The 144,179-nt window shown below is 44.8% G+C and overlaps 3 protein-coding genes across 4 annotated transcripts; all 3 read right to left on the minus strand.

Annotated features, from left to right (window-relative positions):
* Positions 1-6,210: 6,210 nt before the first annotated feature.
* On the minus strand, positions 6,211-9,997 carry sox7 (SRY-box transcription factor 7). The gene is made up of 2 exons (XM_041861055.2): positions 9,388-9,997; positions 6,211-7,462 (listed from the first exon to the last, which is right to left on the minus strand). The coding sequence occupies exons 1-2, from the start codon at positions 9,617-9,619 to the stop codon at positions 6,333-6,335; spliced, it is 1,362 nt and encodes a 453-aa protein (XP_041716989.1). The 5' UTR covers positions 9,620-9,997; the 3' UTR covers positions 6,211-6,332.
* An 8,725-nt stretch (positions 9,998-18,722) lies between these two features.
* Positions 18,723-82,670, minus strand: pinx1 (PIN2 (TERF1) interacting telomerase inhibitor 1). 2 transcript variants are annotated; one of them, XM_045210112.1, is made up of 7 exons: positions 82,570-82,670; positions 81,741-81,850; positions 81,337-81,429; positions 80,972-81,053; positions 79,184-79,276; positions 53,623-53,711; positions 18,723-20,102 (listed from the first exon to the last, which is right to left on the minus strand). In XM_045210112.1, the coding sequence occupies exons 1-7, from the start codon at positions 82,586-82,588 to the stop codon at positions 19,614-19,616; spliced, it is 975 nt and encodes a 324-aa protein (XP_045066047.1). In that variant the 5' UTR covers positions 82,589-82,670; the 3' UTR covers positions 18,723-19,613. The 2 variants fall into 2 exon arrangements, with proteins under 2 accessions (XP_045066047.1, XP_041715822.2); XM_041859888.2 differs by having other exon boundaries at positions 79,184-79,279; positions 82,570-82,669.
* A 25,580-nt stretch (positions 82,671-108,250) lies between these two features.
* Positions 108,251-130,690, minus strand: LOC121548469 (L-threonine 3-dehydrogenase, mitochondrial). The gene is made up of 9 exons (XM_041859889.2): positions 130,538-130,690; positions 124,549-124,744; positions 123,614-123,656; positions 120,896-120,966; positions 113,888-114,037; positions 113,515-113,687; positions 112,184-112,274; positions 108,998-109,267; positions 108,251-108,623 (listed from the first exon to the last, which is right to left on the minus strand). The coding sequence occupies exons 2-9, from the start codon at positions 124,730-124,732 to the stop codon at positions 108,484-108,486; spliced, it is 1,122 nt and encodes a 373-aa protein (XP_041715823.1). The 5' UTR covers positions 124,733-124,744; positions 130,538-130,690; the 3' UTR covers positions 108,251-108,483.
* Between the last annotated feature and the right edge of the window lie 13,489 nt (positions 130,691-144,179).

Raw genomic sequence — 144,179 nt, forward strand, 5'->3', positions numbered from 1 at the left:
AAAAATCTAAATATGAGTTAAACTCCCAGCAGAGCCCCACGTCCAATGGGTATATCCTCTGGTGTGTTGATGTTAATGTGTTGATGTTCTCCGTATCCATAGCCATAACCCCAGCCTGTGAACAATGAACAGAGGTGTAGTTATTTTCTGACAGAGTACTGTGAACACTGAACAGAGGTGTAGCTATTTTCAGACTGAACTGTGAACAGAGGTTGTGTAGTTATCTTCACACAGAGTACTGTGAACACTGGACAGAGGGAAGGGATTGAAGCTGACATGTTGAGTGTTTTGCCCTCGCTTCCTGACAACTAAATGGTCAACACATCCCATATAGTGGTCTAACACTCCTCTGCTTAGGTCACACAAAGGGAATATTTGATGTATGATATATATGGTAGCACAAGGTAATACACAAGGAGAGTGTATTTGTATAGGAACATAATACAGTCATATTGATACATAGTCAGGTACCGGCTAGAAGGTGGGTTGAAAACATCCCATCCCTTATTGGCAGCTCAGATTATCCATGAGATGTGTGTGTTGTCGTGAAAAAAAGGAACACAATCAGATCTTTAGATTTTATAATTCCAAGTAGCTATTCAAACTAGTGTCGCTGTGTGTAACCAGTGACTGACATGTACTGACTGTTCAGTGTTCAGTGTTTGGAGTTGATCTAGTGTTCAGTGTTTGGAGTTGATCTAGTGTTCAGTGTTTGGAGTTGATCTAGTGTTCAGTGTTTGGAGTTGATCTAGTGTTCAGTGTTTGGAGTTGATCTAGTGTTCAGTGTTTGGAGTTGATCTAGTGTTCAGTGTTTGGAGTTGATCTAGTGTTCAGTGTTTGGAGTTGATCTAGTGTTCAGTGTTTGGAGTTGATCTAGTGTTCAGTGTTTGGAGTTGATCTAGTGTTCAGTGTTTGGAGTTGATCTAGTGTTCAGTGTTTGGAGTTGATCTAGTGTTCAGTGTTTGGAGTTGATCTAGTGTTCAGTGTTAGGAGTTAATCTAGTGTTCAGTGTTCGGAGTTGATCTAGTGTTCAGTGTTTGGGGTTGATCTAGTGTTCAGTGTTGGAGTTGATCTAGTGTTCAGTGTTTGGAGTTGATCTAGTGTTCAGTATTTGGAGTTGATCTAGTGTTCAGTGTTTGGAGTTGATCTAGTGTTCAGTGTTTGGAGTTGATCTAGTGTTCAGTGTTTGGAGTTGATCTAGTGTTCAGTGTTTGGAGTTGATCTAGTGTTCAGTGTTTGGAGTTGATCTAGTGTTCAGTGTTTGGAGTTGATCTAGTGTTCAGTGTTAGGAGTTGATCTAGTGTTCAGTGTTTGGAGTTGATCTAGTGTTCAGTGTTTGGAGTTGATCTAGTGTTCAGTGTTTGGAGTTGATCTAGTGTTCAGTGTTTGGAGTTGATCTAGTGTTCAGTGTTTGGAGTTGATCTAGTGTTCAGTGTTCGGAGTTGATCTAGTGTTCAGTGTTAGGAGTTAATCTAGTGTTCAGTGTTCGGAGTTGATCTAGTGTTCAGTGTTTGGAGTTGATCTAGTGTTCAGTGTTGGAGTTGATCTAGTGTTCAGTGTTTGGAGTTGATCTAGTGTTCAGTATTTGGAGTTGATCTAGTGTTCAGTGTTTGGAGTTGATCTAGTGTCCAGTGTTTGGAGTTGATCTAGTGTTCAGTGTTTGGAGTTGATCTAGTGTTCAGTGTTTGGAGTTGATCTAGTGTTCAGTGTTTGGAGTTGATCTAGTGTCCAGTGTTTGGAGTTGATCTAGTGTTCAGTGTTTGGAGTTGATCTAGTGTTCAGTGTTTGGAGTTGATCTAGTGTTCAGTGTTTGGAGTTGATCTAGTGTTCAGTATTTTTCCTTTTCCCTGTTCCTATGTACTACCCCGGGGGCGGAGGAAGAGGTTGTTAGGGCACCACAGGGGGAGTCTTTAACTGGGGTAGGATAGGGGAGGCTGGGGTTAGGCTGGGATAGGCTGGGGGAGGCTGTTACGGAGCCCTACACTCTTAGAAAAAAAAGGTGCTATCTAGAACCTAAAAGGGTTCTTCGCCTGTCCCCATAGGAGAAAACATTGAAGAACCCTTTTGGTTCCAGGTAGAACCCTTTTGGTTCCAGGTAGAACCCTTTTGGTTCCAGGTAGAACCCTTTTGGTTCCAGGTAGAGACCTTTTGGTTCCATGTATAACCCTTTTGGTTCCATGTATAACCCTTTCCACAGAGGAACCATAAAGGGCTCTCCTATGGGGACAGTCAAATAACCCTTTCTCTTACGAGTGTACTCTGACCCTTGTAGGTGCTGGGGCCAACCTTCTCCCCCTAACAGAGCGGTTACAGACCCCTGCCTGGGGCCAACCTTCTCCCCCTAACAGAGTGGTTACAGACCCCTGCCTGGAGCCAACCTTTTCCCCCTAACAGAGCGGTTACAGACCCCTGCCTGGGGCCAACCTTCTCCCCCTAACAGAGCGGTTACAGACCCCTGCCTGGGGCCAACCTTCTCCCCCTAACAGAGCGGTTACAGACCCCTGCCTGGGGCCAACCTTCTCCCCCTAACAGAGCGGTTACAGACCCCTGCCTGGGGCCAACCTTCTCCCCGTAACAGAGCGGTTACAGACCCCTGCCTGGGGCCAACCTTCTCCCCCTAACAGAGCGGTTACAGACCCCTGCCTGGAGCCAACCTTCTCCCCCTAACAGAGCGGTAACAGACCCCTGCCTGGAGCCAACCTTCTCCCCCTAACAGAGCGGTTACAGACCCCTGCCTGGGGCCAAACTTCTCCCCCTAACAGAGCGGTTACAGACCCCTGCCTGGAGCCAACCTTCTCCCCCTAACAGAGCGGTAACAGACCCCTGCCTGGGGCCAACCTTCTCCCCCTAACAGAGCGGTTACAGACCCCTGCCTGGGGCCAACCTTCTCCCCCTAACAGAGCGGTTACAGACCCCTGCCTGGGGCCAACCTTCTCCCCCTAACAGAGCCAGCGAGCCTGCAGGAAGGACATGGTATGATCTTAGTCCTGTCAGAGTGAGCACAGTGGTGCTGCAACTGGAAACTCTGGCATTTGATGAATGTTGTCATTCCATTGGACTTTAAATCAGATTCACCAGGAGCAAAAAGTGCTGTAGTGTAGGGATTCTCATCCCAAATGGCACCCTATTCCCTATATAGCGCACTACTTTTGAGCAGGCCCGATATAGGGAATAGGGTATATGGTGGTGCTACTTGCGACTCAACCCCTGGGAGCTGTGTAGTGCTGTGTGGTGTAGGTTTATTAGAAACATGTACTGGGTACTGGGAAGGAGAGTCCCTAACTGGACACGTGTTTAACTGTAAGTGTGGTGGTCTTGGATACGGACATTCTTTCTTTGCAGAGGTCAGTTCATAATAATATCTGATATCAGAGGTCAGTTCATAATAATAAATGATATCAGAGGTCAGTTCATAATAATATCAGAGGTCAGTTCATAATAATAAATGATATCAGAGGTCAGTTCATAATAATAAATGATATCAGAGGTCAGTTCATAATAATATCTGATATCAGAGGTCAGTTCATAATAATAAATGATATCATAGGTCAGTTAAGACTGATCTGACAGAGTAATTAGTCGGTGTCCGGCCAGCCGTGTGTGGCCACATTTGTGTGTGCGCGCTTGCACGTGTGTCCACCTCTGTGTGTGTGTCTCTTTGCATGTGTGTGTGTGTGTGGCCGAGGCATGTTGAGCCAGCAAGCCAGGTCGACAAGGTCCCCCAGTAAACACAGCCCTGTTTCCTCCTCTCTATCCCCCATACCGACCAATGGGTTCCCCTCCCCTCCCCTCCGCTCCCCTCTTTACTGCCGCGGCCCAGCCGACCCCCAAACATCCTGATGCTCAGGTCTTATCAGTCAGGAAACACCACGCAGCAGTCACATCCTCTTCACTAGGAGCACGACTCAGCTGGTCCCAAAAAACAACAACGCAGGAAGACCCGCCGAGCTAAAGTGCCAGACTCCAGGATTTGTCAAAAGCCCCCTGAATTCCTTTTATCAGAGAGAGAGAGAAGAATTCTGGGAGGAAAAAGGAGACGGGGGGAGAGAGAGAAATGAGGAACATTTTAGAAACAGTCAATGGTGAAGAACATGCTGATTTATTTGTTTATTTATTTCACTCTACAACTACAGTTTATAAAGAACAGAGAGAGAGAGAGAGAGAGAGAGAGAGAGAGAGAGAGGGGAGGGAGCGAGAGAGAGGGAGAGAGAGAGAGAGGGAGCGAGAGAGAGAGAGAGAGAGAGAGAGAGAGAGAGAGAGTGAGAGAGAGAGAGAGAGAGAGAGAGAGAGGGAGGGAGCGAGCGAGAGGGGGAGAGAGAGAGAGGGAGCGAGAGAGAGAAAGGGGAGAGAGGGAGAGAGAGAGAGAGAGAGAGAGAGAGAGAGAGAGAGAGAGAGAGAGAGAGAGAGAGAGAGAGAGAGAGAGAGAGAGACAGAGAGAGAGAGAGAGCGAGAGAGAGGGAGCGAGAGAGACAGAGAGAGAGAGAAAGAGAGAGAGAGAGAGAGAGAGAGAGAGAGAGAGAGAGAGAGAGAGAGAGAGAGAGAGAGAGAGAGACAGAGAGAGAGAGAGAGACAGAGAGAGAGAGAGAGAGAGAGAGAGAGAGAGAGAGAGAGAGAGAGGGGGGGGGGGAGAAAGGGGGGAGCATGTTTTACACTAATCATCTGAACCAGGGAGGAATGAAAGAGGGGAGGAGGGGGAGAGAGAGAGAGAGAGGGGAGGAGGGGGGAGAGAGAGAGAGAGAGTCCGAGCAGGCATTGGTGACACACTCGTATCAACATCACTGACATAATAATATTACCAGTAACCAGTGTTCCTCTTGGTTACTTCTTGCAGCAAAAACCAATGCTGAGATAATTTCATCATTCACAATACTATTTTTGCTATAAATACTTGCTATAAGCAAACAGCTGTCTATTGAAAATAGGTCTTAACCCCCTTTCTTCAGTACAATATCATATATATTTGAGTATTATTAGCATTATGCAGTATTATACCAAATTATCCAAAATATTTTGATATACCCTGATGTTGGTCTGTGTATGTCGGCGTGTGGTTATATCCAAGTTGCAAACATTTGTATATAAAAGTGGAACTTTTATTTTAAATTAATTCAACTTCACAAACCTAAATCAGCATACAGTAAATACATAGTTATCATCATTACTATGTTCATTGTAAAGATTATGATTATACATTAAATACTTGAAAATAAAAAGTATATAAAGTATTTTTCTTCACGATACACCGTGGCTCCGTCTCAAAATGGCACCCGATTCCCTTTATAGTGCACTACTTTCGACACGAGCCCTACGGTTCCTAGTAGTGCACTATATAGGGAGTAGGGTGCCATTTGTGACGCGGTCATGTTGTCTAGGAGAATTGGCATAAGAAATGTCCATCTAATCCTCATTTACTACTGAGGTAAAACTCCAACTATTGTTGGGTAACAAATAATAAACATTCAAACAGAAAGAATTGATAATAACAGCATTACGATAAAGCATTTAGGTGAAACATCAAGGTACTTGAAGAAGCGATAAGAACCTTACTGGCAATACGTTAAGACATTTTACAACTGGACAACAATGACTCAAACTGTCCGATTGTTATTCTGTTTTGGAAATAGACAGATAGAAGAAGTGACAAACTAGTGCTGAGCATCCCTGAGGTCTCTCTCTCTCTCTCTCTCTGTCTCTCGCTCTCCTCTCCCCCTCCTCTCTCCCCTCTCCCCCTCCTCTCTCTCCTCTCCCCCTCCTCTCTCTCCTCTCCCCCTCCTCTCTCCCTCTCTCTCTCCTCTCCCTCCTCTCTCCCCCTCCTCTCTCCCTCCCCCTCTCTCCCCTCCTCTCTCCCTCCCCCCTCTCTCCCCTCCTCTCCCCCCTCTCTCTCCCCCTCCTCACTCCCCCTCTCTCTCCCTCTCCCCTCTCTCTCCCCTCTCCCCCTCCTCTCTCCTCTCCCCCTCCTCTCTCTCCCCTCTCCCCCTCCTCTCTCTCCCCTCTCCCCCTCCTCTCTCGGCCCCAAACAATCATGTATCTATGTGATTGTTCCTGCTGTCGACCCTCACCCATCTCCATGGCCTCTACCTAGGGCCACAGGTATCAAGCTTCTCAGAGTAGGAGTGCTGACTTAGGATCGGTTTAGATCACAATGAATAAGATGATATGGACGGGGGGACGGGGGGACGAGGGGGGACGGGGGACGGGGGGACGGGGGGGTCTGATCCTAGATCAGCACTACTACACTGAAAGGCTTGAGACATATGTCCCCTGGTCATTTCCAGGTGTGATGACGGGAGCGGTGGGCGTCTGCATGGCGACCTCGGCAACCCGTCCCCCGTCTAAGAGATGCCGTAGTTGTTGTAGTACGTTGCCGTGGCGTCCGCCAGCACAGAGATCAGGCTGGTTTCCCCGACGACGCTGCCCTCAGAAGACGGCGCTGAGGCCGATGTCACCTGGATGTGACCCGTCACAGTCATCCCCCCTCCTCCCTGTTCGGAGTGGAACATCCCCACCCCCGCTGCTGCCGCGCCCGCCGCCGTCGAGTTCAGGTACTGGTCGAACTCATCACGGTCGACCTCCCCTAGAAGCTCTACCTGACTCAGCTGGTCCAGATGACTGTGGTTCTGCTCTGGAGGAGGGGAGAGCTGACCCAGGTGGTGCTGGTGCTGGTGACCTGGGGACAGGTGACCTAAGTGAGGGTGATTGAAGCCCGGGTGGGCCTGGAGCTGAGAGGACCAGGAGGATGGGCTGTAGTAGGACAGAGGATTCCCAGGGATGAGGCCTCCGGACTGGGCCTGGGACACGTGGGAGAGGTGGGCCAGGTGGGAGCGGGAGCCACCACAGCGGACGGAAGTCTGGGTCTGGGTGTAGTCAGGGTGGTAGGATGAAGGACTGAGGCACATGTGACCCCCACCTCCACCTCCGGGGGTCTGTCCCTGACGTTGGTGCTGCTGGTGGCATTCCTCGGGGCAGGAGACGGACGAGGAGGAGGAGGAAGAGGAGGAGGAGGAAGGGTAGTAAGAGGGGTGGTCGTGGTCTAGAGCGTGATCCAGAGGGGACATCTCAGGCGGGGTGGGAAGTCCGTAGGGGTAGGTGTCGAAGCTGCCGGAGCTGGAGCCGGACGGTACGTCTCTGAAGGATCTAACCCCAGGTAGAGGCCCCGGGCTTGGGGAAGAGACGGTCAAGAACCCAACACCTCCATCGCCACCAATAACCCCATCCCCATCCTTATCCAAACCCAAGGGGAGGCAGAGGCCCCGGGGGTCGGGCAGGGAATTCCGGTTGGGGCCCGCCAGGCTGCCCAGTAGGAACACGGGGTCCACACGTTTACAGATACGTTTTAGCTGCTTCTTCCGACGGGGGCGGTACTTGTAGTTGGGGTAGTCCTGCATGTGCTGCACCCGCAGCCTCTCTGCCTCCTCTACGTACGGACGCTTCTGAGGGGGGGTCAGGGCCTTCCACGACCTGCCTGGAAGGAGGAAACAAACAGGACTTATATTCATTTATTGTCTGCAATGATTATTATTGATTTATAAGACCAATTCACTTATTTTGTTGTTGTTGTTGTTGTTGTATGTTCGATGGAGGATAACTTTTAAAAGACATATTAGCTGACTGAAACATTAGTGTGGAAAACACGGAGCTGGTATTAGTTTAGCATCAACGAATAAGCACTAATTGTCAATGTTCAATAGAACGGAATTTGTAATCCATTAAAAAAAATGTTTGCGGAACATCCAAGATCTGGAGTTTCTACCTTTTTAAAATGACTTTATCATCCAAAATAGCACTTATTTTCTTGTTCAATGGAGGTTATTCTTTTTGAAGGACGTACAGAGAGCAAAAGCTCCTGTAAAAACAAAATGGTTGCACGGTGTGTTTTGTTCATGAGTTATTATGACATAGTTGTTGCATTGAAATGAAATGCACCTTCAACTGTTGAGAATTATCCTGAAGATAATTTATGAACATCTAGTGATGTCAGATCTAATTTCCACAAGATGTCTTTACTAAATGTCCGTTTTCTTCTTTTGGAGGAATTGAACAGAAAAATATATTTGAGGAAAACATTGTCAATTTCCCTTCCATGCTTTATATCTAAATAAAGTATAAATCTCTCTCTCTCTCTCTCTCTAATGTTGATCAGTTAAACTCTCTCTCTCTCGTGTTGATGAGTTGTATCTGTGTTTTTCATGGAATAGGTAGCCTCATTTATTTTTGTCGATTTCATTCCACACAAAATCTCACTGAAAAACTCGTTCCCTTAAAAATAATACATCTTTATTTTAAATCTAAACATCCCATATTCTCAGTTGGTGGAAACTTCAATAAAGTGTCTCACACCTTTCAGCAACCTAAAGTTGGAAAATGCATAGTCTAACACACATACCAAATTATTAATTACATCTGGTTGAAACTAAATTATTCACCATATTCCGTGGTGGAAGAGTTGTGCACTAACCGAAAATAATAGCATCATAATAGCAAAGGGGATTTTGGGCTAGGATACCTTATCCTGAAAAATAAAATACAAATTAAGTCCATGTAAAAACTTCACTTTAATTAATATTTTAACTGAATACTGCGTTAGAGGAAAACATTTCCTCTATATCTACACTGTAATACGGGCTACACTTTTTTGGGGGGCAAATAGGAACATAATACTCATTCAATAATTTTAACGAAATAATGAACTACCTGTTATACCGAAAGTTAACCTAATTTTAACGAAAAAGCAACAAATAAGTCAAAATGTAAGTCTTTATTTTGAGCCTTAAAAGTTTCCCCGTCAGTTCAATAGGAATGGATAGGCCTATGCTTTCAAAATGTATCAAAATTAGCAAATATGTATTTACATTTAACTGCCTAATATAGTTTGTCTGTTTTTATGTATTTTATGAGGGAAATATAATTGTGAGTGACGGAAAACAGACAATAACGACGTGCAAGGGCGCACGTTGAGATTTACGCACTAATCGAAGTGACCGACAGGCCTCGTGATAAACTACCTACATTTAAGAGAACTTTGTGCAATGAGATTGATTGCCTTTTAATCGAATTAGCGACGTCCACTCATTAATTTACTGCCACTTTAAGTTTTCGTGAGGAGTTTATTTTTCATTTATTTTAGGAGATAACATATATGGATGATGCTCAAGAAACTAAGAAGTTTATATATTTTTGATCGATTATATTTTCTTGATATACTTTAGGCTAAAGTTGAATACATCATTTCTCATCTCAACTACCGTGGAAAGTTGTAGGCTAGGAATAGGTGTGATTTGACACAGGCCAACTTTTTGGCAGAGCCTGGGTATAGCATAATGATAATATCCTAAATATTGTATCTATAAATATTAAAATATGTCCGTAAAAAATAAACGTTCATCTCACCCAGCATCTTGCTGAGCTCTGCGTTGTGCAGGTCCGGATTCTGTGCAGCCAGGCGCTTCCTCTCATCTTTAGCCCAGACCATGAACGCATTCATGGGCCGTCTGATGCGCGGCTCCGACGCCTTGTCCACGGGGGTTCTGTGTGAGCCGTGTCCGTCGGCCACATCCCCATCTCCCGCCGAGCACTCAAAGCTCTCCGGCCAAGACGAGTACGCGCTGATCAATGCAGCCATCCTCACTCTCCGCGCACTCTCCTCTCTCTCTCTCTCTCTCTCTCTCAACAAAACTTCAGTTGCTCTCAATTCGCTAGATGATATTACAATGGAATGCGCCTTAAGAAATACGTTCCATAAGATATATAGAACTTTCTTAGAATAAATAATTCGTTTGTAACGATCTGATCTCTTCAACTGACTAAATTGGTTGAGCTGTAGGCTATTAGCCTACTGGTTGACCACTTTTGGTTATGAGAAGAACCGTGTGTACGGTTTCTGATCTCCTCCTATGAGGTTGTGATTCCGTGTTTGCTTGCGGTTGGAAGGCAAAACATCTCTTTATATTTGAGGAGCAGGTTTCCAACAGCCGCCACGGAAGACTCTCAGCTCCTCCTTGATTGCAACTTGAAACCTGCCTGCGAGGAGGGGGGAAAAAAAAGAAGGGACATTTCAGCACCATTTACTAATAAATCACGTCATACGCCAAAACAGATTTAATAGGCTAGGCCTAATGACAGTAATAAAAGATAGAGTCCTAATTGGTTCTTAGCTGTCATCTTAACTGTCATTTTATAGAATGTACTAACTTTTATTTCCCTCAATGGCATTACACCGCCTTAGATTTTTACATTAACTTTTCAAATTATTATTTACATTTACATTTAAGTCATTTAGCAGACGCTCTTATCCAGAGCGACTTACAGTTAGTGAATACATTATTATAATTTTTTTTATACTGGCCCCCCGTGGGAATCAAACCCACAACCCTGGCGTTGCAAACGCCATGCTCTATCAACTGAGCTACATCCCTGCCGGCCATTCCCTCCCCTACCCTGGGCCAATTGTGCGCCGCCCATGAGTCTCCCGGTCGCGGCCGGCTGCGACAGAGCCTGGATTCGAACCAGGATCTCTAGTGGCACAGTTAGCACTGCGATGCAGTGCCTTAGACCACTGCGCCACTCAGGAGTTATATTATATTATTCATATTGTTTTGAATGATTCAGATGTTTTTTCTTCTTTTTTTTTCGTAAACCGTAAAATAAGTAAGACAAATTGAAAAGCTTTCACACATGCCCTAATTGCTCCTGTAAGTCGCTCTGGATAAGAGCGTCTGCTAAATGACAAAGAAAACAAATAAATAAATAAAAACATTCCCAATAATGAGTGGGGTTGGGTTAAATGCGGAAGACACATTTCAGTTGAATGCATTCAGTTGTACAACTGACTAGGTATCCCCCGTTTCACTTACATGCTTGATGCATGCATGATGACGGGAAATATTAGGCTGTCGGAAAGACCCCTTTCCATTTGTTTGACTTTCAGGACTTCTAATGACGTGGTAAAGGTAATCTGTCAATTTCTCCTTCATGTTCCTAAAGATATTACCTCACCTGAAGAAGTGTAAGTAGACTAATCATACCTGTTCTTTTTCATAGCCTAAGAGACAGTTTATGCTTGATCAGAAAATGTGCACTGTTGCCAACTCCTCAGTAAGGAAAGTAGCTATTGGCTGTCCTAAAAGTCGCTAAATGATGTAATCGCCTAATTTGCATAATTGGCCATGTGCATGTAATTGTGATGGACGCTGTAGGAGAGGAATAACGCTGTAGGAGAAAGAGGAATAACGCTGTAGGAGAGAGGAATAACGCTGTAGGAGAGAGGAATAACGCTGTAGGAGAGAGGAATAACGCTGTAGGAGAGACAAAAAGTGAGTAAAAAACACCCTAAATATGTTTAGAACTACAGATGAACTTTCTTCTGTCGATTCTTGTTAAAAAAAAATAATTTACATTTACATCCCGTTCTGAATGTAAGCCAGGGCGGGATCAGCCAGGGCGGGATCAGCCAGGGTGGGATCAGCCAGGGCGGGATCAGCCAGGGCGGAATCAGCCAGGACGGGATCAGCCAGGGTGGGATCAGCCAGGGTGGGATCAGCCAGGGCGGGATCAGCCAGCGGCGGCTTCCCGCATGCGCGATTCATTTGCAGTCTGGACGCGGAGTGGTGAACATCTCCTGCTCTGCCTTTTGGCTGATCCATTTGTGGTTTCAAGATGGGTGAAAAAAGCTTTGGGTAAAGAGGAATCGGTGAGGGTAACCGGAAGTGGTCTAGTGATAATTGTTTGTGTTTCTGTTGGTCAGAGGGAGAAGGCGCTCAGAGTTAAACAAATGGGGGAAAGAATTGTGAATTGTTTTCGCTCTTAGGAAAAGGGTGCCATTGAGAAGAGAGAGTTCTGGTGAAGCAGTAAATGTAAAAGTGGATCAACTGAAGGAGAAGATTCCTGGTGTGTGTGATGCTCTTCGTTTGGTGCGATGTAAACAGGGTGGCGAGAGTGGGGAAACAGAAGAGTCATTGTCTATTCTTTTGAGTTTTGAAGTTGAGTCTTTGTCGGATAAAGTTAAGTTAGGATATATAAGTTATCCTGTGCGAGCTTATGTGCCGAGTACATTACGATGTTACAGGTGTCAAACTTATGGGCATGTGGCAGCAGTATGTAGGAGGGAGATTCCAAGGTGTGAGAAGTGTGCAGAAGGGCACGAGACAAAGGAGTGTGAAGCAGTGGGGGAAGTCAGGTGTGTGCTAATTGTAAGGGTGGCCATGGGGCTGGGGGATCAGACATGTCCAGTGCGAGAGAAGCAGGTTGAGGTATCCAGGGTAAGAGTAGAGAAGAAGTTGTCATATGCGGAGGCAGTGAAGAAAGTAGAGGAAGGTGGGTCAAGGGGGGAGGGGAGTGGTGAGAGTAGGAGATATACAGTGGGGGAAAAAAGTATTTAGTCAGCCACCAATTGTGCAAGTTCTCCCACTTAAAAAGATGAGAGAGGCCTGTAATTTTCATCATAGGTACACGTCAACTATGACAGACAAAATGAGAATTTTTTTTCTCCAGAAAATCACATTGTAGGATTTTTAATGAATTTATTTGCAAATTATGGTGGAAAATAAGTATTTGGTCAATAACAAAAGTTTCTCAATACTTTGTTATATACCCTTTGTTGGCAATGATACAGGTCAAACGTTTTCTGTAAGTCTTCACAAGGTTTTCACACACTGTTGCTGGTATTTTGGCCCATTCCTCCATGCAGATCTCCTCTAGAGCAGTGATGTTTTGGGGCTGTCGCTGGGCAACACGGACTTTCAACTCCCTCCAAATATTTTCTATGGGGTTGAGAACTGGAGACTGGCTAGGCCACTCCAGGACCTTGAAATGCTTCTTACGAAGCCACTCCTTCGTTGCCCGGGCGGTGTGTTTGGGATCATTGTCATGCTGAAAGACCCAGCCACGTTTCATCTTCAATGCCCTTGCTGATGGAAGGAGGTTTTCACTCAAAATCTCACGATACATGGCCCCATTCATTCTTTCCTTTACACGGATCAGTTGTCCTGGACCCTTTGCAGAAAAACAGCCCCAAAGCATGATGTTTCCACCCCCATGCTTCACAATAGGTATGGTGTTCTTTGGATGCAACTTAGCATTCTATGTCCTCCAAACACGACGAGTTGAGTTTTTACCAAAAAGTTCTATTTTGGTTTCATCTGACCATACGACATTCTCCCAATCCTCTTCTGGATCATCCAAATGCACTCTAGCAAACTTCAGACGGGCCTGGACATGTACTGGCTTAAGCAGGTGGACACGTCTGGCACTGCAGGAGTTGAGTCCCTGGCGGCGTAGTGTGTCACTGATGGTAGGCTTTGTTACATTGGTCCCAGCTCTCTGCAGGTCATTCACTAGGTCCCCCCGTGTGGTTCTGGGATTTTTGCTCACCGTTCTTGTGATCATTTTGACCCCACGGGGTGAGATCTTGCGTGGAGCCCCAGATCGAGGGAGATTATCAGTGGTCTTGTATGTCTTCCATTTCCTAATAATTGCTCCCACAGTTGATTTCTTCAAACCAAGCTGCTTACCTATTGCAGATTCAGTCTTCCCAGCCTGGTGTAGGTCTACAATTTTGTTTCTGGTGTCCTTTGACAGCTCTTTGGTCTTGGCCATAGTGGAGTTTGGAGTGTGACTGTTTGAGGTTGTGGACAGGTGTCTTTTATACTGATAAGTTCAAACAGGTGCCATTAATACAGGTAACGAGTGGAGGACAGAGGAGCCTCTTAAAGAAGAAGTTACAGGTCTGTGAGAGCCAAAAATCTTGCTTGTTTGTAGGTGACCAAATACTTATTTTCCACCATAATATGCAAATAAATTCATAAAAAATCCTACAATGTGATTATCTGGATTTTTTTTCCTCAATTTGTCTGTCATAGTTGACGTGTACCTATGATGAAAATTACAGGCCTCTCTCATCTTTTTAAGTGGGAGAACTTGCACAATTGGTGGCTGACTAAATACTTTTTTTCCCCCACTGTATCAGTGGTCTTGTATGTCTTCCATTTCCTAATAATTGCTCCCACAGTTGATTTCTTCAAACCAGAAATTGCAGATTCAGTCTTCCCAGCCTGGTGCAGGTCTACAATTTTGTTTCTGGTGTCCTTTGACAGCTCTTTGGTCTTGGCCATAGTGGAGTTTGGAGTGTGACTGTTTGAGGTTGTGGACAGGTGTCTTTTATACTGATAACAAGTTCAAACAGGTGCCATTAATACAGGTAACGAGTGGAGGACAGAGGAGCCCACTTGTGGTATATTCAATTGATTGGACATGATTTGGAAAGGCACACACCTGTCTATATAAAAGGTCCCACAGTTGACAATGCATGTCAGAGCAAAAATCAAGCCATGGGGTCAAAGCAATTGTCCGTAGAGCTCCGAGACAGGATTGTGTCGAGGCACAGATCTGGGGAAGGGTACCAAAACATTTCTGCAGCATTGAAGGCCCCCAAGAACACAGTGGCCTCCATCATTCTTAAATGGAAGAAGTTAGGAACCACCAACACTCTTCCTAGAGCTGGCCGACCGGCCAAACTGAGCAATCGGGGGAGAAGGGCCTTGGTCAGGGAGGTGACCAAGAACCCGATTGTCACTCTGACAGAGCTCTAGAGTTCCTGAATACTTATGTAAATGTGATATTTCAGTTTTTTGCTTTGTCATTATGGGGTATTGTGTGTAGATTGATAAGTAAAAAACAATTTAATCAATTTTAGAATAAGGCTGTATCGTAACAAAATGTGGAAAAAGTCAATGGGTCTGAAAACTTTCCGAAGGCACTGTAGGTAGTCTCAGTCAGGCTATTGATACAGTCAGGCTATTGATACAGTAAGGCTATAGAGAGACAAGATGGTTAGTCTCAGTCAGGCTATAGAGAGACAAGATGGTTAGTCTCAGTCAGGCTATAGAGAGACAAGATGGTTAGTCTCAGTCAGGCTATAGAGAGACAAGATGGTTAGTCTCAGTCAGGCTATAGAGAGACAAGATGGTTAGTCTCAGTCAGGCTATAGAGAGACAAGATGGTTAGTCTCAGTCAGGCTATAGAGAGACAAGATGGTTAGTCTCAGTCAGGCTATAGAGAGACAAGATGGTTAGTCTCAGTCAGGCTATAGAGAGACAAGATGGTTAGTCTCAGTCAGGCTATAGAGAGACAAGATGGTTAGTCTCAGTCAGGCTATAGAGAGACAAGATGGTTAGTCTCAGTCAGGCTGCAGAGAGACAAGATGGTTAGTCTCAGTCAGGCTGCAGAGAGACATGATGGTTAGTCTCAGTCAGGCTATAGAGAGACAAGATGGTTAGTCTCAGTCAGGGTGCAGAGAGACATGATGGTTAGTCTCAGTCAGGCTGCAGAGAGACAAGATGGTTAGTCTCAGTCAGGGTGCAGAGAGACATGATGGTTAGTCTCAGTCAGGGTGCAGAGAGACAAGATGGTTAGTCTCAGTCAGGGTGCAGAGAGACATGATGGTTAGTCTCAGTCAGGGTGCAGAGAGACATGATGGTTAGTCTCAGTCAGGCTGCAGAGAGACATGATGGTTAGTCTCAGTCAGGGTGCAGAGAGACATGATGGTTAGTCTCAGTCAGGCTGCAGAGAGACATGATGGTTAGTCTCAGTCAGGCTGCAGAGAGACATGATGGTTAGTCTCAGTCAGGCTGCAGAGAGACATGATGGTTAGTCTCAGTCAGGGTGCAGAGAGACAAGATGGTTAGTCTCAGTCAGGGGTGCAGAGAGACATGATGGTTAGTCTCAGTCAGGCTGCAGAGAGACATGATGGTTAGTCTCAGTCAGGCTGCAGAGAGACATGATGGTTAGTCTCAGTCAGGCTGCAGAGAGACATGATGGTTAGTCTCAGTCAGGCTGCAGAGAGACATGATGGTTAGTCTCAGTCAGGCTATAGAGAGACAAGATGGTTAGTCTCAGTCAGGGTGCAGAGAGACATGATGGTTAGTCTCAGTCAGGCTGCAGAGAGACATGATGGTTAGTCTCAGTCAGGGTGCAGAGAGACATGATGGTTAGTCTCAGTCATGCTATAGAGAGACAAGATGGTTAGTCTCAGTCAGGCTGCAGAGAGACATGATGGTTAGTCTCAGTCAGGGTGCAGAGAGACATGATGGTTAGTCTCAGTCAGGGTGCAGAGAGACATGATGGTTAGTCTCAGTCAGGCTATAGAGAGACAAGATGGTTAGTCTCAGTCAGGCTGCAGAGAGACATGATGGTTAGTCTCAGTCAGGGTGCAGAGAGACATGATGGTTAGTCTCAGTCATGCTGCAGAGAGACATGATGGTTAGTCTCAGTCAGGCTGCAGAGAGGAGAGGTTTCTTTTTTGTCTTCTTTCTGTAGAAGTGTCTTCTGTGTCCTGTTTGGATGTTAAAGGGGCAATTTGTAGTTCAAACAATAAAAACAGTGGTCAGACCGTTACTAGGGTGACCACATCAAAAATGCCTGAAGGCGTGACAACAGGATGATTTTGCGGGACATTCGAGGGACAGTGTGGCCTACATTAATTTAAAATGTTTGGCTCATGGTGTAGTGCTGCTTTTTTAGGTGCTGGAGCGCAATAAAAATGTAAATGAGGTAATTATTCGTCAGAGTTCGTACTGACAGATGTAGCCTATTGAATATCATTGTGGAACAGGCCTATGCATAAAATGCATCCTCCAATTGCAACGTCTTCCTGTGCCCAAACATATTGTCTCAAGAAAATGTAAATGTAAGTATAAAGTAACCCCCCCCCCAAAAAAAAAGTGGTTGTCCCACTGGCTATCATAAATTGAATGTACCAATTTGTAAGTCGCTCTGGATAAGCTTTGTAAGTAGGAAAACCTGCAGTGTATCAAATACTTGTTCTCCCCACTGTAAGTTGAATGCACCAATGTGTAAGTCGCTCTGGATAAGAGCGTCTGCTAAATGACGTAAACGTAAGAAAACGTTATATTTTTTATACCGTCAAAAACGCCAAGTTAAGGACGTTCTCCTAATTTCAAAACAGGCCGTCGTCCCTGTCAATCGTTCATGAGAATTCTTTAACGTCCAAACTGCTTCTGCAGCACGGCCAATCATTTGATCTCAATCAGTTTCATGGGAATATGGCATTTAAATCGTCTTCAATTACTGTTTAGAGCAGATGTGTTAAATAATAACCTTCCTGTAGTTTCAGATGGTGTTAAATAATAACCTTCCTGTAGTTTCAGATGGTGTTAAATAATAACCTTCCTGTAGTTTCAGATGGTGTTAAATAATAACCTTCCTGTAGTTTCAGATGGTGTTAAATAATAACCTTCCTGTAGTTTCAGATGGTGTTAAATAATAACCTTCCTGTAGTTTGTTTAAATCAAAGCACATTCTGCCTAGAGGAGGGCGTTGATGAGTTTTGGGTGCATGAGCTTTTTTGTTTGTTTTACTATTTCAGCTAACCATCCTAAAATTTCACAATAAATGTTTTTGGTGTAACAGTAATGTAATGCCAAGAGTGTGCAAAGCTGTCATCAAGGCAACGGGTGGCTATTTGAAGAATCTCAAATATAAAATATATTTTGATTTGTTTAACCCTTTTTTGGTTACTACATGATTCCATATGTGCCATTTCATAGTTTTGATGTCTTCACTATTATTATACAATGTAGAAAATAGTAAAACAATAAAGAAAAACCCTTGAATGAGTAGGTGTTCTAAAACTTTTGACCGGTAGTGTGTATATATGCCATTTAGCAGACGCTTTTATCCAATCCCACTACCCTTGGTGTCACCAGCGCCATTCTCTAACCCACTGGAGATAGTTTCCTTTTAAAGTTGATCACCCACTCAGATGACAAACAGGACCAGCTTGTTATTAGGGTTTGGTCTGTATTTCATAACTTGATAAATGACACAACAGAGTGTTGAAACTGTCAGATGCTAAGGGAGTTGCTAAGGGAGTTGCTAAGGGAGTGTATTTATTCTGTCGGTCTATTCCCTCAAAAGGCATATTGGGTACTAATGAAAACACAACCTGAATAGACAAGTACTGTACCATTCAACAAGTCACACAAAGCACAACCTACATAGACTGTACCATTCAACATGTCGCACCACGCTATGTTGGCTAAACAGAAATACAACTGATATGGAGGACAATAAAACAGTAAAGATATTTTATTGTATTTTACCCCCTTTTTCTCCCCAGCTACGATCTCGTCTCATCGCTGCAACTCCCCAACGGGCTCGGGAGGCGAAGGTCAAGTCATGCGTCCTCCGAAACACGACCCGCCTAACCGCACTAATGCGTCGGAGGAAACACCGTTCAACTGACGACCGAGGTCAGCCTGCAGGCGCCCGGCCCGCCACAAGGAGTCACTAGAGCGCGATTTGGCAAGTAAAGCCCCCCCCCGGCCAAACCCTCCCCTAACCCGGACGACGCTGGGCCAATTGTGCGACGCCCTATGGGACTCCCGATCACGGCCGGTTGTGATACAGCCCACGATCGAACACGGGTCTGTAGTGACGCCTCTAGCACTGAGATGCAGTGCCTTAGAACGCTGCGCCACTCGGGAGCCCATGGAGGACAATGTTGTAGCTGATCCATATAAACATGAGATGAGGCAGTTAATGGATCGATCGATAAGGTGATTAGCCAACACACAATTGTGGTGTATCAGGCCTGGTTCAGACAAAACATTAGACACTACAAACATTAACATATGGACTATAGTAATGACACCATGTCAGTAGGCAAAAAGCCAATATAGAAAATTCTTCAACAGATAAAAACACAGTTCTCATTTTGAGTTTGATTTATTGATCAGCAACACCGACAGCTTGATTTCATCTGATTAAAAAGAGAACACGTTATTGTGATATCAAACACACATCAGTCCATTACTATGAAAGGTCCCCTGCCCTGTATTATAATGGCTGTCGAATATCAATTCATCAAAGCTCATCATATAGTCATACAGAGACTATAGGGAGACTATAGGAATACTATAGGGAGCAGAGACTATAGGAATACTAAAGGGAGACTACAGGGAGACTAAAGGGAGACTAAAGGGGGACTACAGGGAGACTATAGGGAGACTAAAGGGAGACTACAGGGAGACTACACAGGGACTAAAGGAGACTACAGGGGGACTGAAGGAGACTATTGGGGACATCCAGAGAACATAGGGTCACAATGATCATTCTAAAAGTGTATCTCTGGGAAAGCACCAAACTCATCCTGCATGGCTCCAGAAACGTAGGCCTCCCTTTATTACTCCCAGCAGATATTCAGTCCAAACAACCTGATGGGAATATCACTCTGCATAGACCCAGGTCTTTAATAATATAATAATAATAATAATAGGTCTTTCATGTATGACCAGAGGCCTGCTGTACTGTAGCAGAGAAACCTGAGGACTATTGTGCGTCCCAAATGGGCACCCTGTTCTCTATAGTGCACTACTTTGTACCAGAGCCCTATGGGGTACTGCACTACATAGGGAATAGGGTGCACACTCCAAGAGGACACGAGAAGACAGTTCTAGATTTCTACAAATGCTCTTTCCTCTTCTTTTTGTTTTTAGATTTCTTCTCTTTTACCACAATCACCTCCTCCTCGTCCTCCACTGCAACCTCCTCCTTCTCCTGATTCCTCCTTTTCTTATTTACAACCTCAGACTCCGTTACGTCTACAGTTTGGTCGTCGTCGCAGTTCTGCTCCACACCAGTGGTGGCGCTGCAGTCTTCAGCCAACACCTCTTTCTCCGCCCGCTTTTCTTCTTCTTCTTCTTCTTCTTCTTCTCGCACTCCTCCGACACGGGAGCTACGTCACACTCCTCCTTTACCACCACTTCATCCTCTTCCCCCTCTCTCTTTCTCTTCTTCTTCTTCTTCTTCTTCTTCGATGTGAGTTCCTCCGTGTCGTCAGTGACAAAATCAGCCGGGACTTGCTGCCCATCACTGCTCTCTGGTGACGAGGTTGCAGTGGGAGACTCGCCACGACCCTTTTTTAGCTGAGCCATCCGCTGGGCAAAGTACTCCTGCATGGAGAGGGTGCTGGTGACTGTCTTGGTGATGGCCTCTACATCAGGTTCAGGGGTCGCAACCTTTGTAGCTGGTGCTGTAACTTCCCCGTTCTCCTTCTCCGTCACCTGCTGGGAGTCTGGCCCACTGCTCTCCTACAGAAACACATTAGGAATGAAAAGTAAGAATAGTTTATTGCCACATTTCAAATATAAGCCATGTTTCCCTACTGCCTACTACTTTAAATAATCACAGGTATGTCTCATAAATCACTGTGTGCATTTTATTTCATGAAATATATTTGAAATCATTTATTTCCCTGAGCCACCATTAAATGCTCAGTCTGATCGTGTGGGCGTGTTGATACAAATGTAAATATATTTACATACACAGCCCTGATTGGCGGATATGATTGTCTAGACTCTAAAGCAGACTCTTAATTTTGATAAGAAGGTTATTTGTTGAAGTAAAAAAAAAAAAAAAAGGACCCATTTTAAGGCTGTGTTATTAGATTTGAAAAAGTTTGAATGGCACTGCTGTAGAACCTACCCCCCCTTCAGAGTAGGAGGATACACATGCAAATAAAAGATGACTGGTCATTGGTCAGAATAATCAGATTGTGATGTCATGCTCTGGGCCAAAAACTCCATCCCACCTGAACAGGCTGAAATTCCAGACTTACACTAAAAGGGCATTATCATACTTTCCACAATTTCAGAGTGTTATTTCAACCTCAGTGTGGAAATATTATTCTTTTAAAACAGGAAAATCAAGTGTTTGACTGCACCGCCACCTTTAAAACTGTCAACACCCTCCAATCTCTACATTACAAACTGCCACGCCTTCACGACGTGTCACCTCCACAACCACTGACTGTCAATCAACCAGTCTTCTGTAGAAACATGTCCCAGTGACATCATCACAGCGCAGCACCGTTGGCCTTTGAAAACATCTCACAAAATAAAGACAACCCGAGTCCTTGACAGTAGAGTTCCAGTATGAAAAATGTATGCACTCACTAACTGTAAGTCGCTCTGGATAAGAGCGTCTGCTAAATGACTAAAATGTAAGAGTTAGGCTTCTATTGGTTTCAGTTAGAAGACAGGGGGGCTTTGGTGTTGCTGAGCGAGTCTTTGTACCCCGTTTGGAATATTAATAGAACACCACGCTGGGTCACATCAGACACCGCACTGGGTCACAGGAGACACCGCACTGGGTCACATCAGACACCGCACTGGGTCACAGGAGACACCGCACTGGGTCACAGGAGACACCGCACTGGGTCACAGGAGACACCGCGCTGGGTCACAGGAGACACCGCGCTGGGTCACATCAGACACCGCACTGGGTCACAGGAGACACCGCACTGGGTCACATCAGACACCGCACTGGGTCACAGGAGACACCGCACTGGGTCACATCAGACACCGCACTGGGTCACAGGAGACACCGCACTAGGTCACAGGAGACACCGCGCTGGGTCACAGGAGACACCGCACTGGGTCACATCAGACACCGCACTGGGTCACATCAGACACCGCACTGGGTCACATCAGACACCGCACTGGGTCACATCAGACACCGCGCTGGGTCACATCAGACACCGCGCTGGGTCACAGGAGACACCGCACTGGGTCACATCAGACACCGCACTGGGTCACATCAGACACCGCGCTGGGTCACATCAGACACCGCGCTGGGTCACAGGAGACACCGCACTGGGTCACATCAGACACCGCGCTGGGTCACATCAGACACCGCGCTGGGTCACAGGAGACACCGCACTGGGTCACATCAGACACCGCACTGGGTCACATCAGACACCGCACTGGGTCACATCAGACACCGCACTGGGTCACATCAGACACCGCGCTGGGTCACATCAGACACCGCACTGGGTCACATCAGACACCGCACTGGGTCACAGGAGACACCGCACTGGGTCACAGGAGACACCGCACTGGGTCACATCAGACACAGTCAGTGCTGATGGCCCCCGACCAAGTGTTCATTCATGCTGTATCCGGATTAAACTGTACAGACGCAGCACTTTGTCACGCCAAGCCAACGCCATCACAAACCACAGAGATATCGTACCTTCGGTCTGGATTAAAACCGATACAGCACTTTATCACAACGCCACAAGCATCAGACCACAAAGGGTATTGTCTAGATAAACTGTAAACTGAGGTACAGTCAGGGATAACAGGCACAACCACAGCACTTTGTCACATTGCTCCTGCCCCGCGTCGGTCTTCATTTTCCTAATGGCCTACTGATAATGATTGGTCCTGAAGGATAAGACCCAGTCACCAGGACCACACTAAACAATGCTGCCGAGTCATTACCGTGCATTATACCGTAGAGACAGCAGAGGAGAAGGCATTTTTCAAAAACGCTACAGTTCGTTGGGAGACGGAAAACACCATCGTCAGGGTGAGTCTCCTGGGTTCCTTCCAGATTAGGACTAGGGCCTACATATTAATGCAAAGACTGATTTCATTATTAGGTGAGTGACTGGTGAGTAAGTTAGACAAGTGTATTGATGACGGGTTGAAAGGCAATAAGTAGCCAATCGTTTCTAGAAATCTAGCGACAAAGGCAAGTAATATGGCGTTATGTACAAATCATTAGGAACACCTGCTCTTTCCATGACATACGACTGACCAAGTGAATCCAGGTGGAAGCTTTGATCCCTTATTGATGTCACTTGTTAAATCCCCTTTAAAATCAGTGTAGATGAAGGAGACGAGACAGGTTTAAGAAGGACTTTTAAGCCTAGAGTCAGTTGAGAAATGGATTGTGTATGTGTGCCATTCAGAGTGTGAAGTGCCTTTTGAACAGGGTATGGTAGTAGGTGCCGGGCGCACCGGTTAGTGTCAAGAACTGCAACGCTGCTGGGTTTTTCCACGCTCAACAGTTTCCCGTGTGTATCAAGAATGGTCCGCCACCGAAAGGACATCCAGCCAACTTAACACAACTGTGGGAAGCATTGGAGTCAACATGGGCCCAGCATCCCCTGTGGAACGCTTTCGACACCCTGTAGAGTCCCCATGCCCCGACGAATTGAGGCTGTTCTGAGGGCAAAAAGGGGGGGGAGCAACTCAATATTAGGAAGGTGTTCCTAATGTTTTGTACACTCAGAGTAAACTCACAGGGTGCTTGTCCTCTGATATCTTCCCATGGCTCTGGAGTCAGTTTCACTCCCGTACATTAATGTATTCATCTACATACAGCAAATATATTATCTGTGCTTGCATCCCAAATGGCACCCTGTTCCCTACATAGTGCACTTCTTTTGACCAGGGGCCTGGTGCAGTATATAGGGAATAGGGTGTAATTTGGTACAACGCCTGTATGTTTTTTTTCACTCTTTGTTCATGCAGCTGGTTATTAACTTAAGCAATTCAGGGAATATTGCAAGATTTACAGATACCTCTTGGTTAGGCCACATGGGATTAAAGCAAGCATTCTACTGGTCATTAATCTCTGTCCTCGACCAACCAGAACACAGATTACAGTCAATACTATTCCACACAAGAAAGGGAGGGTAGTGTTCCGAGGACGTATCCATTGAGCCATTGACAAAAACAAATAAATGATTCTCTTAATTTTCAGCTGAACAATGGGATGTTTGATTTTTTTTGTTGCTATTTTTGAGATTACGTAATCAGGATGAGTCCTGAGATGAGTAAATATTAAAAGCACTAAACCTCTCACTAAAAGCTTACATTTACATTTTAGTCATTTTGCAGACGCTCTTATCTTGAGAGACTTACAGTTAAGTGAGTGCATACATTTTTCATACTGGCCCCCTGTGGGAATCGAACCCACAAATAATAATAATAATATGCCATTTAGCAGACGCTTTTATCCAAAGCGACTTACAGTCATGCGCGCATACATTTTTACGTATGGATGGTCCCGGGGATCGAACCTACAACCCTGGCGTTGCAAGCGCCATGCTCTACCAACTGAGCTACACGGGACTACACCTATACAGAATACTAAGAAAAGCCCTTGTTCCAAAATGGCCTTTTTTGTCTTTGTGCAGATTGGCACTTATAATTTTGGTTTAATTTAAAATGAACCTCGTTCAAAAGTATCTCTTTCTCAAAACAGGCAATAAAGAAATGGTTACAATTATTTCAATTTCATCCCCCAGAAAAGACAGAACAAATATTACAACAAATATTATGGTTAAACTCAAAATGTACTGGTTGATAGAATACCTGTATTTATGGAAAATATGTTTGAGAAAGGTATTTTGTTTTAAAATGATATTTTAAATTTGAATAGTAGTGTGACAGTGCATTTAGAAAGTACTCCACATTGTGTTACAGCCTGAATTCAAAATTGATTAAATAGATTTTTCCCCTCAGCCATTTACACAGAACACTCAATGATGACAAAGTGGATTTTTTTTTTGTTGATATTTCTTCACATTTATTGAAAATGAAATACAGTAATATCTAATTTACATAATTATTCACACCCCTGAGTCAATACATGTTAGAATCACCTTCGGCAGCGATTACAGCTGTGAGTCTTTCTGGGTAAGTCTCTAAGAGCTTTGCACACCTGGATTGTGTAACATTTGCACACACTTAATATTTACATTTGATATTAATATGTTGTGAAATCAGTTATGAATGTATTGTAATGTTTTTAAAATGTATAACTGCCTTAATTTTGCTGGACCCCAGGAAGAGTAGCTGCTGCCTTGGCAGGAACTAATTGGGATCCATAATAAACCCCAGGAAGAGTAGCTGCTGCCTTGGCAGGAACTAATTGGGATTCATAATAAACCCCAGGAAGAGTAGCTGCTGCCTTGGCAGGAACTAATGGGGATCCATAATAAACCCCAGGAAGAGTAGCTGCTGCCTTGGCAGGAACTAATGGGGATCCTTAATAAACCCCAGGAAGAGTAGCTGCTGCCTTGGCAGGAACTAATGGGGATCCATAATAAACCCCAGGAAGAGTAGCTGCTGCCTTGGCAGGAACTAATGGGGATCCATAATAAACCCCAGGAAGAGTAGCTGCTGCCTTGGCAGGAACTAATTGGGATTCATAATAAACCCCAGGAAGAGTAGCTGCTGCCTTGGCAGGAACTAATGGGGATCCATAATAAACCCCAGGAAGAGTAGCTGCTGCCTTGGCAGGAACTAATGGGGATCCATAATAAACCCCAGGAAGAGTAGCTGCTGCCTTGGCAGGAACTAATGGGGATCCATAATAAACCCCAGGAAGAGTAGCTGCTGCCTTGGCAGGAACTAATGGGGATCCATAATAAACCCCAGGAAGAGTAGCTGCTGCCTTGGCAGGAACTAATGGGGATCCATAATAAACCCCAGGAAGAGTAGCTGCTGCCTTGGCAGGAACTAATGGGGATCCATAATAAACCCCAGGAAGAGTAGCTGCTGCCTTGGCAGGAACTAATGGGGATCCATAATAAACCCCAGGAAGAGTAGCTGCTGCCTTGGCAGGAACTAATGGGGATCCATAATAAACCCCAGGAAGAGTAGCTGCTGCCTTGGCAGGAACTAATGGGGATCCATAATAAACCCCAGGAAGAGTAGCTGCTGCCTTGGCAGGAACTAATGGGGATCCATAATAAACCCCAGGAAGAGTAGCTGCTGCCTTGGCAGGAACTAATGGGGATCCATAATAAACCCCAGGAAGAGTAGCTGCTGCCTTGGCAGGAACTAATGGGGATCCATAATAAACCCCAGGAAGAGTAGCTGCTGCCTTGGCAGGAACTAATGGGGATCCATAATAAACCCCAGGAAGAGTAGCTGCTGCCTTGGCAGGAACTAATGGGGATCCATAATAAACCCCAGGAAGAGTAGCTGCTGCCTTGGCAGGAACTAATGGGGATCCATAATAAACCCCAGGAAGAGTAGCTGCTGCCTTGGCAGGAACTAATGGGGATCCATAATAAACCCCAGGAAGAGTAGCTGCTGCCTTGGCAGGAACTAATGGGGATCCATAACAAATACAAATATGCCCAATATTATTTTCACAATTCTTCAAGCTCTGTCAAATTGGTTGTTGATCATTGCTAGACAGCCATTTTCAGGTCTAGCCATATATTTTCAAGCAGATTTAAGTCAAAACTGTAACTCGGCCACTCAGGAACATTCACTGTCTTCTTGGTAAGCAACTTCATTGTAGATTTGACCTTGTGTTTTAGATTATTGTCCTACTGAAAGGTGAATTCATCTCCCCAATGTCTGGTGGAAAGCAGACAACCAGGTTCTCCTCTAGGATTTTGCCCTGTGCTTAGCTCCATTCAATTATTTTTTTTCCTGAAAAACTCCCAGTCCTTAACGATTACAAGAATACCCATAACATGATGCAGCCACCACTATGCTTGAAAATATCGAGAGTGGTACTCAGTAATGTGTTGTGTTGGATTTGCCCCAATCATAACACTTTGTATTTATTTATATATTTTTCAGTATTACTTTAGTGCCTTGTTGCCATCAGGATGCATGTTTTGCAATATTTTTTTCTGTACAGGCTTCCTTCTTTTCACTCTGTCAATTAGGTTAGTATTGTGGAGTAACTACAATATTGTTGATCCATCCTCAGTTTTCTCCTATCACAGCCATTAAACTCTGTAACTGTTTTAAAGTCACCATTGGCCTCATGGTGAATTCCATGAGCGGTTTCCTTCCTCTCCGGCAACTGAGTTAGGAAGGACGCCTGTATCTTTGTAGTGACTGGGTGTATTGATACACCATCCAAAGTGTAATTAATAACTTAACCATGCTTTAAAAAAAAAAAAAAAAAAAAAAAAAACTATAAACCAATAGGTGCCCTTTCTTCGCGAGGCATTGGAAAAACCTTCCTGGTCTTTGTGGTTGAATCTGTGTTTGAAATTCACTGCTCATACATGGAGCTATCAGAACTGCATGGGAAGGTCTGCTCAATCCAAGACTGCATGGGAAGGTCTGCTCAATCCAAGACTGCATGGGAAGGTCTGCTCAATCCAAGACTGCATGGGAAGGTCTGCTCAATCCAAGACTGCATGGGAAGGTCTGCTCAATCCAAGACTGCATGGGAAGGTCTGCTCAATCCAAGACTGCATGGGAAGGTCTGCTCAATCCAAGACTGCATGGGAAGGTCTGCTCAATCCAAGACTGCATGGGAAGGTCTGCTCAATCCAAGACTGCATGGGAAGGTCTGCTCAATCCAAGACTGCATGGGAAGGTCTGCTCAATCCAAGACTGCATGGGAAGGTCTGCTCAATCCAAGACTGCATGGGAAGGTCTGCTCAATCCAAGACTGCATGGGAAGGTCTGCTCAATCCAAGACTGCATGGGAAGGTCTGCTCAATCCAAGACTGCATGGGAAGGTCTGCTCAATCCAAGACTGCATGGGAAGGTCTGCTCAATCCAAGACTGCATGGGAAGGTCTGCTCAATCCAAGACTGCATGGGAAGGTCTGCTCAATCCAAGATGACATTCCAATAGATTACAGCATTTCCCCAAAAATGGAGGAGGCAAGTGGCATGCTGGGAACTTATCCGTCTGCCCAATGTCAAGGATCAAAACTGGCAGAAGAATAAAAACAGTATGACCAGTTTCATTTGAGGACCAGGATGTTGACAGCTGCGCCATACAGATCACAAAGTAGCTGAGAAGAGGTTTTCGATGTACCGATTCCATGGTTACAGGATGTATGAGTTGATATAAAAAAAAACGACGCAAGATTGAAGACTTTGTGCTTTTCAGCAAAAAAATTATTGTACAGAATTCTTGCCACCAACAAAATGTTGAATATTTTGGGGAATACAACCATCGCAGCTCTGCAGATTTTTGTTTGCGAATATACAGAATCAATAGACCATTTGTTCTGGTATTGCCCTCAGGTAGCCTGTTTCTACATAAAAATAAAAAAATACATTTACATTTTAGTCATTTAGCAGACGCCCTTATCCAGAGCGACTTACAGGAGCAATTAGGGTTAAGTGCCTTGCTCAAGGGCACATCGACAGTTTCTAGTCTCAGGAATGGCTGAAAAAGCATCAAATTGCCACATAGGGTGGGTAGTCGTTGGCACATACTGTAGGTTGGGCGGGGATGACGACCCGGACAGGGTGGAGATCACTGCAGGTGATTGTATGTTTTAAAATTCAATTTTTTAAAAAAAGACTCCAAAGCGTATGGCAGATGTAAGGGGGGATATTTGAGATTCTTAGGAAAACATTTGAGGTAGTAACTGAATTAGAGAAATAATTTTACCATGGGGGAGAAAAAAAAAAGGACTCATCGAAACATTAAGCACATTGGCATATAAAGGGTAATGAATTCAGGAGGCCCACTGTATAGGCTATGGCTTCCATATCGTATGACTAACGTCTCAAATCCCTTAACACGTTTTCTGCAGCCTCAGATCTCCACTGAAACTGGTGTAACTTCTAACAAGGTGCGAGTTAGACACAACAGAACAGAGCTGCAGGTGAGCTGCCATTAAGGACAAAAGTTTCCAACTTCCAACCAGAGAAAATCTATACTGTCTGTTCCTGGACAATGGTCTCCCTCCTCTCTGGTCTACAGATAGACTGGGGCTATAGACCGGCTTGGTGTGTGTGTGTGTGTGTGTGTGTGTGTGTGTGTGTTGCAAAGCTGATGGGGTCCAACTACATGGTATCTAGCTGGGATTGGGGATGATGGCTAGCCTAAGGGCCCCTTTCAAACTGCCTGTGAAATTCCTCTCAGGAGAGAGACGGAGGGAGGGAGGGAACGAGGAAAGTGGTGACTTGGTGTGTGGCTCTCCTCTCACTACGCCTGGGGACCTCCATTAGGCTCATCTCTGATACTACAGGGGAAAACCGCTGCGCTGAGCATAGTCTGGACACACATACCCCCCCCAAATTCAGGAAACCCCCTCCTCCATCACACCCCAACAGAAACAGTGGCAGGGAAAGGCACAACACCAACAGACACTAGCCTACAACACCAACAGACACTAACCTGCAACACCAACAGACACTAACCTGCAACACCAACAGACACTAACCTGCAACACCAACATACACTAACCTGCAACACCAACAGACACTAGCCTGCAACATTTACATTTACATTTTAGTCATTTAGCAGACGCTCTTATCCAGAGCGACTTACAGGAGCAATTAGGGTTAAGTGCCTTGCTCAAGGGCACAGACAGATTTTTCACCTAGTCGGCTTGGGGATTAGAACCAGCGACCTTTCGGTTACTGGCACAACGCTCTTAACCTGCAACACTAACAGACACTAGCCTGCAACACTAACAGACACTAGCCTGCAACACTAACAGACACTAGCCTGCAACACTAACAGACACTAGCCTGCAACACTAACAGACACTAGCCTGCAACACTAACAGATACTAGCCTGCAACACTAACAGACACTAGCCTGCAACACTAACAGACACTAGCCTGCAACACTAACAGACACTAACCAGCACCACTAGCCAGCGACTCTAACCAGCGACACTAGCCAGCGACTCTAACCAGCGACTCTAACAGACACTAGCCTGCAACACTAACAGACACTAACAGACACTAACCTGCAACACTAACAGACACTAACCTGCAACACTAACAGACACTAGCCAGCGACACTAGCCAGCGACCCGAGCCAGCAACACTAACAGACGCTAACCTGCAACACTAACATACACTAACCTGCAACACTAACAGACATTAGCCTGCAACACTAACAGACACTAGCCAGCGATACTAACAGACACCAGCCAGCGACACTAGCCAGCAACATTAACCAGTGGCACTAGCCAGCGACTCTAACCAGCGACACTAGCCAGCGACACTAACAGAGACTAGCCTGCGACACTAACAGACACTAGCCGGCAACGCCAACAGACACTAGCCTGCAACACTAACCAGCAACATTAACCAGTAGCACTAGCCAGCGACACTAACAGACACTAACCTGCAACACTAACAGACACTAACCTGCAACACTAACAGACACTAACCTGCAACACTAACAGACACTAACCTGCAACACTAACAGACACTAGCCAGCGACACTAACCAGCGACACGAGCCAGCGACACTAACAGACGCTAACCTGCAACACTAACAGACACTAGCCTGCAACACTAACAGACACTAGCCAGCGACACTAACAGACACTAGCCAGCGACACTAGCCAGCGACCCTAACCAGCGACACTAGCCAGCGACACTAACAGACACTAGCAGACACTAACCAGCAGCACTAGCCAGCAACATTAACCAGTGACACTAGCCAGCGACACTAGCCTGCAACACTAACAGACACTAACCTGCAACACTAACAGACACCAACCAGCAGCACTAGCCTGCGACACTAACAGACACTAGCCAGCGACACTAACAGACACTAGCTTGCAATAGTTTACTTGCAATTGACAACTCTTTCACATGTGTGTTCATGAATAAATGTTGGATACAGAAGAGCATACAAGAGGGTCTGAGGAGGAGGGTTGGAAGACAACGCCTATAGCCAACGACCAGCTCCTCCACAGAGCCCCAGGAAGAGGATGTGATGTGTGCAGTCCAAAGATAAGGCTCCTTCTGCGGAGGAGCAGCCTGGCGGGCTATCAGCCCTCTTCCTGCACTCTCTGTCTGCTCTCCCCTGGCGAGGCCAGGGCCGGGAACACTGGGAGGGTCCCAGAGAAAGAGAGTGAGAGGGGGGTGAGAAGAGTGAGAGAGGGGTCTGGGGCTCTGAAGGCCTCTCCTTCAAGACATTCCAGCTCTCCCTCTCTCTAGCCTCTGAACAGAGCCAACAGTGAGACGTGGCTGCTGAAGCCAGGACATTACCATACATGCCAAGCCAATTCAGTAGATGAATCAATCAAGCCAGGAATGAATGGAGGAAAAGGTTCAACAGAATGCATTAGCCACCTTTTCACTTGCCTTGCGGTAGACTAGTGTTCTGTCCAGGGGGTGTATATACAGTGCCTTCACAAAGTATTCAGACCCCTTGACTTTTTCCACATTTTGTTACGTTACAGCCTTATAAAAAAAAAAAATGTAACTAAATAAATAATCCTCAGCAATCTTCACACAATACCGAAGCAAAAACGGGTTTAGACATTTTTGCAAATTTAGTAAAAATTAAAAACAGAAATACCTTTACATAAGTATTCAGACCCTTTGCTATGAGACTCGAAATTGAGCTCAGGTGCATCCTGATTCCATTGATCATCCTTGAGATGTTTCTACAACTTGATTGGAGTCCACCTGTGGTAAAATCAATTGATTGGACATGATTTGGAAAGGCACACACCTGTCTATATAAGGTCCCACAGTTGACAGTGCATATCAGAGCAAAAACCAAGCCACGAGGTCGAAGGAATTGTCCGTAGAGCTCCGAGACAGGATTGTGTCGAGGCACAGATCTGGGAAAGGGTACCAAAACATTTCTGCAGCATTGAAGGTCCCCAAGAACACATTTGCCTCAATCATTCTTAAATGGAAGAAGTTTGGAACCACCAAGACTCTTTCTAGAGCTGGCCGCCCGGCCAAACTGAGCAATCGGGGGAGAAGGGTCTTGGTCAGGGAGGTGACCAAGAACCCGATGGTCACTCTGACAGAGCTCCAGAGTTCCTCTGTGGAGATGGGAGAACCTTCCAGAAGGACAACCATATCTGCAGCACTCCACCAATCAGGCCTTTATGGTAGAGTGGCCAGACAGAAGCCACTCCTCAGTAAAAGGCACATTACAGCCCACTTGGAGTTTGCCAAAAGGCACCTAAAGGACTCACAGACTATGAGAAACAAGATTCTCATGAAACCAAGACCGAACACTTTGGCCTGAATGCCAAGCGTCACGTCTGGAGGAAACCTGGCACCATCCCTACGGTGAAGCATGCTGGTGGCAGCATCATGCTGTGGGGATGTTTTTCAGAAGCAGGGACTGGGAGACTAGTCAGGATCAAGGCAAAGATGAACAGAGCAAAGTACAGAGAGATCCTTGATGAAAACCTTTTCCAGAGTGCTCAGGACCTCAGACTGGGGTGAGGTTCACCTTCCAACAGGACAACGACCTTAAGCACACAGCCAAGACAACGCAGGAGTGGCTTCGGGACAAGTCTCTGAATGTCCTTGAGTGGCCCAGCCAGAGCCTGGATTTGAACCCGATCGAACATCTCTGGAGAGACCTGAAAATAGCTGTGCAGCAACGCTCCCCATCCAACCTGACAGAGCTTGAGAGGATCTGCAGAGAAGAATGGGAGAAACTCCCCAAATACAGGTGTGCCAAGCTTGTAGCGTCAAAGAAGACTCTGGGCTGTAATCGCTGCCAAATGTGCTTCAACAAAGTACTGAGTAAAGGGTCTGAATTCTTATGTAAATGTGATATTTCAGTTTTTTATTTTTTATAAATTAGCAAACATTTCTTAAAAACTGTTTTTGCTCAGTCATTATGGGGTATTGTGTGTAGATTGATGACGGAAACAAATGATTTAATCAATTTTAGAATAAGGCTGTAACGTAACAAAATCTGGAAAAAGTCAAGGGGTCTGAATACTTTCTGAAGGCATGGTGTATATCAAACTGTCTCTGGCTCGGACAAGACTTACAGACCTTTTCAACACTTTCCCTATACACTAAATGTTGGTGATCAAAGTTTCTCAGACAGTGAATAGTTATTTTGGGAAACCAAACTAAATCAGATCACGTTACATGCTAGACAGTCTCCCATATTTCCAGTGCTACTTTTATTTCTGCGTTGTCAGCAGGGCTCGACATTAACGCTTGTCCTCTTGTCCGGGGACAAGTAAAAAAGCATGCAAAAATCAGAATTGTATTGGCCAATATTGGAATACTATTCAAATCAATGTTTCATAAATACAAAAGCCTACAGGTCAAAGTGTAGGTGATATGCATAATGACTACAGCCTCGTGTCCAATCCGATGCTGACATGAGAGGCGCCAGAAAATGTAGCCAAACTTTAAATGGGACTTTTAATTACATAAATATAGGCTAAACGCCAGTCATGAGTCCACTGTAGCTCAGTTGGTAGAGCATGGCGCTTGCAACGCCAGGGTTGTGGGTTCGTTTCCCACGGGGGGCCAGTATGAAAATGTATGCACTCACTAATTGTAAGTCGCTAAAGAGCGTCTGCTAAATGACTAAAAATATAAAAAAATATAAAAAATGTTTGACAAATATAATGATGGATAATTAACATTAACGTCTAAAGGCTTGATTCTGTCGTCACACTCCAGGTACGGTTTGTTCAGATCAAATGGTCACAAGACCGGAGAGTGAAGGGCAGTGCCTGTTGCGAACAACACATAACCCACCTTGAATCAGAGGAAGCGGTCAGCATTTTGAAACTATTTAACCATAAAAATAATTGTTTAAAACGTTTTTGAGGTCGGTTCGGTTTCGGTTCGATTATTAAAAACTAATTTTGATTATTTATTTTATACATTAAATGCACTATGCATTATGTGGGTTGAATGCTGTAACACAGAGTAAAACAATTAATAAAAGTCCCATAATGATTACATTAGTTTTTTTATTTCATTCCAAGTCATCTCATCTCTTGAGCTGCTGCCTATGCTGTCTGACAAAATCACTATTTTAACCCCTGCCACCTGCCTCCTCCTCCTTCTCTTCCTGCCATCTTCCCCTGCCTCCCTCCTCCTCCTGCCTTCTTCCCCCTCCTCCTCCTGCCTTCTTCCCCCGCATCCTCCTGCCTTCTTCCCCCGCCTCCCTCCTCCTCCTGCCTTCTTCCCCCGCCTCCTCGGGCATTCTTCCCCCGCCTCCTCCGGGCATTCTTCCCCCGCCTCCTCCGGGCATTCTTCCCCCGCCTCCTCCGGGCATTCTTCCCCCGCCTCCCTCCTCCTCCGGCCTTCTTCCCCTGCCTCCACCTTCTCCTCCTGTCCCCCTCCTCTGGCCCACGACACCATTACTCACCACAAGACAAATCACAGTCTCTTGCTTCTGGTATCAGAGAGGACGGCCACTTCTAAATGAAGGTGCTTTGGCAGCACTGCTGTGCTGTAGCTCCTAGCGCTTACCCACCCCAACGCTCCCCGTGCTTTTCAGCAGGAGAGCAGAGCCCCTGGCCCTCCCCCCTCAGCCCCCTCCATGGCCCTTTACTACCCCCAGCCTCTCTACTCTCTGTCCCCCTCCCCAGCCTGGTTGATTTATCTCTCCTTCCCCTCCAGCCACTCCGCCTGGTCCCCACCCCACCCTAACCCACCTGGCCCCCAGCCAGTCCAACCCCGGGCCACTACGTCAGCGTGAAATAGCCGACGAGGCTGCAACGACTCCAGCGGTTCCAGCGGGGCCCCCGACTACAGAGCCACGCGGCATTAGCTGGAGTAAACCTTCCTGCCGCTGTCTCCGCCTGGCGACCGGTGAAAAATGTCCTGTGATTGGCTAATTAATCAGTCAAAAGGGGCCTGTTACTAGTGGGACTGGAGCAGGTGCCCGCAGAGGGCCTGCTGATAAATAGTCTCCCTGCCGATTCATACATCAACAAAAGTTAGTCATTTTTCTAAAGCCCAAGGCTGGCTGTGAAAGGTAGGGAAGGGAGAGGTATCGCCGCCAAAGCATATCTAGCTACAGTTTTCATTTCTCTCTTTCGCTCACCTCAAAGATATCTTTTGTTGATTGTGGGAAAAAGGGCTTCTCTACTCGACAGACAATTTCGTTGGAAAATGTCTCACTGAATCTTGTCATTTCTCTTCTCTTAGAAGAGAGCCTTCTTAGCCTCTTGGACTAGAAAGCCTGCTGAATGGAGAATCTCCAGACTTCATCTACGTGCAGGAAACCGGCCCGGGTAGTTCATGCAGATTATTCTTGGATGTGTTTAAGCTGCCATTTGACTGTTGTTGACTGTTGCCTACCTGCAGTATCTTACAGACCCGCTGGTTGTTTCAGCACGGTGGGTAAACAGTACACCCCCATAGGGTCACGATTAACACAAAGAAACCCCACTGTTCTGTCTGAATTCATTTTAATACAAATGAGGGTTAGAGAGACTTGGCTCGGCGACTGCATTCCAATATTCATTCTGGTCTTCCCGTTTTCCTCAATCAGAAAACAACTCCAGCATTATAGGAATTGTCATCAAGCTATACGTTTTGCTAAACCTAACGCAGAAAGATGATTTACAGAATAGGTTAGAATTTATTTTTTTAAGTTGACGGCAACCAATAGATAAACATTATTGCACTTTGAAATAGCGAACCGATCTGTACTTTTGGGGTAAACAACTACCCGGCATTATCAAAGTTTATTATCATCGCTTCATGTAACAGAATATAGAATGTCCATGGTTGATGGTGAAGAATAGGCCTAGCGGTTAGTTAGTTAGTTAGTACGCTGGCTGCGTGCATTGGCCTGGTTCTAGGGACACCTAGGTTCCAGCCAGGTGGCCGGTACGGAGTGCTTTTCCTGGGGTTGTGCCGACCTCCCTGACCTCTCCCACTCCCACTCCCGCTCCGCCACAAAGAGGCCAGGCCCCAGCCCAGTCGCAGGGCACCTGTTGGGCTGGTTCTTCTGCCTACGCCCGTCCACATGAAGGATCACACATCAGTGGGGGGGATGGGGTCCCTGGTGACACCGTCTTAAGAAATAAGGAGGATGGGGACGGTTGGTGCAGGGGTGTGTGGTGCAGAGCTGGTTGGGGGTTTAGGGAGTGCAGGCAGAGCGGAGCAGGGTTTGGGACATTTGGCAGATGCTGGCGGTGTGGCAAGCAGTGCGTCTGGGAGTTGACGGGGCGGAGTCCACAGAGACGCAGAGCTTGAAAACATTGCTGACGACGCAGAATCCTTTGTCTTCTTCCTCCAATACAAAATATGTGATCAGTCTACATCAAAATTACCCAGAGTCTTCCACTAATCTACAGAAGAACTACCCATGGTCTTCCACTAGTCTACAGAAGAACGACCCATGGTCTTCCACTACAGTCCACATCAAAACTACCCAGAGTCTTCCACTACAGTGTTATGACAACAGCTCTGCACTTCTCCATGAAGCGCGAGAAGTATGAATGCCTTGACTTCTGCTGAGGTCGTATCACCGTAAATGCTGCATGGCCAACGTAGACATCGGATTGACCATGCACCCAAATGCACAATCCACTTCTCTCTCCAGAATGCTCTTCTCTCTCCAGAATGCTCTTCTCTCTCCAGAATGCTCTTCTCTCTCCAGAATGCTCTTCTCTCTCCAGAATGCTCTTCTCTCTCCAGAATCCTCTTCTCTCTCCAGAATCCACTTCTCTCTCCAGAATCCACTTCTCTCTCCAGAATGCTCTTCTCTCTCCAGAATGCACTTCTCTCTCCAGAATGCACTTCTCTCTCCAGAATGCTCTTCTCTCTCCAGAATGCTCTTCTCTCTCCAGAATGCTCTTCTCTCCCGCCAATTTGTGCTCATTCATTGTTTCATAACTTCATTGTGTGAATTGTTTGTTTGATTGTCAGTCATTATATACACAATAAACTACTAATAAAAAATAAATAAACTAATAAACTACTGGTGATATATTGCCATTCCATATATCACCAGTAGTACATTTACTGTTAATTCCTATAATTTCTGATCTACAATGTTTGTTACTTTGGTCACAGTAATTCATTTTAATGCATTCAATATTTTTATTCCAGTCTTCCCATTGTCATTGTTTAAGTGGACACGTTGTTTGCAGAGCGCACAACCTACGCTACAGTTGTGAGAAACAAGTTTGCTTTTTTCATTCCATTTACGAGTTTTGTCAATTTTGTCATTGTCTTTTGTTTGGAGCGCTACTGTCAATGTTGAGTAAGGACGCGCACGCATAGAAGTAACTGTAAGTCGCTCTGGATAAGAGCGTCTGCTAAATGACTAAAATGTAAATGTAAGTAAGCCTACAGGATACCTGAAAAATCTTTCCAGCTCTCTCCCTTTCGATAACCACTCAGCGTGAAAGGGGAAAATGTCATGCTCTGATCCAGTGGAAACATCATAAAATAGGCCCACCTGATTACTTATCAGTGCTTGACTTAGACTGAAATTGGTTCCGGTATTCATTTTAGGTGCTGGTACAGTTTATATTTAGGTGCAGGAGCTCCACAATACTTTTGAGCTAATATTCTATAACAGAGGAAGAGGAGGTCAAGCAGTAGAAAATGTGAGGTGCCGGTACTCATCACATTACATTTACGTCATTTAGCAGACGCTCTTATCCAGAGCGACTTACAAATTGGTGCATTCACCCTATAGCCAGTGGGACAACCACTTTACAATTATTTTATTTTTATTTTTTATTTATTTTTTTTGGGGGGGTAGAATGATTACTTTATCCTATCCCAGGTATTGCTTAAAGAGGTGGGGTACTCAGCTCCGGTGAGCTCCTGCCCAAGTCAAGCACTGCTTCTTATCCCTTGCGCAAATAGCCTACAGTTGCGTCTGTCCCAAGCTCACTGGTGGGAAACTGTGGGCCCAGAATATTTTATACAATGTTGCACGTTCGCTAGAGAAAGCTTCTTGCTGGACCCAAGTTAATAGTTGATACAATGTTTCAAGTTCGTTGCAGACAGGCCATGCATAGCCAATGTGATTTATAGGATATTTATTTTTATCAGGATATATTCTACCTGCAGGCTGCAATGTTTTTTATTAGTTGACTTTATGTAGGCTATTTTTACATAGTTGGCAATGGCAATAGAAGTAACTTTTTAAGTTTGTATCATTTTCATTTAGATAGAATTTTGATTACCCACATGACAATGATTTTGAGATATAAAGATATTATAAATAAAATTAAACTTTTACGAGAAATGTGCATATGAAAACCATAACTGGCACGCAGATCGGTAGAAATGGTAAGGTAAATTGGCATTCCACATGAGAAAGGTTGCCGACTCCTCGTGTAGCCTATTACCGGCAACTTCAGGAGAGTAACGTCAGAATCGGTGAAAGCCAGCAGGAGCGGGAGGAGAATAGTTGGGTCAGGTTAAAGTTTTTTTCCTTCTGGTTATCTAGATCTCTGGTGCCCTCTTGAGGCATTTGTCTTATTTCATCAAACCGTAAGCTTTAAGCATCAGACAAGCTCAATGCGTATAGTTGATTTTATTAAAACACATAGGGTGTGTCTATATATGGAAAAATACATGTTTTTTTGGGGGTCAGGGACAGCCCTAAATGGGACATGGACGCATACAAGAAATCCCGCTACGACCTCTCACGAGACATCAAACATGCAAAAGGACAATACAGGAGGAAGGTGGAATCCTATTACACCGGCTACAACGCTCGTCGTATGTGGCAGGGCTTGCAGACTATAACGGATTATAAAGTGAAACATAGCCACGAGCTGCACCAGCGACGCAGAACTCCCAAAACGAGCTAAATGCCTTTTATGCTTGCTTCGAAGAATATAAAAACACTGTGTCTTGCGTGAAAGCCCCTGCTTTACCGGATGACTGTGAGATCTTGCTCTCGTTGGCAGATGTGAGCAAAAACGTTTAAACAGGTTAACCTTCACAAGGCCGCCAGGCCAGACGGAATACCAGGGTGCGTTCTCAAAGCATGCGCACACCAGCTGGCAAGTGTCTTCACAGACATTTTCAATCTCTCTTTGTCCCAGTCTGTTATCCCAACAGATTTCAAGCTGACCACCATTGTCCCTGTTCCCAAGAACTCCAAGGTAACCAGTCTAAATGACTATCTCCCTGTAGCGCTCGCATCTGTAATTATGAAGTGCTTTGAAAGGTTGGTCATGACACCATCATCAACACCATCATCCCAAACACCATAGACCCACTCTAATTCGCATACCGCCCCCAACAGATCTAAATTACACTTCACACTGCCCTCTCCCACCTGGACAAGAGGGGAAGTAACTATGTGAGAATGCTGTTCATAGACTACATCTCAGCGTTTAACACCATAGTCCCCTCCAAGCTCATCACCAAGCGTTCGATTGAAGAGCATGCATTTAGTTTTACTAGCGTTTAAGAGCAGTTGGAGGCCACGGAAGGAGTGTTGTATGGCATTGAAGCTCGTTTGGAGGTTTGTTAACAGTGTCCAATGAAGGGCCAGATGTATACAAAATGGTGTCGTCTGCGTAGAGGTGGATCTGAGAGTCACCAGCAGCAAGAGAGACATCATTGATATACACAGAGAATAGAGTCGGCCCGAGAATTGAACCCTGTGGCACACCCAGAGACTGCCAGAGGTCCAGACAACAGGCCCTCCGATTTGACACATTGAACTCTATCTGAGAAGTAGTTGGTGAACCAGGCGAGGCAGTCATTTGAGAAACCAAGGCTATTTAGTCTGCCAATAAGAATGCGTTGATTGACAGAGTCAAAAGCCTTGGCCAGGTCAATGAAGACGGCTGCACAGTACTGTCTATTATCGATCGCGGTTATAATATCGTTTAGGACCTTGAGCGTGGCTGAGGTGCACCCATGACCAACTCGGAAACCAGATTGCATAGCGGAGAAGGTACGGTGGGATTCGAAATGGTCGGTGATCTGTTTGTTAACTTGGCTTTCAAATACTTTCGAAAGGCAGGGCAGGATGGATATAGGTCTGTAACAGTTTGGATCTAGAGTGTCACCCCCTTTGAAGAGGGGGATGACCGCGGCAGCTTTCCAATCTCTGGGGATCTCAGACGATACGAAAGAGAGGTTGAACAGGCTAGTAATAGGGGTTGCGACAATTTCGGCAGCTAATTTTTGAAAGAAAGGGTCCAGATTGTCTAGCCCAGCTGATTTGTAGGGGGTCCAGATTTTGCAGCTCTTTCAGAACATCAGCTGTCTGGATTTGTGTGAAGGAGAAGCGGGGGGGGCATGGGCAAGTTGCAGCGGAGGGTGCAGAGCTGGTGGCCGGGGTAGCCAGGTGGAAAGCATGGCCAGCCGTAGCAAAATGCTTGTTGAAATTTTCGATTATCGTAGATTTATCGGTAGTGACAGTGTTTCCTAGCCTCAGTGCAGTGGGCAGCTGGGAGGAGGTGCTCTTATTCTCCATGGACTTTACAGTGTCCCAAAACTTTTTGGAGTTAGTGCTACAGGATGCAAATTTGTGTTTGAAAAAGTTAGCCTTTGCTTTCCTAACTGATTGTGTATATTGATTCCTGACTTCCCTGAAAAGTTGCATATCGCGGGGGCTGTTTGATGCTAATGCAGTACGCCACAGGATGTTTTTGTGCTGGTCAAGGGCAGTCAAGTCTGGGGTGAACCAGGGGCTATATCTGTTCTTAGTTCTGAAATTTTTGAATGGGGCATGCTTATTTAAGATGGAGAGGAAAGCACTTTTAAAGAACAACCAGGCATCCTCTACTGACAGAATGAGGTCAATATCCATCCAGGATACCCGGGCCAGGTCAATTAGAAAGGCCTGCTCGCTGAAGTTTTTTAGGGAGCGTTTGACAGTGATGAGGGGTGGTCGTTTGACCGCGGACCCATTACGGACGCAGGCAATGAGGCAGTGATCGCTGAGATCCTGGTTGAAGACAGCGGAGGTGTATTTAGAGGGTAAATTAGTCAGGATGATATCTATGAGGGTGCCCATGTTTACGGATTTAGGGTTGTACCTGGTAGGTTCCTTGATAATTTGTGTGAGATTGAGGGCATCTAGTTTAGATTGTAGGACGGCCGGGGTGTTAAGCATATCCCAGTTTAGGTCACCAAGCAGTACGAACTCTGAGGATAGATGGGGGGGCAATCAATTCACATATGGTGTCCAGGGCACAGCTGGGGGCTGAGGGGGGTCTGTAGTGAGCGGCAACAGCGATATACTTATTTCTGGAAAGGTGGATTTTTAGAAGTAGGAACTCAAACTGTTTGGGTACAGACCTGGATAGTATGATAGAGCTCTGCAGGCTTTCTCTACAGTAGATTGCAACTCCACCCCCTTTGGCAGTTCTATCTAGACGGTCAGTTACACACACACACACAAGTTTAATCACTGACTCTTTAATCTAATAAATCACAGAGGGTAAAGTAAACGCTGGGGAGTATTTCTGTCTGTAATAAAGCCCTTTTGTGGGGGGAAAACTCATTCTGATTGGCTGGGCCTGGATCCCCAGTGGGTGGGCCTATGCCCTCCCAGGCCTACCCACGGCTCCGCCCCTGCCCAGTCATGTGAAATCCATAGATTATGGCTTAAGGAACTTATTTAAATTGACTGATTTCCTTATATGAACTGTAACTCAGTGAAATTGTTGCATGTTGCGTTTTATATATATTTATATATATTACACAGTACCAGTCAAAAGTTGACACACCTACTCATTCAAGGGTTTTTCTTAATTTTTTTACAATTTTCTACATTGTAGAATAATAGCGAAGACATCAAAACTGTGAAATAACACATGGAATCATGGAGTAACCAAAAAAAGTAGCAACCCTTCGCCTTGATGACAGCTTTGCACACTCTTGCCTTACAACAGGCCTACAAGCCCTCAGTCCAGCCTCTCTCAGCCTATTGTGGACAGTCTGAGCACTGATGGAGGGATTGTGCGTTCCTGGTGTAACTCGGACAGTTGTTGTTGCCATCCTGTACCTGTCCCGCAGGTGTGATGTTCGGATGTTACACGTGGTCTGCCACTGCGAGGACGATCATCTGTCCGTCCTGTCTCCCTGTAGCGCTGTCTTAGGCGTCTCACAGTACGGACATTGCAATATATTGCCCTGGCCACATCTGCAGTCCTCATGCCTCCTTGCAGCATGCCTAAGGCACGTTCACGCAGATGAGCAGGGACCCTGGGCATCTTTCTCTTGGTGTTTTCCAGAGTCAGTAGAAAGGCCTCTTTAGTGTCCTACATTTTTATAACTGTGATCTTAATTGCCTACCGTCTGTAAGCTGTGGTCCTCTGTAGCTCAATTGGTAGAGCACGGCGCTTGTAACGCCAGGGTAGTGGGTTCGATCCCCGAGAACCACCCGTACCTAACAATGTATGCACGCATGACTGTAAGTCGCTTTGGATAAAAGCGTCTGCTAAATGGCATATTATTATTATATTATTATTATTATTATTAACGACCGTTCCACAGGTGCATGTTCATTAATTGTTTATGGTTAACTGAACAAGCATGGGAAACAGTGTTTAAACCCTTTACACTGAAGATCTGTGAAGTTATTTGGATTTTTACGAATTATCTTTGAAAGACAGGGTCCTGAAAAAGGGACGTTTCTGTTTTTACTGAGTTTAGTTTTGATGTCTTCACTATTATTCTACAATGTAGAAAATAGTAAAAATAAAGAAACACCCTTGAATTAGCAGGTTTTTTCCAAACTTTTGACTGGTACTGTATATATATATATATATATACACAGACACACAAACATACAAAAACAGTCATGGTAAACACAAATAAAACATCACAAATCACCCAGAAAAACAATTACATTCCTCCACAAATAATACAGCAATCAATACTTTAAATTGCCCCAATGGCACCAGTACTGTATTTTTAATTTTGTTCCAACAATACGGTGCATTAAAACTAAAAGCAGATTTACCTCCTCGGTGGAGACCCTGGGAACCTCAAGAGATGACCAATCCTGTGAACAGGTTAGGAAACTCAAGAGATAACCAATCCTGTGAACGGGTTAGGAAACTCAGGAGTTAACCAATCCTGTGAACAGGTTAGGAAACTCAGGAGGTAACCAATCCTGTGAACGGGTTAGGAACCTCAGGAGATGACCAATCCTGTGAACGGGTTAGGAACCTCAGGAGTTAACCAATCCTGTGAACGGGTTAGGAAACTCAGGAGGTAACCAATCCTGTGAACGGGTTAGGAAACTCAATAGGTAACCAATCCTGTGAACGGGTTAGGAAACTCAGGAGATGACCAATCCTGTGAACGGGTTAGGAAACTCAGGAGATGACCAATCCTGTGAACGGGTTAGGAACCTCAGGAGATGACCAATCCTGTGAACGGGTTGGGAACCTCAGGAGATGACCAATCCTGTGAACGGGTTGGGAACCTCAGGAGATGACCAATCCTGTGAACGGGTTAGGAACCTCAGGAGATGACCAATCCTGTGAACGGGTTGGGAACCTCAGGAGATGACCAATCCTGTGAACGGGTTAGGAACCTCAGGAGATGACCAATCCTGTGAACGGGTTAGGAAACTCAGGAGGTAACCAATCCTGTGAACGGGTTAGGAACCTCAGGAGATGACCAATCCTGTGAACGGGTTAGGAACCTCAGGAGATGACCAATCCTGTGAACGGGTTAGGAACCTCAGGAGTTAACCAATCCTGTGAACGGGTTAGGAACCTCAGGAGTTAACCAATCCTGTGAACGGGTTAGGAAACTCAGGAGATGACCAATCCTGTGAACGGGTTAGGAAACTCAGGTGTTAACCAATCCTGTGAACGGGTTGGGAAACTCAGGTGTCTATAAATTCAAAATCAGCTCTGCTGATGTAGCTCTTGAGCTGGACCTGTCGGACTTCTCTGTTTCGATATGAAATCACCGTCAACCCACTAATTAACTTGTCATTTTTGCGAGTTTGAGCTAGTAATGTATCAATATTTATCTTTGAAATGTAATCATCACATAGCCAAGGAATTTATAGCACCATTTTGGATTTCGAATGGTTTTGACCGTTTAGAAGTTTTTACGGGGTGAGGTTGTCTTTTCCTCCCACTTCGACCAAGCAGTGCTTTTACCCGACCATCTTCCAGAGGACATGCTCATATTTTTCCCCAAAACGTATTGATGGCAAAAAAAAAAGAAGCAAACACAATACGCTGTATAGTCCTCACTGAAGGAACAGTGGGGGCGGATGGAGAGAAGGGGGCCTGCACCGGTTCTCCTGTCCTCCCACGCCAGGGCTATGAGGGATGGGCTGGCGACCCCTTCTCCTCTCATCAGGGACAGACAGCTGGGTCGAGCGGCTCTGATCCATACACCACGGCTATCGCCAGATTTATTATCGGGACAGGACAATGAGGCCACAGTCACATAATTAACCAACCTCCCCAATACTGGCCAGACATGATCGGAAAATGGCCAGTAATGCTGGCCTCCAAAAAAATACACAAAAATAAGTCACTAAGTTTCTGTCAGTGTTTGAACTGACCTCGGACCAAGAGGCAAATTGGGGGAATTAGATGGATGGGTCTTATGTTTATTTTTGACAATACTGTAGTTTTAAGTACAACCATACAGTACTTTATCTTTTTATAGTATGAACCTAGTGTGCGAGACACATCACAGCTCACATCACAAACGCACACGTTGGCCTTGACATTGTGTCCCAAATGGCACCCTATTCAGTGCACGATATGGGCCCTGGGGTCAAACGGAGTGCACTATTATAGGGAATAGGATGCCATTTGGGACGAAGCTCATATCACAAACGCACACATTGTCTCTCTGGCTCTTCTCCCTGTACCTAGCAGGGCTGTTTTCAGTGAGTCTCTGGCTCTCCTCCCTGTACCTAGCAGGGCTGTTTTCAGTGAGTCTCTGGCTCTCCTCCCTGTACCTAGCAGGGCTGTTTTCAGTGTCTCTCTGGCTCTCCTCCCTGTACCTAGCAGGGCTGTTTTCAGTGTCTCTGGCTCTCCTCCCTGTCCCTAGCAGGGCTGTTTTCAGTGAGTCTCTGGCTCTCCTCCCTGTACCTAGCAGGGCTGTTTTCAGTGTCTCTTCTCCCTGTACCTAGCAGGGCTGTTTTCAGTGTCTCTTCTCCCTGTACCTAGCAGGGCTGTTTTCAGTGTCTCTCTGGCTCTCCTCCCTGTACCTAGCAGGGCTGTTTTCAGTGAGTCTCCTCCCTGTACCTAGCAGGGCTGTTTTCAGTGAGTCTCTCCTCCCTGTACCTAGCAGGGCTGTTTTCAGTGTCTCTCTGGCTCTCCTCCCTGTACCTAGCAGGGCTGTTTTCAGTGTCTCTTCTCCCTGTACCTAGCAGGGCTGTTTTCAGTGTCTCTCTGGCTCTCCTCCCTGTACCTAGCAGGGCTGTTTTCAGTGTCTCTTCTCCCTGTACCTAGCAGGGCTGTTTTCAGTGTCTCTCCTCCCTGTACCTAGCAGGGCTGTTTTCAGTGAGTCTCTGGCTCTCCTCCCTGTACCTAGCAGGGCTGTTTTCAGTGTCTCTCCTCCCTGTACCTAGCAGGGCTGTTTTCAGTGTCTCTCCTCCCTGTACCTAGCAGGGCTGTTTTCAGTGTCTCTGGCTCTTCTCCCTGTACCTAGCAGGGCTGTTTTCAGTGAGTCTCTGGCTCTCCTCCCTGTACCTAGCAGGGCTGTTTTCAGTGAGTCTCTGGCTCTCCTCCCTGTACCTAGCAGGGCTGTTTTCAGTGAGTCTCTGGCTCTCCTCCCTGTACCTAGCAGGGCTGTTTTCAGTGTCTCTCCTCCCTGTCCCTAGCAGGGCTGTTTTCAGTGTCTCTCCTCCCTGTCCCTAGCAGGGCTGTTTTCAGTGTCTCTCCTCCCTGTCCCTAGCAGGGCTGTTTTCAGTGTCTCTCTGGCTCTCCTCCCTGTACCTAGCAGGGCTGTTTTCAGTGTCTCTCCTCCCTGTACCTAGCAGGGCTGTTTTCAGTGTCTCTCTGGCTCTCCTCCCTGTACCTAGCAGGGCTGTTTTCAGTGTCTCTGGCTCTCCTCCCTGTACCTAGCAGGGCTGTTTTCAGTGTCTCTTCTCCCTGTACCTAGCAGGGCTGTTTTCAGTGTCTCTTCTCCCTGTACCTAGCAGGGCTGTTTTCAGTGTCTCTCTGGCTCTCCTCCCTGTACCTAGCAGGGCTGTTTTCAGTGAGTCTCTGGCTCTCCTCCCTGTACCTAGCAGGGCTGTTTTCAGTGTCTCTGGCTCTCCTCCCTGTACCTAGCAGGGCTGTTTTCAGTGTCTCTTCTCCCTGTACCTAGCAGGGCTGTTTTCAGTGTCTCTCTGGCTCTCCTCCCTGTACCTAGCAGGGCTGTTTTCAGTGAGTCTCCTCCCTGTACCTAGCAGGGCTGTTTTCAGTGAGTCTCTCCTCCCTGTACCTAGCAGGGCTGTTTTCAGTGTCTCTCTGGCTCTCCTCCCTGTACCTAGCAGGGCTGTTTTCAGTGTCTCTCTGGCTCTCCTCCCTGTACCTAGCAGGGCTGTTTTCAGTGAGTCTCTGGCTCTCCTCCCTGTACCTAGCAGGGCTGTTTTCAGTGTCTCTCCTCCCTGTCCCTAGCAGGGCTGTTTTCAGTGTCTCTCCTCCCTGTCCCTAGCAGGGCTGTTTTCAGTGTCTCTCTGGCTCTCCTCCCTGTACCTAGCAGGGCTGTTTTCAGTGTCTCTCCTCCCTGTACCTAGCAGGGCTGTTTTCAGTGTCTCTCCTCCCTGTACCTAGCAGGGCTGTTTTCAGTGTCTCTGGCTCTCCTCCCTGTACCTAGCAGGGCTGTTTTCAGTGAGTCTCTGGCTCTCCTCCCTGTCCCTAGCAGGGCTGTTTTCAGTGAGTCTCTGGCTCTCCTCCCTGTACCTAGCAGGGCTGTTTTCAGTGTCTCTCCTCCCTGTACCTAGCAGGGCTGTTTTCAGTGTCTCTCTGTCTCTCCTCCCTGTACCTAGCAGGGCTGTTTTCAGTGTCTCTCTGTCTCTCCTCCCTGTACCTAGCAGGGCTGTTTTCAGTGTCTCTGGCTCTCCTCCCTGTACCTAGCAGGGCTGTTTTCAGTGTCTCTCCTCCCTGTACCTAGCAGGGCTGTTTTCAGTGAGTCTCTGGCTCTCCTCCCTGTACCTAGCAGGGCTGTTTTCAGTGTCTCTGGCTCTCCTCCCTGTACCTAGCAGGGCTGTTTTCAGTGAGTCTCTGGCTCTCCTCCCTGTACCTAGCAGGGCTGTTTTCAGTGTCTCTGGCTCTCCTCCCTGTACCTAGCAGGGCTGTTTTCAGTGTCTCTCTGTCTCTCCTCCCTGTACCTAGCAGGGCTGTTTTCAGTGTCTCTCTGTCTCTCCTCCCTGTCCCTAGCAGGGCTGTTTTCAGTGTCTCTCCTCCCTGTACCTAGCAGGGCTGTTTTCAGTGGGTAGAGGTTCTGCCCTCGCAAATGAGTAATAATCCAGGGAAAGGAAGGGCGTGATGCATTTGGCTGCTCCATCTCCGTGGAAAACAAATATCACTCCATCTGTGTTGTAATTAAGTCAACAGAACTGCTCAACCATAGAAATAGAACGGGAGTCCCCAATTCAAGTCAATGATGGCATAAATGGGTGGACTGGCGGCCATGTTGAGTGTACCCATGCCAGGAAGTAAAAAGCAGGAAGTGTACCCTTCAATCTGTGCTGTGATTTGTCAACTCAACTGACATTAGAAGAAGAAAAAAATACACGAAATTGCATGCGCCGCATCAGTTAACATCAGTTGATAGAACATTCCAAATTACCATGGAAATGATTGCATCACAATACCAGGCAGCCATTGTGAGTGTCCCCATGAGTTTACCAGTCAAAGCTTCTACGCCTGTTCTGTTCATTCTATTTCCATGGGCTCAACAACAATCAAATGGATATGGAACATGGTCAGGTACAATACCGGTGTAACTTAAAAGGTTTTATTTTAATCATTTTTTTAAACATAAAAATAGGATACCATCGCACATTTAAACTAAGACGGAGTTTTATCGATGAGCAATCCAAAAAATAAAAAGGTGGTCAAGTCTTCTTGCTGCGGAGCCTCAGATCCAAAAGAAAGGCTCTCAGCAGGGTCATAGACAACTACTGGACAGAGTGAATGGATGACGGTCTCCTTGACCTTGAGCGCTTAGAATAACCAACGGGAGTTTAGTTCCCACTAACTCCGGACAGACAGCGGGACCTTTGGTGAGCGTGGGACGGCCCAGTGTGTGTGTGTGTGTGTTTCTCTCCCCCCACACCCACACACACACGTATAGCTTTGATTAGGACACTGGAACCCCTCCTCTTCGCTCTCCAGCCTCTTGATGTCATTGGCACCAGAGAAATCCATAATTCTAGCTAAAGAGCCCCTGCCAAGCCACGGCATCACAATAGCCTCTCCTCCTCCCCTGTTGATTCACATTGGAGATGCAGCAATACACACGCCTGGGGCTGTTTCTACATGTGTCTGGGCTGTTTCTACATGTGTCTGGGGTCTGGAGCTGTTTCTACATGTGTCTGGGGCCTGGGGCTGTTTCTACATGTTGTCTGGGGCTGTTTCTACATGTTGTCTGGGGCTGTTTCTACATGTGTCTGGGGCTGTTTCTACATGTGTCTGGAGCTGTTTCTACATGTGTCTGGGGCTGTTTCTACATGTTGTCTGGGGCTGTTTCTACATGTGTCTGGGGCTGTTTCTACATGTGTCTGGAGCTGTTTCTACATGTGTCTGGGGCTGTTTCTACATGTGTCTGGGGCTGTTTCTACATGTGTCTGGAGCTGTTTCTACATGTGTCTGGGGCTGTTTCTACATGTGTCTGGGGCTGTTTCTACATGTGTCTGGGGCTGTTTCTACATGTGTCTGGGGCTGTTTCTACATGTGTCTGGGGCTGTTTCTACATGTGTCTGAAACTGTTTCTACATGTGTCTGGGCTGTTTCTACATGTTGTCTGGGGCCTGGGGCTGTTTCTACATGTTGTCTGGGGCTGTTTCTACATGTGTCTGGGGCTGTTTCTACATGTGTCTGAAACTGTTTCTACATGTGTCTGGGGCTGTTTCTACATGTGTCTGAAACTGTTTCTACATGTGTCTGGGCTGTTTCTACATGTTGTCTGGGGCTGTTTCTACATGTGTCTGGGGCCTGGGGCTGTTTCTACATGTGTCTGGGGCTGTTTCTACATGTGTCTGGGGCTGTTTCTACATGTGTCTGGGGCTGTTTCTACATGTTGTCTGGGGCTGTTTCTACATGTGTCTGGGGCTGTTTCTACATGTGTCTGGGGCTGTTTCTACATGTTGTCTGGGGCTGTTTCTACATGTTGTCTGGGGCCTGGAGCTGTTTCTACATGTGTCTGGGGCTGTTTCTACATGTGTCTGGAGCTGTTTCTACATGTGTCTGGGGCTGTTTCTACATGTTGTCTGGGGCTGTTTCTACATGTGTCTGGAGCTGTTTCTACATGTGTCTGGGGCTGTTTCTACATGTTGTCTGGGGCCTGGGGCTGTTTCTACATGTGTCTGGGGCTGTTTCTACATGTGTCTGGGGCTGTTTCTACATGTGTCTGGGCTGTTTCTACATGTGTCTGGGCTGTTTCTACATGTGTCTGGGCTGTTTCTACATGTGTCTGGGCTGTTTCTACATGTTGTCTGGGGCTGTTTCTACATGTGTCTGGGCTGTTTCTACATGTTGTCTGGGGCTGTTTCTACATGTGTCTGGGGCTGTTTCTACATGTGTCTGGAGCTGTTTCTACATGTGTCTGGGCTGTTTCTACATGTTGTCTGGGGCTGTTTCTACATGTGTCTGGGCTGTTTCTACATGTGTCTGGGGCTGTTTCTACATGTGTCTGGGGCTGTTTCTACATGTTGTCTGGGGCTGTTTCTACATGTGTCTGGGGCTGTTTCTACATGTGTCTGGGGCTGTTTCTACATGTGTCTGGAGCTGTTTCTACATGTGTCTGGGGCTGTTTCTACATGTGTCTGGGGCTGTTTCTACATGTGTCTGGGGCTGTTTCTACATGTGTCTGGGGCTGTTTCTACATGTGTCTGGGGCTGTTTCTACATGTGTCTGGGGCTGTTTCTACATGTGTCTGGGGCTGTTTCTACATGTGTCTGGAGCTGTTTCTACATGTGTCTGGGCTGTTTCTACATGTGTCTGGGGCTGTTTCTACATGTTGTCTGGGGCTGTTTCTACATGTGTCTGGAGCTGTTTCTACATGTGTCTGGGGCTGTTTCTACATGTGTCTGGAGCTGTTTCTACATGTGTCTGGGGCTGTTTCTACATGTGTCTGGGGCTGTTTCTACATGTTGTCTTTCTAATAATTTTGTCACGGCAGGTTATTGTCCTATTGGCCTGTAGAGACTATTGAGCAGATTTAAAACACTGAACACAATCACAATGCTATCCCAGGGGGCCGTGTGGTGGTACGAGGCACTCGGGCACAGGAACAGCAAAGGATTCTGGGTACTTGGTACAGGTAGAGGGGGCGGCCGGGCGGGAGGATCTGTGTGTGTGTGTGTGTGTCTGTGGCGTGCGTGAGACTGTTCTCCTGTGACTGTCTCACACTGGCTCTGACCTCCACTGTCTAACATTAGCAACAAGGCATGTTCCCTTGGCCACATTATGATAGCTGAGTCTGGCTGTATCTACACAGGAAAAACTGGCTAGGGTTGGGCGATATTACCATAGTATCGGATATCTAAGATGATTGACAGCCATTGTCGACGGTGACGACATCGTGATGTGACAGACTATGTATAGCCTATTGCAACTTAGCCGGCACCAGTAAAGAGCTGACTGGGAAGCCCACAGCAGTAAAGAGCTGACTGGGAAGCCCACAGCAGTAAAGAGCTGACTGGGAAGCCCACAGCAGTAAAGAGCTGACTGGGAAGCCCACAGCAGTAAAGAGCTAACTGGGAAGCCCACAGCAGTAAAGAGCTGACTGGGAAGCCCACAGCAGTAAAGAGCTGACTGGGAAGCCCACCGCAGTAAAGAGCTGACTGGGAAGCCCACAGCAGTAAAGAGCTGACTGGGAAGCCCACAGCAGTAAAGAGCTGACTGGGAAGCCCACAGCAGTAAAGAGCTGACTGGGAAGCCCACAGCAGTAAAGAGCTGACTGGGAAGCCCACAGCAGTAAAGAGCTGACTGGGAAGCCCACCGCAGTAAAGAGCTGACTGGGAAGCCCACCGCAGTAAAGAGCTGACTGGGAAGCCCACAGCAGTAAAGAGCTGACTGGGAAGCCCACAGCAGTAAAGAGCTGACTGGGTAGCCCACAGCAGTAAAGAGCTGATTGGGAAGCCCACAGCAGTAAAGAGCTGATTGGGAAGCCCACAGCAGTAAAGAGCTGACTGGGTAGCCCACAGCAGTAAAGAGCTGATTGGGAAGCCCACAGCAGTAAAGAGCTGATTGGGAAGCCCACAGCAGTAAAGAGCTGACTGGGAAGCCCACAGCAGTAAAGAGCTGACTGGGAAGCCCGCAGCAGGGCCAAGTGGACTATTCCTTTGCTATAGCCTGCGTAACCTATTTCAATAAATACTGTATGTTATGAACATTTTACACAATGCAAGAGAACCATGTAGACAGAGCTAAGATTTTCACCAAAGCAGCGCAAAATATCCCGTAAGAAATATATATTTTTCTCTCTCAATGTCGGATGATCTGGACCATATAGCCGAAGCCTATTTTATTTGTTTTATAGCGGACACTCCAGTGTCTAATTACTTTAAGTACTTGGATAATTTGATTTGAATAGGACTTTCTCCCGCTTCCTCTCACTGCATGATCAAACGATTCATTTATGTAACGGAGTTCTAGGCTTTCAGAAAGTTTTAAGTTGTTTTTGAATAACCTAAAAACATGATAGGCCTGAGGTAATAATGAGGTAGAACAAACAATAGTAAGATAGATTTTTCTAACGAGTAGTTTGAACCGATCTTACCGTTATAAAAGATGTGATGTATGCATCCCTCCTCCTTGCCATTACAAACCAAACGGCCAAAAGCCAAAGAAAAGTACAAGAAAATATACATCTAAAAGCTTATGAAAGAAACGATGTGTAGAGTATTATTAGCAATGTATAGAACCTACCTACAACGTATACAAAGAAGCCTAGGCCTAATAACAGAGGAAGATCGGGCAAAAATGCGAATCGCTGAATATTTATAATTATACAGTTCTGTGGACAGCAGAGTTGCGTGCTCTGCTGCCGGGCCCTTGATGATTTACCACGCAGCCACGCAGCCACAAAGCCATACAGCCACAAAGCCATGCAGCCACAAAGCCACGCAGCCACAAAGCCATGCAGCCACAAAGCCATGTAGCCACGCAGCCATGTAGCCATACAGCCTCTTAGCTGCCTGAAGGAAGAACAAAACACTTCCACACACCTTGGCAGCATTCCTGAACTTAGATTGGCTGCCAAATCAAATAAAACACTAGGAGGTTGGACTGATGGAAATCAGAAATAACTCTGAGGCTGTCTGCATTGCACGTCACTTTGTTATCCTAATGAATCATCTTAATCCTCCATAAAAACCTATTGGCTGTAGGGCCCTCTACAGGTTAGAGCCAGAGTTAAAAACGCCTGCATCCATCTATCTATTACAGAGGAAAGAGAATGGTTTCAAAATTAAAGTAATTTCCTCAATATTCCCAAAATCTCAATTGGAGGATTCCCAGACGTTCTGTTTATTCCCACCTGATTCCAGGAATCTTCCAAATGGGATTTCTGAAAAACTTTTGTGAAAGTTAGCAGACTTTTTCAAGAAATGTGAAGCGCGGCATCTTTGTATGGCCTGAGGTCGACTGAGTGACCGCACTACAAAGTAGAGGGGAGGAAACATCAACTTTTGAGCTTAGATTTTTTTTTTTCTTCAGGCGTCATGCCATTTCTGCAAACCTTAGACCTCACTTAGAAATGTTAGTAACGGTGCCCACTGGCAAACTGACCAAGCTGATGGAACGAGAGAGAGAGAGAGAGAGTACTGAGAAAGAGAGGAGTGAAGAAGAGGAACGAGGGGGCAAATCCTTTAATTGGATTTGGGTGCTTTCCTGGCCTTGGGCTAGCAGTGTCCTGTTGGTACGGTGAGAGCTGCACGCTGTGACACAGCTAATTTAAGGCCACCCTCCGGCTGCTACCTAGGTTAAGTACCAAATGGCACACTATGGGCCCTAGTAAAAATTAGTTAGGGCCCTATAAAATCTGTATTTTATTTTTTTCATTGTTCTGTTATTTATTTCTGGTGAAAATTCTGGTTATCTCCGTGTTGTTTTTCCAGGTTTCGGTTTTTCCCCCATTTTGTTCAGGGTTTCGCTATCAATTGACATTTTGAATAGAAAAACAACAAAATTGGATGTTCTAAGTCCACAACAACGCTTAACCCACATCAGGTTTGGATTTTTTTGGGGTGTACTTTACCCTTTAATGCCACTGTGCACCAGCAAGAGACTTGTTTGGTTAGCGATGTTTCCGTAGCGATCATGTGATTGCAGAGTTTGATAAACAAATGGGCGCTGGATTGATGCAAATAATCATGATATCATTCTGCCAGGTAGGTGTGGTCTACTTGGTAGTTAACATTTAGTTGGAGGTTTTTGGGAAAGTCTCCCCATCTCCACTAGGAGGTGGTTATCATTAGCATCGTCGCTAACGTTTACAAAGTGTAGACATACGTACACACACACACACACAAGGGCATTCCGGTGCCGTTCCAGAAAGTTGCAGGGAAATACTACATCCCTGATGCATTTTGTTCTCGTCTTATGATCACATTGGGGCAAATTAAAGAACGTTCTATTAAGTTCAATAAAATCTTTGTTGAATTCTGTTTTTAATGTCTGGGTTCAGTGACTCCGTCCACGTTCTCCATAACGGGCCCTAATTAGTGCACTATATTGGGAGTAATCTGGGACGGACCACAACCGACCTGCCCTTGGCTCTGGGAGGGGGGGGGGCACGGGACAGAGGGGCAGGGGAGACGAGGCGGCGGAGGAGGAGATGGAGGTGGTGATGGAGGAGGAGATGGAGGTGGTGATGGAGGTGGTGATGCCAGTGAGTTGGACGGTTAGGGGTAGATAACGGCTGGTAGGGTTTCAGTCACAACGTATCTGTATCGCAGATGGCTTTTATAAACAACATTACTGGTTGGGACCACCTGACGGTGAGTGGGGTATAAAAGGAGTTCTCTTACCTCTTCCTGGGCCTCGGACATACGCTTCATCCCCCTCTTCCCAAAGATACAGGCCAGGTCTGTCTGGCTGCGGCTGGACAGGTCCTTTCCTAGAAGTATCAAGTTAGGGTTAGATACAGAGAGAGAGAGAGAGAGAGAGAAAGGGGTGAGGTGCTCTATACAGTGGTTCCCAAACTGTGGGGCGGGCGAGTGGTCGGCAGAGTGGAACTCAGTCATGACTTTCAACTTCCTCTTGAAAGTTGTAATAGTAGAATGCACAAGGTGCAATTTCTAAATTGGGCAGTGCATCATCAGTTCCTCTTGGCATGTCAGTCATTGCAGACCTTAGAAAGCTATTTATAAGTTGTCAGAAATGTCCAGATCAACTAGCCCATGTCAGCTAACTTTTTTTTTTAGCTCGTTATTTATTTATTTTTTGCCCATTGATTTTGTAATATTGTTTGAGTCACTCAAATATCACACGAATACACATTAGACATGACAAAATGTATAGAATTGCAGGAAATAAGCTTTAAACCTGCAACATTGTCTCTCCGCCAACAAGAGGTGTGTGAACAGTTCGTGTCGTGAACAGCGCTTGTGCCCATTAGACGTGGCACAGGATGTTCCCCAACGCTGGAAGGGGGGTCTGAGTGAAAAAGGTTTGGGAACCCCTTCTCTATACGGCTGTATTACATTAGAGAGAGAGAGGAGAGGTGTTCTATAAGGCTGAGGTATTACATTAGAGAGAGAGGAGAGGTGTTCTATAAGGCTGAGGTATTACATTAGAGAGAGAGGAGGTGTTCTATAAGGCTGAGGTATTACATTAGAGAGAGGAGAGGTGTTCTATAAGGCTGAGGTATTACATTAGAGAGAGAGAGGAGAGGTGTTCTATAAGGCTGAGGTATTATATTAGAGAGAGAGAGGAGAGGTGTTCTATAAGGCTGAGGTATTACATTAGAGAGAGAGAGGAGAGGTGTTCTATAAGGCTGAGGTATTACATTAGAGAGAGAGAGGAGAGGTGTTCTATAAGGCTGAGGTATTACATTAGAGAGAGAGAGAGAGGGTGTTCTATAAGGCTGAGGTATTACATTAGAGAGAGAGAGGAGAGGTGTTCTATAAGGCTGAGGTATTACATTAGAGAGAGAGAGGAGAGGTGTTCTATAAGGCTGAGGTATTACATTAGAGAGAGAGGGAGAGGTGTTCTATAAGGCTGAGGTATTACATTAGAGAGAGAGGAGGAGAGGTGTTCTATAAGGCTGAGGTATTACATTAGAGAGAGAGAGGAGAGGTGTTCTATAAGGCTGAGGTATTACATTAGAGAGAGAGAGGAGAGGTGTTCTATAAGGCTGAGGTATTACATTAGAGAGAGGAGAGGTGTTCTATAAGGCTGAGGTATTACATTAGAGAGAGAGGAGAGGTGTTCTATAAGGCTGAGGTATTACATTAGAGAGAGAGGAGAGGTGTTCTATAAGGCTGAGGTATTACATTAGAGAGAGAGAGAGGAGAGGTGTTCTATAAGGCTGAGGTATTACATTAGAGAGAGAGGAGAGGGTTCTATAAGGCTGAGGTATTACATTAGAGAGAGAGAGGAGAGGTGTTCTATAAGGCTGAGGTATTACATTAGAGAGAGAGGAGAGGTGTTCTATAAGGCTGAGGTATTACATTGAGAGAGAGAGGAGAGGTGTTCTATAAGGCTGAGGTATTGCATTAGAGAGAGAGAGGAGAGGTGTTCTATAAGGCTGAGGTATTACATTAGAGAGAGAGGAGAGGTGTTCTATAAGGCTGAGGTATTACATTAGAGAGAGAGGAGAGGTGTTCTATAAGGCTGAGGTATTACATTAGAGAGAGAGAGGAGAGGTGTTCTATAAGGCTGAGGTATTACATTAGAGAGAGGAGAGGTGTTCTATAAGGCTGAGGTATTACATTAGAGAGAGAGGAGAGGTGTTCTATAAGGCTGAGGTATTACATTAGAGAGAGAGGAGAGGTGTTCTATAAGGCTGAGGTATTACATTAGAGAGAGAGGGAGAGGTGTTCTATAAGGCTGAGGTATTACATTGAGAGAGAGAGGAGAGGTGTTCTATAAGGCTGAGGTATTACATTAGAGAGAGAGAGGAGAGGTGTTCTATAAGGCTGAGGTATTACATTAGAGAGAGAGAGGAGAGGTGTTCTATAAGGCTGAGGTATTACATTAGAGAGAGGAGAGGAGAGGTGTTCTATAAGGCTGAGGTATTACATTAGAGAGAGAGGAGAGGTGTTCTATAAGGCTGAGGTATTACATTAGAGAGAGAGAGGAGAGGTGTTCTATAAGGCTGAGGTATTACATTAGAGAGAGGAGAGGTGTTCTATAAGGCTGAGGTATTACATTAGGAGAGAGAGGAGAGGTGTTCTATAAGGCTGAGGTATTACATTAGAGAGAGAGAGGAGAGGTGTTCTATAAGGCTGAGGTATTACATTAGAGAGAGAGGAGAGGTGTTCTATAAGGCTGAGGTATTACATTAGAGAGAGAGGAGAGGTGTTCTATAAGGCTGAGGTATTACATTAGAGAGAGAGAGGAGAGGTGTTCTATAAGGCTGAGGTATTACATTAGAGAGAGAGGAGAGGTGTTCTATAAGGCTGTATTACATTAGAGAGAGAGAGGAGAGGTGTTCTATAAGGCTGAGGTATTACATTAGAGAGAGAGAGGAGAGGTGTTCTATAAGGCTGAGGTATTACATTAGAGAGAGAGGAGAGGTGTTCTATAAGGCTGAGGTATTACATTAGAGAGAGAGGAGAGGTGTTCTATAAGGCTGAGGTATTACATTAGAGAGAGAGAGGAGAGGTGTTCTATAAGGCTGAGGTATTACATTAGAGAGAGAGAGAGAGAGGTGTTCTATAAGGCTGAGGTATTACATTAGAGAGAGAGAGGAGAGGAGTTCTATAAGGCTGAGGTATTACATTAGAGAGAGGAGAGGTGTTCTATAAGGCTGAGGTATTACATTAGAGAGAGAGGAGAGGTGTTCTATAAGGCTGAGGTATTACATTAGAGAGAGAGAGGAGAGGTGTTCTATAAGGCTGAGGTATTACATTAGAGAGAGAGAGGAGAGGTGTTCTATAAGGCTGAGGTATTACATTAGAGAGAGGGAGAGGTGTTCTATAAGGCTGAGGTATTACATTAGAGAGAGAGAGGAGAGGTGTTCTATAAGGCTGAGGTATTACATTAGAGAGAGAGAGGAGAGGTGTTCTATAAGGCTGAGGTATTACATTAGAGAGAGAGAGGAGAGGTGTTCTATAAGGCTGAGGTATTACATTAGAGAGAGAGGAGAGGTGTTCTATAAGGCTGAGGTATTACATTAGAGAGAGAGGGAGAGGGTGTTCTATAAGGCTGAGGTATTACATTAGAGAGAGAGAGGAGAGGTGTTCTATAAGGCTGAGGTATTACATTAGAGAGAGAGAGGAGAGGTGTTCTATAAGGCTGAGGTATTACATTAGAGAGAGAGGAGAGGAGTTCTATAAGGCTGAGGTATTACATTAGAGAGAGGAGAGGTGTTCTATAAGGCTGAGGTATTACATTAGAGAGAGAGGAGAGGTGTTCTATAAGGCTGAGGTATTACATTAGAGAGAGGGAGAGGTGTTCTATAAGGCTGAGGTATTACATTAGAGAGAGAGGAGAGGTGTTCTATAAGGCTGAGGTATTACATTAGAGAGAGAGAGGAGAGGTGTTCTATAAGGCTGAGGTATTACATTAGAGAGAGGAGAGGTGTTCTATAAGGCTGAGGTATTACATTAGAGAGAGAGAGGAGAGGTGTTCTATAAGGCTGAGGTATTACATTAGAGAGAGGAGAGGTGTTCTATAAGGCTGAGGTATTACATTAGAGAGAGGAGAGGTGTTCTATAAGGCTGAGGTATTACATTAGAGAGAGAGGAGAGGTGTTCTATAAGGCTGAGGTATTACATTAGAGAGAGAGGAGGAGAGGTGTTCTATAAGGCTGAGGTATTACATTAGAGAGAGGAGAGGTGTTCTATAAGGCTGAGGTATTACATTAGAGAGAGGAGAGGTGTTCTATAAGGCTGAGGTATTACATTAGAGAGAGAGAGGAGAGGTGTTCTATAAGGCTGAGGTATTACATTAGAGAGAGAGGAGAGGTGTTCTATAAGGCTGAGGTATTACATTAGAGAGAGAGGAGAGGTGTTCTATAAGGCTGAGGTATTACATTAGAGAGAGAGAGGAGAGGTGTTCTATAAGGCTGAGGTATTACATTAGAGAGAGAGAGGAGAGGTGTTCTATAAGGCTGAGGTATTACATTAGAGAGAGAGAGGAGAGGTGTTCTATAAGGCTGAGGTATTACATTAGAGAGAGGAGAGGTGTTCTATAAGGCTGAGGTATTACATTAGAGAGAGAGGAGAGGTGTTCTATAAGGCTGAGGTATTACATTAGAGAGAGAGAGGAGAGGTGTTCTATAAGGCTGAGGTATTACATTAGAGAGAGAGGAGAGGTGTTCTATAAGGCTGAGGTATTACATTAGAGAGAGAGAGGAGAGGTGTTCTATAAGGCTGAGGTATTACATTAGAGAGAGAGGAGAGGTGTTCTATAAGGCTGAGGTATTACATTAGAGAGAGAGGAGAGGTGTTCTATAAGGCTGAGGTATTACATTAGAGAGAGAGGAGAGGTGTTCTATAAGGCTGAGGTATTACATTAGAGAGAGGAGAGGTGTTCTATAAGGCTGAGGTATTACATTAGAGAGAGAGGAGAGGTGTTCTATAAGGCTGAGGTATTACATTAGAGAGAGGAGAGGTGTTCTATAAGGCTGAGGTATTACATTAGAGAGAGGAGAGGTGTTCTATAAGGCTGAGGTATTACATTAGAGAGAGAGGAGAGGTGTTCTATAAGGCTGAGGTATTACATTAGAGAGAGAGAGGAGAGGTGTTCTATAAGGCTGAGGTATTACATTAGAGAGAGAGGAGAGGTGTTCTATAAGGCTGAGGTATTACATTAGAGAGAGGAGAGGTGTTCTATAAGGCTGAGGTATTACATTAGAGAGAGAGGGAGAGGTGTTCTATAAGGCTGAGGTATTACATTAGAGAGAGGGGAGAGGTGTTCTATAAGGCTGAGGTATTACATTAGAGAGAGAGGAGAGGTGTTCTATAAGGCTGAGGTATTACATTAGAGAGAGAGGAGAGGTGTTCTATAAGGCTGAGGTATTACATTAGAGAGAGAGGAGAGGTGTTCTATAAGGCTGAGGTATTACATTAGAGAGAGAGAGGAGAGGTGTTCTATAAGGCTGAGGTATTACATTGAGAGAGAGAGGAGAGGTGTTCTATAAGGCTGAGGTATTACATTAGAGAGAGAGGAGAGGTGTTCTATAAGGCTGAGGTATTACATTGAGAGAGAGGAGAGGTGTTCTATAAGGCTGAGGTATTACATTAGAGAGAGAGGAGAGGTGTTCTATAAGGCTGAGGTATTACATTAGAGAGAGAGGAGAGGTGTTCTATAAGGCTGAGGTATTACATTAGAGAGAGAGGAGAGGTGTTCTATAAGGCTGAGGTATTACATTAGAGAGAGGAGAGGTGTTCTATAAGGCTGAGGTATTACATTAGAGAGAGAGGAGAGGTGTTCTATAAGGCTGAGGTATTACATTAGAGAGAGAGGAGAGGTGTTCTATAAGGCTGAGGTATTACATTAGAGAGAGAGAGGAGAGGTGTTCTATAAGGCTGAGGTATTACATTAGAGAGAGAGAGGAGAGGTGTTCTATAAGGCTGAGGTATTACATTAGAGAGAGAGGAGAGGTGTTCTATAAGGCTGAGGTATTACATTAGAGAGAGAGGAGAGGTGTTCTATAAGGCTGAGGTATTACATTAGAGAGAGAGAGGAGAGGTGTTCTATAAGGCTGAGGTATTACATTAGAGAGAGGAGAGGTGTTCTATAAGGCTGAGGTATTACATTAGAGAGAGAGGAGAGGTGTTCTATAAGGCTGAGGTATTACATTAGAGAGAGAGGAGAGGTGTTCTATAAGGCTGAGGTATTACATTAGAGAGAGGAGAGGTGTTCTATAAGGCTGAGGTATTACATTAGAGAGAGAGGAGAGGTGTTCTATAAGGCTGAGGTATTACATTAAGAGAGAGAGGAGAGGTGTTCTATAAGGCTGAGGTATTACATTAGAGAGAGAGAGGAGAGGTGTTCTATAAGGCTGAGGTATTACATTGGAGAGAGAGGAGAGGTGTTCTATAAGGCTGAGGTATTACATTAGAGAGAGAGGAGAGGTGTTCTATAAGGCTGAGGTATTACATTAGAGAGAGAGAGGAGAGGTGTTCTATAAGGCTGAGGTATTACATTAGAGAGAGGAGAGGTGTTCTATAAGGCTGAGGTATTACATTAGAGAGAGGAGAGGTGTTCTATAAGGCTGAGGTATTACATTAGAGAGAGAGGAGAGGTGTTCTATAAGGCTGAGGTATTACATTAGAGAGAGAGAGGAGAGGTGTTCTATAAGGCTGAGGTATTACATTAGAGAGAGAGGTGTTCTATAAGGCTGAGGTATTACATTAGAGAGAGGAGAGGTGTTCTATAAGGCTGAGGTATTACATTAGAGAGAGAGAGGAGAGGTGTTCTATAAGGCTGAGGTATTACATTAGAGAGAGAGGAGAGGTGTTCTATAAGGCTGAGGTATTACATTAGAGAGAGGAGAGGTGTTCTATAAGGCTGAGGTATTACATTAGAGAGAGGAGAGGTGTTCTATAAGGCTGAGGTATTACATTAGAGAGAGAGGAGAGGTGTTCTATAAGGCTGAGGTATTACATTAGAGAGAGAGAGGAGAGGTGTTCTATAAGGCTGAGGTATTACATTAGAGAGAGAGAGGAGAGGTGTTCTATAAGGCTGAGGTATTACATTAGAGAGAGGAGAGGTGTTCTATAAGGCTGAGGTATTACATTAGAGAGAGAGGAGAGGTGTTCTATAAGGCTGAGGTATTACATTAGAGAGAGAGAGGAGAGGTGTTCTATAAGGCTGAGGTATTACATTAGAGAGAGGAGAGGTGTTCTATAAGGCTGAGGTATTACATTAGAGAGAGGAGAGGTGTTCTATAAGGCTGAGGTATTACATTAGAGAGAGAGGAGAGGTGTTCTATAAGGCTGAGGTATTAAATTAGAGAGAGAGAGGAGAGGTGTTCTATAAGGCTGAGGTATTACATTAGAGAGAGAGAGGAGAGGTGTTCTATAAGGCTGAGGTATTACATTAGAGAGAGAGAGGAGAGGTGTTCTATAAGGCTGAGGTATTACATTAGAGAGAGAGAGGAGAGGTGTTCTATAAGGCTGAGGTATTACATTAGAGAGAGGAGAGGTGTTCTATAAGGCTGAGGTATTACAGAGAGAGAGAGGAGAGGTGTTCTATAAGGCTGAGGTATTACATTAGAGAGAGGAGAGGTGTTCTATAAGGCTGAGGTATTACAGAGAGAGAGAGGAGAGGTGTTCTATAAGGCTGAGGTATTACATTAGAGAGAGAGGAGAGGTGTTCTATAAGGCTGAGGTATTACATTAGAGAGAGAGAGGAGAGGTGTTCTATAAGGCTGAGGTATTACATTAGAGAGAGAGGAGTTCTATAAGGCTGAGGTATTACATTAGAGAGAGGAGAGGTGTTCTATAAGGCTGAGGTATTACATTAGAGAGAGAGGAGAGGTGTTCTATAAGGCTGAGGTATTACATTAGAGAGAGGAGAGGAGTTCTATAAGGCTGAGGTATTACATTAGAGAGAGAGAGGAGAGGTGTTCTATAAGGCTGAGGTATTACATTAGAGAGAGAGGAGAGGTGTTCTATAAGGCTGAGGTATTACATTAGAGAGAGAGAGGAGAGGTGTTCTATAAGGCTGAGGTATTACATTAGAGAGAGAGAGGAGAGGTGTTCTATAAGGCTGAGGTATTACATTAGAGAGAGAGAGGAGAGGTGTTCTATAAGGCTGAGGTATTACATTAGAGAGAGGAGAGGTGTTCTATAAGGCTGAGGTATTACATTAGAGAGAGAGAGGAGAGGTGTTCTATAAGGCTGAGGTATTACATTAGAGAGAGGAGAGGTGTTCTATAAGGCTGAGGTATTACAGAGAGAGAGAGGAGAGGTGTTCTATAAGGCTGAGGTATTACATTAGAGAGAGAGAGGAGAGGCTTTTCATGCTAAATCATCAAGTAGCCTAATTACTGTATAAATGGAAGTTCAGCTTGGGGCATCATGACCAAGATTAAGCTACGACCCAAACGGCACCCGATTCCCTATTGGTTCTGGTTAAAGGTAGTCCCCTGTATAGGGAATAGGGTGCCATTTGAGTTGCAGCCTAAAATGGAAGTTTCACTTCGGTCATTCTAATAGGAACTAGTCCTCACAGACACGCATCTGTAGCCATGATGATGCAAATGCAAAGTTGGTACATCTTGTCCTATTAATAGGGATGTGCATCTTTCCCTTTCAAGATGATTCGATACATGGGCTCCGATACAGCGATTCGGTTTGATTAGAGGAACGCATCGATGTGATTCGGTTCGATGCACTAACATTTGTTGCATAAACACATTTTTCCATTTCTGCTGATGGAGCTCATGAGCTGTCTGTCTGTCTGTCTGTCTGTCTGTCTGTCTGTCTGTCTGTCGTGTCTGTCTGTCTGTCTGTCTGTCTGTCTGTCTGTGTCTGTCTGTCTGTCTGTGTCTGTCTGTCTGTCTGTCTGTGTCTGTCTGTCTGTCTGTGTCTGTCTGTCTGTCTGTCTGTCTGTCTGTCTGTGCATCTGAGCTGAGCCATAACAGAAACTGGGCATCTACCACCCCACTATCAGTTAACACCGTAACTCCCCATCTCCACTAATTAATGTCATTTTTTCCAGATTAAAAGTGTTAAAAGATATATATTGATACATTACTATTTCTAACAATTAGCTATGAAAATGAATATCTAGCACAACTTTGGATATCAAATGGTTTAGACCGTTTGGAAGTTAACAGACTTGGAGATCGATGTCCTCGTAATGAAACTCTACCCTGTATATCTAGTAAAGACACACATGTATATAAATAATAATGACTACATATATATAAATAATAATGACTACATATATATAAATAATAATGACTACATATATATAAATAATAATGACTACATATATATAAATAATAATGACTACATATATATAAATAATAATGACTATATATATATAAATAATAATGACATATATATATATATATATATATATATACACACACACACACAGTGGGGAGAACAAGTATTTGATCCACTGCCGATTTTGCAAGTTTTCCTACTTACAAAGCATGTAGAGGTCTGTAATTTTTATCATAAGTACACTTCAACTGTGAGAGACGGAATCTTTTTAAAAAATCCAGAAAATCACATTGTATGATTTTTAAGTAATTAATTTGCATTTTATTGCATGACATAAGTATTTGATCACCTACCAACCAGTAAGAATTCCGGCTCTCACAGACCTGTTAGTTTTTCTTTAAGAAGCCCTCCTGTTCTCCACTCATTACCTGTATTAACTGCACCTGTTTGAACTCGTTACCTGTATAAAAGACACCTGTCCACACACTCAATCAAACAGACTCCAACCTCTCCACAATGGCCAAGACCAGAGAGCTGTGTAAGGACATCAGGGATACAATTGTAGACCTGCACAAGGCTGGGATGGGCTACAGGACAATAGGCAAGCAGCTTGGTGAGAAGGCAACAACAATTATTAGAAAATAGAAAAAGTTCAAGATGACGGTCAATCACCCTCGGTCTGGGGCTCCATGCAAGATCTCACCTCGTGGGGCATCAATGATCATGAGGAAGGTGAGGGATCTGCCCAGAACTACACGGCAGGAACTGGTCAATGACCTGAAGAGAGCTGGGACCACAGTCTCAAAGAAAACCATTAGTAACACACTACGCCGTCATGGATTAAAATCCTGCAGCGCACGCACAGTCCCCCTGCTCAAGCCAGCGCATGTCCAGGCCCGTCTGAAGTTTGCCAATGACCATCTGGATGATCCAGAGGAGGAATGGGAGAAGGTCATGTGGTCTGATGAGACAAAAATAGAGCTTTTTGGTCTAAACTCCACTCGCCGTGTTTGGAGGAAGAAGAAGGATGAGTACAACCCCAAGAACACCATCCCAACCGTGAAGCATGGAGGTGGAAACATAATTCTTTGGGGATGCTTTTCTGCAAAGGGGACATGACGACTGCACCGTATTGAGGGGAGGATGGATGGGGCCATGTATCGCAAGATCTTGGCCAACAACCTCCTTCCCTCAGTAAGAGCATTGAAGATGGGTCGTGGCTGGGTCTTCCAGCATGACAACGACCCGAAACACACAGCCAGGGCAACTAAGGAGTGGCTCCGTAAGAAGCATCTCAAGGTCCTGGAGTGGCCTAGCCAGTCTCCAGACCTGAACCCAATAGAAAATCTTTGGAGGGAGCTGAAAGTCCGTATTGCCCAGCAACAGCCCCGAAACCTGAAGGATCTGGAGAAGGTCTGTATGGAGGAGTGGGCCAAAATCCCTGCTGCAGTGTGTGCAAACCTGGTCAAGACCTACAGGAAACGTATGATCTCTGTAATTGCAAACAAAGGTTTCTGTACCAAATATTAAGTTCTGCTTTTCTGATGTATCAAATACTTATGTCATGCAATAAAATGCAAATTAATTACTTAAAAATCATACAATGTGATTTTCTGGATTTTTGTTTTAGATTCCGTCTCTCACAGTTGAAGTGTACCTATGATAAAAATTACAGACCTCTACCTGCTTTGTAAGTAGGAAAACCTGCAAAATTGGCAGTGTATCAAATACTTGTTCTCCTCACTGTATATACACACACACACACACATATACATACACACACATATACACACTGATTGTTTCAAGCAAAACTCCCAAAACTATTGCTCATGGTGAACCTGAACAATCTAAATCAAATCTAATGTAAGCCCCGATCAGCATGTAGCCCACCTATGGCCAGATGGCAGTTCTGTCGATCAGCATGTAGCCCACCTATGGCCAGATGACAGTTCTGTCGATCAGCATGTAGCCCACCTATAGCCAGATGACAGTTCTGTCGATCAGCATGTAGCCCACCTATAGCCAGATGACAGTTCTGTCGATCAGCATGGCGCCCACCTATAGCCAGATGACAGTTCTGTCGATCAGCATGTAGCCCACCTATGGCCAGATGGCAGTTCTGTCGATCAGCATGTAGCCCACCTATGGCCAGATGGCAGTTCTGTCGATCAGCATGTAGCCCACCTATAGCCAGATGGCAGTTCTGTCGATCAGCATGTAGCCCACCTATAGCCAGATGACAGTTCTGTCGATCAGCATGTAGCCCACCTATAGCCAGATGACAGTTCTGTCGATCAGCATGTAGCCCACCTATAGCCAGATGACAGTTCTGTCGATCAGCATGTAGCCCACGATTCGTAACGTTTGAGTCGTATTCCTGATCAGTGCGTGCTACATTTGGATCGGTTTAGGGTAGCGCAGACCAATGCACTCATATCTTAACCATCTGAACAGGGGACCGATGCATATCGTTACGGCCCTACATATTATTCTGACATTGACATCTTGACATTTCCAAATGTGTCCAGGGCCAGTTTTCCAAAAGTTTTTTTTTATCTGGACTTCGCCTATCGCGTAGGACTAAATACATAAATTAGAAATATGACTTGAATGATTGACTTGAATGGGGGTTGTTGTTCTATTCATTCCATTTCTATGCATTTAATCCGATAGCCGAAATAACTTCTAAAACTGATCAGATGTCCAAAAGATATTGGCAGGTTCTCAAAAGAATGACAAAACTCAAATTTCTTAACCGTCCAACCTTATAAAACCTCTTAATTATTTATCAAGACAAAAACATTGATAACATCTGAAACACTGTTTTGAGCCCCTGCCAAGGAGGTTGAGAGCGAGTGCTGGGGGGGGGGGGGGGTGTGGCTGAGTGGAACATTTACTGAAGTAGTGAAATAGCAGAGGCACGTTTGCGTCAGGATTAAAAGACAGAACAGCTAAGATAAATAAACGTCTGCTGGACCTGCCACTACAATGCCGCTTGGTTCCCAGCCGTTTTCCAGGCTCAAAGCCTTCAAGAGCAACTAGCTTGAAGACCTGCCACTACAATGCCCCCCACACACACAATCCTCCTGCCCTCCCCTCCCCTCCCCAGTTGGCCGTCTCAGGCCCCAGTCCAGTCATGTTCCTACAGCTGTATCCTCTTCCTCCAGCAGGCTCCTGATAACACTGGTTATTTATTGCCTTAAACCTTTCCCCTCCTGTCCTGTCCTGGCCTGGCTTTCACAGCCTCCATCAGGCCTGCTCTCAAGACCCACACTAAACACTCCTGAAAGATTTCAGAGTGTGTGTGTGTGTGTGTGAGCCACTCATAGAAATAGAATGAATAGAACGGGTGTCAAAATTCAAGTCAATGATGTCATAATAGGTGGACTTGGGGGCCATTTTGAGTGTACCCATAGGAGCTAGGTACAAACATACAGGTTAAGACGACAGGATTCTAATAGCCCATAACTCTTTGCAGCAATGGGACCAGCTAAGCTAGTTCGCAACGGCACAGGTAGCTCGCAACGGCGCTGGTCCCAGATTTGTGACAACGTTGTCTAAACCTGTATATTTTCGACCTAGAGCAATGCCAGGAAGTAAAAGCAGGAAGTGTACCTTTCAATCTGTGCTGTGATTTGTCAACTCAACTGACATCACAAAAAATACATTCCATTGCATGAGCCACATGAGTTAGCATCATTTGAATGAACATTCCAAATGACCATGAAAATTATTGCATAGGGGCCCCGTGTAGCTCAGTTGGTAGAGCATGGCGTCTTGCAACGCCAGGGTCGTGGGTTCCGATTCCCACGGGGGGGCCAGTATGAAAAATGTACGCACTCACTAACTGTAAGTCGCTCTGGATAAGAGCGTCTGCTAAAATGACTAAAATGTAAATCACAATACCAGGCAGCCATTGCGAGTGTACCCATGAGTTTACCAGTCAGGGTTAGAGCTAGGTCGCAAATATACAGGTTAAGACAATGTCGTTGATAACTACCAGAATCGTTGCCAACTAGCTTGTTCCTCTAAGAATAATAAATGCCGAGGGTAGCAGTGCAAGATAATTTTAAGCAGAATATTTGGATTATTAGCATATGAACGACTTGCAATTCGATTGCTGGAGTATCGAAGCCATCCATCCAACCTATTTATTCAGATCCGGCAGTTCAAAAGACAATCGTTTCAAAGGTAATCAGTAATTGTTCATTAGCAGCATACTTTAGTTTGTGTTCCTATTTTACATTATGATCATTATTATTATTATGGATCCCCATTAGTTCCTGCCAAGGCAGCAGCTACTCTTCCTGGGGTTTATTATGGATCCCCATTAGTTCCTGCCAAGGCAGCAGCTACTCTTCCTGGGGTTTATTATGGATCCCCATTAGTTCTGCCAAGCGCAGCTACTCTTCCTGGGGTTTATTATGGATCCCCATTAGTTCCTGCAAGGCAGCAGCTACTCTTCCTGGGGTTTATTATGGATCCCCATTAGTTCCTGCCAAGGCAGCAGCTACTCTTCCTGGGGTTTATTATGGATCCCCATTAGTTCCTGCCGAGGCAGCAGCTACTCTTCCTGGGGTTTATTATGGATCCCCATTAGTTCCTGCCGAGGCAGCAGCTACTCTTCCTGGGGTTTATTATGGATCCCCATTAGTTCCTGCCAAGGCGGCAGGAAGGCAGACATTTTAGATAAACATTGGATTTCTGTGGTCCGAATTTCATATTCATTTTCTGTTGGTAGGCCTACCCAGGTGTCTCTCCTTCCTCGGAAAGCCTGCTCACTGATGTCAATACCAAAGCTGATAATTGTGACTTGATTGAATTGGAATGCTGTGAATGGCAGAGACCAGCATGGCCCCGTAAACCCTTTAAATCAGACGCTGTTGTTACTTTGTGTCTCTATAAATCACAACGTTTCAATTTCTAGTAATGTGACAGTCGGTTTTAACTGAAACGTCGGCCTTTTAACCGATACATTCCCCCCCACACGAAATGTTTCATTTTCATAACTCTTCAAATTCGAGTATCCTATACTATAGCCTATAGATAATATCCTGCCATTACGACATTTTATTTTACTTTAGGCCAATATAAAAGAAGAGCTATGCATGATTTAATAAAAAGCAGCTAACAGACAACATTGTTTCACATTCTTTAATAAAAGACTCAAACAGAAACAGGCTGTACGGCTGGCTTCACAGTTTCCCTGCCAAATAGGCCTACAAGGAAAGTCGACGTATCTTGACGAAGTTGATTGCGCGAGAGGGGGGGGGTCTGTGCACCTTCCACAAAAAAGTTATACGTAAGCGTTAAACCTAGACTAAGTCCCAAATCACACCCTATTCCCTACACAGTACACTACATTTGGGCCTATGAGCCCTTTCCTGGTCAAAAGTAGTTCACTGTATAGGGCATAGGGTGCTATTTGGGACGTAGCCCCTAGTTGAGATAAAAACAGGAGGTTTAGTGGTTTCTATTTCTCCCTCCCTTTCTAAAATGTTCCAACGTCATGGATGGATGGATGGAGGATGGATGGATGGAGGGATGGAGGGATGGAGGGATGGATGGATGGAGGGATGGATGGATGCCATTGGGCAGGATCAGGACGGTTCTATCGCTAGGCAGGTACTGCAGGTTGCCAAGGAAGTGTTATGGAATACCTGGTGGTTGCAAAGGTCACCGTTGAGATGGGGAAACAGCTGGGTGCCAATCAGAGTGACTCCTGCCAAAACCAGATTAGCCAATCACCATGGCTTTAACCCTGCTCGGCCAATCACCATGGCTTTAACCCCAGACAGATGGACTAATCTGACAAACTAATGGCCGGACTACATGAGAGGCATCCCAAAACGGCACCTAATTCCCACTAACACACTACATAAAGGAATAGGGTGGTATTTGGGATGCAGGCAAGGTGTTGTCACATTTAAACATTAAGACAGTGTGCTGCAGCTGCTGGAGAGGGTTTTAATAAGGAGTGACTTAACGACACCTGTGTCTTCACTGTTTTAATACTGTCGTATTGTAAAGTTCAGTCGACTTCAAAACTTCAACCACTCAGGGTCCAAGCCATCCCCTCTCTGGCTATAGGCCTACTGTTTAGACTGGCCTCCCAAGTGTACGCTAGTGTGTGTGAGTGTGTGTGTGTGTGTGAGAGTGTTTGTGAGTGTGTGAGTGTGTGAGTGTGTGAGTGTGTGAGTGTGTGGGTGTGTGTGTGTGTGTGTGTGTGTGTGTGTGTGTGTGTGTGTGTGTGTGTGTGTGTGTATGCCTAGAGAAGTGGGTATACTCCAATCTTGCCCAATCCTTCCCAAACAGCCCGCCTGGCGAAGGGATGGAGCCCTGTGTGAAAAATGCTATGAGAAACAATGACATACACCGAATGACCTAAAGTGATAAATCCCATACTGGTCTTTCAGTCAGGCCAGCCCAAGCTTTACTGTGCAGTAGGCTAATAGCAGGCCTACTATTGAAACACTGGCTGTCACCAGTCAGAAAATCACGTGTCACCTTTGAAAAAAGGTGACATTTTCTTTGTCACCTTTTTTTAATAGAAAAACAACACAATTGGATGTTCTAAGTTCATAACAATGCTTACACCACATCAGGAGACCACTGCACACAGAGACACACGAATACTATCCACGAGTTTATCACGATACAATATTATCACAATACTTAGGTGCCGATATGATATGTATCGCAATTCTCACAATTCTATACGTATTGCAATTCGATACTGTGATTTTTTTTTAGCGATTCGATTTTCCAAACGTATTGTCTACCATATGTCTGACAAGAGAGACATGAGAAAACGAGTTGACAGTCATGGAAATAAAAGTACTGAATACGACTTCGCTTTCTATTTAAAAATAATTTTCCAGATTTTCCACCACATTTGTCTCTGGCCTCCATTGACATAGTTCTATTTTTGACCATCCTTCAAGGATAAGTATTATGAAAGAGACTTGAGGTTTGGACCATTGGTTTTCCTTAGAGGATTATCTACATAATGATTGGACACTACTTCGATACGCATCAGTGGGGAATTAGGAGTATACGAAATGCCCCAAAACAAAGTGGAAATACAGCATATAGCCTCCACTACGTCTGTCTGTCTCTCTGTGTGTGTGTGTCTTTCTGTCTGTGTCTCTGTGTGTGTGTGTGTGTGTCTGTCTATGTCTCTCTGTGTGTGTGTGTGTGTGTGTCTGTCTCTCTGTGTGTGTGTGTGTGTGTGTCTCTGTCTGTGTCTGTGTGTGTCTCTCTGTCTGTGTGTCTCTCTGTCTGTGTGTCTCTCTGTCTGTGTGTCTCTCTGTCTGTGTGTCTCTCTGTCTGTGTGTCTCTCTGTCTGTGTGTCTCTCTGTCTGTGTGTCTCTCTGTCTGTGTGTCTGTGTGTCTGTCTGTCTGTCTGTCTGTGTGTGTGTGTGTAAACTGGGCAGCCAGTTCGAGGCGAAGCCACACAGCAGCAGGATGGATAGATGGAGTACTGCAGTTACACTCTGCATCAGCCTCCTTCACAGCCTGACAGCTGATAAATGGTTGGACAATTATAAAAGTGGGTTACTGGTTTACGCTGTGGGGTCGGACACACTGGGCCTGGAGCGCATCCTAAATGGCCTGGGCAGCAGAGAGCTGGGTCTGGGGAGGAGAGGCCAGTGCCTTTCTCCACAAACGAAGACCATCAATCCTGAACAAGGACAAGACATCAATAACAACAGACCAGAGAGACAGCTTTCTGAAGCCAGGGCATCTATTCATATAGAATGTGACAGTATGCTGTGAGCTCAGACACACTGGGCCTGGAAGGCTGGGTTGGGTCTCAGACACACTGGGCCTGGAAGTGGGTAGAGGCTGGGTTGGGACTCAGACACACTGGGCCTGGAAGTGGGTAGAGGCTGGGTTGGGACTCAGACACACTGGGCCTGGAAGTGGGTAGAGGCTGGGTTGGGTCTCAGACACACTGGGCCTGGAAGTGTGTAGAGGCTGGGTTGGAGCTCAGACTGGGCCTGGAAGTGTGTAGAGGCTGGGTTGGAGCTCAGACTGGGCCTGGAAGTGTGTAGAGGCTGGGTTGGAGCTCAGACTGGGCCTGGAAGTGTGTAGAGGCTGGGTTGGAGCTCAGACTGGGCCTGGAAGTGGGTAGAGGCTGGGCCTGGAAGTGGGTAGAGTCTGGGCCTGGAAGTGGGTAGAGGCTGGGCCTGGAAGTGGGTAGAGGCTGGGCCTGGAAGTGGGTAGAGGCTGGGCCTGGAAGTGGGTAGAGGCTGGGCCTGGAAGTGGGTAGAGGCTGGGCCTGGAAGTGGGTAGAGGCTGGGTTTGGGGCAGCAGAGAGGAGATACTGGGACCTTTCCCCACAACGAAACGAAGGCCATCAAACCTGAAAACTGGATTGAACAGTGAGAGAGGCCAGTCCAGCCAGGACAGCCCAGCCCAGACAGTCCAGCCAGGACATCAACAGACCAGCGAGAGAAGTAGATGGTGAAAAAAATAAACCGATGAAGTTGCATAACGCAATATTCTTTTTTTGGACAATACTATATAATAATATGCCATTTAGCAGACGCTTTTATCCAAAGCGACTTACAGTCATGTGTGCATACATTTTTACGTATGGGTAGTACCGGGGATCGAACCCACTACCCTGGCGTTACAAGCGCCATGCTCTACCAATTGAGCTACAGAGGACCATTATATCGATATTTGACTTCCCACCCACCCAAAAAACCAGTTTTGCTAGCGCTAGTCGGCTGTACAACGTAATCCTATAGTTCTCCATCTTTTTAAATAGTGAGCCAACATGTTTTCAGGTCTTTTATTACCATGACTGATTCAACCTGGTTCTCCTCTTCTCTAGTTTCTCTGCCGCAGACACATAGTGAGTAATAATATGTTGGGAACATCAAATCTAAAATTGCAATAACGAATCGCAACACATCTAGAATCATGAGAATCGCAACACATCTAGAATCATGAGAATCGCCACGTATAGAATCGCAATACATATAGAATCATGAGAATCGCAATACATATAGAATCATGAGAATCGCAATACATATAGAACCATGAGTATCGCAATACATATAGAATCGCAATACATATATCTGCTCCTAAGTATGGTGATAATATCGTATCGGGAGGTCCCTAGCCATTCCCAGCCCTAGAAGTAGAGAGAAGGGAGGAGGAGGAAGCAAAGGCTGCTACACAAAGATACCAGGGTGCCACCCTGTCCAACAACTCACTGCTGCCACCCTGTCCAACAACTCACTGCTGCCACCCTGTCCAACAACTCACTGCTGCCACCCTGTCCAACAACTCACTGCTGCCACCCTGTCCAACAACTCACTGCTGCCACCCTGTCCAACAACTCACTGCTGCCACCCTGTCCAACAACTCACTGCTGCCACCCTGTCCAACAACTCAGTTGACTAAATGAGGCACATGCTATTAATTAAGAGGACTTAGCGTATTCTGAAAGATGAGACGTTGAGGATTGTAATAAATACCGCTTTGATGTCATACAAGCAAGCCAAAAGACCCGTCCGGATGTGTGCACGTCACATTTCCATATCATAAAACACGATGACGTGGCATCATACCCTGGGTTATTCTAAGCAGAATGAGCACCTGAATGCCACACCTGAATGCCAGAAGAGGATTGGCCGTCCCTCAGAGCCTGGTTCCTCTCTAGGTTTCTTCCTAGGTTCCTGCCTTTCTAGGGAGTTTTTCCCTAGCCACCGTGCTTCTACATCTGTATTGCTTTGCTCTCTGGGGTTTTAGGCTGGGTTTCTGTATAAGCATTTTGTAACATCTGCTGATGTAAAAAGGGCTTTATAAATACATTTGATTGATTATGACCTTTCTATGCACACCAAAATTACGATATGTTTCCCTGAATTGTATTGTGAAAGCCTAACACTAATATCGTATTTTATAACTTAGCTAGTCATGTTGTTAATAGAACAAGCTTTCAAATGATGCCCACACCTGACCCAGATTGCGATTTACATTTACATTTTAGTCATTTAGCAGACGCTCTTATCCAGAGCGACTTACAGTTAGTGCATACATTATTTTTTATACCCCCCGTGGGAATCGAACCCACAACCCTGGCATTGCAAACGCCATGCTCTACCAACTGAGCTACATCCCTGCCGGCCATTCCCTCCCCTACCCTGGACAACGCTGGGCCAATTGTGCGCCACCCCATGGGTCTCCCGGTCGCGGCCGGCTACGACAGAGCCTGGATTAAAAAATTGTAAGTTGCACCGTTTTTGGGGGGGATTGCGTAAACAACCGTAAAAAGAAACTACCAGTGTCCTTGCTCTAGTTCCTTAACATCACAGCTAGGAGAGCAAAAAAAAAAATCACCTTATAGTTAAAGACTCTTCTTTGAGTCATAAAAGTGCGTTGAAATTACTTACGCACTGTGCACACTTTGGAGAGGTGCGTAGACACCGGTTAGTCTTCTCACTCTAACTATTGTCATTTTTTTTGTCTTACGTTGAACCTACAACACCTTTTCCATAAAATATTCTTACCAATGTAACTGAATATATTAAAAAGAGTATCAAAAATACGGGGAAAAGTAAAGTAAAGATGAACGCAGATCAAATCAACAGTGTCATGTTTAGATTCAGTCTTGTGTCAGGTGAACTGTTGCGTCCTCACCTTTGGTCTGATAATATTCCCATCATCTCCAAACTGTTCAATTGCTACCACGGTTCTGCATACGTTTTCATATTTACGTAAGAAACATTTCAATTTTAGCGCCATCCATATTTCACATTCCATTCAACACAGGTAGCTTAGTGGTTAAGAGCGTTGTGCCAGTAACCGAAAGGTCGCTGGTTCTAATCCCCGAGCCGACTAGGTGAAAAATCTGTCGACGTGCCCTTGAGCAAGGCACTTAACCCTAATTGCTCATGTAAGTCGCTCTGGATAAGATGGTCTGCTAGATGACTAAAATGTTAAATGTAAATGTTATATGATGAGGTGATTCCCGCCAGCGTTAAGGTTATATTTCACATTCCATTCAACACAACGCCCTGACCAGTGCCAAATGGCACCCTATTCCCTAGGCACTACTGTTGGCCAGGGCCCATAGCCATAGGGGTCCTGACATCCCATAGGGCTCATGTTAAAAGTAGTGCACTTTACAGGGAATAGGCCTAGGGTACCATTTGCCTGCCCAGTGAATACTGGAATAGAAGATCTGTGCAGATATAGACCTGTGACTGTCTAAGTATCTGACTGACTGACAGGAAGGCAGGCTGACAGACAGACAGGAAGGCAGGCTGACAGACAGACAGGAAGGCAGGCTGACAGACAGACAGGAAGGCAGGCTGACAGACAGGAAGGCAGGCTGACAGACAGACAGACTGACAGACAGGAAGGCAGGCTGACAGACAGACAGACTGACAGACAGGAAGGCAGGCTGACAGACAGACAGACAGGAAGGCAGGCTGACAGACAGACAGACAGACAGGAAGGCAGGCAGGCTGACAGACAGGAAGGCAGGCTGACAGGAAGGCAGACAGGTAGGCAGGCTGACAGACAGACAGACAGGTAGGCAGGCTGACAGACAGACAGGAAGGCAGGCTGACAGACAGACAGGCTGACAGACAGACAGGCTGACAGACAGACAGGAAGGCAGGCTGACAGGAAGGCAGGCTGACAGGAAGGCAGGCTGACAGGAAGACAGGCTGACAGGAAGACAGGCAGACAGGAAGGCAGGCTGACAGACAGACAGGCTGACAGACAGGAAGGCAGGCTGACAGGAAGACAGGCTGACAGGAAGACAGGCTGACAGGAAGACAGGCTGACAGGAAGACAGGCTGACAGGAAGACAGGCTGACAGGAAGACAGGCTGACAGGAAGACAGGCTGACAGGAAGACAGGCTGACAGGAAGACAGGCTGACAGACAGGCAGACAGGAAGGCAGGCTGACAGAGACAGGCTGACAGACAGGAAGGCAGGCTGACAGGAAGACAGGCTGACAGGAAGACAGGCTGACAGGAAGACAGGCTGACAGGAAGACAGGCTGACAGGAAGACAGGCTGACAGGAAGACAGGCTGACAGGAAGACAGGCTGACAGGAAGACAGGCTGACAGGAAGACAGGCTGACAGACAGGCAGACAGGAAGGAAGCAGCAACCTTTTCAACTTCAGATATAAACAGCTTAACTCTTCCTAATCCATTACCTTAAAATGAACCTGGCAATGCTCCAAACCCCTGACAGGTTGATGCTTCCCCAGGAAAGGGGAGGTGTGGCTCGATGGTTGATTAGTCTGGTTAGTCGTGGAGATCCAGACCACACCACAGACTGACTGAGCATCCCAAATGGTACCATATTCTTTATGGGCCCTGGTCAAAGTAGTGCACTAAATAGGTATTAGGGTGCAATTTGGGATGCAAGCTAGGTCTGTGGTTGGAAGGGTGATGAGGATGGCGTGTGTGTGTGTGTGTGTGCGTGCGTGCGTGCACGTGTGTGTGTGTGCTAACGGCACTCAAGGATTAAGCAAACCTGTAGAGGGAGGGGTAGTAGAGGGACAGGGAGAATCAATACAGTGAAGTAGATAGGTAACAAGGCCTCAATTCATAATTACTAAACAGTTCAATCAAGTCATTAACCAGCTGTTCCACGCTTGGTCAGACAGGACTACCAAGATAAGGAAGAGGAGAAGGAACTGATGGTTCGTCTGGGGTCAATGAGGTTGTCCTGAGGACTGGGGAGGAAGGGCAACAACAAATAATGTTGTCCATTTGGAAGAAGAGGAAGAATTCTGTGACAGTCCATCTAAGGGCTCCCCTGTGTGAGGGTCAATGAGTTTGTCCTAAATATCAGGGGTGGAAGGGCAACAGCAGCAACGGGCTGTCTGGGGGGGGTCTAAGTGAAGAAGTCCATCCACTGTCTCCTGTGTGGGAAAGCATCCCAAGGCTACGTCACAAATAGTACCCTATTCCCTTTATAGTGCACTGGTTAAAAGCTCTCTGGTCACACCGTAGTGCTCCGGTCAAAGGTATGTATAGGGAATAGGGTACAGTTTTGGACCCATCCCCAATCTGTCCCCATCTTCATCCTGTGTAGTGCACATCCCCAATCCCAATCTGTCCCCTATCATATCCATCTCCCTGCTTTATCTGTCAGGAGCACGGCCTTCCGCTCACGGCTATATTAAGAGCACAACAGGAGTAATGGGCTGGGTCCCAAATGGCTCTGGTCTAAAGTAGTGCACTATATAGAGAATAGGGTGCCATTCTCTGGTCTAAAGTAGTGCACTATATAGGGAATAGGGTGCCATTCTCTGGTCTAAAGTAGTGCACTATATAGGGAATAGGGTGCCATTCTCTGGTCTAAAGTAGTGCACTATATAGGGAATAGGGTGCCATTCTCTGGTCTAAAGTAGTGCACTATATAGGGAATAGGGTGCCATTCTCTGGTCTAAAGTAGTGCACTATATAGGGAATAGGGTGCCATTCTCTGGTCTAAAGTAGTGCACTATATAGGGAATAGGGTGCCATTCTCTGGTCTAAAGTAGTGCACTATATAGGGAATAGGGTGCCATTCTCTGGTCTAAAGTAGTGCACTATATAGGGAATAGGGTGCCATTCTCTGGTCTAAAGTAGTGCACTATATAGGGAATAGGGTGCCATTCTCTGGTCTAAAGTAGTGCACTATATAGGGAATAGGGTGCCATTCTCTGGTCTAAAGTAGTGCACTATATAGGGAATAGGGTGCCATTTGGGACGCATTCAGGGCCTGGGGGACAGATTAGGGCCTAGTGTTATCAGGTAGGGTCATGTAAAGGGGGGGGCTGCAAATGAACATGCCAGATGGACCAAACAGAAAATAGGAAGTAGCTTCTGAGTGACGTAAGGGTGGCTACGTTGAAAATGGAAAATGGCACACTATTCTCTACATAGTGCACTACTTTCGACAAGATCCCTATGGGTTATGTGCACTATGTAGGAAATAGGGTGCCAGATGGAGGCAGGCTCGAGCAGAAAACAGGAAGTAGGTACTGAGTGACGACAGACAGTGCTTCCAAGCCAGGTGAGGTAAAGACTGCGCAATACGGTCCGTGTTTTCCTGACAACAGGAAAGGAGCTGGAAGTATCAGTGAGAGTGCAGCCTGCAACATCTATATTTGACTTGTGTTTTTCTCAAACGCTTTAGCAAAACAAGACACTTCGGGAATGGAGTCAGAAGTCAGCCAAAAATATCTATAATAACTGCCCTGGTAGACGTGTAATGCACATGAACATAAGACATGAACATAAGATGACATAGCTGATTCCAAACACCTACTGTCAGTCAACGGCGTGGGCTCAGTCCAGCTTTCAACTTACTCTTGAAAGTTGTCGAATGCACAAGGTGCAATTTCGAATTTGTTTTCCTCTTGCGATGTCAGTCATTGCAGACCTTAGAAAGCTATTTATAACTTGTCAGAAATGTCCAGATCAACTAGCCCATGTCAGCTAACGTTTCTTCTTGTTTTTTAGCCCATAGATTTTGTAGTAATGTTCGAGCCACTCAAATATCACATGAATATACATTAGACATGGCAAAATGTATAGAATTGCAAGAACATTTACTTTTACAACTTCAAAATGTTCTCTGCACACCATGACAAAATGAGTAGAATTGTAGGACATAAGCTTCAAGCTGCAATTAGCCTACTTCACCTAGATACTTTTGTGCCCGTGTTTAGGAAAGTGTCAAAACCATTTTTTTTGGGGGGGGTTGTCATTCTTGACCGTCTTCTAGATCTGAGTCATGTCTCAACCAGGGCCAGATCTATGTTGGATGCAGGGGGTTGACATTAAACCGATTATACAAACTGATGTATCACGATCAGAAGTACAAAATGGTAAAATACACAAGAGATGCGACTGATTCACATGGGGATGTTTTCGTTTTTGTCTCCAGGACATTGAGGCTTAGCTACGACCTTCAAAAAGGCAATGAGTCATATCTATTTTTATACACTTTGCTCCGAATGGGAGTTATACTTTATTGCACAAGTCATTTTATACAATGTGTGACTGTCGCCTTGAATTGAACTACCGGTATTCACTTGAAAACTGAATCTAAATAAATTCTAATATAGGCTAAGCCCGGTAAAACAATTGAACAGCGCATTTGATAAAAAGAACATAGCAACATTGGTTGTCACTCAACTAATAAAGCCTAATAATTTCACAAGCCATTTTACAAACATTTGAATGCTGAAGGTGACATGCAGATGTGCCAGATCAGGAATAGGCCTCTCTTATTGGTCAATGCACGAAGCTGTGCACAGTGCACAGTTTGACTAGGCTCCTGATATTGCCTGGGTTTGTTCGGCATTCAAAATGACTTGTAGATTAATGACTGTCAACATAATTAGATGTTTAGTTCGACACTGAAGGAGAGGAAGCAGTCGTCACAAAATAAAATATATTTTCAGAGGGCAAGAAGAACGTCATTTGAGCAAAAAATATTAGACGGCGATTCGTAACGTTTGAATCGATTTCCTGACCGATGTCTCTCCTCTCCTGATTGAGTGCCAGTAAGCAGTGACATCCAAAACCCCAGATAACCGACCCCCCCCACCCCAGGTAACCGACCCCCCCCACCCCAGGTAACCGACCCCCCCCACCCCAGATAACCGACCCCCCCACCCCAGATAACCGACCCCCCCACCCCAGGTAACCGACCCCCCCACCCCAGGTAACCGACCCCCCCACCCCCAGATAACCGACCCCCCCACCCCAGATAACCGACCCCCCCACCCCCAGGTAACCGACCCCCCCACCCCAGATAACCGACCCCCCCCACCCCAGGTAACCGACCCCCCACCCCAGGTAACCGACCCCCCCCACCCCAGGTAACCGACCCCCCCACCCCAGGTAACCGACCCCCCCCACCCCAGGTAACCGACCCCCCACCCCAGGTAACCGACCCCCCACCCCAGGTAACCGACCCCCCCACCCCAGGTAACCGACCCCCCCCCCACCCCAGGTAACCGACCCCCCCCACCCCAGGTAACCGACCCCCCCCCCACCCCAGGTAACCGACCCCCCACCCCAGGTAACCGACCCCCCCACCCCAGGTAACCGACCCCCCACCCCAGGTAACCGACCCCCCACCCCCAGGTAACCGACCCCCCACCCCAGGTAACCGACCCCCCCACCCCAGGTAACCGACCCCCCACCCCAGATAACCGACCCCCCACACCCCAGATAACCGACCCCCCCCACCCCAGATAACCGACCCCCACGTAACCTTCAGCCTCCTGGACCACAGGGAATTTTGACTGTCACATGACAGGATCTGACATTGCACCCTATTCCCTATATAGTGCCCTACTTTTGACCAGGGCCCATAGGGAAGGGAAACAACGGTGGTCTGTTAGCATTAGCATTAGCACTAGCATTAGCACTAGGACGCCATTTCAGATGCAGCCATGTCCTATGTCTAACCTCCAGGGCTCACATCTCAAAGTGACTTCCCCCGGTTAAATAAAAACATTTAATAAAAACCTTTGGTGAACTTCATGTAGTGGACCCTCTTCTTGGACGTCTTTGACTTCTCCTCCAGGCTGAAGGACTTCTCCTGCTGTTTCTCTGACGGGGCTTCTGAAAACAAAAACAACGACAGTCAAAACCTTTCATCTCTTAGATGTTAAGTCTCCTATATGGGGGGACTTTTGAGCGGTTCTGGAGCGGTTCTGGAGCGGTTCTGACTGACATTTTGGTATACAAAGCGCTCTGTGAACGTCGTAGGGTCCCATTCCTTATAGTGCCAGAAAGACCCCATCTGTCTGCTCTGAAACTCACAGCAAAGCGCATATGAAACGGGAGAGTTTAGTAGTTTCATCTCATTGTGTTATTCTCAGCCGGATTTAGAGCTCTCAACATGAAAGAATACCATATCAATTAATGGGATTGAAACAAGGCCACTTTCTCTTGGTCACAGACATACGGACCCTATGGTCAACTACCTTCCCCTAAATGGTACAATAGCACCCCCTAGTGGGCTACTGCTTTCCTGTGAATGTTACAATAGCACCCCCTAGTGTACAGTAGCACCCCCTATGTACATACACATGGAATACTGGTCACTTTGCCAGCTGCATCCCACTGCTGGCTTTCCTCTGAAGTTAAGCAGGGTTGGTACTGGTCGGTCCCTGGATGGGAGACCAGATCCTGCTGGAAGTGGTGTTGGCGGGCCAGTAGGAGGCACTATTTCCTCTGGTCTAAAATAAAAGATCCCAATGCCCCAGGGCAGTGATTGGGGACATTGCCCTGTGTAGGGTGCCATCTTTTGGACGGGACGTTAAAACGGCTGTCCTGACTCTCTGCGGTCACTGGAGATCCCATGGCCCTTATATGAGTGTTAACCCCGGTGTCCCGGCTAAATTCCTAATCTGGCCCTCATACCATCATGGCCACCTAATCATCCCCGGCATCCGATTGGCTCATTCATCCTCCCTCCTCTCCCCCCTGTAACTATTCCACAGGTCGTTGCTGTAAATGAGAACGTGTTCAGTCAACTTACCTGGTAAAATAAAAACACTTTAATCATGTTTACATACTGTTTTACCCATTTCATATGTATATACTGTATTCTAGTCAATGCCATCCTATTAAACTACTGCTGTATATATTCTATCCTACGTATTCTACAGATATACTACATATTCTATCCACATACTGTCCATAATGTCTATACATCCCATCACATACACACGAACACACTTATACTCTGTACTCCGACATTGATAGCCCTAATATTTATATATTTCTTAATTCCATTCTTTTACTTTTAGATTTGTGTGTATTGTTGTGAAATTGTTAGATACTACTGCACTGTTGGCGCTAGGAACACAAAAATGTAGCTACAACCACAATACATCTGCTAAATATGTGTATGGACCAATACAATTTTGATTTGATTTATTGGGCAACTAATTGTAATTATTTTGCACTATGGCCTATTTATTGCCTTACCTCCATAACTTGCTACATTTGCACACACTTTATATATTTTCTGTTGTATTTTTGACTTTATGTTTTGTTTACCCCATATGTAACTCTGTGTTGTTGTTGTTTTTAATCGCACTGCTTTGCTTTATCTTGGCCAGGTCGCAGTTGTAAATGAGAACTTGTTCTCAACTGGCTTACCTGGTTAAATAAAAATTTAAAAAACGTCCTTCCCCTGAATGTTACAATAGCACCCACTAGTCATGCATATCTGACGAGTGAGTTTATGCACAGAGTAATGCACGTTGTATATTATTCTGTCCGTCTGTCTGTGTGTGTCTTTACCATTGGCAGTGTTTTGACCATGGCAGTTGTTGAGGTCCGCCAGGAGCTGGTTAAAGTCATCCTGATGGGCAATCCAGTTGTCCTGGAAACAGAACAAATTACATCAAAACAAGGACGTAACTTGGAGACATTCATTTGTAAAACACTGTACGTCACTCCAGTCTTGAGTATTCTGGGTCGTATTCTCTAGAAAACAAAATAAGAAAGGACTAACTGAAATTGTTTAATAAGCAATTATCATTTTTGTTTTCTGTGGCAAAACATTTTGCTACAATGTGCACTAATAAATACAACCCTGAACTTCTCCATTAAGAAACACTTGTTGACAGTGTGCCTTAATGAACACAACCCAGTTGTCCACTCACGTCGTGGCTGGTAGTGGTTCCCAGCCCCAGTTGGTTGTTCTTCACTTTGACTTTGATGTGTTCTGTGGAGCCCTGCTCAGTTCTTCCCAGCCCCTGGTAGAGACAGATGAACATGTCATTCCTAATGATGCCAAAACAGTTAGATACAGGCTCTTTCTTAATTTGTGTTGCCTCGATTCCTCTCTCCTCGCCTCGCCTCCTTCTCCAAACGCATGGAAAAGAAAAGTATGAGGGGAGGGACCTTGGACCTTCTCCAATACAGTCAGTTGAAAAGGAGGCAAAGGGACAGGACGCAAGGAGGAAGCCCAGGAAAACAAATTGTCTTGAGATTGAGCTACAGTGACATACCGTCACTAGTATACTGTTAGTTTATCAGTGGTTTGCTAAGACAAAGCCCACAGTACCTTTCCCTTGGACCAGCCCATTCGCTCCAGCATTTTCTGGCCGAACTTGGACTCATCTTTACTCCATGCGCTGTTCCGCGGGTCAACAGACCACTTCTGTTTTCTCCGGGCTAAACATCAAACCATAATAGAATTAAAAAAACAATACTTGAGTTATTGGTCCATTTGCACCGACATTATTTTATGCTGTCACAGTACCCAAACTGACAACAGGCTAGCTTGTAGATCTGGTCCACTACCCGGGGTACTTTGGCGGTAAACCAAGTGCTCAAACGCAGTTTGTTTCGAATTTGAGAAATTGCAACTTACACATACAAAAGAAAGGTTACTCAGCACTCAAGTCAGATATTTACTTCGGTGAGTGACGACAGTATATTAAAACCAGTCACTAAACAAAATCTAGAAAAGCTCAACATCCTCGACCAGAGCTAACTGGTTAACTGTCTGTCAAAGGTCTCAATATTATGTAATTAATCACATTGGCAATGATCAGAAATGAGATACAAGACATCTTAAATATACAAACACCAACACACTAAAGAACGTTATTTATTAAGTTAGTTAGACAGGATGCACTCAACTTGTTTAGCTAGTTGAGAGGTTTACTAGAAACTTGCTAGCTAGTTACCGGTAAATGTGATTGTGGTTAGCATTATGCTCGCTAGCTCGACAGATTTTCGAACCGCACATGTACTGAGGCACTTTTAAATACATAAATTGCACTAAATCGATGTTGACTTCTTCAGACAACACGACACAACAAATATTTTTTGTTTATCTAATGTATGAACCACAAAATATTGTTTAAAACATTCGATGTAGCACTTACGTTCGGCAAGCATGGACATGCTGGGGTCTTTAAACACGTTGACGGAAGCCGGCGAGGGTGCCCTGAAGTGCCTGTATAAAATGGTTCTTACTTTTCATCTCTGTCGAGAACTAAATGCACACACTCTTGATTCATAATACTTCGAATGTCATTTAGCTATCTACATAGCTACAGTTGATCATTTTTGTCTCTTCTAATAACACATATTCTATATTTTTTTTACCCGAGTGAAGTGTAAATGGTGTTTTACAACACGAGGGGGCGACAAGGCGCCGTCGTACAAATAAAGGTACCTCTCAAATTGCTCAAATGGTCAGTGCTATCCAGAATACTTGGGACGTCCATACCCTAAACCCTAACCTTAACCCTAACCTTAACTCTTACCTAACCCTAACCTTAACCATTTTAAATGTAAACTTCAATGGGGGTAGGGACATCCCAAGGAGTCTGGATAGCACAGACCTGGATCAAACCAGAGCGGAAGAGGCAAAGTGATAGGTTTTACTCGACCCAGGATTCCATCTAACCTTTTTATTCAAGTAAAGTACATGTTGGATAACAATATATAATGACAGGCCAGATGGAAACAGCAGTCAGAGTTATGACTGGTTAGAGTTATGAATGCACTGATATAAGTGGACGCAGTGGCATTTCAGCAACTTTGTAAAAAAAAAAAAAATTGTGGGGAGTTGTGCCTGCCATGGAGATAGATTGGATGACTCATCATGGCTATAACCCGTTTTAGCATGGACGTTGCAATTGAGGGCTTCCACCATTTTTAATGTAGTCAACTGGGTGGGGATTCCTATGGGTTGGGAGCGATCGGCCAATGAAGAAGAAGAAAATGGACTGCTTTGACGTGGAGATAGTCTCAATGGCGCTGCCCACGCTGTCACGGACGATACAGTGGCACAGATACAAAGACGAGTCCTCTATCTAGATCTATGGGCTTGGCGTTCAGACGTGTATCTGCCCTCTCATTGGCTAGAATGGTCACACCTGATCTCGCCTCCTCCCCGCCTGCCTTTCGTCTTTGAGGACATGTACTGTGTTTCCATTGTTACAGCGGTCACTTGGCAATCTTTGTCCCTATAATAGACAATCTTTGCTCAAACGTATCATCGGTGCTGAGATGAGAGGCTGCAATAATTGTTTGACTAGAATGTAAATAGCCTGCAGCGGCAAGAGCAAAAAAACTAAGCGCACAATTTACACAACAAATTATACAATAAAAATGCACGATATCTAGACACAACTACCACATATACCATGAATCATTAACATCTCTGGAGGTTGAAACTGTTGCATACATTGTGTAGGCTAGGATGACACATTCAACATGGGTTCAATGGGTTGATTCAGCCCACAGCATTTAATTGATTGATATTATTATTATTAACATAATTATTATTAACTTAATTTACATTGTGTGGCTAATAGGCTATTGGCTGCTATAATGTCTGGGCTGCTGGATTGAACGCTCAGCCACATAGGTAATTCTATGGAGCGCACCTTACGAGAAGCGACTATTGGCTACCATGTGAATGAATATTAATGTTCTGTTATGTAACGGGTCGCGTGGGGGGGTGTTGTCGTTGCACATGCCACAGGCTTGCCAGCAGAAGCCATCAATAAACGAATTATATTTACCACCAGTCCCCTTGCAGGTAGCTCAGTGCAGCGCAGCTCTTCAGTCTACAGTGACTCCCAAAATAGTCCCCTTCTTTTAGGTTTATTTGAACATCTTGGTACATGTGCAGAAACATACATAAAATGTAATAACATGTCATACAATATAAAAAACTAAAAGATATACAGTTGAAGTCGGAAGTTTACATACACCTTAGCCCAAATACATTTAAACTCAGTTTTTCACAATTCCTGACATTCAATCCTAGTCAAAATTCCCTGTCTTAGGTCAGTTAGGATCACCACTTTATTTTAAGAATGTGAAATGTCAGAATAATAGTAGAGAGAATTATTTATTTCAGCTTTTATTTCTTTCATCACATTCCCAGTGGGTCAGAAGTTTACGTACACTCAATTAGTATTTGGTAGCATTGCCTTTAAATTGTTTAACTTCGGCCCAACATTTCCGGTAGCCTTCCACAAGCTTCCCACAATAAGTGGTCCACTGTAGCTCAGCTGGTAGAGCATGGCGCTTGTAACGCCAAGGTAGTGGGATCGATCCCCGGGACCACCCATACACAAAAAATGTATGCACGCATGACTATAAGTGGCATATTATATTATTATATTAAGTTTGGTGAATTTTGGCCCTTTCCTCCTGACAGAGCTGGTATAACTGAGTCAGGTTTGTAGGCCTCCTTGCTTGCACACACTTTTTCAGTTCTGCCCACAAATGTTCTATAGGATTGAGGTCAGGGCTTTGTGATGGCCACCCCAATACCTTGACTTTGATGTCCTTAAGCCATTTTGGCACAACTTTGGAAGTATGCTTGGGGTCATTGTCCATTTGGAAGACCCATTTGCGACCAAGCTTTAACTTCCTGACTGATGTCTTGAGATGTTGCTTCAATATATCCACATAATTGTCCTTCCTCATTATGCCATCTATTTTGTGAAGTGCACCAGTCCCTCCTGCAGCAAAGAACACCCACAGTATGATGCTGCCACCCCCGTGCTTCACGGTTGGGATGGTGTTCTTCGGCTTGCAAGCGACCCCCTTTTTCCTCCAAACATAACGATGGTCATTATGGCCAAACAGTTCTATTTTTGTTTCATCAGACCAGAGGACATTTCTCCAAAAAGTACGATCTTTGTCCCCATGTGCAGTTACAAACCGTAGTCTGGCTTTTTTATGGCGGTTTTGGAGCAGTGGCTTCTTCCTTGCTGAGCGGCCTTTCAGGTTATGTCGATATAGGACTCGTTTTACTGTGGATATAGATACTTTTGTACCTGTTTCCTCCAGCATCTTCACAAGGTCCTTTGCTGTTGTTCTGGGATTGATTTGCACTTTTCGCACCAAAGTACGTTCATCTCTAGGAGACAGTACTTGTCTCCTTCCTGAGCGGTATGACGGCTGTGTGGTCCCATGGTGTTTATACTTGCGAACGTGGTACCTTCAGGCGTTTGGAAATTGCTCCCAAGGATGAACCAGACTTGTGGAGGTCTACAATTTAATTTCTGAGGACATGGCGATACCATCGCTATCAGCTCACTAATCAGGGTATTACCATCTCTATCAGCTCAATGAGGGACTTACCATCTCTATCAGCTCACTAATCAGGGACGTACCATCTCTATCAGCTCACTAATTAGGGAATTACCATCTCTATCAGCTCAATGAGGGACTTACAATATCCATCATATCATTGAGTGACTTACCATCTCTATCAGCTCACTGATGGACTTACCATCTCTATCAACTCACTAATCAGGGACTTACCATCTCTGTCAGCTCACTAATCAGGGACTTACCATCTCTATCAGCTCACCGAGGGACTTACCATCTCTATCAGCTCACTAATCAGGGACTTACCATCTCTGTCAGCTCACTAATCAGGGACTTACCATCTCTATCAGCTCATTGAGGGACTTACCATCTCTATCAGCTCATTGAGGGACTTACCATCTCTATCAGCTCACTATCACTGAGGGAATTACCATCTCTATCAGCTCACTAATCAGGGACTTACCATCTCTATCAGCTAACTAATCAGGGACTTACCATCTCAACCAGCTCACTGAGGGAATTACCATCTCTATCAGCTCACTGAGGGACCTACCACCTCTATCAGCTCACTAATCAGGGACTTACCATCTCTATCAGCTCACTAATTAGGGAATTACCATCTCTACCAGCTCAAGGAGGGACTTACCATCTCTATCAGTTCACTGAGGGACTTACCATCTCTATCAGCTCACTAATCAGGGACTTACCATCTCTATCAGCTCACTGAGGGAATTACCATCTCTATCAGCTCATTGAGGGACTTACCATCTCTATCAGCTCACTAATCAGTGACTTACCATCTCTATCAGCTCACTAATCAGGGACTTACCATCTCTATCAGCTCACTAATCAGTGACTTACCATCTCTATCAGCTCACTAATCAGGGACTTACCATCTCTATCAGCTCACTAATCAGGGACTTACCATCTCTATCAGCTCACTAATCAGGGACTTACCATCTCTATCAGCTCACTAATCAGGGACTTACCATCTCTATCAGCTCACTAATCAGTGACTTACCATCTCTATCGGCTCACTAATCAGGGACTTACCATCTCTATCAGCTCACTAATCAGGGACTTACCATCTCTATCAGCTCACTAATCAGGGACTTACCATCTCTATCAGCTCACTAATCAGGGACTTACCATCTCTATCAGCTCACTAATCAGGGACTTACCATCTCTATCAGCTCACTAATCATGGACTTACCATCTCTATCAGCTCACTAATCAGGGACTTACCATCTCTATCAGCTCACTAATCAGGGACTTACCATCTCTATCAGCTCACTAATCAGGGACTTACCATCTCTATCAGCTCACTAATCAGGGACTTACCATCTCTATCAACTCACTGAGGGACTTACCATTTCTATCAGCTCACTAATCAGGGATTGACCATCTCTACCAGCTCACTAAGGAGGACGCGTTGTTTTGATACGGATCTTAACTAGCTTGCAGTCCCTGGATACATCCCAAATCTCACCCTATGGGCTCCGGTCCAAAGTAGAGTACTATCTAGGGAATAGGGTGTCATTTGGGACTGAGGGACTTACCGTAACTATCATTACACAGGGCACATTGTTTTGATACAGTACAGATCATATCTATCTTTCAGTCAGTGTTTACAGTTCTCTAGACGCCCTCTATATGGAAGCAGCAGGTGTCTGCCTGCTTGACCTGCCTGGTACGTGTTATCTGAAGGCTAAATCTCTTGAAAGGCTGGGTGTTACAAAACAAGTCTTTCCCCTGGCCTGGCCTGGCTGGTTGGAAGAAAAAAAACATGTGCATCAGTCTCCAGGTTCATGGGGCTCTGGTCAAGACTACTGCACTCTGTAGAGAATAGGGTGGCATTTGAGACACGTGTTTTGTCGATAGGACAATAGATCATGAATGTTTAGGTTTCCTGATTCCAGTCTGAGAGCAGATTGAATAGCATTCCTCACAGTAGTAGTAGATAATGGAAAAATGTGTTATGAGAAAAGAAGTGACACAAGGACAAGAGACGGATAGTAAGAAAGGGACAGATTATGTTGTCATAACACATTTTTTTTGTCTAGAACTTCGCAGAGATCTAGGACTGCACCCTATTCCCTATATAGTGCACTACTTTTGAACATAGCCCTATGAGCCCTGGTAAAAAGTAGTGCACTACATAGGGAATAGGGTGCCATTTGAGACGCTGACCTAGAAAGACCTAGAAAGCCTTCCCTCTCTATCATCTCCTGTAAGGAAATATCATCATCACAGTGTTTCAACATGGCCGCCGTCCCGTTGTCACTGGCCAGGCTACCAGATGACTGTATTTCAGTATACTGTGCAGTCTGGAGAACTAGAAAACCTTGTCCGAGCCTGAACGACCCATAGGTCAGGAATCTCAGGACCCTGTCTCCTGTTTCTGTAACGTGAGGCAGCTTGATGTACCAGTACACCACCTGGACAGGACACTAGTCTATCTCCTGTTTCTGTAGTGAGACAGCTTAATGTACAAGTACACCCCCTGGACAGGACGCTAGTCTATCTCCTGCTTCTGTAGCATGAAGCAGCTTAATGTACAAGTACACCACCTGGACAGGACACTAGTCTATCATCTGGATAAACAGGCCAGAGAACAATGAGTTGACAGAGAAAGGGCCTAAATATAAAACATGGGTGTTTTTCAAAATAGCTGAACGCAGCTGTTTAATAATTTTTGATTGCCTGCCAGCCTTTCCAGCAGAATGATGATATCCTGCCAGCCTTTCCAGCAGAATTATGATATCCTGCCAGCCTTTCCAGCAGAATGATGATATCCTGCCAGCCTTTCCAGCAGAATAATGATATCCTGCCAGCCTTTCCAGCAGAATGATGATATCCTGCCAGCTTTTCCAGCAGAATGATGATATCCTGCCAGCCTTTCCAGCAGAATGATGATATCCTGCCAGCCTTTCCAGCAGAATAATGATATCCTGCCAGCCTTTCCAGCAGAATTATGATATCCTGCCAGCCTTTCCAGCAGAATGATGATATCCTGCCAGCCTTTCCAGCAGAATGATGATATCCTGCCAGCCTTTCCAGCAGAATAATGATATCCTGCCAGCCTTTCCAGCAGAATGATGATATCCTGCCAGCTTTTCCAGCAGAATGATGATATCCTGCCAGCCTTTCCAGCAGAATGATGATATCACCATTCTGCCTGCCCTGACCCTGCCTGCCGTTCTGTACCTTGTCACACCACCCTGGATTATTGACCTCTGCCTGCCCTGACTCTGAGCCTGCCTGCCGTTCTGTACCTTGTCACACCACCCTGGATTATTGACCTCTGCCTGCCCTGACCCTGAGCCTGCCTGCCGTTCTGTACCTTGTCACACCACCCTGGATTATTGACCTTTGCCTGCCCTGACCCTGAGACTGCCTGCAGTTCTGTACCTTTTGGCTTCTGATCTAGATTACTGACCTCTGCCTGCCCTTGACCTGTCGTTTGCCTGGCCCCTGTTTTTGTAATAAACTTTGTTACTTCGACACTGTCTGCATCTGGGTCTTCTCCTGAAACGTGATATTACCAGCAGAATGATGATATCCTGCCAGCCTTACCAGCAGAATGATGATATCCTGCTAGCCCAGAATGATGATATCCTGCCAGCCTTACCAGCAGAATGATGATATCCTGCCAGCCCAGAATGACAATATCCTCCCAGCCTTACCAGCAGAATGATGATATCCTGCCAGCCCAGAGTGATGATATCCTGCCAGCCCAGAGTGATGATATCCTGCCAGCCCAGAGTGATGATATCCTGCCAGCCCAGAGTGATGATATCCTGCCAGCCCAGAGTGATGATATCCTGCCAGCCCAGAGTGATGATATCCTGCCAGCCCAGAGTGATGATATCCTGCCAGCCCAGAGTGATGATATCCTGCCAGCCCAGAGTGATGATATCCTGCCAGCCCAGAGTAATGATATCCTGCCAGCCCAGAGTGATGATATCCTGCCAGCCCAGAGTGATGATATCCTGCCAGCCCAGAGTGATGATATCCTGCCAGCCCAGAGTGATGATATCCTGCCAGCCCAGAGTGATGATATCCTGCCAGCCCAGAGTGATGATATATCCTGCCAGCCCAGAGTGATGATATCCTGCCAGCCCAGAGTGATGATATCCTGCCAGCCCAGAGTGATTCCCTCTACTGTTACTTCTGTATTGTATCTGGCCAGCTCTGAAACAGACTCTCCCACTAGGGACAGTTTAGCCTGCCCTACTCCATTCACAAATCTACAGCAAGCTGTTGAATTGGACCAAATGTTAGTGTGGCAAAATACTACTTAAATACAGTACATTAAAACAAAACGATATTACCAATGTAATGAAATAGGATTGGTAATTTCACTTCTTGTTGAAATTGCGTTGAAAAATCCACATAGAAATGTAGAAGATAAGTGCTAGAGGCGTCACTACAGATCCGGGTTCGATCCCTGGCTGTGTCGCAGCCGGCCGCAAACGGGAGACCCATGAGACGGCGCACAATTGGCCCAGCGTCGTCCGAGTTAGGGGAGGGTTTAGCTGGTTGGGATGTCCTTGTCCCATCGCACCCTAGCGACTCCTTGTGGTGGCCGGGCGCAGTGCACGCTGGCTTTGGTCACCAGCTGTATGGCGTTTCCTCCGACACGTTGGTGCGGCTGGCTTCCGGGTTAAGCAAGCAGTGTGTCAAGAAGCAGTGCGGCTTGGCGGGGTCGTGTTTCGGACGGACGCATGGCTCTCGACCTTCGCCTCTCCCGAGTCCTACACAGGAGTTGCAGCGATGGGACAAGACTGTAAACTACCAATTGGATACCACGAAATTGGGGAGAAAAAGGGGGTAAAACTTACAAAAATAAAAAACAAAACAAAAACAACTTTTTGTAATCATATATTCATTATTTTACCTAGTAGGTAGATCATACAATTATGTCAATCACACAATCTCAAGAGAAGCTCAGCTAAATCCCGTGCATGGGCTGTTTGGTGCCATTACTAAGATAAATGAACGTACGGTCATGTGTCAGGAGGTGTGCTGGTGCAGGGTCGAAAGGTCACAGGGGACATTATAGTGATTCATGGTTCACTTACAAGGATAATTTAATCTCCAACCCTCATAACCCACGTCACTGCTCTCGTGTCACGTGGCTATGGTCACACTGAAATCACCTTGATGTTATTGGTCCTCTACCAGACCATTGGAGATACATTTTACCAATCAACTAAAAAAGGCCATTATCAGACCAAAGAAAAACATGGATTCCTATGAATGCCCCTTGAAAATTAATCAGGGGTGAATATTTTCCAACAAAAGAGTTTCTCAACACTAGAGTTTCTCAACGCTATGGTTTCACAACACTAGAGTAGGCTATTTGTCTTTTGATCAAAAGATAAATAATGGTTATATAAGATGGGCCTCGCCCTGAAAGCTTTCTGTTTTGGTGAGGGGGGGGGGAGAGAGACTTGTTTTTATTCAGTTGACTTGAAGCCAAACAGAGGGCTGTAGTGAAGGACTAAAAGGACACTCCTGACTTGTGAAATGACGAACTAAAATCTAAAAGCGGACCCTTACCTTAACCCTAACCTTGACCCTAAACTTGACCCTAACCTTGACCCTTACCTTAACCCTAACCTTGACCCTAACCTTGACCCTAACCTTGACCCTAACCTTGACCCTAACCCTAAATACATTTTAACTAATTCTGAAACTAAATATCAGTTTGCAGTTCAAGGGTGTACGTATTCCCTTTTCCAGCATAATATCCCTACAGGTTACCAATAACAGCTGCAGCACAGTGGTCTACCTCAGTTTGACTGTCAGTGGTTATGTTCCAAATGGTCCCAAATGGCACCCTATTCCCTATATAATGCACTACTATATAAGACTCTGGTCAAAAGTAGTGCACTATGTAGGGACTATGGTGCCATTTGGGATTCAGTAGTCTGCCCCGGTAGCCCCTCCTCTATACCTAGCCCCTCCTCCGTAGCCCCTCCTCTCTACCTAGACCAGGGGTGTCAAACGTACGGCCCGCGGGCCGGATCAGGCCCGCAAACGGGTTTAATCCGTCCCGCGAGATGATTTTTTTTAAAGTATAAAAATGCGCTGCAATTTTTCAATAAAATAAACTGCTGTTCCAATTGCGTCCACTGGATGGCGCAAATAGCAATTGTGTTAAGCAAGCAAACTGTTTATACCGGGGCAGAGCAAGTAGGTCAAGCACGTGCAGCCAATGAGCTACTTTGTTTTGCCCGCGATATTTATTACGGCTTCTACTTTTAACATTATGTACTTTGGCACCCTCATTGCCCCAATATGTCTCTGTCAAAAAATAGAAAAGTGGACGCAGAGTGCAGAGTGTTCCAAGAAAAATTGTCATCCTATTTAATCACGGAATTGAATGGGAAAGCTGTTTGTTTGGTGTGTTCAGAGCATGTTGCAGTGCTGAAAGAATATAACCTTCGTCGCCACTATGTGAGTCTTCATGCCGACAAATATGACAACTTTCAAGGACAGCGGAGATGAGAGAAGGTGAATGAACTGTTGGCGGGTCTGAAGAAACAGCAGTCTGTGTTTACTCACAGCCGAGACATCAGTGACGCTGCAGTGAAAGCTAGCTACCTCATTGCTAATGAAATCACAGTGGCTTCAAAACCATTTAGTGAGGGTGAATTTGTAAAAACATGCATGATGAAGGCAGCGGAGATTGTGTGCACTGAAAAGCGGCAGGCTTTTGCAAATATCAGCCTGACAAAAAACACAGTTGCAGACAGGATTTCCGATCTTTCAGTGGATTTGGACAGCCAGTTGAAGCAAAAAGTAAAGTCATTTATTGCATTTTCGGTTGCAATTGATGAAAGCACGGACATTACAGATGTTGCACAACTGGCCATTTTTTCATCCGCGGAGTTGATGTCACATTGACCGTCACCGAGGAGTTCGTGGAGTTGGTGCCGATGACAGATACAACGACAGCAGCTGATATTTTTACCGCACTGGTCGGCGCGCTGGACAGGGTCGGAGTGGACTGGTCCCGCACTCTCAGCCTGGCTACAGATGGTGCGCCCTCAATGATCGGGAAAAAAGCAGGCGTTGTGACAAAGTTCAGAGAGAAAGTGCAATCTGCAAATGGAGGATGTGATTTTTTGACTTTTCACTGTATTTTGCACCAGGAGGCTTTGTGTTGCAAGTCATTAAAGATGGATAACGTCATGAAGGTGGTCATCCAAACTGTTAATTTCATCCGATCCAGAAGCCTGAATCACCGTCAGTTTGACAGCCTTCTCAGAGAGAAAGACCACATCTATGGCCTGCCATACCACACTGAGGTAAGATGGTTAAGCCGAGGTGCTGTGCTGAGGCGTTTCTTTGATTTACGAGAAGAAATTGAACAGTTCATGGAAGAAAAGGGCAAACCAGTGTTAGAATTTCATTCCGCAGAATGGATGCAGGACCTTGCATTTATGGTGGATGTTACAGAGCACCTGAATAACTTGAACAAACAGCTGCAAGGGTGCAACAAAGTTGTCACGCAGTATTATGACAGCATACGTTCTTTCAAGTTGAAGCTGTCATTGTGGGAGACGCAACTTGCCGGTGGTGATGCAGCTCACTTCCCCTGTCTGAAAAATGTGTGCGCGACCCAACATGTGGCAGACATGAAGTGGTTCAAAGATAAAATAACTGGACTGTTACGGGAGTTTGAGCAACGCTTTCAGATTTATGTTTATATGTTTTTATGTTGATGTGCTATTGTTTTTAATTGATTTTATTTTATTTGTATATTTAACCTATTCTTGACTCTGTGGTTCTTGCACTTGTTTGGGGAACAGGATTTCATTATTTTTATCTACATTTCTGCCTGAGAAATGACACCCTGATATAGTTCTGTGATCTGTGAAACAGTTCTGTTAATCACTGAGGCATTGTGTGTTTGTGTGTTCTTTTTCTTTAGAATTTTCAAATAAACTTGACGTGTTTTATGATTAATAGTGATGTTGTGCTTGTACTATTTTGGACACACTGTCCTCAGGCTCCAGCTTTATGTTGTATGTTGATCGTATTAAAACAAAGAAAACAATCTGAAGTTGTTGTTTTTAAGTTATATATACCATGATTTTTCCGGTCCGGCCCACTTGGGAATAGATTTTCCTCCATGTGGCCCCTGAGCTAAAATGAGTTTGACACCCCTGACCTAGACCCTTCCCGTAGCCCCTCCTCCGTAGCCCCTCCTCTCTAACTAGCCCCTCCTCTGTAGCCCTCTACCTAGACCCTCCTCTCTACCTAGCCCCTCCTCTCTAAATAGCCCCTCCTCCGTAGCCCTTCCTCTCTACCTAGCCCCTCCTCTCTACATAGCCCCTCCTCTAAACCTAGCCCCTCCTCTCTACATAAAACATCCTCTCTACCTAGCCCCTCCTCTCTACCTAGCCCCTCCTCTCTACCTAGCCCCTCCTCTCTACCTAGCCCCTCCTCTCTACCTAGCCCCTCCTTTTCTTGTTGTATATATATACCCTCTCCTTCCCTTCACCAACCAGACATGGGTGGGATCAAATAGCATTTGGTTTCATTCCAAAACTTTGAAATGCGTTTGATAGATCTTGTCTGATGATCGAACCAATGGGATGCCGGCAGTCCCAAAGGTCCAAACCCTGCCCATCTGGTACTCAAGGTCGACTCAATTAAAATACTTGAAAGAAAACAATTGCTATTTAAACCCAGGTCTGTCCCCTGTGGGCCTTCCTAAACAGTCTTGTTAATATCCCATAATACTGTACTACAACACGTCTTCCTCCCCCCCGTACCCTGGAAGTTCTCAGTAAATAAATAAAACCCTGACACACACACCCACACATTTCACACACACAAACAAACACACACAAACAAACACACACACACATTTGCTTCCCAGTGCTAATGTGAGAGTATTTTGACTCCCCAAGGGCCCTTGATTCTCAGAACCGGTGGGGGTGTTCTGTGAATGGGGTGGAACCTGCTTCCAGCTGCAATCAGCACACACGTAGCAGTTCTCGATGAGGAGACAGGGTGGAAAGTGGAACTGAGAACCACAAGGTGTTCGTCTAACATCACAAGACGTGAGGGAGGATTCCTCCATGAGGGTTGTGTCATTCATATGGAGGCATTTGGAATACATGTGTTATGTTCTTATTTGTTATGGGGGTGATGGAAATAGGCTACATGTGTTGAATGTGCAATGTGATGCGTGAGTGATGTTCTCTACTCCACCATTCTGTGTATACCGCTTCCATCCTCAGATCTACAGAACATGTGCAGCAGCAGTGTTCGTTGCAGGACACGTTGTTGGTTAGGAAAACGAGCTAAAATAAAACTATATTTTGAAGAAAAATAAAATGTTTTGGAGCAATGTGCAGACATTTGTTTCTCATGTACATTTCAAAGGTTGAACCAGAAAAGGAGGTACGTGAGCACAAAGCAGCTTTATGACTAAAAGCTTGACACCTGACCATGTGTCGTAAAAAAGCTTCCTCCTTCCAGGTGTCAAACATTTCAACAAGGTGACCTTTTTGAAAGGAACGACAATCTGTGGGAACTGAAACATCTGCGGAGAGGAGAGGTGGAGTGTCACGACTTCCTCCCAAGCTGCCTCCTCTCCTTGTTCGGGCGGGCTTCGGCGTTCGTCGTCACCGGCCTTCTAGCCGCTGCCGCTCCTCATCTCATCATTCCATTTGTTCTGTCTTGTTTATTACACACACCTGGTTCATATCCCCTCATCAGTACCTGTATAAGTGTTCCCTCTGCCCCCTTGTCTTTGGGTGTGATTGTTATTTGTGAGGATAGTGAAGCTCGGTGGATCTCCTTGTATTTTGTATTCGCCAGGTTGCCTTGTTTGTTCCTGTTTTGCACACTTTACTGCGTAACTCTGTATTCCGGAATAAATCCTGTTATTCTGTGATTTACCCTCCTGCGCCTGACTCCTTCAAATCACCCATCACAGAGAGAGAGTAGAGGTAGCTGGTAGTGAACATTGTGTGATTATGCAGAGCAGGTTTCACTGCTCTCACCCAAACCAATCAATCAATCAAATATGATTTATAAAGCCCTTTTTACATCAGCAGATGTCACGAAGTGCTATACAGAAACCCAGCCTAAAACCCCAAACAGCAAGCAATGCAGATGTAGAAGCACGTTGGCTAGGAAAAACTCCCTAGAAATGCAGGAACATAGGAAAAAACCTAGAGAGGCTCTGAGGGGTGGCCAGTCCCTTTCTGGCTGTGCCGGGTGGAGATTATAACAGTACATGTCCATTAAGGTCAGATTTTTCTCCAAGATGTTCAAAAGTTCATAGATGACCAGCAGGGTCAAATAATAATCACAGTGGTTGTAGAGGTTGCAACAGGTCAGTACATCAGGAGTAAAGGTCACTTGGCTTTTCATAGCCGGGCATTTAGAGGTAGAAATAGCAGGTGTGGTAGAGAGAGAGAGTTGAAAACAGCAGGTCCGGGACAAGGTAGCACGTCCGGTTAACAGGTCTGGGTTCCATAGCCGCAGGCAGAAGAGTGGAAACTGGAGCAGCATCACAACCAGGTGGACTGGGGACAGCAAGGAGTCATCAGGCCAGGTAGTCCTGAGGTATGGTCCCTCTCCCATTATGCCTGGCGAAAACCAAACACTGCATTCCACAGTAAGAACATCATACCAAAGGTCAAGCATGGTGGTGGTGGTGTGATGGTTTGGGGATGCTTTGCTGCCTCAGGACCTGGACGACTTACCTTAATAGAAGGAACCATGAATTCTGCTCTGTATCAGATAATTCTACAGGAGAATGTCAGACCATCCGTCTGTGAGCTGAAGCTGAAGCGCAGCTGGGTCATGCAGCAAGACAATGATCCAAAACACACAATCAAATCTACATGAAAATTGCTAAAAAGCAACACATTTGAAGTTTTGGAATGGCCTAGTCAAAGTCCAGACCTAATCCCAATTCAGATGTTGTGGCAGGACTTGAAACGTCGCTCTGGATAAGAGCGTCTGCTAAATGACTAAAATGTAAATGTAAATGAAACGAGCAGTTCATGCTTGAAAACCCACACGTCACTGAGTTAAAGCAGTTCTGCATGGAAGAGTGGGCCAAAATTCCTCCACAGCGACGTGAGAGACTGATCAACAACTACAGGAAGCATTTGGTTGGAGTCATTGCAGCTAAAGGTGGCACAACCAGTTATTGAGTGTAAGGGGGCAATTACTTTTTCACACAGGGGAATTGGGTGTTGCACAACTTTGTTTATGAAATAAATATGTAATTGTTGTGTTATTTGTTCACTTATGTTCCCTTTATCTAATATTAGGTTTTGGTTGAAGATCTGATAACATTCAGTATCACAAATATGCAAAAGTAGAGAAAATTAGAAAGGGGGCAAATACTTTTTCATATCACTGTACCTACAGAACTACTCGGCTGTACTGCTTCCATAGAAACAACATGATTCCCATTGCCTGTATACTGCTGGTGTGAAAGGACTGAATGGTACATAAAGTGGCATTTCTTTGGGAAAGCATCTTCTGTGAGTTGATAGTACAGGGCCAGGGACGGACCGGCCAAAGGGCAATTCTGGAAAATGCCAGATGGGCTAGTCCATCTTTAGCCCAGTGGGCCTGTCCCCCCCAAAAAAATTGTTTTGACGCAAAATGATAATTATTTGGCTAATAGTTGAGGCCTCTAGGAAAGGCTGTGTGGGGGCCTTAATGGGGGAAATGGTGTGTTAGAAGAGCCCAGGTCGATTTCTGGTCCCAGTCCGCCCCTGTACAGGGCAGACATGGCTGTGCTGTGACTTGGCAGATCTAGACTGTTAATGCTCATGTTACAAATGTCCCTAAACTCCTCCAGTTACAGACATTTTATAACTCACACGTTTTATGACTTAACAGCTAACACAGCTTCAGACAGACTAACTCCCTGCAAACTAAGGTTCAATCAGATCAAGCCAAACTTAGGCCTAGGTTCAATCAGATCAAGCAAAAAACAAACAAACAAAGGTTCAATCAGATCAAACCAAACTAAGGCCTAGGTTCAATCAGATCAAGCCAAACTAAGGCCTAGGTTCAATCAGATCAAGCCAAACTAAGGTTCAATCAGATCAAGCCAAACTAAGGCCTAGGTTCAATCAGATCAAGCCAAACTAAGGTTCAATCAGATCAAGCCAAACTAAGGCCTAGGTTCAATCAGATCAAGCCAAACTAAGGTTTAATCAGATCAAGCCAAACTAAGGCCTAGGTTCAATCAGATCAAGCCAAAATTGAAAAATCATTCAACAAAATAAAAAGGATTTCTATCATCATAATGGAGGTGTAGATTACAATATCCACTTGAGGTATAATGCTGGAGCCAATTGTGGATTTGATAGCTGTAACACAGTCCCACCTCTGACACCATCAAAACAACCTCTAAAGCGGATCTGAATGAGTACAGCTAAACCTGGAACTGACACTGGAAAGACAGAGATACAACTATGGCCAAGTAACAAAACAAACTGTAGCTAACTAGTTCAACTGTAGCTAACTAGTTAAACTGTAGCTAACTAGTTAAAGTCCTTTCATAACAGAGCAGCCTATGTTATGTATTGGATGGCTTTCCGGGGACTGTATTTACACTGCTGATCTAGGACCATGGATGGCTTTCCGGGGACTGTATTTACACTGCTGATCTAGGACCATGGATGGCTTTCCAGGGACTGTATTTACACTGCTGATCTAGGACCATGGATGGCTTTCCAGGGACTGTATTTACACTGCTGATCTAGGACCATGGATGGCTTTCCAGGGACTGTGTTTACACTGCTGATCTAGGACCATGGATGGCTTTCCAGGGACTGTATTTACACTGCTGATCTAGGACCATGGATGGCTTTCCAGGGACTGTATTTACACTGCTGATCTAGGACCATGGATGGCTTTCCAGGGACTGTGTTTCCACTGCTGATCTAGGACCAAGTAATGAATCCATGGACATTTTAATACGCATTGTTACGAACCCCGTGGCTCTAAACGTCTAGGGTGGATGGACATGAGACCCGTAACATAAATTATGCAAATTAGTAGTGTGGCATGGAGCAGTGAGAACAAATGTGACACAACAACCATGAACTACCGTCAAACACAAATGGTTTATTACTAAACACACGGTAAAGGTTTGGGAAAAAGGGCTGAGCAGGACCCAAGAAATGAAACAATAGTGTAAAACCCCCTAAACTGATCTAGCCTGCCTGAAGAACCGCTAGGCTACTGCTAGTCATACAAAAGTACAGTGGGTGGTCCGCTCCAGGTCTAACTAGTGTTCTTAGACAGAATTCTTCCTACGGGTAATGTACGCCCAAGGGCAACTAGCTTAAACTCCCCTTTTCCCAGAAACACACAAAGCTACCAAACAGGGTAATCAGCAACAAAGTAAGTACACAATACACAGGACACCACAGTATCCACACTCACATAAAGAAAAGGCTTCTAACAAAGTTACCAATAGGGTAACCAACAACTTAGTGAGTACACAACACACAGGACACCACCGTGTCCATACTCACATATGGCAAAAATCTCTCTCTCTCAACAAACACAAGTGACTGGTTTTATATAATGGGATGTGTGATTGAACAAACGAGTAACAGGTGGTGCAATGCACAGGAATGTTCCCTGATTGGTCCAATCAGCAGACACCTCAACGACCACCAATCAGGAACATACAGGACACCTGTGATTAGGGCAGAAGGAGAGAAACACACAAAAACACAGGATACCTGTATCCGTAACACTCCCACCCTTAAAAGAGCAAAACCACAATGGTTTTGCGACACACGCATCTATCACAACACCCAAATTCACAAATCATCCTATCGGGATAACAAAAAAACCTAGATCATTACACACGAGACAAAGCATCTGCCAACACATTATCCAACCCTTTTTGTGGCGGATCTCCAAATTATAATTTTGCACGACAAGTGCCCAACGCATAAGGCGTTGGTTCTGGTTGTACATCCGGTGGAGAAAAACTAAGGGGTTATGGTCAGTATACACTACCACTGGTAATGCACTGGAACCAACATAAACTTCAAAGTACTGCAGAGCTAACAACAAAGCTAGAGCTTCTTGTTCAATGGTGGAATAGTTTGTCTGACATTTGTTAAATTTCCGTGAAAAATAACAGACAGGATGGTCCACTCCACTCTGGTCTTGCTGCAGTAGAACAGCACCAGCACCTCTGGCACTTGCATCTACCTCCAGTTTAAACGGCCGCTCAAAATCTGGCGTAGCAAGAACAGGAGTACTACACAAGAGTGCTTTAGCAGTGTTGAAAGCAGTACAACAATCTTCAGACCATACAAATTTTCTCGCCGGACTGAGCAAATCCGTTAATGGAGCAACTACCGCAGAGAAATTTTTACAGAAACTACGGTAGTAGCCAACCATCCCTAAAAACGGCGTAGCTCTCTTCTGGTGGTAGGTGCGGGAAATGCGTTTATAGCTGCGACCTTGGCATCTACAGGGCGCACCTGACCATGGCCGACCTGTTTACCAAGATAAGTAACAGTGGCCTTCCCAAACTCGCACTTTGCTAAGTTCAGGGTTAGAGAAGCGGTTGCTAGACGTTCACACACTACCCTTAGAGTGTTAACATGATCAGCCCACTCAGTTGAATAAATTACCAGATCATCAAGGTAAGCACTACAATTAGGAACTCCAGCCAATACTGTGTTAACCAGGCGTTGGAAAGTGGCTGGTGCGTTCCGCATCCCAAATGCCATGACAGCATATTGTAGGAAGTGATCTGGGGTCACAAATGCAGAGATGTCGGAGGCACGTGGGGTTAACGGCACCTGCCAGTAACCTTTTAGAAGATCTAATTTGGTTACATAGGTAGCAGCACCAACAGTATCAATACAGTCATCCAGTCTGGGTAACGGGAACGAGTCGGGCACTGTGACCGCATTGACTTTCCGATAGTCCGTACATAATCTGGATGTCCCATCAGGTTTAGGAACCAGAATGCACGGAGAACTCCAAGGACTTGAACTTGGCACAGCCAGGTTATTCTCCAGCAAATAACCGACCTCACCCCTCATTATCTTTCTCTTAGCGACGTTGACACGATAAGGATGTTGCTTGATAGGTGCAGCGTTTCCAACATTAATGTCATGTTCTAACACATTTGTACATGTAGGAACATCATTAAAAAGACATGGAAAGCTGTGTAATAGTCTCACAATATCATCTGACTGTCTGTCCGTTAAATGAATCAGGCTTGACGGGAGAGACAGCAGCATCTCTGAATTGGGCAATCTAGCACACTGCTGCTGAGTATTGCGCAACTCCAAACCATCTCCGTCCACCTCATTAACATGACCTCCCCACTACAGCCGTAGCAGCAACAGAGACAGCCGACTCGGCCAGTTTCTCTGGACTGTCTACCTGAGTGACGGGTCTGTTGTGGTATGTCTTCAACATGTTAACGTGGCACACACGAGATTGGCGTTTTCTATCAGGAGTCTGTATCACATAGTCAGTTTCAGTTAGTTTCTTTTCAATGACATAAGGACCAGAGAAACGTGCTGACAATGACGCTCCTGGCACAGGCAACAACACAAGAACCTCGGTCACCTGGCTGCAGTGAACGAGAAACAGCCTGTGTGTCATAGTGTCGTTTCATCCGTTTCTGTGAGGAAGACAGTGCTTCCTTTGCTAGAGCACAGGCCGCATGTAGGCGCTCACGAAAGCGACTAACGTAGTCCAACACATTTTCTTTCACACACAACTCTTGTGACAAAAACTGATCCTTAAGGACTTTCATAGGTCCTCTCATGGTGTGTCCAAACACCAGTTCAGCTGGGCTGAACCCTAGGGGATTCCTGTACTGTCTCACGGACAGCAAACAACACTAGAGGAACTCCCTCATCCCAATCTTTCTCAGATTCCAAGCAATATTTACGGAGCATAGACTTCAGGGTCTGATGCCAACGTTCAAGCGCACCCTGAGACTCTGGGTGATATGCGCTTGACACATGGTGTGTAACTGACAAGGATTTTAACACTTGTTTGAAAAGTTTAGAAAGGAAATTGCACTCTGATCGGTTTGTATCACCTTAGGTAATCCAAAAGTTGAGAAGAATTTGATCAACGCTTTACTCACCACCGAGCAGTAATCCTTCGCAGAGGAATGGCCTCTGGGTACCTGGTGGCCACACACATGATTGTCAACATAAACTGGTTACCAGATTTTGTTTTTGGTAATGGTCCAACACAATCAACCATCACATGTTCGAATGGTTCACCTATGGCGGTATGGGACAAAGAGGCGCGGGGAAATAACCTGGTTCGGTTTCCCAACTACTTGACAGGTGTGGCAAGTCCGACAGAACTGAGCCACATCTTGTTTTAAGCCAGGCCAAAAGAAATGTCGCAAAACACGATCATAAGTCTTGGTGATTCCCAGATGTCCAGACCACTGGTGATCATGAGCGAGGGATAAAACATTTTGTCGAAAGGCTGTAGGAATCACTATTTGGTAAACAGCATTCCAATCTCCACCAGCGTCAACATGGGATGTCCATTTACGCATGAGGAGATTACCATCAATGAAGTATGCCATGTTTTTCTTCTTTAGCTTGTCCTCTGAGACAACACTAGAAAAACATTTAGCCAGGCTAATGTCAACCTGTTGGTTAGCGATTAGCTGCTCACGAGTAACTGGTAACTGTATTGCCTCAGCAACAAGTTCCACATCCTTCTTCCTTTCTCTGGGCTGTTGGTCAGACTGCACCAGCTTACCAGAGGTAGCACCCGAACTATCCTCTGGGTCACACTCTCTGAATAGAATCGTGTCTGACAAATCTACCACTTCACCCACTTGTCGTGCTTGAGCACGTGTGACTGCACAAGCGGGGAACACATCTGGATAACCCCTGTTGCCAGCTCCTCGGAGAGAGACTGGTCACTTTTATCCAATACCTCCAATATGGGTATTACCTTTCCTCCGGCAATATCGTTGCCCATTATAAATGTCACACCTTTTACTGGCAACATAGGACGACGCCAACTCTGAACAATCCACTGACTAACTCAGAGTGTACGTTCACAAAGTGCAATGGCACTGGAACAAATCCCATTTCAATTCCTTGTACTAACACACTGGAACCACAATATGTATTACTGGACAAGGGCAACACATCAGCGAGTATGAACGACTGCGCCGCACCAGTATCTCTGAGGATTCTAACTGACGCTGAGACGCTTCGTCATCTGGATATAGAAACAAACCCCTCAAAAATGAACGGTTCATAACTGTGATCTGGGACAGGGACTTTCAAACCACATTCACTATGAGGCTTCTGTCTTGATTCCGGCCTTACAACCGTACGAATCAGCCCAACACCCGTTGGCGGCCTGGCGTGCTGAGGCATCCCGGTTTGCGTTTCAGCAGAAAGCAATCACTAACCAAATGTCCCACCTTATGACAATAGAAACAGTGACGCACATCTTTTGGGCGTGCTGGATGTACTGCTGGTCGACTAGGACTAAAAGTTAGCAACTCCGCAGCCCTGCTCTCCGTATTCGAGCCGAAAACACGCTCTTATGCGTCAACACAAACTCGTCTGCCAATACAGACGCTTCCGACAGTGAGGATACTTTCTGTTCGTTCAGATAAACTACAATGCGTTCGGTAAACAATTTTTAAACTCTTCTAACAAGATTAACTCCCGTAGAGAGTTAAAATCAGTTACCTTACTAGCACTGTGCCATTTGTCAAACAGATTTCCTTTGTCTCTAGCAAACTCCACATAAGTCTGAGTAGGAGACTTTTTATGAGACCTAAATCTCTGTCGATATGCCTCAGGAACAAGCTCATAGGCACGAAGAACAGTAGCTTTGACCACTTCATAATTCAAACTGTCTTCAAGAGGTAGCGCTGCCAGAACCTCTTGGGCTTTACCTGTTAGCTTACACTGAAGTAATAGGCACCATACCTCGTCGGGCCATTTCAATGCTACCGCTATACGTTCAAACACACTGAAATAGGAATCAACCTCTGACTCCCTAAACACAGGTACTAAGGTGATCTGCCTACTAATATCAAACGTAGCAGCCGACACAGCTGGTGAGGATGGCTCACTAGCAGGCATAGTATGAGCAGAGACTAACCTCGCTGTTTCTGCCTCTAGTTCCATTTTACGCATCTCCAGTTCCATCTTACGCGTCTCCAGTTCTTGATCAAGCCTACGCGTCTCCAGTTCCATCTTACGCATCTCCAGCTTGTCTTGCCTGATTTGTGCCCGCTCTTCCGCCTCCATTTGGAGCCGTGTCGAGCGGACATCCATCCTGGCATCACTGTCAGTCAGTGGGGAGAGTGGGTCATAACGGGGCAATGTGGCTGGAGCCTTAGTCTCGTCCTCAGACACTGATGGGCTTACAGGAACAGCAACCACATCCCCTACAGGAGCAGCAGACTCTGGTGGCGGTAACTCAAGCACTCGCTCGTTTAACAATATCGCTAACACTACTTCCCTAACTTCTGCTTTCACTAAACCCCTCGGTATGGGTACAGAAAAGTGGTCAGCCAAAGCCTGTAGATCCACTCTACGACAATTCTCAAAAACCCCCCACGTAGGGTTTTCCAAAAATGCCTCCAACTCAAAAGTAGCCATTCTACTAGCAACACGAGCCGTCGACTACTGAACACACACAAAAAAAAACAGGTAGTTACAGCTGCTAAGCTCAACACTGAACCAGACACTAACTAATTTACATGAGTAGCATGGGATAGATCCCAGACGAGCCCCCACTTTATGTTACGAACCCCGTGGCTCTAAACGTCTAGGGTGGATGGACATGAGACCCGTAACATAAATTATGCAAATTAGTAGTGTGGCATGGAGCAGTGAGAACAAATGTGACACAACAACCATGAACTACCGTCAAACACAAATGGTTTATTACTAAACACACGGTAAAGGTTTGGGAAAAAGGGCTGAGCAGGACCCAAGAAATGAAACAATAGTGTAAAACCCCCTAAACTGATCTAGCCTGCCTGAAGAACCGCTAGGCTACTGCTAGTCATACAAAAGTACAGTGGGTGGTCCGCTCAGGTCTAACTAGTGTTCTTAGACAGAATTCTTCCTACGGGTAATGTACGCCCAAGGGCAACTAGCTTAAACTCCCCTTTTCCCAGAAACACACAAAGCTACCAAACAGGGTAATCAGCAACAAAGTAAGTACACAATACACAGGACACCACAGTATCCACACTCACATAAAGAAAAGGCTTCTAACAAAGTTACCAATAGGGTAACCAACAACTTAGTGAGTACACAACACACAGGACACCACCGTGTCCATACTCACATATGGCAAAAATCTCTCTCTCAACAAACACAAGTGACTGGTTTTATATAATGGGATGTGTGATTGAACAAACGAGTAACAGGTGGTGCAATGCACAGGAATGTTCCCTGATTGGTCCAATCAGCAGACACCTCAACGACCACCAATCAGGAACATACAGGACACCTGTGATTAGGGCAGAAGGAGAGAAACACACAAAAACACAGGATACCTGTATCCGTAACACGCATCAAACCTCAAGGCCTGAGGTGCTGAGGGCCAAGATGACATTTTGTACTGAACACATTCTCTAAACAACGCCTTATATACCTCCGTTAGTAGTGTAGGGAGAATTTCTCATTATTAACATCTGGCTTTACTATTACTGCCTCATACCACTTGTCACTTGTCTTGAAATAATTAGCTAGAAACGTAGTGGAAACTTAGGAAGAGCCTTTTCACATTGTATCAGAATAGTATACAGACACAGACAGACTGAGGTACTAAAGAAGAGAAACAAGGGCTGAGATACTTGAAAAAAAGGCTTTAATGACAAAGGAGATTTTGTGATTCAAAGAACACACATTTGTTCCAACTTTCACACAGAAACATACCCACTGCACCTTAGCTCAGGGCTAAGCGAATGTTCACACTTGAACATTGTAAAACGGGCTAGCACTAACCTTAACTCAGGGCTAGCTGGCCCTGCTCCGGAGCAGGCTAGCCCCAGAAACACGGTGCCAAAATAGCCAGTGTGAAACGGGGTCAAGAACAACGCATATAATCTTCACTGTCCAATCACAAAAGCTACACATTTACATTCAATTTTTTTTGTATGCTTATGATGGCCTGTGATGTGTTCTGCATGCTATTTTAATGTCAATTTATAATATTTCATCCTTCTATCAGAGGACAAAAAACTAAAAATAAATAAAAAAACAATAATACTTTCATCCATGCAAAAACATTAGTTGCTATGGCTAACAAAAATGGTTGCTATGCAGGCTGGCTAACTTCTCCTCACTTAGCTTAGCCAACTGAAGCCACAGCCTTTACAGCTGGAAGGGCAGCAAATGATCCATTTTCATCTGCTTTCATATTGACATTTAATTGGATATAGCTATCCATGACAATAATATTGTTGCATGATTTCGCCTGGATCAGAAAAGTTGATGTCTCGTCTGTGCCCAGAGTTCTCTGTGCAGGGGCGAGATCGCATTTAAAAAAAAAAAAGTGTAACATTGATTTCGAGGTTGGACAGGCAGACAGCAAGGGTGATACAAGCCATCACTGTTGGAAATAAAATGCTAGGCTAGAAGTAAAGGGAAATAATGTGTTAATAAATGCCTTATTGCTTCTAACGTTGGTTGCATGTGTGTTTGTCCATTACGGCCAGTCTTAGCCTGGGGCTCAGAACAATGAAGTGTGAAAAGGCCTAAAGCATTGAATTCATTGACAACAGTAGCATCTGAAAAGAAAAACATACAACCAGCATAATGGCCTTTTTTTTATTTATATATATAACATCCACAACACTTACCCCTCCTGGAACAGATTGAGTGGGTGAAAACGGACATCCCTGACGGGTCAATTACGAACTAATGGAAACAGTTCATATTTAACCAGTAAAAGTGTGCGTTCCAAATGGCACCCTATTGGCATTATAGAGGAATAGAGAAAATTGGTATATAAGGAATAGGGTGCCACTATATAGGGAATAGGGTACCACTATATAGGGAATAGGGTGCCACTATATAGGGAATAGGGTACCCCTATATAGGGAATAGGGTGCCACTATATAGGGAATAGGGTGCCACTATATAGGGAATAGGGTGCCACTATATAGGGAATAGGGTGCCACTATATAGGGAATAGGGTACCACTATATAGGGAATAGGGTGCCACTATATAGGGAATAGGGTACCACTATATAGGGAATAGGGTGCCACTATATAGGGAATAGGGTGCCACTATATAGGGAATAGGGTACCACTATATAGGGAATAGGGTACCACTATATAGGGAATAGGGTGCCACTATATAGGGAATAGGGTACCACTATATAGGGAATAGGGTACCACTATATAGGGAATAGGGTGCCACTATATAGGGAATAGGGTGCCACTATATAGGGAATAGGGTGCCACTATATAGGGAATAGGGTACCACTATATAGGGAATAGGGTACCACTATATAGGGAATAGGGTACCACTATATAGGGAATAGGGTACCACTATATAGGGAATAGGGTACCATTTGAGACGCACGCAAAGGTTTCCAGAGGAGCTGTGAAACTATTCATTCACACTTTACAAAGTGCAAGAAGCACATTGAGTCGACACGATTCCCACTCAGTTATCACAGAATAAATACAAAAAAGTGGAATAAAACAGCTAAAATAACATTAAATGAAATAGAAAAATGACAGCTTGTCCTTGACGTGTGCCTCCATAATTTTTTAAAAAGTGTTTAAATCATTTTCTCTCTTTAGTCTAAAGTGCATCCAAGGACACTGTTTATATTAGTAAACCTCTTCATCTAAAACTTTAACTTCATGTGATTATGGCTGTACATTTAGGCCCTTTGATACCTGAATTCTCAGCTCTTGGCTAAATAATTATACAACGGTTAACCCCTTTACAATAGCTTTACATAGAGGTTACCTTTATAACATTCGCTCTACACAGAGAGAGGAAGGGTTCGAGCGCTTAAGATTGACCAACGCTACATCATTTTTGTTTGTTTGCCTGTTAAATGTTTACTTACGACGGTACAATACAGAAAACAATTTATAAAGCCATGCAAGTCAACCATCAAGTCAACCTCTGATGTTTTATCTAAACATCTTCTCACAGACCCTGTGTTCTAACCCCTGCTCCTTCCTGAGAGGGGCATGGGGGAGGGAGGGAGGGAGGGAGGGAGGGAGAGAGAGAAGGCAGACGAGGAGGAGGGGAATCTGCCCGCTATCTCTCACGCGACCGACCTTCACATCCTAGTAGCTTGTTCTGCCATACAGACAGACACAGAGAGAGATACAGACAGACAGACACAGAGAGAGATACAGACAGACACAGACAGAGAGATACAGACAGACACAGAGAGAGATACAGACAGACACAGACAGACAGAGACAGAGAGAGATACAGACAGAGACAGAGAGATACAGACAGACACAGACAGAGAGATACAGACAGACAGAGACAGACAGACACAGAAAGAGACAGACGGATTGAGAGCCCTTCCAAATGACAGAGAGGAGAGAGAGAAATCTATTATTTACAGACCACGTGTCTCCCTCCTATAACAACCGGCTTTACAGTATGTACAAAGAAACGAACACTGCTCCAGCACACCACCGAGCACCATAACCACCGCTGGCCCCTCAGTTGGCCTTCGCGACGCGCGAGTCCGAGCCGATGTAGTTGAGCATGGTCTGGACGAGCTCCGGGAGGTCGTAGTCGTGTTTCCAGCCCCAGTCGTTCCGCGCGTTAGAGTCGTCAAAGTTCATTGGCCAGCTGTCGGCTGTAAAGGGGAAAGAAGAGAGAGACATTGTCAATGTGGATGTCTTCTTTACTCTAAAGGCTTTTAACACTTTGTCGTTTGTTTCTACATTAAAACTTCATCAAATCTAAATGCTTGGAAGTTCGAGAATCTCAATGTTGAGCTTCTAGTGGAGTATTTAGACAGGTCTTCCTGGTTCACTGATCTTTGATCTCAAAATGGTATCATCCACCAGTATTATGGTTGCTAATTCCCAGCTTTTCAAGAAATCCCAATCGGAGGATTCCCAGAATCAGAAGGGAATAAGCAAGGAGGGAATCCTCCCACTGGGTTGAAAACCTGGGAATGTTGCAACCCCAACCAGTATAAATAAAGGATCAATAAAATGCTCATACCGATGGCCTGTCTGACTTGGTCGATGTCGTAGGTGACCTCCAGGTCAGGCAGCTGTTTCTGGACCTCCTGAGCCAGCTCTTCAGGGGTAAAGCTCATGGCGTTGATGTTGTAGGTCCTCATGGAGAGGGTGTCTGTGGGCGCTTCCATCATCTCCACGGTGGCACGCAGACAGTCGTCGATGTACATCATGGGCAGCCGCGTGTCTGGCTTCAGGTTGCACTCAAACTTCCCCGTCTTGACGGCATCGTGGAAGATGGCTACCGCGTAGTCTGGAGTAAGGGAGGCAGGATATACGCTTAGATGTGTTTGGTTTAATCATAGTGACTGATGACCTTCGACCTATTAAGTGTATGCACACTCAGAATGTTTATTTCACTGTCTTTGTTAGTAGAAGGGGGAGGAGGGGGCAGGTTAGGATGGGGTGTATTTTGTTGTGTGTTAAAATCACATATGATCAAAGTGACTGATCTCTTCTGGTCTATACTACTGATCAACTGATCTGGTCTGGTCTATACTACTGATCTCTACTGGTCTATACTACTGATCAACTGATCTGGTCTGGTCTATACTACTGATCAACTGATCTGGTCTGGTCTATACTACTGATCTCTACTGGTATATACTACTGATCAACTGATCTCTTGTGATCTATACTATTGATCAACTGATCTCTTCTGGTCTATACTATTGATCAACTGATCTCTTCTGGTCAATACTATTGATCAACTGATCTCTTGTGATCTATACTATTGATCAACTGATCTCTTCTGGTCTATACTATTGATCAACTGATCTCTTCTGGTCTATACTATTGATCAACTGATCTCTTCTGGTCTATACTATTGATCAACTGATCTCTTGTGATCTATACTATTGATCAACTGATCTCTTGTGATCTATACTATTGATCAACTGATCTCTTCTGGTCAATACTATTGATCAACTGATCTCTTGTGATCTATACTATTGATCAACTGATCTCTTCTGGTCTATACTATTGATCAACTGATCTCTTCTGGTCTATAATATTGATCAACTGATCACTTCTGATCTACTGTATCTAGTGTACAACATCTTTGTAAACAATGTGATTTTGAGACATTTCATTATTTGTGCTTATCTATTTTTTACTTAAAACTGCATTGTTGGTTAAGGGCTTGTAAGTAAGCATTTCACTGTAAGGTCTACACCTGTTGTATTCGGAGCATGTGGCAAATAAAATTTGATTTGACCTAACACCCTAGCATTATCACCCTGTAGTAGTATTACCTAACGCCATAGCATTATCACCCTGTAGTAGTATTACCTAACGCCATAGCATTATCACCCTGTAGGGGTATTACCTAACGTCATAGCATTATCACCCTGTAGCATTATCACCCTGTAGCAGTATTACCTAACACCCTAGCATTATCACCCTGTAGGGGTATTACCTAACGTCATAGCATTATCACCCTGTAGGGGTATTACCTAACGCCATAGCATTATCACCCTGTAGAGGTATTACCTAATGTCATAGCATTATCACCCTGTAGTAGTATTACCTAACGTCATAGCATTATCACCCTGTAGCATTATCACCCTGTAGGGGTATTACCTAATGTCATAGCATTATCACCCTGTAGTAGTATTACCTAACGCCATAGCATTATCACCCTGTAGGGGTATTACCTAACACCCTAGCATTATCACCCTGTAGGGGTATTACCTAATGTCATAGCATTATCACCCTGTAGTAGTATTACCTAACGTCATAGCATTATCACCCTGTAGCAGTATTACCTAACGCCCTAGCATTATCACCCTGTAGTAGTATTACCTAACGTCATAGCATTATCACCCTGTAGGGGTATTACCTAACGTCATAGCATTATCACCCTGTAGGGGTATTACCTAACGCCATAGCATTATCACCCTGTAGAGGTATTACCTAACGCCATAGCATTATCACCCTGTAGTAGTATTACCTAACGCCATAGCATTATCACCCTGTAGAGGTATTACCTAACGCCCTAGCATTATCACCCTGTAGGGGTATTACCTAACGTCATAGCATTATCACCCTGTAGCAGTATTACCTAACGTCATAGCATTATCACCCTGTAGCAGTATTACCTAACACCCTAGCATTATCACCCTGTAGGGGTATTACCTAACGCCCTAGCATTATCACCCTGTAGCATTATCACCCTGTAGTAGTATTACCTAACGCCCTAGCATTATCACCCTGTAGCATTATCACCCTGTAGAGGTATTACCTAACGCCCTAGCATCATCACCCTGTAGTAGTATTACCTAACGCCCTAGCATTATCACCCTGTAGCATTATCACCCTGTAGGGGTATTACCTAACGCCCTAGCATTATCACCCTGTAGCATTATCACCCTGTAGTAGTATTACCTAACGCCCTAGCATTATCACCCTGTAGCATTATCACCCTGTAGGGGTATTACCTAACGCCCTAGCATTATCACCCTGTAGCATTATCACCCTGTAGAGGTATTACCTAACGCCCTAGCATTATCACCCTGTAGTAGTATTACCTAACGCCCTAGCATTATCACCCTGTAGCATTATCACCCTGTAGAGGTATTACCTAACGCCCTAGCATTATCACCCTGTAGCATTATCACCCTGTAGGGGTATTACCTAACGCCCTAGCATTATCACCCTGTAGTAGTATTACCTAACGCCCTAGCATTATCACCCTGTAGCATTATCACCCTGTAGAGGTATTACCTAACGCCCTAGCATTATCACCCTGTAGCATTATCACCCTGTAGGGGTATTACCTAACGCCCTAGCATTATCACCCTGTAGCATTATCACCCTGTAGGGGTATTACCTAACGCCCTAGCATTATCACCCTGTAGCAGTATTACCTAACGCCCTAGCATTATCACCCTGTAGGGGTATTACCTAACGCCCTAGCATTATCACCCTGTAGGGGTATTACCTAACGCCCTAGCATTATCACCCTGGTTAGAAATACTGAAGGCCATAACCAAAACGACCATGTTCTAAAACATGTCCCTGTCACATAACCCCAATGACATGTTGAAGTCAGGAAGCAGACGCAAATAGAGTTACGACAGTGAAGGGACTGGTGTTCCGCTATGGTGTGTGTGTGGGAGGGAGGACAGGTGTGTGTGTGTGTGTGTGTGTGTGTGTGTCACTAACTCACCTGTCGTTCCTCCGCCAGGCTGTGAGTCGGCAGAGATGATGCCTGGGTAGCGGAGGCAGCGGAAGTCAAGGCCGTAGCGGTGGTGGTAGTACTGTTGATGGGAAGACAGGCAATAAGGGTTAGAGGTTTCACTTATAGGGACATTACAGACCAATGATTTCAGATTCACCAGGTCAGATTCACCAGGTCAGATTCAGCAGGTCAGATTCAGCAGGTCAGATTCAGCAGGTCAGATTCAGCAGGTCAGATTCACCAGGTCAAATTCACCAGGTCAGATTCACCAGGTCAAATTCACCAGGTCAGATTCACCAGGTCAGATTCACCAGGTCAGATTCACCAGGTCAGATTCACCAGGTCAGATTCACCAGGTCAGATTCACCAGGTCAGATTTAGCAGGTCAGATTTAGCAGGTCAGATTCACCAGGTCAGATTCAGCAGGTCAAATTCACCAGGTCAGATTCACCAGGTCAAATTCACCAGGTCAGATTCACCAGGTCAGATTCACCAGGTCAGATTCAGCAGGTCAGATTTAGCAGGTCAGATTCACCAGGTCAGATTCAGCAGGTCAAATTCACCAGGTCAAATTCACCAGGTCAGATTCAGCAGGTCAAATTCAGCAGGTCAGATTCAGCAGGTCAGATTCAGCAGGTCAGATTCAGCAGGTCAGATTCAGCAGGTCAGATTCAGCAGGTCAAATTCACCAGGTCAAATTCACCAGGTCAGATTCAGCAGGTCAGATTCAGCAGGTCAGATTCAGCAGGTCAGATTCAGCAGGTCAGATTCACCAGGTCAGATTCAGCAGGTCAGATTCAGCAGGTCAGATTCACCAGGTCAGATTCAGCAGGTCAAATTCACCAGGTCAGATTCACCAGGTCAGATTCAGCAGGTCAGATTCAGCAGGTCAGATTCAGCAGGTCAGATTTAGCAGGTCAGATTTATCAGGTCAGATTCAGCAGGTCAGATTCAGCAGGTCAGATTTATCAGGTCAGATTCAGCAGGTCAGATTCAGCAGGTCAGATTTAGCAGGTCAGATTTAGCAGGTCAGATTCACCAGGTCAGATTCAGCAGGTCAGATTCAGCAGGTCAGATTCAGCAGGTCAGATTCACCAGGTCAGATTCAGCAGGTCAGATTCAGCAGGTCAGATTTACCAGGTCAGATTCAGCAGGTCAGATTTACCAGGTCAGATTCAGCAGGTCAGATTCCTGGTATATGTATTTTAAAGTAAGTAGCGAGGGCAGAGTGGCTTGAGGCTGAATGCTTATTGTCAATGTATCCCCATTTTGCTTTGTATTTTGTATTTCTTACAATATTTGTGTATTTTTTATCTCACCTCTCCCATGAGCTCTGCGTGGACTTTGGAGACCCCGTAGATGGTCCTGGGTCTCTGGACACAGAGGTCAGGGGTCGGGTTCCGGGGAGAGGTGGGTCCGAAGGCTCCGATGGTGCTGGGGACGAACAGACGCAGGCCGTGCTCCGCTGCGATGTCCAGGACGTTGTGGAGCCCTGAGGAACAGGAAGTTCACAGTTACTCCCTGGTGGACACCTCCCAGGCTTGGTTAGAAGAAAACTGGTGTGCTGTGGATCTCGTCTGAGCCAGGTTCACAGTTACTCCCCTCCTCCACCTTCCCAGGCCTGGCTAGAAGGACAATGTGGTGTGTTGTGGATTTAAGTTGAGCCAAGATGGCGGATTCTCCATTGCTCACCAGTGATGTTGACGTCGCGTGCCAGAGCTACGTTGGCCTCTCCCACGGCACTGAGCAGGGCGCTGTAATGGACCAACCACGTGATGCGGTTGTTCACCACGATCTCACGCAGGTTCTTATAGTCCAGGATGTCAGAGTAGATGAAGGGTCCTGGAGGGGGAGGGTTCAGTAGAAACAATAAGCAGAAATATAAAACATGCAGGAAATAAGCTTTAAACCTGCAACATTGTCTCTCCGCCAACAAGAGGTGTGTGAACAGTTCGTGTCGTGAACAGCGCTTGTGCCCATAGAAATAGACGTGGCGCAGGATGTTCCCCAATGCTGGAAGGGGGGATCTGAGTGAAAAAGTTTGGGAACCCCTGTGTCTAGGGTGTCCAGCCACTCTGGCCAGAGCCATTTGACACTTATCTCCCTCACTAACTTTAAGCATCAGTTGTCAGAGCACCTTACCGATCACTGCACCTGTACACAGCCCATCTGAAATTAGCCCACCCAACTACCTCATCCCCATATTGTTATTTATTTTGCTCTTTTGCACCCCAGTATCTCTATTTGCACATCATCTCTTGCACATCTAGCATTCCAGTGTTAATACTAATTGTAATTATTTTGCACTATAGCCTATTTATTGCCTTACCTCCATAACTTGCTACATTTGCACACACTGTATATATATTTTCTGTTGTATTTTTGACTTTATGTTTTTTACCCTATATGTAACTGTGTTGTTTTTATCGCACTGCTTTGCTTTATCTTGGCCAGGTCGCAATTGTAAATGAGAACTTGTTCTCAACTGGCTTACCTGGTTAAATAAAGGTGAAATAAATAAAATAAAATTTAGTTCATCCACTATTATCTAGGGTGTCCAAAATGCGTTTTGGTGATGAAATTACACTTCCTTATGTTATTAAATACATCTACAAAGACAAATATGATTCTTCATGTTCTGAATCGTTAAGTGGGGTCTTTCTCTAACATATCCCGTGTAGCTCAGTTGGTAGAGCATGGCGCTTGCAACGCCAGGGTTGTGGGTTCGATTCCCACGGGGGGGCCAGTATGAAAATGTATGCTCTCACTAACTGTAAGTCGCTCTGGATAAGAGCGTCTGCTAAATGACTAAAATGTAAATATCATTAACATTATATCCAGAAAGTCGGATTTCGTAACATAATACATCTGATAATAAGCACCGATCTCTGTTGACAGAGCGGTGCCGATTTCTCGCAGCGTCTTTTTAGGATTGTTCATGTTGTCGTCTGCAAAGTTGTTTCAGCAGATCCACAAAAAATCTAAATGAACATGACACGAGCTGAATTAAAATGTAAAAGGCTTTGAAAATAAAAAAGCTTGCAGTACACTCAGCGCTCCATTGACATTTCAGAGATACGCTTGGTTTTTGTGAGAAATCTTCTAAAAAAGAACAGGAATTTCGCATTAATATGAAAAGCCGTATACTAAAATATGTCATGTCTCAAAGTCAATATCTATCTTACCTCTATATTGTTTTATGTGCTCCCGATTGGAGAAGAAAGATGATGAGGTAACCTTAATTCTTCACAGCATCCAGCCTAGCTGACACCATGCTATTTTACAGTATTGTTGTCTCTGGCCTCCATTGACATAGTTCTATTTCTGACCATCCTACAAGGATAAGTATTATGACAGAGACTTGAGGTTTGGACCATTGGTTTCCTTTAATTATCTACATAATTAAACTTTTTTTAAACGTTTTTTACTGGACGTCCTATATTATCATGGTCCTCTGTAGCTCAGCTGGTAGAGCACGGCGCTTGTAACGCCAAGGTAGTGGTTTCGAACCCCGGGACCACCCATACACAAAATAAATTATGCACGCATGACTGTAAGTCTCTTTGGATAAAAGCGTCTGCTAAATGGCATATTATATTATATTATCATTGTTGTTTTTCTTTTTCTGATCAATATATTTTCTATTTTGGTGTCTCCCTGGGTTTTGAATGTTTGAATGACACAATATTCTTGATTAACAGGGCTCTAGACAGTTGATATGGAAATAGGTCAGTTAATGTTAAGACTTGGATGGCGTCCGTCACTGCAGTACTGGCCAATCACCATTCATCAGGTATTGATCATGTGGTCTGTGACCTCAGTTATCATTTAACCTTTCAGAACACGTCCACTTCCTGGCGACCTTCTGTACAAGAAGCTTTTCACAAGGATCAATATCACGACTAACTGAATCATTCCCTATTTTACCTACGCACACTCCAGATGTCTTTTCTGTTCATATTTCAGACATTTTGAAGCAAATTATGGACGAGTTTACATTCTCCTGAAAGAATGAACGGATGTATTTCAGCCAAAAAGGAATCAGGTTTTCTTCCTGGTTGTAACGAGGTAATTTAGCCTGCTGGCTTGTGAGTTGATCAGACGCCAACAGAGTATTTACATGGTCTGACAACCTAGTCTGACGTCAACCCAGTGTGATGCAAATACAGCCAGATAGGTAGATAGATAGATAGATTCACCGGTCTACTTCAGTACCTCAGCTGTAAACCAAGCGGCTCCAACACATCCATCCAGCCTGTAGTCTCACCTCGTATTCAGAACACACCAATGGAGTTACACTCTAAAAGAGCGTAGGATGGAGGGAACATTTTGGAAAACTCAAGAAACCTGGAACCGTACGTGTCAAGTAGCGTTGAATGGCGGGAACCCGGTTACTGAGATTTACCGCCCAAAACCACTCCCCTTTCCCGGGATAAATAACTGCGAGAAACTGGTAAATTATTATAAATTATTTAAATGAACAGTGTGGCGTGAAATGGAAAGCGATGTCTAAATCTGTCTACTCTACAGCATCTGCACGATGGATCAACACGATGGATCAACACGATGGATCAACGATGGATCAACACGATGGATCAACACGATGGATCAACACTCGGGGACAGACAGTCCACCTCAGTATGGAGCGCAGTTCACAATCCATGTATCATCTCATCATGGTAACTTTATATATTGTGACAGGTCGGCCTACATTTGCTGCAGCAATAGCCTATGGTACAGTAATATAAAGACTGAATGCAGCATAGCCTATGCTACAGTAATATAAAGACTGAATGCAGCATAGCCTATGCTACAGTAATATAAAGACTGAATGCGGCATAGCCTATGCTACAGTAATATGAAGACTGAATGCGGCATAGCCTATGCTACAGTAATATAAAGACTGAATGCAGCATAGCCTATGCTACAGTAATATAAAGACCGAATGCGGCATAGCCTATGCTACAGTAATATAAAGACTGAATGCGGCATAGCCTATGCTACAGTAATATAAAGACTGAATGCGGCATAGCCTATGCTACAGTAATATAAAGACTGAATGCAGCATAGCCTATGCTACAGTAATATAAAGACTGAATGCAGCATAGCCTATGCTACAGTAATATAAAGACTGAATGCAGCATAGCCTATGCTACAGTAATATAAAGACTGAATGCAGCATAGCCTATGCTACAGTAATATAAAGACTGAATGCAGCATAGCCTATGCTACAGTAATATAAAGACTGAATGCGGCATAGCCTATGCTACAGTAATATGAAGACTGAATGCGGCATAGCCTATGCTACAGTAATATAAAGACTGAATGCAGCATAGCCTATGCTACAGTAATATAAAGACTGAATGCAGCATAGCCTGTGCTACAGTAATATAAAGACTGAATGCAGCATAGCCTGTGCTACAGTAATATAAAGACTGAATGCAGCATAGCCTATGCTACAGTAATATAAAGACTGAATGCAGCATAGCCTATGCTACAGTAATATAAAGACTGAATGCAGCATAGCCTATGCTACAGTAATATAAAGACTGAATGCAACTCCATTCAATCTGCATCCAAAATAGATCATCCTGTTGTAGATTTATATACAGCCCTATATATAGATGTCCTAGCCAACCTCTTTCAGGTAATACATTCAATGCAGTATTAGCCTTATAAGCTAATTAATGATGGGTTATGCATAATACGCTTCTAACTTATAGCCTCTGTCTCTTGCGCAATACGCACCTGTGCTCCGCTGGCCTCTCCTTAAAAAACACTCCTTAGCTCTTGGGAGTCCCATGCAGGAAATGCTAGACTAGAATTGCTTGCTGGATATAATTACTTTTAGCATTACTTATACCAATAAGACTATTCGAAGAGGGACGCAAGCAAATGTTTTGCTGAATGTTAAACACAGCAGCCAACAGAACTCACAGGTAGTTTGAAAGAGGAGCGAACGCGTGACGGCGGTAGCCTATAGCAGTTGTTTATTCAGACCCATAACCAACCATTCAATCTTCGTGAAGGGAAGTGAAAAGCCGTCTGCATCTAATTCTAGTCCTGTATTATTCAAGGATGTCATTAGAATGATGAAGATAAGGACAATGACCCGTATTTCATTTTAATTGTTGAAAGAGAGGAATGAATGAAGCAACAATAGAGAGAGAGAGAGAGAGGAGGTAGGCTAATAACATTAGGGGAAATACTATTAAAAGGTATAAATTCGTCAGCCTACTAATTATACAAATAGGACCTATTATATTTCGCTAGCCTATACTTGTAACTTTGTAGGCCACATGTGCTGCACCAGAATCACATGTTCTCTCCCTGCTTTATCATGGTTTGAACGAGGTGCGTAATTCCAGTCCATATAATACAGTATAATACAATACAGTACAGTACTACAGTATAATACAGTACAGTACTACAGTATAATACAGTACAGTACTACAGTATAATAAAATACAGTACAGTACTACAGTATAATACAGTACAGTACTACAGTATAATACAATACAGTACTACAGTATAATACAGTACAGTACTACAGTATAATACAATACAGTACTACAGTATAATACAATACAGTACAGTAATAGAGTATAATACAATACAGTAATACAGTATAATACAATACAGTACAGTAATACAGTTCACACTCAAAAAGATTAGCCTACTGGAGCTAGTTTCATTGATTTACCCAAGAGAGCAGATACAGTGGCTTGCGAAAGTATTCACCCCACCCTTGGCGTTTTTCCTATTTTGTTGCCTTACAACCTGTAATTAAAATGGGTTTGTATCATTTGTTTTACACAACATGACTACCACTTTGAAGATGCAAAATATTTTATCTTGTGAAACAAACAAGAAATAAGACAAAAAAACAGAACGCTTGAGCGTACATTACTATTCATTGCTGGTGTACAGCAATCTTTAAGTCATACCACAGATTCTCAATTGGATTGAGGTCTGGGCATTGACTAGGCCATTCCAAGACATTTAAATGTTTCCCCTTAAACCACTCGAGTGTTGCTTTAGCTGTATGCTTAGGGTCATTATCCTGCTGGAAGGTGAACCTCTGTCCCAGTCTCAAATCTCTGGAAGACTGAAACAGGTTTCCCTCAATAATTTCCCTGTATTTAGCACCATCCATCATTCCTTCAATTCTGACCAGTTTCTCAGTCCCTGCCGATGAAAAACATCCCCACAGCATGATGCTGCCACCACCATGCTTCACTGTGGGGATGGTGTTCTCGGGGTGATGAGAGGTGTTAGGTTTGCGCCAGACATAGCGTTTTCCTTGATGGCCAAAAAGCTCAATTTTAGTCTCATCTGACCAGAGTACCTTCTTCCATATGTTTGGGGAGTCTCCCACATGCCTTTTGGCAAACACCAAACGTTTGCTTATTTTTTCCTTTAAGCAATGGCTTTTTTCTGGCCACTCTTCCGTAAAGCCCAGCTCTGTGGAGTGTACGGCTTAAAGTGGTCCTATGGACAGATACTCCAATCTCCGCTGTGGAGCTTTGCAACTCTTTCAGGGTTATCTTTGGTCTCTTTGTTGCCTCTCTGATTAATGCCCTCCTTGCCTGGTCCGTGAGTTTTGGTGGGCGGCCCTCTTGGCAGGTTTGTTGTGGTGCCATATTATTTCCATTTTTTAATAATGGATTTAATGGTGCTCCGTGGGATGTTCAGAGTTTCGGATATATTTTTATAACCCAACCCTGATCTGTACTTCTCCACAACGTTGTCCCTGACCTGCTTGGTGGTGCCGCTTGCTTGGTGGTGCCCCTTGCTTAGTGGTGTTGCAGACTCTGGGGCCTTTCAGAACAGGTGTATATATACTGAGATCATGTGACAGATCATGTGACACTTAGATTGCACACAGGCAGACTTTAACTAATTATGTGACTTCTGAAGGTAATTGGTTGCACCAGATCTTATTTAGGGGCTTCAAAGAAAAGGGGGTGAATACATATGCATGCACCACTTTTCCGTTATTTTATTTTTTAGAATTTTTTGAAATAAGTTATTTTTTTCATTTCACTTCACCAGTTTGGACTATTTTGTGTATGTCCATTACATGAAATCCAAATAAAAATCTATTTAAATTACAGGTTGTAATGCAACAAAATAGGAAAAACGCCAAGGGGGATGAATACTTTTGCAAGGCACTGTAGCTAGCTACATCTTTGGGCTTTTATGTTTTTCTGTCGTGCAGTAGCCTTTATCCTATATGTATTGGATAATGGCACAATCATTTGGGCTTTGGGCTCATTAAATGTCGTCAATGTAGGGCTCATAAAATGCATTAAATATATGGCTCATCAGGTTTGAATGTTCATGCTGATCAAAGCTCTAATCAAATCCAGACATATTTATATGTTTTATAATGTTTTTGAATGACACTTCCGGTTTTTGGAGGGAAATACCGGGTCACCCGGGAGAAAAGTGATTTATTTTCGGGATGGAACATTTGTGAAATACCGGGAAAATATTAAACCCTAGCGTCAACTGTCTCAGTGTAGGAGTGCTTATCTAGGATCTGGTCCCCCCTGTCCATGTAATCTTCTTAATTGTGATCTAAAAGGCTACACTGATCCTAAAGCTCTCCTATGCTGAGATGTTGACATATCGGCCAATGGCTTTGTGGTCAGGTCTGAGATGCTATATTCTGTCTACATGCTTTGTATCACTCACCGCTGTAGAAGACGTGGCTTGGAGGCTTTCTGATATCTGACAGGATCACGTTGTTGTTTCCAAACCGCTTCCTGTGAAACAGGAAGTTACATTTAAACACAAGATGAAGAGGAAGCTTGACCGAAACACTCCCCCCAAAGGCTACGTTCACTGGTTGGTTGTTGATTACAGGGTTACCACAGTGCTATGAACAATGTTCCCTCTTAACTTTTTTTCGGCACTGAGCAAATTTCAGGTCTGCTGAGCGTTGAATGCTGTGAAAATTCTGTGCAACATCCAGTGCGCATTTACATTTAAGTCATTTAGCACACGCTCTCATGAACACTGAGGCTGTACCCGCTTTAAGTTACAGTTTTAACAGTGGCCAAGTAGGCTACTGTGGCTATTTGATCATAATGTAGGCCTACTGGAGTGGCCTACCATCAAAAACAATGGAGAAAATGCATCCCATAACATTTTAACATGGAAATAGCTGTTCTATCATTCAGCCTACAGTAGCAGCCAATGTGTGGTGTTCAATGCAGGGCTTGACATTAACCTGAAAATGTTTTTGTGTGGTTTGATGCAAGAAACCACTTTCCAAAATAAAATGCATTATTATTACCATACCATTATTACAGAGAATCAGACAAATGATGCTACCCTCTGCCTATTGGCTACATAGCTTATTCAAGCCTGTCTCAAAATAAAACATTGCCACTTTAAGACAAAATAAAAGCTCTTTACCTGACTTGCTTTTCAAAGATGTCTAGAAATGCACACATTTGTGTTCTTGTAGGAAGCAATCACTCCTCCATTGCTGACTACAAATGATCTATAACTGGGCTAATAACTCACTGACTAGCAAAAGATATGAACAAAATGTGCACACGTGGCTACTTGCAACTCTTGCTTTGATCTCAAAACGAGCACATCTACTCAGGACCACAGCTGTAAACCCAGTCCAGTTCAAAGTAAAGCGTAGAGTACAGGCTGAGTCGTGTGCAACAGAATCCTACTCCGATGCCTACAAAAAACATCTCTAGTTCCTTCCGTTTCGGTATATTGCATTAAAGTGGCTAACATGGAGTTGATTCGATCACAAGTAAAGGGAAACGTTGATAGTGTTAACTAACTAACGGGGAAAACTCTAGAAAGTTGAGTGAAGTTCAATCTCCCGCTTTTCTCTGTGGGCTGATAGCGCCCCAGTCTCGGCTACTGTGCCCCCCCACCTGGGCTGATAGCGCCCCAGTCTCGGCTACTGTGCCCCCCCACCTGGGCTGATAGCGCCCCAGTCTCGGCTACTGTGCCCCCCCACCTGGGCTGATAGCGCCCCAGTCTCGGTTACTGTGCCCCCCCACCTGGGCTGATAGCGCCCCAGTCTCGGCTACTGTGCCCCCACCTGGGCTGATAGCGCCCCAGTCTCGGTTACTGTGCCCCCACCTGGGCTGATAGCGCCCCAGTCTCGGCTACTGTGCCCCCACCTGGGCTGATAGCGCCCCAGTCTCGGCTACTGTGCCCCCCCACCTGGGCTGATAGCGCCCCAGTCTCGGTTACTGTGCCCCCCACCTGGGCTGATAGCGCCCCAGTCTCGGCTACTGTGCCCCCCACCTGGGCTGATAGCGCCCCAGTCTCGGCTACTGTGCCCCCCACCTGGGCTGATAGCGCCCCAGTCTCGGCTACTGTGCCCCCCACCTGGGCTGATAGCGCCCCAGTCTCGGCTACTGTGCCCCCCCACCTGGGCTGATAGCGCCCCAGTCTCGGTTACTGTGCCCCCCCACCTGGGCTGATAGCGCCCCAGTCTCGGCTACTGTGCCCCCCCCCCCACCACGCGCAGCTTAGAGGGACCATTGACTATGAAGCTTTTATGTATGCTATTCATAAAGCCTTTATAAATTGTAGTTCGTTTTTAAGTGGCACCTAGATTATGTAAAGTGTTGGGGGATGCTACTCTTAAAATATAGTTTACCAAGCTACCATTTCCTTCACATTGAAAGAAGTTAAGCTACACTAAAGCTACCCTTAAGACAATTATAGTTTACTTCATTAACTAAAGTTACTTTGAAAAAAAAGTAGTTACTACATCCAAACTACTTAGTGAAAGATTATTATATCTCAATCGGAAATATCAAGACTACAAATTGCAAGAACAGTTCACTCTGGAGTCAACAGATTTGTCATTTCAAACCCAAAGAAGTGAGAATTAGGCAGGTCTGATGCTGAAAAAGAAAGGATATTCTTGCCTACTTATTTTTTTTTTGTGCAAAAGAAGTAGTGTGTAGTTCCAGTGGTTAGCTCCATGGTAACAAAGTAATGAACTAGTGAAAACACCACCTGGATTTGAATTTAGTTCAACTACCACCAAGCTACTGCAAAATGTAGTTAAATTACTAGTTGAACTACATGTAGTTCACTACTCCCCAACACTGATGATGTACTAATAATAAGCATCCAAAACAATTTAATTAATGTATTCCATTACATTTAATGTTAAGCAGCAACACTTGGGGCGGCAGGTAGCTTAGTGGGTAAGAGCGTTGTGCCAGTAACCGAAAGGTCGCTGGTTCTAATCCCCGAGCTGACTAGGTGAAAAATCTGTCGATGTGCCCTTAAGCAAGGCACTTAACCCTAATTGCTCCTGTAAGTCGCTCTGGATAAGAGCGTCTGCTAAATGACTAAAATGTAAAATGTAGAAAGACAAGCATTTCCTCTCCATCACAGACACTGTAGTGCTCTTACCTCAACATTGTAGCCAGCCCCACCCCCAACTGTCCAAGGCCGCCTGAGAGAGAGAGAGAGAGAGGGGAGAGAGATAGAGGAGAGAGAGAGAGAGAGAGAGGAGAGAGAGAGAGAGAGAGAGAGAAAACATACATTATGGGAGATATTATCGTTACAGATCAACGGCATTGCGACAGGGTTGCCATGAAGACAAGGTTACATTAGAGGCATAGAGAAGATATAGCGAAGCAGAGTGGCAGACAGCGTGAAAAGGAGAGAGTCAGGGCCCTAGCTTCAGAGGGTCAGGGCCCTAGCTTCACGCCTACAGTGGTTCTCTCCTATTGGGCCTGCTGTAAAACACTGTGATGTTGTGGTCCTCTGTAGCTCAGCCGGTAGAGCACGGCGCTTGTAACGCCAAGGTAGTGGGTTCGATCCCCGGGACCACCCATACACAAAAATGTATGCACGCATGACTGTAAGTCGCTTTGGATAAAAGCGTCTGCTAAACGGCATATTATTATGTTCCCTTCACACAAAAAACCAACAGCTTTATAAATACAGCTATCTGTTGCTTGGGAGCCTTGTTTAGGTTCACTTAGAAAAAAGCTTATTTACTTAGATAGACCACAGATAGAGGTCCTATTGTGTGGTATTGAGGTTGTGAGGTTACGGTTCACTTCCCATAAATAGAGCTATGCATACTGTGTCTGTTGCTTGAGAATCCTTGTTAATGTTCATTTACACAAAGCTCTTCTTCTTCTTCAGAGAGAAAGAGAGATTGTGTTATTGGGGTTCTTGCAACGGAATACAGCTAGCTTGAGTCATTTGGGGAAGGTTTGTTTCTTCAGATCATTGTGAATAGATCCTATTGTGTTAAGCTGTAACAGGGATTCTTCCTCCTAGGTGGTGTCTCTCTGAGCTTTTACCCGATTGAGTGATTATTGATTTGGTCTTACCTGTGATGAGCACCTTGGGGTGGTCTGTCTCGGAGAAGGACACTGAGTGGAAGCTGGCGTCCGAGGTGACCTGGCGGGGCGAGAAGCTGATGGTCCGTACGGCCACTGTGATTGGTTGACAGCCACATCCTGGGCTCAGGAGGGCGTGCTTAGCCACCTTGCTGAGTGTTCTGATAACAGGCATCTTCACAGTCACCTAAAGGAGGAGGAAGAGGACAGTGTAAGGACCCCACTCACCTGAATCCTTTACAAATAGGTAGAATGCTTTTGTTGTCAAGGACTCAAAACGTATGGTTCGGAAAACATTACCTATAATAATGTCTTTATTTGGTTCACTGCAATGTTGGTCCTGCCGTTTTGACTATGTCTATGTAACCAGTGTGAAATGGCTAGCTAGTTAGCGGTGCGCGCTAGTAGCGTTTCAATCGGTGACGTCACTCGCTCTGAGACCTTGAAGTAGTTGTTTCCCTTTGCTCTGCGAGGGCCGCGGCTTTTTGTGGAGCGACGGGTAACGGTGCTTCGAGGGGTGACTGTTGTCGATGTGTGCAGAGGGTCCCTGGTTCAAGCCCAGGTAGGGGGCGAGGAGAGGGACAGAAGCAACACTGTTACATCTAGGCCCAGGACAGGAAGCCTTGAGACTTTCTGTTGTCATCCTTTGGCGTCTAAGGGCCAATTCAGCAACAGCAGCTTGTGTCTCATGGCAGCAGCTTGTGTCTCATGGCAGCAGCTTGTGTCTCATGGCAGCAGCTTGTGTCTCATGGCAGCAGCTTGTGTCTCATGGCAGCAGCTTGTGTCTCGTGGCAGCAGCTTGTGTCTCGTGGCAGCAGCTTGTGTCTCATGGCAGCAGCTTGTGTCTCATGGCAGCAGCTTGTGTCTCATGGCAGCAGTTTGTGTCTCATGGCAGCAGCTTGTGCCTCATGGCAGAGATACACTGTGCATTAGGCATCCCCGGGGAATGAGACACGGTGGGGGTGTGGGGGGTGGGAACGGGTCCACTAACGGGACTGGAATGAACGACGGAGCTCCTCGCTTGCTCAGCAGTCGTGACGTTGCTTCGTTTGTCGCGAAGCACAGGCTCTCTCCCAAATGTCAATTTATTCCCTTTGTAGTGCACTATTTTCTTGGGGGACCAGAGCCTGGTCAAAAGGTAGTGCACTAGGGAATTGGATGCCACTAGGAAAACGGGTCCACTAACGGGACTGGAATGAATGACGGAGCGCCTCGCTTGCTCAGCAGTAGTGACATTGCTTCGTTTGGGAATTGGATGCCATTTTGGGACGAAGCGACAGTCTGACTACATAAATTACAGACCTGTCCTCAAATTACAGTAGCCTAGCCTACCATTATTGGCACAGTGTATTACTGCGTCTCCGGCGTTGGCTAGGCTAACAGTCGTTTGAGTAACTTAGAAGGGGGAAAAAAGTCCTAAAATGGATCCGCTTCTTCCTAGATTTTATTATTAGGCTTTTCCATCATTAAGAGTTATGTCATCCTATACAAATTAAATTGGTTACGTTGTAACGCGCATTCATTTAAAATGAATTAACACATTGTTTTCCAAGCCTGTTTACTTCAGTGGGCTATCAATTTGTGCGCAAGTGAGACAAAGCATATTTTCAAACTGAAAGAGACCCATCATCCATCCATCCATGGTTAGTCCTACTACAACATTACGCCTATCATACTGTATGGAAATCCGTAATTCATTAATTCACACCTCTAATGATCTATTTTTTATTTATTTTTATTTTTAATATTAGAAGTTCACACTTCTAATTATTGCTCAAATAAATTTTTTTTTGCTCTTACCTTAACGTCAGATAAGCTTCTGAATTAAACGAAAAGTGAACTTGAGTAGCTTTATACTTCCCTGCCTTCGGTCTCTTGCCCAATCAGGGACAGAGGAGTGGATACGAGGTCGGATTAAATTAGTGCCAGACAGACTGTAGTATGAAATAACGTACGCACTCACTAACTGTAAATCGCTCTGGATAACAGCGTCTGCTAAAATGACTCAAATGTAAAACGTAGCTGCATGGTGACTTTAGCTACAAGCTTTTCAAGGTTTGCCAGACAGAGCAGATAGACATATAGGAAACGATTTAGGGCACTGGGTTTCCTGTTCCTGTTCCCCCTCTCAGAACTGACTTGTATGTGAACTGTGTTATATTGACTAATTTAGGCTAGCGTAGGCCTACTCTATAGGCTAGCGTAGGCCTGCTCTATAGGCTAGCGTAGGCCTACTCTATAGGCTAGCGTAGGCCTGCTCTATAGGCTAGCGTAGGCCTGCTCTATAGGCTAGCGTAGGCCTGCTCTATAGGCTAGCGTAGGCCTGCTCTATAGGCTAGCGTAGGCCTGCTCTATAGGCTAGCGTAGGCCTACTCTATAGGCTAGCGTGAGGCCTACTCTATAGGCTAGCGTAGGCCTGCTCTATAGGCTAGCGTAGGCCTGCTCTATAGGCTAGCGTAGGCCTGCTCTATAGGCTAGCGTAGGCCTACTCTATAGGCTAGCGTAGGCCTACTCTATAGGCTAGCGTAGGCCTACTCTATAGGCTAGCGTAGGCCTGCTCTATAGGCTAGCGTAGGCCTGCTCTATAGGCTAGCGTAGGCCTGCTCTATAGGCTAGCGTAGGCCTGCTCTATAGGCTAGCGTAGGCCTGCTCTATAGGCTAGCGTAGGCCTGCTCTATAGGCTAGCGTAGGCCTGCTCTATAGGCCAGCGTAGAGCCTGCTCTATAGGCTAGCGTAGGCCTACTCTATAGGCTAGCGTAGGCCTACTCTATAGGCTAGCGTAGGCCTGCTCTATAGGCTAGCGTAGGCCTACTCTATAGGCTAGCGTAGGCCTGCTCTATAGGCTAGCGTAGGCCTGCTCTATAGGCTAGCGTAGGCCTACTCTATAGGCTAGCGTAGGCCTGCTCTATAGGCTAGCGTAGGCCTACTCTATAGGCTAGCGTAGGCCTGCTCTATAGGCTAGCGTAGGCCTGCTCTATAGGCCCGTAGTCACACAAGTGATGTAGGTACTGTAATATTATTGTAATATCACAGCAGTAGACTATACTCCAGGCCTACTGTAATATTATTGTAATATCACAGCAGTAGACTATACTCCAGGCCTACTGTAATATCACAGCAGTAGACTATACTCCAGGCCTACTGTAATATCACAGCAGTAGACTATACTCCAGGCCTACTGTAATATCACAGCAGTAGGCTATACTCCAGGCCTACTGTAATATCACAGCAGTAGACTATACTCCAGGCCTACTGTAATATCACAGCAGTAGACTATACTCCAGGCCTACTGTAATATCACAGCAGTAGACTATACTCCAGGTCTACGGTAATATCACAGCAGTAGACTATACTCCAGGTCTACGGTAATATCACAGCAGTAGACTATACTCCAGGTCTACGGTAATATCACAGCAGTAGACTATACTCCAGGTCTACGGTAATATTACAGCAGTAGGCTATACTCCAGGCCTACTGTAATATCACAGCAGTAGACTATACTCCAGGCCTACTGTAATATCACAGCAGTAGACTATACTCCAGGCCTACTGTAATATCACAGCAGTAGACTATACTCCAGGCCTACTGTAATATCACAGCAGTAGACTATACTCCGGGCCTACTGTAATATCACAGCAGTAGACTATACTCCAGGCCTACTGTAATATCACAGCAGTAGACTATACTCCAGGCCTACTGTAATATCACAGCAGTAGACTATACTCCAGGTCTACTGTCATATCACAGCAGTAGACTATACTCCGGGCCTACTGTAATATCACAGCAGTAGACTATACTCCAGGTCTACTGTCATATCACAGCAGTAGACTATACTCCGGGCCTACTGTAATATTACAGCAGTATACTATACTCCAGGTCTACTGTAATATCACAGCAGTAGACTATACTCCAGGCCTACTGTAATATCACAGCAGTAGACTATACTCCAGGCCTACTGTCATATCACAGCAGTAGACTATACTCCGGGCCTACTGTAATATCACAGCAGTAGGCTATACTCCAGGCCTACTGTAATATCACAGCAGTAGACTATACTCCAGGCCTACTGTAATATCACAGTAGTAGGCTATACTCCAGGCCTACTGTAATATCACAGCAGTAGACTATACTCCAGGCCTACTGTAATATCACAGCAGTAGACTATACTCCAGGCCTACTGTAATATCACAGCAGTAGGCTATACTCCAGGCCTACTGTAATATCACAGCAGTAGGCTATACTCCAGGCCTACTGTAATATCACAGCAGTAGACTATACTCCAGGCCTACTGTAATATCACAGTAGTAGGCTATACTCTGGGCCTACTGTAATATCACAGCAGTAGACTATACTCCAGGCCTACTGTAATATCACAGCAGTAGACTATACTCCAGGCCTACTGTAATATCACAGCAGTAGACTATACTCCAGGCCTACTGTAATAGTATTGTAATATCACAGTAGTAGACTATACTCCAGGCCTACTGTAATATTATTGTAATATCACAGCAGTAGACTATACTCCAGGCCTACTGTAATATCACAGCAGTAGACTATACTCCAGGCCTACTGTAATATCACAGCAGTAGACTATACTCCAGGCCTACTGTAATATCACAGCAGTAGACTATACTCCAGGCCTACTGTCAGAAAAATAATAATAATGGGCAGTTGCTTATTTATTATTAGCCTAGTTAATTTTTCTAAGCTTATCCAAATAATTGATCTAATCTTTATCAAAGGCTGTTAATTTGGTCTGTGTCTGCAATAAATCTTCAAACAGATAGCCATGCAGTCATTGGCCTCAGAGTGATTTTTCCCACAGTTACAAACATAAGAAATGGTGCCCTCATCAATCACAATGTGTTCAGCCAAAAAAAAAAACACGATGAGCCAACATTGTTTGACTCACACATCATGTAGGCCTAAACCGGTTACATTTGTGTTTTCATTTGGCTAGCCCAGTCAGTGGCCTGTTTAATGTGGGTGGCATAAAATATCAAATAAAATAAAAAGTCTTATTCTGTATTTTTTTTAATTATTTTTTTATTGGATAATTCATTTTTACACAGGTTATTGGTCTATCATTAGGCTGCTGTGGCTATTTTAGTACGCCTGCTACGTTAGGTTACTGTTTCAGCAATCTTGTCTTGGCTATATTCCCGGAAAGATGACTGCTTTCTCTCTCATCCTCCTATGCTGAGCCTCATCATATAACAAGGGTTATAACCGCAGCATGCCTATTGGTTAAGGCCCAGGCAATGCTTTTTTGTTTGTTTGTTGCAGAATCACGACTATGTAACTTGTAGAATACTGAAGGATGTGTCCCATTTCTGCCTCTTTCTTAACAAAGGGACGCGCCCAGCACCGGTGCCCTTATGTTTCCATTCTGATGGTGTAATAATGGAATCTCCTCCTCGCCCCAGTGGATTGGAATGTGTGCTGGGACCGACTGGAGAGTACCGAGAAATATGCCACGCCAAAAACCATCCAACCTCCGGTAAACCGAACAAAGGCCAGGTACATGCCACATCATGGATAAAGGCTAAAACACGTGGGATTACCGTTCCCGTAGCATCAGGATATTATGCTGGCAGTAGGATCGCGGATTCTTTATATATATATATATTTTTTGCACCTCTGCAAAGACTTGCTAAACTTTGGGTGTATCGAATTTTACGTTACAACAGTTTTTCGCAGCATTGCAACCACCTTTGAATTAACTGTTATATCTCCTTCTGTATGTTTTCCTATTTGCTTAGGATACGTTTTGCTCAAAGGATAGGCGTGCCAACAGTATAATCAATCTGAGTATATAGGCAATATAAAATAAATCCTAATTTGCGTCTGTATAAAAAACTACATTCTCCCATTATATAATTCTCCATTCTGCTCAAGAAATTTCAGTTAAATCCCGATACACTTTACACAACATATTAGCTTTAACTAAATTAATTCCTATTAATAATTATTTACTCACCAGATAAATAGCTGGGGATCTTTATAAATGTCGAAGATATGAGTGTCCCTTGTTTCTTGGCGCCTTGGTTAGTTTCTCCTTAATAGCTTGGCTATTCGCTGAGCTTGTCTCGCTGACGACACGTTGTATCTCCTTCAACTATTGCATCAGCCCCAGACATGAGGGTTATATATCAGCAGGAGCCATCTGGGTTCAAGAGAAGCCGGCTTCCTCTCTGATTGGCGGGGCCTGGGAGGTGTGGTCCCACTGTCGCACACACGTGGTAACCTAGCTACCACATTTGGTTCCTTGGGGGTTGTGGGAACGTACGTTTTTGGTTTCACATTGGTTCTGGGAACGAAGCCATACCTTTCCTGACTGGTAAAACAGAACGTTTTTAAAACATTCTGAGAACAGAAGTGAAAATGTTGCCTGTTCTGGGAACTTACATTTTTAGGTTGCTGGGAGGTTCTGAGAACGTTTTACTATGGTTCCCTGAAAGTTTTACTTGGAAGTTTTATTAATGTTTTTTTTTATTAACGGAAATTATAGGTTATTTTCTTAAAACTTTCACTGAATGTTTCAATAAGACTTTTAATAACACTGTTAGCTTACAGTAACTTTTTTGAACTCCAAGGACAGATGGAAATGAATTTTCTTAGGCATTAATCATGTAAACACATTACTTTGTTATTGTGGCACGGCATCAGTGAGATTCAAATCTATGATCTTCTGTTTTCTATCCATGGAATTAGTCCACTGCTCCAACAGGATGGAACTAGCATGCCATGTTTTTGTTAACTGATACAAAGCTGTTCATTTTAGTCTATTCAAACAGACCCCATTTCAAAGGAAATAAGCACTCATTAAGATTAGTTGTGGCCAATTAGTGGGCGCGGCCAACACACCTGAACACACTTAACATGATAGAGGCCAGAGAGAGTTTTGTTGATGCTGAGAACAGAATGTATATGTTTTTAAATAACATTCTTAGAATGTTCTTTGAACGTTACTAATGTTTTCTTGTGGTTTTTATGGAAAGTTTTCTTAATGTTCTAAGAACATGACTTTGGGTGTGTTCGTAAATTCAATCTGGAGTGCCAGAGTGCTCTCAGAGTGCGCTCTGGGTGTTCGTAAATTCACAGCGTTGTCAGATTGTCCGTTCGTAAATTCAGAGCGTTTCTCTCTCAGAGTGTTCAGAGCGCACACTGGACGGTCTGAGCGAAGAGTAGAGTTGATCGAGCATTCTGACCTCACAACGGCAGTCAAGCCCCCAAGCTAACTGGCTAACGTTGGCTAGCTTGCTAGCTACTTCCAGACACAAATGAGAGAACACCTCACTCTGACCATTTTACTCGCCCTAGCAGAGCTGGTTAGGCTGTTTTCATGTTATCTAGAGCGTTGGTGACTGTAACTGTGCTGCTGGCAACAATTTAATTACGCTTTTTGCCGACATTTAATGACGCCGGCCATATTCAACGGGTGTTGAGCGTTCGTAAATTCATCAGTTATTCTGCGCTCTAGCACACTCAGACGAGAGTGCTCTGAAATCAGATTAGATAGCCAGTGTGAATTTACAAACACACCCTTTAACTAGAACCTTGAGGAAAAATGTAGGAAACGGTATGCTGAAGTATTGAAATTCCCACAGAAGAACGTTGTTTCTTAACGTTCTCTGAACTGTTTGAGAACATTCCCAACGTCAAACCAGTTGGAGAACGTTCCTAGAACATCACCAAAATTGTAATTAAATGTAACCATGTTCGAACTTTTAGGAAACATTCTGTTAAAGCAATTAAATACCAAGAACTAACGTTTTTCTATCAAGTTCCTTAAATGTGCTGAGAACGTTCCAAAGCAACTATCCTGCACCGTTCCCAGAAAGTTGTGGGAAGGTTGTATGCAAACTAACCACAGGACAACCACACTCTCACCAAGCTCTAAGAAATATATGGTTCTCAGAACGTTATGCGCTAGCTGAGAAAGGTGCCTGGTGCCATGGAGAGCTGAGACCACTCCCACCAGATGCCACCTACTGGAGAGGGCCTCCTTTCAGCAGTGGAGTGTCCTGTCACACTAGCGTATTGACTGGGGCAGCCGACTGCCTCACATGAAGCCACGAGTTCCCCTGTACTAAAAACGGTGGTAGTAGGGAGGCATGCAAGAGGTCTTTGTGAGGTTGAGAGGAGGTGGGAGAAGGTTGGGGAAAGGCTTTGAGATGCAATGCACTGGAGCGACGTGGTTAGTCTTTTATTACACAGTAAAGGCTATTTATTAGTAAACTAATCTGAACCAGAAGTAGACTGGGTTAACACTGGGCTGTTTCTGCTATCCTTGGACATATCTGGGAAACAGACTGGGCTAATTGAGTTAGGAGGTGATTGTCTTACGGTGCCCTCTTGTTCTTATTGAGAATAAAGCTGGCGAGAAAAAGGCATTGTTGTTGTTGTTGTTGTTGTGTGTGTGTTGAGACCGAAGTGAAAAAAAGTGAATGTTGTCTCAAAAAGAAAAATCCACCCCAAACATCTTAGTTTGGGAAGCCAAATTGCTAACTCAGAAAAGGCCGGCCTCCTGGGCTTTTCACGCAGGACAGTGTCTAGGGTTTACCGAGAATGGTGCGACAAACAAAAAAACGTGCAGTCAGCGGCAGTCCTGTGGGCGAAAACAGCTCGTTAATGGGAGCTCCAAGGAGGATGGCAAGAATTGTGCAAGCTAACAAAGAGGCGGGGCCACAAACAGGCCAATAACGGCGCAGTACAACAGTGGTGTGCAGAACGGCATCTCGGAACGCACAACTCGTTGATCCCTGTCACGGATGGGCTATTGCAGCAGACGACCACACCGGGTTCCACTCCTATCAGCTAAAAACAAGAAGAGGCGGCTCCAGTGGGCACTCCATCACCATCGCATGCTCCTGTTGCGTAATGCTGTTGGCAGAGTCAGGATCTGGCATAAGCAGCATGAGTCCATGGTCCATCATGCCTGGTGTCAACGGTACAGGCTGGTGGCATGGTGTAATGGTGTGGGGAATGTTTTCCTGGCACACGTTAGGTCCCTTGATACCAATTGAGCAATGTTGATTTTTTATCTTATCCAGAGCGACTTACAGTAGTGAGTGCATACATTTTCATACTAGTCCCCCGTAGGAATTGATCCCACAACACTGGCGTTGCAAACGCCACGCTCTACCAACTGAGCCACACGGGCAAAGGGGGGGTTGACCCCGGTTCTAGATGTGTGTAGCTACACCGGCTCTGACGCTCGTCGGATGTGGCTGGGCTTGAAAACTATTACAGACTACAAAGGAAAGCACAGCCGTGAGCTGCCCAGTGACACAAGCCTACCAGACGAGGACACTAAGGTAACCTGCCTAAATGACTACCGACCCGTAGCACTGACGTCTGTAGCCATGAAGTGCTTTGAAAGGCTGGTCATGGCTCACATCAACACCATTATCCCAGAAACCCTAGACCCACTCCAATTTGCATACCGCCCTAACAGATCCACAGATGATGCAATCTCTATTGCACTCCACACTGCCATTTCCCACCTGGACAAGAGGAACACCTACGTGAGAATGCCATTCATTGACTACAGCTCAGCGTTCAACACCATAGTGCCCTCAAAGCTCATCACTAAGCTAAGGATCCTGGGACTAAACACCTCCCTCTGCAACTGGATCCTGGACTTCCTGACGGGCCGCCCCCAGGTGGTAAGGGTAGGTAACAACACATCTGCCACGCTGATCCTCAACACGGGGGCCCCTCAGGGGTACGTGCTCAGTCCCCTCCTGTACTCCCTGTTCACCCATGACTGCATGGCCAGGCACTACTCCAACACCATCATTAAGTTTTCTGACGACACAACAGTGGTAGGCCTGATCACAGACAACGATGAGACAGCCTATAGGGAGGAGGTCAGAGACCTGGCCGTGTGGTGCTAGGATAACAACCTCTCCCTCAACGTGACCAAGACAAAGGAGATGATTGTGGACGACAGGAAAAAAAAGAGGACTGAGCACGCCCCCATTCTCATCGACGGGGCTGTAGTGGAACAGGTTGAGAGCTTCAAGTTCCTTGGTGTCCACATCACCAACAAACTATCATAGTCCAAACACACCAAGACAGTCGTGAAGAGGGCATGACAAAGACTATTCCCCCTCAGGAGACTGAAAAGATTTGGCATGGGTCTTCAGATCCTCAAAAAGTTCTACAGCTGCACCATCGAGAGTATCCTGACTGGTTGCATCACCGCCTGGTATGGCAACTGCTCGGCCTCCGACCGCAAGGGACTACAGAGGGTAGTGCGTACGGCCCAGTACATCACTGGGGCCAAGCTTCCTGCCATCCAGGACCTCTATACCAGGCGCTGTCAGAGGAAGGCCCTCAAAATTGTCAAAGACTCCAGCCACCCTAGTCATAGACTGTTCTCTCTGCTACCGCACGGCAAGCGGTACTGGAGCGCCAAGTCTAGGTCCAAAATACTTCTCAACAGCTTCTACCCCCAAGCCATAAGACTCCTGAACAGCTAATCATGGCTACCCAGACTATTTGCACTGCCCCCCCACCCCATCTTTTTACGCTGCTGCTACTCTGTTAATTATTTATGCATAGTCACTTTAACTCTACCCACATGTCCATATTACCTCAACTACCTCAACTAGCCGGTGCCCCTGCACATTGACTCTGCACCGGTACCCCCTGTATATAGCCTCCCTACTGTTATTTTATTTTTGCTCTTTTTTTCTCAACACTTTTTTTGTTGTTGTTGTTTTATTTTACTTTTTTATTAAGAAATAAATGCACTGTTGGTTAAGGGCTTGTAAGTAAGCATTTCACAGTAATGTCTACACCTGCTGTATTCGGCGCATGTGGCAAATACAATTTGATTTGACTTGATTTGAATATACTGGCCACTGAGTGTAGAGAGACCACCCATCAGGTTCACAGTGCAGTTTTCCTTTATCTGCAGTTGATTGAAGATGATCTGATCAGATTATTAAATTTTTTAAGAGATAGGTCAGTGGAGATGACAGGAAATAAATGGTATTTAAGTCAAATGGCAGCGCTAGAGCAAACAGGCCACATTTTAATATGATACAATATGATACAATATACCTTATTGTCCATTTACATGGAAATTCATTTTGTAAAGTTAGCATACAAACACACAAAAACAATACACTATAATACGTGCAGTACGGAAAACACCGGAAAGTTACAAGTTAATGCAGAAGTATTCACAGTCTCTGCCGTCTACTGTCTGACCATGTATTGGCCCTACATCTATCCTCTGTCCCACTGTTCAGCAGCCTGATAATAATAGTGAACTGCATCCTGAGGTGTGTTTGTATCAGAGGAGAGGCGGGCAGGGCCAAACAGGAAGTGACCAGAGGGCAGGGCCAAACAGGAAGTGACCAGAGGGCAGGGCCAAACAGGAAGTGACCAGAGGGCAGGGCCAAACAGGGAGTGACCAGAGGGCAGGGCCAAACAGGGAGTGACCAGAGGGCACTCCCAAATGGCACCCTATTCCTCCTCCCAAATGGCACCCTATTCCTCCTCCCAAATGGCACCCTATTCCTCCTCCCAAATGGCACCCTATTCCACCTCCCAAATGGCACCCTATTCCTCCTTCTAAATGGCACCCTATTCCTCCTTCCAAATGGCACCCTATTCCTCCTTCCAAATGGCACCCTATTCCTCCTTCCAAATGGCACCCTATTCCCCCTTCCAAATGGCACCCTATTCCTCCTTCCAAATAGCACCCTATTCCTCCTTCCAAATGGCACCCTATTCCCCCTTCCAAATGGCACCCTATTCCTCCTTCCAAATGGCACCCTATTCCTCCTTCCAAATAGCACCCTATTCCCTACATAGTGCACTACTGTTGACCAGGGCCCTTCAACAGCTCCGGCCTCCAGATAAAAGGTACAGTGGCTTGCGAAAGTATTCACCCCCCTTGGCATTTTTCCTATTTTGTTGCCTTACAACCTAGAATTAAAAAGTTGATTTTTTGGGGGGGTTGTATCATTTGATTACACAACATGCCTACCACTTTGAAGATGCAAAATAAAAAAAATTGTGAAACAAACAACAAATAAGACAAAAGAACTTGAGCGTGCATAACTATTCACCCCCCCTAAGTCAATTCTTTGTAGAGCCACCTTTTGCAGCAATTACAGCTGCAAGTCTCTTGGGGTATGTCTCTATAAGCTTGGCACATCTAGCCACTGGGATTTTTGCCCATTCTTCAAGGCAAAACTGCTCCAGCTCCTTCAAGTTGGATGGGTTCCGATGGTGTACAGCAATCTTTAAGTCATACCACAGATTCTCAATTGGATTGAGGTCTGGGCTTTGACTAGGCCATTCCAAGACATTGAAATATATCCGCTTAAACCACTCAAGTGTTGCTTTAGCAGTATGCTTAGGGTCATTGTCCTGCTGGAAGGTAAACCTCCATCCCAGTCTCAAATCTCTGGAAGACTGAAACAGGTTTCCCTCAAGAATTTCCCTGTATTTAGCACCATCCATTATTCATTAAATTCTGACCAGTTTCCCAGTCCAAAGATATACAAAGACCTTGAGCATTTTCTCCATTGGCAAACTGTAATCAGGGGAGGGATCTACAGTGCCATGCAAAATTATTCAGACCCATTGGATTTCTTCACATTGTATTGTGTTACAAAGTGGGATTAAAATGTATATAATTGTCTTTTTTTTTTTGGGTCAACAATCTACACAAAATACTCTGTGATGTCAAAGTGGAAGAACATTTATATATTTAAAAAAAGATGAATACAAATGTAATAACTAAAATATAGTCGTTGCATAAGTATTCAGCTCCCTGAGTCAATACATGTTAGAATCACCTTTGGCAGCGATTACAGATGTGAGTCTTTCTGGGTAAGTCTATAAGAGCTTTGCACACCTGCAATGTGCAATATTGACCCATTATTCTTTTTTAATTCTTCAAGCTCTGTCAACATGTTTGGGATCATGGCTAGGCAGACATTTTCAGTCTTGTCATAGTTTTTCAAGAAGAGTTACGTCAAACTGTAACTTTGCAACTCAGTAACATTCACTGTCTTCTTGGTAAGCAATTCTAGTGTAGATTTGGCCTTGTGTTGTAGGTTATTGTCCTGCTGAAAGGTGAATTCCTCTCCCAGTCTCTGGTGTAAAGCAGACTGAAGCAGGTTTTTCTCTAGGATTTTGCCTGTGCTTAGCTCCATCCCGTTACTTTTTATCCTGAAAAACTCCCTAGTCCTTGCCGATGTCAAGCATACCCATAACATGATGCAGCCACCACCATGCTTGGAAATATGGAGGCAGTTACTCAGTGACGTGTTGTGTTGGATTTGCCCCAAACATAACACTTTGAATTTCTGCCAAAAGGTGTATTCCTTTGCTGTGTTTTTGCAGTATTACTTTAGTGCCTTGTTGCAAACAGGATGCATGTTTTGGAATATTTTTATTCTGTACAGGCTTCCTTATTTTCACTCTCATTTAGGTTAGTATTGTGGAGTAACTACAATGTTGTTGATCCATCCTCAGTTTTCTCCTATCACAGCCATTAAACTCTGTAGCTTAAAAAAACAAAAAAAACACCAATAGCCTCATGGTAACATCCCTGAGCAGTTTCATTCCTGTCCTGCAGCTCAGTTCAGAAGCATCATTATTAACTTGACCATGCTTAAAGAGATATTCAATGTCTGATTTGTTATTGCTACCCCATCTACCAATCACTGCCCTTCTTTATGAGGCTTTCGAAAAGCTCCCTGGTCTTTGTAGTTGAATCTGTGCTTGAAATTCAATGCTTGACTGAGGGACCTTACAGATGTTGTATGTATGGTGGACAGAGGAAGAGTTAGTCATTAGTGAAAAATCATGTCAACCCCTATTGTTTAACACAGAGTGAGTCCATGTAACCTACGTGATTTGTTAAGCCACATTTGATCACTGAACTAGTTTAGGCTTGCCTAAACAAAGGGGCTGAATACTTAGATCACGACTATATTTTTGTTATGATGTTTTTATTTATTAAATAAATTAACAAAATCTTCCACTTTGATATTAGGGTATTTTGTGTAGATTGTTGACAGAAAAAGCCAAATGAATACATTTTTATCTCACTTTGTAACACAATAAAATGTGAAGACATCCAAGGGCCCTTTGCAAGGCGTTTTAAGAAAATGTGCTAATCACACCCTTTTAGTATGTCATACATTTGAGGATTCCATTGATCATGTGGTGTCTAAATCCAAAGTGTCAGTTGATGTTAGTCAATTTAAATGAAGTGAAACAACATTGTGAGCAAAATTATTAATCATATCACTTTAGTAAATTATTTTTTAAAGGCTTGATGACCTTAGATTTGAGCATTTGTGGCCTCCATTTCAGAAAATCCTAATTTACCTAAAATGTGTCATTGGTGTTACCGTCATTGGTGTTACCATCATTGGTGTTACCATCAACTAGAATAATAAAGTTCCTTTTTTCCAAAGTATCATGCCCATATGCCACTGTAATTCAAGAACGACCCAACACTTTTTACTGTAAACGAAGTCCAGTGAGCTCAAGGTTACTATGGCTGTCCCCTGGCCCCGATACCTGGAACTGAGAATCCAGAAAAACGCATGTCAAAAATGTTATAAATTGATTTGCATTTTAATGAGGGAAATAAGTATTTGACCCCTCTGCTACTTCTCAGAAAGTATTAAACTGTCAAGAGGAGTAAGACAGGGTTGTCCACTATCGGCATATCTATTTATCATGGCCATCGAAATGTTAGCTATTAAAGTCTGATCCAACAATAATATCAAGGGGTAATTGTACGCTGATGATTCATTCTTTCTTTTAAATGCACAATTATGATCCCTCCACAGCCTCATAGAGGATCTGGATACTTTTTCTAACTTCTCTGGATTACAACCAAATTATGATAAGTGTACTATATTACGTATTGGATCACTAAAAAACACAACTTTTACATTGCCATGTAGTTGACCAATAAAATGGTCTGACGGTGATGTGGACATACTCGGTATACATATCCTGAAAGAAAGAAATGATCTTACTACAATACATTTTTATAGAAAGTTTGCAAAAATAGATAAGATTTTGCTACCATGGAAAGGAAAATACCTGTCTATTTGTGGACAAATCCCCCTGATTAACTCTTTAGTCATGTCCCAGTTTACCTATTTACTAATGGTCTTGCCTACGCCTAGCAACCTGTTTTTTATACAAGCAAAACAAATGTTTTAAAAACAAAAAACTGAAATACCTTATTTACATAAGTATTCAGACTCTTTGCTGTGAGACTCGAAATTGAGCTCAGTTTCCACTGATTTTTCTACAACTTGATTGGACATGATTAGGAAAATACTTATGTCATGCAATAAAATGCAAACTAATTACTTAAAAATCATACAATGTGATTTTCTGGATTTTTGTTTTAGATTCCGTCTCTCACAGTTGAAGTGTACCTATGATAAAAATTACAGACCTCTACATGCTTTGTAAGTAGGAACACCTGCAAAATTGGCAGTGTATCAAATTCTTGTTCTCCCCACTGTATATATACAGTGGGGGAAAAAAGTATTTAGTCAGCCACCAATTGTGCAAGATCTCCCACTTAAAAAGATGAGAGAGGCCTGTAATTTTCATCATAGGTACACGTCAACTATGACAGACAGATTGAGAAAAGAAAATCCAGAAAATCACATTGTATGATTTTTAATGAATTTATTTGCAAATTATGGTGGAAAATAAGTATTTGGACACCTACAAACAAGCAAGATTTCTGGCTCTCACAGACCTGTAACTTCTTCTTTAAGAGGCTCCTCTGTCCTCCACTCGTTACCTGTATTAATGGCACCTGTTTGAACTTGTTATCAGTATAAAAGACACCTGTCCACAACCTCAAACAGTCACACTCCAAACTCCACTATGGCCAAGACCAAAGAGCTGTCAAAGGACACCAGAAACAAAATTGTAGACCTGCACCAGGCTGGGAAGACTGAATCTGCAAAAGGTAAGCAGCTTGGTTTGAAGAAATCAACTGTGGGAGCAATTATTAGGAAATGGAAGACATACAAGACCACTGATAATCTCCCTCGATCTGGGGCTCCACGCAAGATCTCACCCCGTGTGGTCAAAAAGATCACAAGAACGGTGAGCAAAAATCCTAGAACCACACGGGGGGACCTAGTGAATGACCTGCAGAGAGCTGGGACCAAAGTAACAAAGCCTACCATCAGTAACACACTACGCCGCCAGGGACTCAAATCCTGCAGTGCCAGACGTGTCCCCCTGCTTAAGCCAGTACATGTCCAGGCCCGTCTGAAGTTTGCTAGAGTGCATTTGGATGATCCAGTAGAGGATTGGGAGAATGTCATATGGTCAGATGAAACCAAAATAGAACTTTTTGGTAAAAACTCAACTCGTCGTGTTTGGAGGACAAAGAATGCTGAGTTGCATCCAAAGAACACCATACCTACTGTGAAGCATGGGGGTGGAAACATCATGCTTTGGGGCTGTTTTTCTGCAAAGGGACCAGGACGACTGACCCGTGTAAAGGAAAGAATGAATGGGGCCATGTATCGTGAGATTTTGAGTGAAAACCTCCTTCCATCAGCAAGGGCATTGAAGATGAAACGTGGCTGGGTCTTTCAGCATGACAATGATCCCAAACACACCGCCCGGGCAACGAGGAGTGGCTTCGTAGAAGCATTTCAAGGTCCTGGAGTGGCCTAGCCAGTCTCCAGATCTCAACCCCATAGAAAATCTTTGGAGGGAGTTGAAAGTCCGTGTTGCCCAGCGACAGCCCCAAAACATCACTGCTCTAGAGGAGATCTGCATGGAGGAATGGGCCAAAATACCAGCAACAGTGTGTGAAAACCTTGTGAAGACTTACAGAAAACGTTTGACCTGTGTCATTGCCAACAAAGGGTATATAACAAAGTATTGAGACACTTTTGTTATTGACCAAATACTTATTTTCCACCATAATTTGCAAATAAATTCATTAAAAATCCTACAATGTGATTTTCTGTTTAATTTTTTTCTCATTTTGTCTGTCATAGTTGACCTATGATGAAAATTATAGGCCTCTCTCATCTTTTTAAGTGGGAGAACTTGCACAATTGGTGGCTGACTAAATACTTTTTTTCCCCACTGTATATATATTTACAAAAATATATGGGGGATTGGAAATGATGCAGACAATTACATTGATGGAATCTACAATCAATCTGCGCTGTTAAAGCTTATCTACCCCCTAAAAATTAAAATTAAAATAAGTTGTCAATTTGTTGAGGTAAACTGAATAGATTTCACCCCATGCTTCCTGAAGCACCTCCCACAAGTTGGATTGACTTGATGGGCACTTCTTACGTACCATACGGTCAAGCTGCTCCCACAACAGCTCAATATGGTTGAGATCCGGTGACTGTGCTGGCCACTCCATTATAGACAGAATACCAGCTGACTGCTTCTTCCCTAAATAGTTCTTGCATAGTTTGGAGCTGTGCTTTGGGTCATTGTCCTGTTGTAGGAGGAAACTGGCTCCAATCAAATGCCGTCAACAGGGTATGGCATGGCGTTGCAAAATGGAGTGATAGCCTTCCTTCTTCAAGATCCCTTTTACCCTGTACAAATCTCCCACCATCACCATCACATTGCCTCCACCATGCTTGACAGATGGCATCAAGCACTCCTTCAGCATCTTTTCATTTGGTCTGCGTCTCACAAATGTTCTTATTTGTGATCTGAACACCTCAAACTTCGATTCGTCTGTCCATAACACTTTTTTCCAATCTTCCTCTGTCCAGTGTCTGTGTTCTTTTGCCCATCTTAATCTTTTTTTTTTATTGGCCAGTCTGAGATATGGCTTTTTCTTTGCAACTCTGCCTAGAAGGTCAGCATCCCGGAGTCGCCTCTTCACTGTTGACATTGAGACTGGTGTTTTGCGGGTACTATTTAATGAAGCTGCCAGTTGAGGACCTGTGAGGCATCTGTTTCTCAAACTAGACACTCTAATGTATTTGTCCTCTTGCTCAGTTGTGCACCGGGGCCTCCCACTCCTCTTTCTATTCTGGTTAGAGCCAGTTTGCGCTGTTCTGTGAAGGGAGTAGTACACAGCGTTGTATGAGATCTTCAGTTTCTTGGCAATTTCTCGCATGGAATAGCCTTCATTTCTCACAACAAGAATAGACTGACGAGTTTCAGAAGAAAGTTATTTGTTTCTGGCCATTTTTATCCTGTAATCGAACCCACAATTGCTGATGCTCCAGATACTCAACTAGTCTCAAGAAGGCCAGTTTTATTGCTTCTTTAATCAGCACAACAGTTTTCAGCTGTGCTAACATAATTGCAAAAGGGTTTTCTAATGATCAATTAACCTTAACCAATTAGCCATTTACAACATTAACAATGTCTACACCGTATTTCTGATAAATTTGATGTTATTTTTAATGGACGAAAACAGGACATTTCTAAGTGACCCCAAACATTTGAACGGTAGTGTACATAGCAAAGTGGTCAGTGTGTGACCATGGCTACTAGTCTTTGAACACTGTGTGTGTGTGTGTGTGTGTGTGTGTGTGTTTACTAAAATTGTATTTCGTCCAGTCAGTGTGTGTACATAGCACAGCTACTGGTGTGTGTTGCCATGGTTACTCAGACTAGTGCTATAGAGTCCTTACATCCAGCAATAAGAACCCCATAATAATCTGTTTAAGGTGTGTGTGTGTGTGTGTGTGTGTGTGTGTGTGTGTGTGTGTGTGTGTGTGTGTGTATGTGTGTGCGTGTGTGTGTGTGTGTGTGTGTGTGTGTGTGTGTGTGTGTATGTGTGTGTGTGTGTGTGTGTGTGTGTGTGTGTGTGTGTGTGTGTGTGTGTGTGTGTGTGTGTGTGTGTGTGTGTGTGTGTGTGTGTGTGTGTGTGTGTGTGTGTGTGTGTGTGTGTGTGTGTGTTCATATTCGTGTATGTGTGTGTGTGTGTGTGTGTGTGTGTGTGTTCATATTTGTGTATGTGTGTGTGTGTGTATGTGTGTGTGTGTGTGTGTGTGTGTGTGTGTGTGTGTGTGTGTGTGTGTGTGTGTGTGTGTGTGTGTGTGTGTGTGTGTGTGTATGTGTGTGTGTGTGTGTGTGTGTGTGTGTGTGTGTATGTGTGTGTGTGTGTGTGTGTGTGTGTGTGTGTGTGTGTGTGTGTGTGTGTCATATTTGTGTATGTGTGTGTGTGTGTGTGTGTGTGTGTGTGTTCATATTTGTGTATGTGTGTGTGTGTGTATGTGTGTGTGTGTGTGTGTGTGTGTGTGTGTGTGTGTGTGTGTGTGTGTGTGTGTGTGTGTGTGTGTGTGTGTGTGTGTGTGTGTGTGTCTATTTGTTTTAAAACATGTGAGCTGGTGGGGTTACTAAGGTTTGGTAGCTGCTGGCAGGGTGGTAGCATGAGAAACATACAGGTAACTGCAAAAGTAAATGAGGGACACAAAGTTTAATGAATGTAGGTGCTTCCACACAGGTGTGGTTCCTGAGTTAATTAAGAAATTAACATCCCATCATGCTTAGGGTCATGTATAAAAATGCTGGACAGGCCATTATTTTGGCTACCATGGATATGCCCCTCATAGGATGACGATGCCCCCATCCACAGGGCACGAGTGGTC

Source organism: Coregonus clupeaformis, chromosome 33 (assembly GCF_020615455.1).
Source record: "Coregonus clupeaformis isolate EN_2021a chromosome 33, ASM2061545v1, whole genome shotgun sequence".
Lineage (NCBI taxonomy): Eukaryota > Metazoa > Chordata > Actinopteri > Salmoniformes > Salmonidae > Coregonus > Coregonus clupeaformis.

What these genes read in the sequence shown, in the direction of transcription:
- sox7 (XM_041861055.2), bottom strand. Translation starts at nt 9,619, where the DNA reads ATGGCTGCATTGATCAGCGCGTACTCGTCTTGGCCGGAGAGCTTTGAG. An exon ending in AGAGCTCAGCAAGATGCTGG is followed by an intron (nt 7,463 to 9,387) that starts GTGAGATGAACG and finishes TCCTCCTTCCAG; the next exon opens with GCAGGTCGTGGAAGGCCCTG.
- pinx1 (XM_041859888.2), bottom strand. An exon ending in CTACATGAAGTTCACCAAAG is followed by an intron (nt 53,712 to 79,183) that starts GTTTTTATTAAA and finishes TGATACTTCTAG; the next exon opens with GAAAGGACCTGTCCAGCCGC. An exon ending in TGTCCGAGGCCCAGGAAGAG is followed by an intron (nt 20,103 to 53,622) that starts GTAAGAGAACTC and finishes GTGTTTCTGTAG; the next exon opens with GAGAGCAGTGGGCCAGACTC.
- LOC121548469 (XM_041859889.2), bottom strand. Translation starts at nt 124,732, where the DNA reads ATGCCTGTTATCAGAACACTCAGCAAGGTGGCTAAGCACGCCCTCCTG. An exon ending in AAGCCACGTCTTCTACAGCG is followed by an intron (nt 114,038 to 120,895) that starts GTGAGTGATACA and finishes CTCCCCCTCCAG; the next exon opens with GACCCTTCATCTACTCTGAC. An exon ending in CCAAGTCAGACAGGCCATCG is followed by an intron (nt 108,624 to 108,997) that starts GTATGAGCATTT and finishes TCCCCTTTACAG; the next exon opens with CCGACAGCTGGCCAATGAAC.